Source organism: Podarcis erhardii (assembly GCF_964252035.2).
Source record: "Podarcis erhardii genome assembly, chromosome: 13".
In the NCBI taxonomy this organism is placed as follows: Eukaryota; Metazoa; Chordata; class Lepidosauria; order Squamata; family Lacertidae; genus Podarcis; species Podarcis erhardii.
This window is the reverse complement of record NC_138502.1, coordinates 31,137,265-31,281,443: the sequence shown is the minus strand read 5'-3', so window position 1 is coordinate 31,281,443 and position 144,179 is coordinate 31,137,265. Positions and strand designations below refer to the sequence as shown.

Below are 144,179 nucleotides of genomic sequence, written 5' to 3'. Positions count from 1 at the left end.
GTGTAGCATCTAGCCTGATGAAGAGAAATGAAAAACCCAAAAGCTTGCTCCCTATTTTGTGACATTTTGTTATTTTTTTGTGAATTGCATTTTATTAATTTTCAAAAGCTTACAAGGACAATGGTGATACCAAGTTTTGTTGATTTTAATAAAAGTGTTCCCTAAAAGAGTTTGGATTTTCCTTGTAGGCCACAACATGGAGGTTTTCTTTTTAATGTGAACTTGCAAGTGGGGTCTGGCTCGCAGAAGACTCTTTCGAAGCTTTTGTTTCTGCTTTCCTCTTGAAATTTGTCACTGTTTGTGCAGTTGTGAAACCCCTTGTGTCAGGGACATGGAGCTAGCCTGGTTCAAATCCATGCCTGGCTACAGGGGCCTTGCACAATTCACAACCTCTCACCTCTGCCCACTCCACCGCAAGCTCATATGCTTACAAGCTTATATTGCCATCATAAGGACTATAAATTGTCTTTAAAAGTGGGTGGGGGCCCGCAATGAGACTGGCAGGACGCCGAATTTACTTTCCATTTCTGTACTTCTGGGGTCCCCTTAACGATAAGAAAAGAAGGGGAAATTAAATTGAAATTGAAAGAAAAAAGTGGAAAGTTTGAATACCATCCAGGATATAACTCTGGTCAATGTGATCCTGAGTAAAATGCTCATGGAATGGCTCAAGGCCTTTTGGGACATGAAACACGTATAATGAAATTTTTTAAAGGCCAGAATCTTTCCTGCTGAGGATATTAGACAGCGAAATTCCAAATAAAGGCTCAACTGTGTTTACGTATGTAACTACAGCGACAAGGATTCTCTGTGCACAGAAATGGAAGGATGAAAGAACCCCCTCGAAGGATGGTTGATGAAAATCTTGGAATATGCAGAGATGGCAAAACCAACGGCACTGATTAGAGACACAAATTTAGAATCCTTCAAGGAGGACTGGAGATACTTTATAGTCTTATTTAAAAAGTTATTTTCTGTATGCAAAGACCAAAGCGGGGTTTGAAATGTAAGAAACTAGCAGAACATGAATGCAATAGAAAAACAACAGAACTTTAAAATGCAATTGTATGTAATTTGGATTATAAACATTGGTGTTGGGTGATCAGGAAGTCACTAGTTTTGTTGAATTGGAACAGAACTGTTGAATAACAAAATGTGACTTTTAATCTGGAAAAAGAATAAAATATTTTCTATATATAGGAATGTTTAGACCCTTGATCTACCTCCCATAATACTTGGAAGGTGGAAAGCACGCAATACTCTTTTGTCATTTTATAACTTGGGCCCAGTGGCGGAAATTTAAACTCTTCAATCTTTCATGCATCCAAAATCTCTCAGGGGGTAGGGTGTGTGTGTGTGTGTGTGTGTGTAACCAGTGTCCTTGTCATTTGCCGTCACCTTCAGGTGCCACTCATTTCACACTGGCATCTTGCCAAAACATTCAAAGTCTGTCACGGTTTCACCCACCTGTGTGCTGTTGAACTTCCATGCCTCTTAATCAGGTTTATTTCTCTCCTCTGTATCATTCAGCCCAGCTGCCAAGGTCTTCACATTGACGGTCACTTTGCTTCAAGAAAAGTTCCAAGCAACTTCCACATAGCTAGACTTTTCCTCTGCTGTTGGGTCTATTATGGTTTATTAAATTTCTATCCTGCCTTCCCTTCCCAAAGGAACCCAGGGTGGCAAACACCAAAATGATGAAGCAAGACAATTCGAAATAAAACAAAACATATTTGTAAAAAACAACAACCCTGCTATCTATTTTAGTTTGTCATTTAGTAATGCCATTTCATAACCTCCAACATTCTCCTCAACATTTCTCTAATGAAAGTAGGGATGTCATGAGGAAAAACAGGATCAAATCGCAAAGTGGGATGGCTTCTGTAAATCCAGGACTATCCCTGGAAAACAGGGGCAGTTGGAAGGTCTGTCCCTCTGTTTGGCTCAAAATACAAGGAACAATAAACCTAAACATGTGTAAGTCCACAACTGAAACTGTTCAAGGCAGCCATAAATGTGTCCCAACATGGCGTTTTATGATCAGAGGGAGCACAAACCACCACGCCCTAGGCCAGCCCCAACCTCTCTCACCACCAAAGGAACACAAGTGAACAGCAGGGAACCGGCACAAGAAACTCTGACACCAAACCCTACATACATTAAGCAAAATAGAAACATCGCCACCCGACCCCACCCATCTTCCCCCCCCCCTCCACCCCTTTTCTTCCTAATGTCTCAACAAATGAAACTGATTTGTAAAAATGTTACATGGAAAAAATACGGGAGACATTACACATACTTCTGGGATGATCAGAGGGAGAGGCTCTTCCCAAAGTACCACTGCTGTGGATGGCAAGGAGGGTGTGAATATGAGACAGACAATATTTCACCTTAGGAACTCCTTCTCAGATGAGACCAGGCATTCCCCTATCCTGGCTACGGTCAGGCAGAATTTGAAAGCGGTGTTATTTGTCCAGGCCTCTGAATGGGGTTCAAAGGTTCATTTAGGCCAAGAAACGCCAACATGACTTTGTGTCTAGGCCACCCACTCACCCATTACCTGCTTTTTGTGAGGGTGGTTCCCTTTTTTCTCTTTCCTGCTTCCTCTTTCAGCTCTTATGTTCTTTCCAACAATGGGATTTGTTGTACAGTGGTACCTCTGGTTACAGACGCTTCAGGTTACAGCCTCCGCTAACCCAGAAATAGTACCTTGGATTAAGAACTTTGCTTCAGGATGAGAACAGAAATTGCGCGGCAGCGGGAGGCCCCATTAGCTAAAGTGGTACCTTAGGTTAAGCACAGTTTCAGGTTAAGAACGGACCTCCAGAACGAATTCAGTTCTTAACCTGAGGTACCACTGTAGTGGATCTGATTCTTGGCCAGCTCCCCTGGAAAAGTGACGAGTGTGTGTGAGTGCATGGTTCTCTCTTGGTGGGTGGGTGACACATACAGCATTCTCAAAACCCAAATGTGCCTTTGAAACCACCACCAAGACAATTTACAAATAAAATTATAAAAAACAGCAAAAAACACACATGTAAAATAATACTAAAACTCTTTAACAAATGGACACTCACGGAAAACACCCAGCTGTCCAGATGCCAACTACTGGGGGGGGGGTGTCTTGTAAGGGATGTGGGTGGTGCTGTGGTCTAAACCACTGAGCCTCTTGGGCTTGTTGATCAGAAGGTTGGCGGTTCGAATCTCCGCAACAGGGTGAGCTCCTGTTTCTCTGTCCCAGCTCCTGCCAACCTAGCAGTTTGAAAGCACACCAGTGCAAGTAGATAAATAGGTACAGCTGCGGCAGGAAGGTAAACGGCGTTTCCATGTGCTCTGGTTTCCGTCACGGTGTCCCATTGTGCCAGAAGTGGTTCAGTCATGCTGGCCACATGACCCAGAAAGCTGTCTGTGGACAAATGCTGGCTCCCTCGGCCTGAAAGCGAGATGAGAGCCGCAACCCCATAGTTGCCTTTGACTGGACTTAACTGTCCAGGGTTCCTTTACCTTTACCTTGTGTGTGTTGTAACTTGTTTATCTTACTTCAGTACTGCTGATGGGATAACACCTGAGGCAGACGACCAGATTAGGGAGGCCAGGACAGGGAGACCCAAAAGAGGGGAATGTCTGGGACAAGAGTGCTCAAGGGAAATAGTCAGAGAGCCTCATATCACCCCCTACCCCAAGCATCTGCTGTCTGAAGCATACGCCATAGTCTGCCTCATAGAAGGGCTTGGCTGGCTAGCCTTGCCATGTCTTAGCACCAGATAACGTGTCAGGCTTTAGCTCTGAAAGATAACACCACAAGAGGAAGCCTGCCGGATCAGACCAATGGCCCATCTAGTCCGCCATCTTGTTCCCACAATGGCCAACTAGATGCCTGTGGGACATCCAGAAGCAGGACCAGAGCGCTCTCTCCTCTTGCGGTTTGCAACCACTGGTATTCAGAAGCATTGCTACCTCTGACAATGTGGAGGCAGAGCGTAGCCATTTTAGCTGGTCGAGTTGAAAGAGTTCCAATACCTGCAATGCAGGAAACTTTTGTCCAATGTGGGACTTGAACCCACAACCCTGAGAGTAAGAGTCTTATGCTCTACCGCCCATTTAAGGGTTCGGTATGGAAAGCTAGATAATTTTTAGACCCTGGACTTAATGGCCTTTGGACAGCCATGTGTATTAATTCGGTTGCAAAGCACAAAAATGAATATTCCTCTTCTCCCTGCTCCACCCCACAAATTCATCATTTATACCATGGCTTTTACAACCCATACGTTAAGAGAAAAGCCCCGCAATTCGCTGTCCTGATTAATAAATAAATAAAAGAGTAATACTCTTGAGCATGTAGAGTTTTGGAATTTAAATTCATTCAAAACCCGGCAGCATCAGTGCTATGACAATGAAATGGAATTTGCTACTGCTGGCCTGCTGAGAAATACACTTCGCTTGGGAATAAGCATCATTGTGTTGCAGAGAAGGGAAATATACGTTCTGAGTAAAATAAATAAAATGAGCATCTGAGTGCATGTCCAGCTAGTCACTCCCAGAATGAATGGATATATATATATATATATATATATATATATATATATATATATATGCCCATGCCAGCCTAGTTGCTAATTCAGGTATTGCCACCACAGTTAGCCAATCTCTTGGTAGTCATGGGGGGGGGGGATATTGTGAGGCACAAGACTCTGAACCTTCAAGTCCAGCCCCAGCCATACCACTGACTGAAAAGGCTATTTATTCAAGCTCTTAACCCAAAAAGCAACTTCAGTGGAGCACCAGCCACCAACCTTATGCAATCCAGAATGCAATGTGAGCATTGCTAGTGCAAAAATAAAAAAAGGTCTGGCACAGCAGATCATCTGAGATGGTTCATGCAAGTATGTCAAGCCTTGTGCTATAGAGACTAGCAGAAACAGGAGCAGCAACCAACCTGAAACATCCTCATGAAACTCTCAAATCCAGGGATGGGGAAACCTGTAGCACTACCAGATGCTGATGGGCTCTGACTCCCATCAGCCCCACCCAGCATGGCCAATCGCCAGGGATGATGGGAGTTGTAGTGCAGCAACAGGTAAAGGGCGACAGGTTCACCATGCCTGCCCAGAATGGCAAACGATTGGAACGAGAGGACAAGCAGAATAGTCGGCAACCTGAAATTCCATACGACTTAGGTTCCTGCCTCTGACGTGTAGCCTCACATCCCACGTTCCAAAATGATGCATCAAATAAAAGAAAGAATATGAGGAGGAGGGGGTGTAAAAGGAGACAGATATTTTAAGGATAGCTGGAGCAGACAACTTTTTGAATTAACAAAAATAGTATACCCAGGATTAAGTTTGGATTTGCAGAATTCAGTTTTCCAGATAGTTAAGCGTTTCATTTCGTCGCGTTTTGGTAGGGAAAGTCAGGCACCTTGTATTGACCTCTGCATCTGTTGTATTTCCAAGGAAATTAGCAATTTTAACGCAAACAAGCAGGAGGAGGGAGTGGGAAAATCCCTTTGGCGGCCAGGGTTTAATTTTTTATTTTTTTATTTTTTTGCTGACAAATAGGTCTATAGAAGTGAGAATGGGAAGGAAGAAGAAGAGGCAGGCATTATTTTTCAGGATTTCTTTTCTAGGTTTTACCAATTTGCTGTGGAATACTTTGAAGTACAAATGAGGGCTCTTGATCCTCTCTGATGTTAAAGCTGATGGAAAGGAAGCAAAAAAAAAAAAAGAAAAAAGAAAAAAGAAATGAAATGAAACGAACAAAGAACCCCCCCCCCCCACACACACAGAGCACATTTCTCCAGCCTGCCTGGCTTTATTGTGCGAGGCTAGACAAGTGACTCAGAAGGGAAAAAACACAACATCTGGAGCTATAAGGAGAACATCCTAGTTCTCACTGCGGTGGCAAAGCTGTATCTGGGTTGTACTACTTCAGACTGCAGGTAGGAGAATCACGTGTTTCAATGTCCCTGCATATAGAAAACGAAAAACTAGTGCATTAGGGAGGCAGGCTATAACCTGCCCTTCTCCCTGACGTGGTAACCTTCTACATCCAATGAATATTTTGCATGGAGGTACATTCCAGCATGCAAGCCCTACCCTCTGCACTCTGAAGTGGTACAGGCTCAGAAACAAGTTTACTGTTTCAGTGAGAGAGGTAAGCCTTGGCCAATCAGAACTACTGGGGTCCCCAAAATAAGGAACTTAGCTCTGCAGGTGTTTTAGTAGTAGTAATAATAATAATAATTTTATTATTTATACTATTTATTTATACCAGCCACTCTGGGCGGCTCCCAACAGAGGACTAAAAACAGAATATAACTTCAAATATTAAAAACTTCCCTAAACAGGGCTGCCTTCAGATGTCTTCTAAAAGTCAGATAGTTGTTTATTTGCTTGACATCTGATGGGAGGGTGTACTACAGGGCGGGTGCCACTACCAAGAAGGCCCTCTGCCTGGTTCCCTGTAACTTGGCTTCTCGCAGCGAGGGAACAAGCAGAAGGCCCTCGGAGCTGGACCTCAGTGTCTAGGCTGAATGATGGGGGTGGAGATGCTACTTAGATTTACTGTTATCCTCCAGCAGCAGGTGAGAAGCTTAACAGATAAGCTTATGAACTTCTGATTTTAGGAATACTGGCCCCCAATAAAGGGTGGGGGCTAAGGCAGAGACAGATGGACCAGGATCAAAACTAGGGTACAACCAAGCGTGTTGGCACACAATCTTCCTAAGTGCAAGCCAGAAATCTCACTTCCTCAGCCTTGGTCAGTTGTATGGCACAGTTTGTCCTCCAGACTTTGCTGAATTGCAATTCCCATCAGTCCTGGCTATTAGCCATGCTTGCTAGGACTGATGGGATTTGCAGTTCAACAACTTTAGGAAGGTCAAAGGCTCTTCCCTCTGTGCCTAGAAGAATCCTTGTGGCTTAAAAGGCACTGTATATGTTAGTTTTAATTATCTGTTCTTCTTGTTGTTTAAATTTGTATACTGCCTCTCACCTGAAATGCTCTGGGTGGTTCAAGGCATATAAATACAAAATGAAAAAACAAAATACATACTAAAAACGAGAACAAAGCAAACCAATAAACCCGCCTCCCATAAACACATGTAAAAAGACACAGCATGTTAATCAGTCCAAGGCCTGGTCGAAGAGGAACATTTTCGCTTGGCGCCTACAGGTGTATAATGGAAAACGAATAGTCCTAGACAGAAAATCAGTTCGGGGGAAAATGCTTCAGGGTTATGTTGCTTTTAATTGATGAGGTGAAGAACTTTGGGAGCCAAAAGGGAGGGTAGAAACGTCTTTCAGAAATAAAAAAACATTTGATGCTCATGGAGCCAGCCTGACAAGGTAAAAATTCTTTCCCCACCTCATGTCAAAATAATATTGTATTTTAAAATGTTCTCTTCTTCCTATCATTTTATTATCTTGCGTTCTTAACGTGGTATAGTGGAAAAGACTTTACCACTTTCCGGGGGGAGGGGGGGCTTATTTCCATAAAATAAGCAAGTATGAAACAGGTAGTTTATTACCACTTTCCCTGATGCCCTGGACTTTTTGTTTACAGGGATTATTATTTTTTTAATGCAAGCATTCAAAATGGGTATCCTCTCCTGCCAGCTTAGATAACACAGTGGTACCTCAGGTTACAGACTCAGCTAACCCAGTAGTACCTCAGGTTAAGAAGTTTACCTCAGGATGAGAACAGAAATCGCACGCTGGTGGCACGGCGGCAGTGGGAGGCCCCATTAGCTAAAGTGGTACCTCAGGTTAAGAACAGTTTCAGGTTAAGAACAGACCTCCAGAACGAATTAAGTTCTTAGCCTGAGGTACCACCGTACACAACTCTGGCTACTGTCTCTTTCTGCTGCCTGAGTAGACTAGACCTCAGGAGCTCATAACTGGGTTAACCATAGTGGCTATTTTCAGCACCAGCTCTCCACAGAGAGAGATACTGGGTGAATCGTATGCTATCTGAGCCTTGTTTTGTTTTGAACTTGGAAGTCCTAATGAAGCCCTTTCTGGAGGACCCCTGGTTAACAAGCTAGGGAGTCGTGGTGGTAACGGTATCAATCCTATTGCTGAACCCTCAACTCCGGCCTCATCTGTTTGCACTATACATTTAATGAAGCAGTATTATGCCACTGGGGCCTAGGACAGAGCCTAGGACTTGCCAATCAGAAGGTCGGCGGTTCGAATCCCTGCAACGGGGTGAGCTCCCGTTGCTCAGTCCCTGCTCCTGCCAACCTAGCAGTTTGAAAGCACGTCAAAGTGCAAGTAGATAAATAGGTACCGCTCCGGCGGGAAGGTAAACGGCATTTCCGTGCGCTGCTCTGGTTCGCCAGAAGCGGCTTAGTCATGCTGGCCACATGACCTGGAAGCTGTACGCCGGCTCCCTCAGCCAATAAAGCGAGATGAGCGCCGCAACCCCAGAGTTGGTCACGACTGGACCTAAGGGTCAGGGGTCCCTTTACCTTTACCTATTATGCCACTGGCTTCCCCCAAAGCATCCTGGGAACTGCAGTCAGCTAAGGGTGCCGAGAGTTGCTAGGAGACCCCATATTCACATTCAATCCCTCTTCCCAGGGAATGAGAATTGTACCTCTGAGGTAAATAGGAGCCTCCTAGCAGTTCCCAGAACTCTTAAAAAACGACAATATCCAGGGTTGTAGATCATTCTGCCACTGGTCACTGCTGGGGATGCATGGGCCTGTCTCCAGGTACTGCGGTCATCTGCAATTGATTCCCTCACAGTGGCGTTGATACTGCCAGCCTTTTGGTCATGCTTGCAGATTTGTTGTGCTAAGTTGGTCTGCCAACAGGCTTGGTGCCTGAAGCTAAGCTACTGGCCCACCTGGTTCTTTTGCAGTCTACTCTTACTGGCAGTAAGCCTCCATGGTTTCAGGATCTTTCACAATTCTACCCAAGACTGACCCCTGGGATCTTTTACAGTCCAGCCAGTCACCCACCACCTTGCCCTATCCTAATGCAATGTCGGAAGGAAAAAATCTTCTTTTGGAGGGGACGATATAAAATGTCAAATAGAACAAGCTCAGTGGGTGAACGTGGGCCACTCTTTTCTGTAGCGTAACTCAGGTGTGGTTCATACAATAATCACAGGGTTGCTTCTACTGAAATTAGGTTTGAATGTTGTAGCTGATACAACAGGTCCTGGCGCACACGTTACGCAGAGAGAGTGGTGCCAACGCTTTTGGTTTGCAATTGTGAAAGCAGCTCAAATCCAATTCCTAAAACCTAGTATATAAGCAACATGAAAGCACCCAAGCATATGCAGAGTGTCTTTCCCTCACTACAGTCGTACCTTGGAAGTCAAACAGAATCCATTCCGGAAGTCAGTTGGACTTTCAAAATGTTCGGAAACCGAAGCGCGGCTTCTGATTGGCTGCAGGAAGGTCCCGCAGCCAATTGGAAGCCTTGTTGGACATTTGGGTTCCAAAGCATGTTTGCAAAACAGAACATTCACTTCTGGGTCTGCGGCACTCGGGAGCCAAAACGTCCGGGTACCAAGGCACGACTGTACTGAGTAACCACACACACTCCCACCATCTGAACATCAGTGCACACAAGACATTTAGCACAGGCATCTTGTTAGAAACAGGAGCATGGGGTAGCTTGGGTGCAACAAATCAAAGCAGCACATGCCCTGCTCTAGCGCACAAATTCATGCTTAGAAACAGACATCCAATATGCTAGAGGCGGGAGGAAGTTCTGCAACTGCCTACTCCATTTAGACAAGGGAACGAGTTCCAACAGTAGGAGCTGTGTGAACATTTTTTTACCAATGGCCATTCCATGGCCTTCTGGCCAGCAAAAAAAGTGTTCTTGGCAGGAGTGCTTCAGACACTGAGGCATCTCTCTACTTGCCAACTGGCGATACGTATCTGATGAAGTTGGCTCTTATCTAGGAAAGCTTAGGCCAGAAGAAACTTTTAAATGTGCCGAAAAATTGCTGCAACAGACTAAATGGCAGTCCCTCTAGAAAATGAGATGTTAAAAGATTGGTCCAATGCCCTCAGGTTTTCTCAGAATGAACACACATTCATGGAAATATGAAAGTGTGGTGTGATAAGCTTCCTGAATGTGCTTGTTGATCACTAGGGGATCCTGCACTACCGCAGAGACCTTAAGCAAAGGGGGCTGCATTCTGTGAGACTTTGAAGAGTTGCTCAAACTTACACTGAAGGTTTTTCCAATATAATTTGCGCAGGCCCTGCCCACACTAGAAATCCACAGATATTTGCCAATAATTGGAAAGCACACTTGCAACAAACTCTTTATTTTTATGTAGGAAGATCCCTAAACCTCGTCCACAAAAAGAGACTGCAAACCTGCAGCTAAATTCTGCTAAGTGAGCAAGTCCGAAGCACTCATCCCAGGAACACTTGTTAGTTATTTCATGCTAATTTTAACGAGGAATTCAACAAGTTATTGCTCACCGCTCTGGCAACTAGGACACAAATCCTTGGAATAAAAGAAGAGGCTGGATTTCATTTCCAGTTGCTACACTAAACATTAATGCAGCAGACATACTGTACTCGAAGTCTTCTGCAGACACTCAAAAACAAGACTTGCCTTTAAGGCCCTTTAAAAAGTGTGTCATGTGTTGCAAACAACATACTCATGTATATCCCAGAAGCTCAAGACTGACTTGTACTACCTATGAATCAGACGCAGTCCACTAGCTCACCTCAACCTCAGAGCACCTGCCAGGCCACGATCCATGGTTGATGGACTGTGTTCAGCTCGGAAAGTCATGAGGCAGGAAGGCCTGTTCCAATATGAACCAGAACCACACACACATTTCCCCTAAAATAGCTGCATCTATAGGAAGCGGTTGCCTCCAGGCTGGCTGCGCAGTCAGGAAACAACACTTTGATGAACATGCCAGTTTGTATCGCTGACTGCATTTCCAGCTACGCAGCATTTCCTCTTCTCCACACCCAAAGTCACACAGTAATTTCTATTTTACTTAAGGCAGAGCTGGTGAGCAGCTGAAATCCGCAGCCTCTCAGATGCATTCCATCAATTATAAGGCACACATAAGCCTCCAAATATTTTATAGTCTCTCCCCCAAAGCGAGGAGGAATCAAAGGGGCATGCATGCTTTAAGTAGCTTGCACAGAATATGTAGAAGAGTATAGAATGGAAATAGAAATTATCGGTCTCTAGCTTGTATGGGATTCTTCCTCCCCACCCCCACCCCCAAGCCTAGCTCAGAAGAAAGGTTTTCTTTAAAACAGAGTCTGGTTGTAGCTCCAGCCTCTGCTGTTTTAAACACTGAAGGGCAGGAAGACAGAGGAAAAAAAGTAAGACACGCTTTTTTTGATTTCCACTACTAACTCAGTGTACTTTATTTACCTGCAGCCTACAGCTGAATAGCCAACACTGGACAGAGTTCAGTAGCACTGAGGAATGATCAGATCTCCCCTTCACACACCCATCTCCCCAAATTCAGGAATGGCTTTCGTTTCGTGGGTGTCCCCCAAAGGAAAAAAAGGCATTAAGATAAGGTGGACCCAGGTTTGTCAAAAGCCCATCTTTCAGACTCATGCTGGAGTTTCCTGCTTAGTCATCACCTGGTCTCTTTTTGTACACTGGTTCGAGAAGTCAGCAGTGGGGGCTGCAATTCTGAACCTGGCACTGGAAGGCACGCGTCAGATACCCTGTACAAGAAACTGGCATGCTTGCTTTCCATTTGAGGGTGGGCAACTGAAGAGGATCCCAGGACAAGCCTGGGGAAGTGTGGAGCCGGAGAAGGGATGGGAGTGGATGAGGAAGGGTATTTTTTGTTTTTTAAAAAAGAAATGCTTCTTGCAAGGCATTAGATTTCCTGACAAGGCAAGCTTAAAAAGCACCCATCTTTTAAAAGCCCCTAAGCATCAATAGCTGCATAGTTAGAAGCAGGTGTGTCTTATCCCCCCTTCAACCTGTCTAGGAATCCTAAACAGCTATAGAACAGCTGCCTCTCCCCCTTCCTTTTAAGAAATTGTTTTAAATGTTATAGAACTATAAAATTTAAACTGGTACACCTAGAACATAGCTGCCCATATCTGAACTGCTCTCTTTTGTAAAAAATAATAATAATGAAGTAACATGGATCTCCTGTTTACTGGAAAGACCAATAGAAAAAAAAAGTAGTACTGGGGGAATGTTTGACACCATTTTATTAATCTTTAACTGCAGTGGAAAAATATAACCTTTTACAAGTGCCATCCTGTGTAAGCTCAAGTCAGTATATATATATTTATATAAATTTTTCCTTTTTGAAGTGCAGCAAGACTAATACCATATTCAGAATCAAATAAAGAGAACCAATAGGCCAAGAGGTTTCCAAATCGTACTTTTATCTTTTTGCTTTGTTTGAACATTTGAATTTCATCCTCATTTTTTGCAATCCAAAATATTTCCTGAAGGTTTCTTTTTTTCATTTGGACTTTTGTTTCCTTTTTTTTTTAACTCTTTGGCACAGTTGTGTGTGGTTCGGGCTGCTTTGTTCACGCCAAGAGAGGGGCTGTGTCCCTTTGGGTTTTTGTCGTTGCCAATTTTTTTTAGCATAGTTGTTTTGTTTTAAAGCCTTGCATCCCATTTGGAGAATTGGATCCTAATCTCTCTACTAATACGTGAGAGTTGGTTGTTTTTTTCCTGGACACCCTCCCCGCCTCCCCCCACCCTGCCCCCTTGGTTTCTACATTCACAGTTGAACAAAATTAAGGAAGGAAAGGCGCTTTTTAATGAAACAAGATCGTGAAAAAGTGTCACGACGGGAGCTTTGAACATCCCACCAGTGTTTCTCTAAAGAAGCCCTATTACGGAGCAACTTCTCTTCCCCCCTCCCCCCCTTAAACTCTTACTCTTCTGCCGCTTCAAGTAGACTGAACTTTGTTAGTTTTATGAAATGCAACTGCTAACCTCTTCAGTATTTCTCTTATTTTTTTTGGGAAAGATTAACTGCAATGACTTAAAAGTTGAGAATGTAGATATCGCCTCATTCACACACACTCACTCTTGAAAGAAAATCCTTCACCCGTCCCGTTTCTCTCGTGCTCTCTCGTGCACTGACAAGTGGCCAAAAACTCCCCTCCCAAAAGGTGAGCTGGGGTTCCCACCGCCTCCTCTTTCCAGCAACGAAAGCCAGACCTTATTATATGAGCACTCGGAATTGACCCTGAAGCTAGCTTTCCTCTCTCTCTCTCTCTTTCTCTCCAGACTAATTCATCTCCCTCTTCACTGGCGACAAGACACAGAAGTTAGTCCTTTGTCTCTTGTCAGAAGAGACCGCATTGAAGTATGGAAACCAATCATTTTCCACTTCCTGGAGGCAAGCGATGACAAGGTTTCGTTGCTACGCAAGTCAGTGATTAGCTCCATTAACAGCGCTGCTGCCGTTTGCCGTGGCTGGATTTTCACCGTGGTGTGTTTTAAGCCTCTCACTCACTCATCCTCTCATTCCCAAACACTCAGCATCCGTGCACACTCCTCACTTCCGGGTTGGGTTTGTTTTCTCAATAGATTGGAGATTATCCAGTGGGGGTCTCAGGTGTCATCCCAATGGTAACAGATCTGTAAGAGAAGGGATATTGTCAGCGGTAAAAGGCCACTCAAATTCTGGAATGTTTTGTAAGCTTCACACTCAGCTTATACTGGTCTTCACCACTGCTTCATGTAAACTGGGAGTGGATGGGGAGGGAATCAGTAGGAGAATCCTTTGGGAAGAAGGGCAGGACATAAATTTAATAAAAAAATTATCTATCTTTTAACTTTATCTATCTTTCAACTATCCAGTTTCACTGATCTTCTCATTGAGAAACCCCTGATAGGTTTCTAATGACTTCTAGGGTTTTCAAAACACAGTTTGAAAGCTCCAAAGTTCACACATATTGAGGTTTAAACTAAGGACGTGAGGCATATGACATGCTGCACTATAGCACACAACTTCCACTTCCACTAAGCTATTCAATCTACAGCACTGTATGCCTAGGACTGAGAGACTCCATAAAAAGATATAGGTAAAGGACCCCTGACAGTTAAGTCCAATCCTGAACGACTCTGGGGTTGCAGCGCTCATCTCGCTTTACTGGGAGCACTTTGACATGCTTTCGAACTGCTAGGTTGGCAGGAGCTGGGACCGTGCAACGGGAGCTCACCCCGTCACAGGGATTCAAACCTCCAACCTTCTGATTGGCAAGTCCTAGGCTCAGTGGTTTAGACCACAGTGCCACCCGTGTCCCATCTGAATTACTAAAGTTTGATTATTTTCCACAATTCATTCTGATGGGCTTCCAGGCTGACGGAATTTTTTAGCAAGTGGTGGAAAAACACCAGATGAAAGAAACTGATCTTTACTGAAGGCTTAAAGTCCTCAGCATCTCTAACAAAAACTATGTAGGTGAAGCTGCTTTGAGGAACAGAAATAGCTTCTTTACCAAGCTTGATTCTTCAGTTTTCTCAGCTCTTTAGTGGCCCAGGTAGCAAGCGTTTTTGTTTTGTTCGTCTTTGATCTCCTTCCTTCAGTTAGCAGTTCGTGTATCATGGGCCTAGCTTCTACCAACTTGAGGACATCTTTCCCAAATGCTGTGCACAAATCCCTACGGGAAACAAACAAGGGTACAAACAGAAATCTCTTTATTAATGTGTAAGCTGAATGAGGCTCCTCCTAGCCTTTATCTCAAGTTAGCTGCCATTTTTTAGTTTATAACTTTCTGTTCCACAGAGAAAAGGGGGGAGAGCACACATACGGACTGCTATGGACAGGCCCTTGCTACAGTTACCCAGAATTATGAAATAACCTTCCTGTAGAAGTATGACAGTTTAAGCATGGCTAAGCTCAACAGAAAATACTTTTGGAGACTTGGGATGTTGCTGCAGATATTGCTGCTTTTCTGCTGGGGTTTCAGTGTTGTTGTTTTTTAAAGAAATATTTGCTTATTTATGTTCTTTTACTATTGTTAAGCCAACTCAAGTATAGTTATGAGTCAGAATATCATTGAAGGACAACATCAGAACATCACTGAAGGTACCACAACCACCAGTTTGGCTCAGATGGCTAATGTCTAAAGACTGTCTTCGCAAAATGAGTTCACATTCAGTGAACTGGTCATCCTACTCCACATCAATTGCAAATTTAAAGGTGTGCTTACAAACTACCCATACTTACTGTAAAGTCCCTTAACGCTGCACCATGTAAAACTTAAGCCAACGCGTGTGAAAGTTTATTTTGGTGGTAGAGGCTCCATGCTTAAAATACCTCATTTTGTCTTTATGGCAAATGTGATTCACAGGGGAGCCTGAGGTTCAGTGTGGTACTTCCAAGTTCCCCACTTCCCAAAGCACAAATAGGTTGTTGGCATTTACCCTATGAGCCCAGTCGCGCAGGCTACAACCCCATCAGTGTGATCTTCGTCTGTGGCAATATGGTCAATGAACGACAAGATGAATTCTACTCTGGGCTGCACCAGCATCACATCCGCTGAAAAGAAAGCACCATTTAGTTTTATTTGCTGGCTGCACAGCTGTTTCCTGCTTGCTGGTATTTAAACTTTTCTTTTAGCACCCAGATCCACCACAGACAACCTATGGTCCAAATGAAATCCACGATACTCTCCCCTCCCCAACAAACACACCATCTCACTCAAGACTGCTGACTCCAAGAACAATATTTCATTTAAGTGACTACACACACACACCATGTTAAGTAGCTAGCACACACATGGTGAGCATCCAAGTTTGCTGCTATTTCGGTCAGCATGGAGTAGCCTTTCGTCTTGAAAACCGACACAGGTGTAATTGTATTGCAGCCACAGAACATAGCAGTCAATGGTCCCAGAGCACAGCAAGTAGGAGACACAGGTGAGTGACCCGCGGCAACAGATCTCAGGGTGGGATTGCCTCTTCTGCAGCCCTTCATTGTGTAATTTTTAAGACTAACGGCTTCGTAAGAATAATGGGACGTAACCCTTTTAAGATACAAGGCGATGAGAAACTAGCCCAAAGTTCATCTGCTGACTGTCCAACTTTCAGATCTCCTGGTCAGCTTTTCCATTCACAAAAACATATTCAACAGCCTACCCACAGGTGTGGCAATTAAGACAATATACTACAACTCCTCTGAGAGCCCTTGAGATAAGAACAAGGCAATTTAGAGATTTGGACAGAGTGTCTTCTCACCCACATTACACTTCACAAGAGCCACGTGCAAGTTGGTTAAATTAAAGATGTTGAAATTGTTCGCCCAACTTTAAATACTCACGATGCACATTCTCTTGATCTCCTTTCAGGCCTTGGATGATTCCTGTGTAGGCTTCAAGACAGCCCTCTCGCAGTTCATTCAGGTAATCCACCATGTCATAGTCAGACTAAGGCAAAAAAAGCACACCAGCAATCAGTCTGGGGTGGTTATGACAGTGCAACACATCTGCACAGCAGCCCAGGTTTCCAGGCAGGCCTTACCTTATCAACTTGGGCTTGAGAAGCCTGTTGTAGGGTATTCAGTACAACTTCTAAGTATTTCTTAAATTCCCCTCCAATTGCAAGAACAATGTCACCAAACACCGAGAGAATCTGGGGCTTCACAGATCGATGCACATTTTCATTCTGTAAGGACAAGGAGCTATTTTATTCATGGTATGAGTGAAAACCTTGAGCAGTTATATTAAGTGTGAAAACATTTTGCATCTCTATTATACTGTATCCTGAAAGTACTGAAAGCTTATTCCAGTTTTAACCAAGCAACCTAGGTAAGATTGTTTGTATGTTTACTCAGAAATAAGTTGAGGTTCAATGGGACTAAGCCCCCCAGAAAGATTGTGATCCTGAGCTGCAGGAGAGGCAGATTTATTTATTTTTAATTTACCAAGCTGCATTAACTTTTGTGAAAAGATAAAAAGACCCAGGTGTTACACAAGCTTTATTCATGCATCTTGCCCTTTGCCTTTCCAGTTTTGGCAAAGTAGGTACAATATTCCCAGTCACTGTAGAAATATCCATCGCTGGATTAGAGTCTTCTTTTGCAATGGTGACTTTTGACCCTCACAGTATGTAAGCATCAGGAAGGGAGAGGAAGAATAAAACTCCATGAGCACACTGAGATCAATCAAGAAAACCCGTGCAAGACAAAAGCTTCTTGCCTAGAAGTGTCTCTTTTGCCCAAAAACCTAGCCAGCATAGCTACTTAATGTTTACACCTGTTAGTCTTCCAGCATATTAGGGATTTCTATTTAGAAGCCTTTTCCCCCTCATTTCTAGATCATTTCTGCCAGCCTCCTTGTTCAAACAGCTAACTAGGAGGAGGCACTCACCCCCAAGTTTTCTAAAAGCAGCTGCATAACTTCGTCACAAAAAGGCAGGATGTTGGACTGCAGAGCCCGGCACAAGTCACCCACAAGGCCCACTGCAGCCAAACAGACCTGTGGAGAGAAGAGAAAGGCATTACACCCACCCAATCCGTGAGTCACTTTCGCCCCCCTCTAGTGCTGATCATTATACCCGTGCCCTATTAAAAAGGCTAAATAAAGCCAGCAAGGCAGGCAACGGCTCAAGTGTGACGCGTCTGGAAGAGTCATAGCTTTTGCTAACTGTTTTATGCAGAGTTACAAGGAGCGGGAAGGAGGCAAGCTGGTTTGCTGGCTGGGAAAGAAGCAATACTTGGGAATCAGTTTGTAGTGCCAAATACTTGCTAGGAGCAATGCCCTTCCCTGAACTCTCAACACCAAACTGAATTACTAGTGAGCTACATTCATCTATCAAATAAACCCTCTAATCAAATCAGTTTCCAATTCACCATATCCCACCCCTTTTCCCTAGCCTAGCAAATATTTCCAGGACTTTGGAACTCGATGCCCTTACACAGTGCTCTACGAATCCAGCAACGTCTAAGCAGGTATCTCCGTTTGCAGTACCCTATGCTGAATTTTAAACCATATTTGTATCAATTTATGCTTAAGCTTTCAATCTGGACATGCAGCACTATGGGGGCTCTCAGGAATGCACCTCCTATCCAGTAGCTGTGGATGGTGTAGGGGGCTCTGCAATACCAGGTTCCCTTCCTGTGCTCATTCTCTAAACATGGTCCCTGAAAACTATCCAAAGTTTTCCTGGCATATTCCAATTTAGTTTTAATTTAGAGTATTATCATGGAAATGTAGGATTCAGACAAGCTGATGATTATGATGATCTGTGTGTGGCTTTATATTATTGTTACAGATCTAAATAGTCTTTTCGTCTTCCCTAGTAACACAGAGATTGTTGGACTACAGCTCCCATCAGCCCTCACCAGTACCCATTCTGGCTGGGGAATACAGGGCCTTGTCACCTAGCCCTGTCTGGAGGGCCACAGGATATCCACCTGCTGTGGTACTATAATCAAGTGTCTTTGCCTGCCCACCACACTACCAATAATTCTGCACCTTTGCTAATCCAGGGTTTGATTTCAAAGTAAGTGTGCTCCTATGGCATGCAATTTTTGACTCGGACTAATAAGCTAATATCATGTAGCAGGACTGTGCTCCTGATGAGAAGCTGTTGCTTTCTATGGAGGTTGATTCCTCTTCTGAGCTTTAGCACTATTTAAAACACACAGAAGCCCATAGAATCTTTTCACCAAATTATACCCTGGGGCCCTCTAGAGCATTGGTGAGGAGCTGCACATAATTGACAGTAGGATTTCAAGGCAACTGGAATCAGCAAGGAAGAGCAATTGGGAAAGAGACAAAGTACCTTTCAGGTTTCTATAGCCTCAGGATTATATTGTTAAAACAAGCAACCTGTTCAGGTAACATCTGTTTCTTGTTCTGATCAGTAACTGTTTGTTCACCTCTTCCATGCAACTGAAATTACTGCCTGAACTTCTTGCTGGTCTAGACAATGCTACCTAGATGCTATTGATTAAAACATCTCAGCTCCACACACTTCATTCCCTCTTGCTTTCTAAAAGTAACTCCCCACCACACTCTTATTGGAGCAAGCAGGTTTTCTGAAGTCTAATTGTGGCACGGGGTACAGCGGGAGACTGAGCGGCAAATGTGTTTCCAAATGAGGCAACATCTGACCTTTGGGCTGGTGGCTCCCCACCCCCTTTCCTAGGGCAGCCTATGTGTTCCAAATCTCACACCACGCAGGCCAACTAAACCCAAGAAAACCAAAACATTCTGTGAGTGAACAGAGCCTTACCTGGTATTCAGCGTAGTTCTTCAACCCAATGCTCAGGAAAGGTTTGAAGGCATCCATGTACTTGAGAAATTCTCCTCCCAAAACTATGGAGAAGGTGGGGGAGACAAGAAACAGTTAGGGCATCTAAAATTAAGGCCCTGAAGACCACAATCTCAACACTTGCCCTCTACATGTTGCTAGACTACAGCTCCCATCATCCCTGACCATTGGCCATGTTTGCTGGGAATGATGAGAACCAAATCCAACAGCATCTGTGAGCCCCAGGCTCCCAACCTCTGATATACTGAATCCACATGTCAATAACACATTGTTGTTAATGTTACAGAGAATTGAGGCTACTTTGATATTGCATCTATACTCACCTGGATGGCATATCTACTTTTACAGCAGCTAGAATTTGCTGGTCTAAAAAGCACCCCATAAGACCTCCCCTCCACCCAGTCCTCCTCCTCTCTTCTGACAAGAGAACCAAGGATGAGAACTGATTTCAAGGTCACACCGAGGCTTGCTGCAGATGGCAAGCACACTGCCCAGTCCCAAGATGGTGAGGAAACTGGGAGTCAGCGCGTCACAGGCTTGTGTGCTTCTCTGCCTGGGCACATGGTCATTCCACCATCCCTTTGCATCTCAGAAACAACTGTGCTGAGCATTACATCCAAAACACAGTTGGAAACTGCTCTGGTGCCAGCTGTGTGAACACAAGTGTCAATGGAGACTTCAAGACATAACTAGTTTCCAAACAAAAAAGGAGGGCATGGAAAAAGAGGCCCCTGCTAGTCCAAAGGTTGTGTTAGTGCCCCAAGCCAAGTGAGATTTGAACCCAGGTGTTTTATACCCAGAACCCACATCTAATCCACCTAGGTTTCTTATTTATGCGTACACTATTTCTTGTTCTTTTTCAGCCATCTCCAAAAGACAAATGAACAGCCATAGCAACAATGCTCTTTCTTTTAAAAAAATGTGGTATGAAAGGCACACAAAAAGACGATCAACTGTTTGCAGTCTAAACTTTAGGATGAATCATTTCTCATCTACTATGTTGTTATTAGAAGCGTCAGAAGGAAGAGGAGGGATGGTGGTGAGGGCTCACTGTGATCCACTCAATACTTTTATTTTTCCATGGAAATTTTTCTACCTAGTTAATGCAGGTGCTGGAGAATGGCAGGTTGTGGGGCTGGATGCCAAGGTGCCATGGGCCACATCCTGTCTACAGGTCAGAGGTTTCTCACTTTTGATATATAGGCATCGGGGGGGGGGGGGAGTCCAGAAAACTAACGTAACTGGATCTACTCTTCAGTATGCAACAAATCAAGCAACAGAAAGCTACTCAATGATAGAATAAAAGTTGGGCATTACAGATACCAACCTCTTCTGAAACAAATTCCTTATTCATCTCAAACTAGTTTAAAGCCATTACTTCTATTTGACAGTGTGCATCAAAATGCTATCCTGCTCTTCAGGTTATCAGGGTGGTATAACCACTGGAAAAAGCTTTCTGAACAGGTAACTGTCTAATAAAACTCTCCACACCTCAAACAGTGACAGGGCAATTGCATGCATGTCTGCTCAGAAGCCAGTCTCACAGTATTTAATTGAACTTACTCCCAGGCAGCTGAGCACAGCATTGCAGCTTTAGCTACATTTTCCATAGGAGCATCCCTTATAAGAATTGTTAGTATGGGGCAAGGAGCTTTAAGAAATACACATTATGTATTAAATTAAATGGTGAGTCTTGTTTTTTCTTTAGTCATAACTGCTGTGTGCAATTTTGTTGTTAGCCATGTGAACAGAAAAACAAAACAGAAGTCAAGATAGAGGTCTGCCTCTCTCCGTAAGGAATATGTGAAGCCATGAAAGGTAGCTCCCAACAGAGGATAAAAAAAGCTGATGAAAACTTAACAGCATGTGGAAGGTGATAAACTTGTGTTTGACCTTGTTTCTAGAATTCCAAGGCACCTCCAAAGCTCAGAATGGTTGCAAATGAGCTACACAGGCTTCCTCAGGTACAGAAGACAGGTGGAAGGCTCATGCCTGCGATGGAAGTGGAGTTGAGGTCCTCCAAAGTAGCAAAAACTCACTTTGCTTCCAAGCAGCTCTGAAGTCTAGCATGGTCAGAGATGAGACCCTGCAGCCCCCACCTCTGCAGAAGGGAAGCACTGGCAGCAGCCACAAACTCTGGCTGGCTGCCAAGTAGTGAGGCCCTAAAACTAAATCCTATTATGCAATTACTATATACTAAAGCAGCAGGCAAACTTGACTACGCCACCCCAGGAGTCACTAAAAGGTGAATGGTTTGCTTAATCGCTTCCTGAAAAGAGCCATTTTACCCCCTCCCTACAAGTTCTATTCTGCCTTAACAGAGATCCCACGCTCCACATCCATCCTTTCATATTGTCCTCATTCTCATCAGAAGTTTAATTTTTCCAAGCAAACACTTCCTTCTCTTGATAAAAGATGGTATAGGCAGGAAAGAAGTTCCACAACACCAGGCTATTGACTACTACAGCTTGATGGTCCAGGCAGCAATCCAACCAATTAAAGTACCACTGATTCCTGGTACAACCTCCAGCAGTTCACTCTATGGCCATGGGTCACCCATCCTCCACTTTCCCACCCCAAATATAGCGAGAAATGCCAGACGTGAGATTGGTTTTTGGAGCATTACATCAGCATTTTGAGAGCTTCATGGCCACTGAACATGCACCTGCAGACCTTGGTTTATATACTGAAGAATCATTCCCTCCAAAGACAACCCTGAACAGAATAAAGCACTGACCTTCTACCAAGGTGCTGACAGCCATGAGGGCATCTTCTTGGACACCTCCTGACCCTGCTGTGCTTTGGAACATCCTCAAGAGAGATGCCATCACCACATCTGAGATCTGCAAAGCGTCTTGGTGCTGCACTTTACGAAGGACATTCTGGGATTTTGGTGAGAAAAGGAGAACTTAGACAGAGGCTCTCAGATCAGACTTTCTCCCCAGATTTCAGCCCCCCCCCAATTCTATATATACCCCCACACCCAGAGGTGAACAGCCATGAACTCTGCAGATTGAGTTTATCTATGTGTAAAAATATATATTACAAAATTTCAATTCAATTTCTATACCACTCTATCTGAAGATTTCAAGGCAAGTGTTCAGCATTAAAAACATATTTTACATAGCATAATAATAAAATACAATAAAACAATTTCAGAAAAATTCATAACAACAGTCCCCCCATCCCATTTAAAAGGCCATATTGTTTAATGGATGAAGGCCTGGGTTCAGTGGGATGTTTTTGCTTGGCACCTAAAGACATGCAATGATGGAACCAGGTGAGCCACTCTGGGGAGAGCATTCCACAAATGGGGAGCCACCACAGAAAATGCATGTAATGAAGAGGATCCAGTATCCGGAGTTTTCAAACTGGTACTTTACTGTTTCTTCACTGCAGACACTTTCTCTGGGCAATTCATTTTAGACCAGGAGTAGGTCCTGGCTGGCTTATATCTGACCTTAAAATACAACTCTGTAGCAGGAAGAATGATGGGAAATGTGCTAGCTTTAATAGGTCGCCCCTATTGTGATGCCCTCTAGATGTTGCTGGACTCCAATTCCCATCAACCCCAGCAATCTGGCCAATGGTGAGGATGGTGGAAGTTGTAGTCCCTAAACATCTGTAGGGCACCATGTCAGCTACCTCAGTGCCCTCCGGTATTAATCTTCTACTGCCTCACAATCTTTCCTTAAGACACCCTTTCAATTAAGTGATGAGCTGATATTTGGACAAGGGGTAAAAGAAACATACTGTGTTCCATACCCCCTCTTAAGATACGTCTAGGCAGCCTTCTTATTCACAACTTCAAAAGAAAAGAAAAAATCTCACGTCTGAGTTACAGAAGTATTCCTGGAGACACTTGTGAAAAATCCCAACTCGTATCTGTTTCCCCTTGATCTCTCCTCACTAGCCCTCACACTAAGTACTTTTGTATGTCTTCACGCTGCATATAAATTTAAGAACAAGTTTTTACCTGTAAAGTGGCACACAGCAAAGACTGCAGATCATTGAACTGGATTCTATCAGACGTGCTCTGGATATGGGACTGAAAAGAAGACACATATCCAGATGTCATAATTAGGAATAGCACAGTGCATCAATAATTCTATAACCAGAACAAACTCTGGTCTCTTATGATTATGTTAGGTGAAAGCCTATGTTTACATGCCAATACTGTGGTTAGAGGGAGATAAACACATTTAAATCAGGGGAAAATAACCTGAATCAACCAATCATTTTATTTGCATGCTGCCTTTCCAAAGTTAAAAGCATTCTCAAGGCAGCTTACAAAATGCGCACACTTGGAAATCCCACTATAGGTAGCAAGTGGTTCTTATATTCCAGTCTTTGTACATATTAAGCCCCCTCCCCCAAAATTGATAGGTGAACTTTGCAGGAAATGATAGAAAGCATGTAAGAAGACACAAAGAACTACCTCCACTATCACTGCAAAGTTATATTACTACTCCATTTGGCACTACTCATCTGTTGGGGCACACATCAACACTTTTTTGCCATCCAGCTAACCTCCATTTGGAGCACTTGCTGTAGCCGTTCCATAATGACTAAAGTTGTCTTCTGAACAGCAGGGTAACAGTCCTTGGCACTGTTTTTCACTATTTCCATCAGAGCTTCATAAGCAGCACTCCTTAGGTTATTCTGGTGTCCATCAGGCCTGAAGTAGAAAGAAAAAGATTGCTTTTAACACCCTAGAGAACACAATGCAAGTTAAATGCTAACCATCATGGCACGATTTAACTTTTGTCCACCTCTCTACTGGCATAACTGAAATGCGGATAGCAACACCATTAAAGGCAGATCAAACTGAAAGCAATGGGAAGAGCCAAGCAGGCAACAGATGTGGTTAATTGGGCAGTCTGGCCATGGTCAATCTTTCCTTTGCCATAAGGGTCTTTTAGGAAAAAGGGGCTCTTAGCCTCACTTTTACAATCCCATGACAACAGAGCTCTTTCAGAAAGTCTGCTCCACTTACCTGTGGGGAGGAGTTGTGGTGGACTGCGTGGCCACCCCCCTCCTCCGGGGGACGAAGTCCCGTGTTGCCCAGGGGTATCCCGGCCACATCATCGCCAGCCAGCCAATCCAGTGGCGGGGGGGGGGGGGGCGCCACGGCCGAGAACATTTAAGCAGTCAACTCAGCCAATTATTTTTTGAAGTATAAAGCATGATTATAGCAAAATCCAGAAATAGACTGAAAGCCCATAAAGTACTTTCAGGTTGCAGGGTGTGATGAGAGTGGCAGTCCAAAAACATATGGAGGGCACAAAGTTGGCAAAAGCTGCTGTACATTGCATAAATGGGCAAGACAAGATATTTTATAAGACCATATTAGGGGGTAGATATGCACAAGATCTCAAGTTGGCATACAATGAAAGGTTGCCAAGTCTGAGACAGCGCACAGCCAGCTAACCAAACGCTTTGACTTGCTTTAGTTTATATGATTATATATGATTTTGCAATCCAATTTTGTTCTAGTACTTAAGAGAAGTTAGCTACCTTTCCTCTCTGCCTGAAGTAATTTTGCAATCCAATTTTGCTCTAGTACTTAAGAGAAGTTAGCTACCTTTCCTCTCTGCCTGAAGTAAAGTTCCTTTTTGGAACTGTGACATTATAAAACTCAAGCTTCAAGGCGCCTATGCCTAGGGCTGCCCACACCCTGTGCTAAGAAAACCACAGCATTCTGTACCAGGATATCCCATTTTCTATGATGAGAGAAAGGGAATTTTGCAACCTGCACAATCAATGCATGCTAAGCAAACTTGCATGATTTCATATGATTCTGCATATTTTATTATTTTACAGAAAAAACTGCTGCTTCTGCTAGTCATATGTAAGGGCAAAGAGCCTGAGAGGGCTTTGTGCATAACTTTGCAACAATGTGCATTTTATGTATATGCACATGTGTGTGTATGAATGCCAACTTCTTTTTAGGAAGCTGCATTCTGTGCTTTTCCTACACTCATGTGGATGCATACGGTTCAACCTCTATTGAAGTTTACTGATACTTTGCCTTAACCAGGTTTTACTAGGCCTACCTTCTCAATCTAACTACAGAAGGGCAACGGCTCACAGCCTACAGGCTTCATTACCTGTCAGTGGTCTCTAATAGTTTCTGAACTATTAGTTCAAATGATGAGGATAAGCAGTACGTTGCAGGCTCCTCCTGATCATCAGCCACGTCAGCAGCTTCATAAGCAGCTTCTGCCAAACTAGAGAAAGCCTGAAAGACAGCAGATGTCAACAGCTTAGAAGGAGCACACTGTTTCAGGAAAGCATGTTCCGCTAGCAGACAATCGTTTTCATTTGAATCTGACTCAATGCACCTCTCCTTTGCTTCCCTTATCCCCATTATATAAAATCTAATTAAAACAGTACTGTCACCACAACTCAGAATCAGCACAAGTTCTAAGTGGTTTCCTGCCCCACCGGCTGAACCAGGTGTGTATTGTACAAAACCTAAACACAACGTCACTTCCCAATATTGCACCAATAAAAGCAACACAACCCCACCACTTTGACTCCGCACAGCTGCTGCTCCCCAAATACTAGTCGTTTTCTTCTGATGAAGCCTCACCACAGAAAAAGGATTCTGTCTTACCCAGCATACATTGGAGGCCACTCTAGGCTCTGCACCCAAGCCTTCAATTAGACACTGCAACAGTGGAGCGAGGTAAATATCGTTTATGGCTGCTTCCGGAAGCAGCTCGCAGATCCGACCCACAGTCCATGCAGTTGTATCTCTTACTACTACACTGGGGTCCTTCATTAATTCTATTAGGGTAGGCATAGCCTGGAAGAGAAATGGATAATTAAGAAGACAATACTCTTTATTTTATATTTATATAACGCTTTTTAGATAGTTGGCGAAGGGACATTCTTTCTGATCTTGCAGGGGCAGGGGAACAAGCTGTTCTTCTCTGGCCAATAGCTCATCTTGCCATGGTATTCTTTTTGGGGAGGGATATAAAATTTCCCTGTGGCTCTTGTCCCTCTGGCCGGTGACACACCAGTGTACTATTCCCTCATTTCTACAGCCTCGGGGCAACAAACTTTACCACCTTTTCTACCAAAAATAAAGGAAGTCCATACAGTATTTCCTACTGTCAGACAAGACTCATGATCTACACAGAAATGCACACAATGTTTAGCTTATTCATCTTCCTCAGGGCCTTTGACTTTTGTAGAAAGAAGGCACATCTGGTAGTTAAAAGGAATCTGAAGCAAATTGTCTTGCTGTTTGTTGACGTCTCATATAGAAGAGCCAAGGTCTATTGAATTGTTATGCTGATTTTTTTATTATGCCACCTGCGACGAATGTGTTTGGTTTATATTGCTATGATTTGGTCTTTTATGGGTTATTTCAGAATGCATTTGTATGATTATTGTTTCATTGTAATATTTTCCTTTTTTTTAAAAAAAGCACATTTTTATAGGTGACCAAGGACCACATATGGCCCCTATGTATATCCTACTTCACAGAGTGCAGTGAGATGTTTTCTAGTAAAATCTAAACAACTGGACAAATGGACAAGCCAATACCAATACTATGTATACTCTCGTGGCTCCAAAGTTCAAGTACCCCCCCCCACTACTGCAACATCTTACCTGAATAACAAGGGGTTTGAGCTGGTTGGGCTCTGGTCCTTCCAAAATGCATCCAAATGCCATGACTGCAGCATCTCTATATCGCCAGTCTGGGTTTTTAATGTGTTCTTTGATGAAGGGCAGAACATGAGGAACAATGTCATCTTCGCAACAAGTGGCCAGGAGCATGAGGCAGACCCCAGCAGCTTTGCAGGGGTTCCAGTCATCATCATCGTCATTCTCATCCTAAGGTGAAAGGGATAACACCCAAATCAATCTCTGTTGGACTACGTAAGCAAGGCATGACATTTTTGAAACTAGTAGGTAGAACTGAGAATCCAGGCCAAAGCAAACTACAATTGTACCTTGGCTCCCAAACACCTTGGTATTCAGACATTTTGGCTCCTGAACATTGCAAACCCTAAAGTGAGTGTTCTGGTTTGCAAACGTTCTTTGAAACCCAAATGTCCAATGGGGCTTCTGCGGCTCCTGATTGGCTGCAGGAGCTTCCTGCAGCCAATCAGAAGCAGTGCTTGGGTTTCCGAATGTTTGGAAGTCGAACGGACTTCTAGAACGGATTCTGTTTGACTTCCAAGGTACGGCTGTATACTGAGTCAATTTCACAAAGCAAAAAAAAGTTGGTTACCACACACATGAAGCAATGTTGACTACTTTTCCAGTAGAAACTGGAAAGCTACTTTATACAGAGCACTCTTGTGGTAAATGCTCTATACAGTACTCTATATTTTTAATACTATGAAGAAGCTTAATTTGAACCGAAAAGACCCATTGCCTATATACAATCCTCCTGAATCTCCCATTTTGTAGTTTTTAATTAAAAAGATGTAACAGCTTACTATAAAAGAGTAGCATATACTAAGGGACAGCTTCAGGTCAACAAAACTGAAGTATTGTTTATGTGTTTGCTAGAAATAAAAGTTTCTGAGAAGCGGGAGACACCTCCTGGTCCAGCCCTGAGCAGTGATTATTCAAAGAGCCTGCCTCCTATTGGATGGAGTGGCGAGCACTCAAGAGTTCTGAGCCTCTATATGGCAACAAGTAGAGGGGGTGGGACATTGCTAATGAGTAGAGTGAATGCAATCTCATCACAGACCAAAGACTGCCATGGGTATTTCAGAGACCTTGTACAACTGCAAGTGATAGGAAAAGACAGTCCACTGTAGAATGGGGCACATTACTTTGTTAAGACCACACTATTCTTTTCAGGGGAGCAGGATATATTCCAATGCTGTTCCTTCAAACTTACAAGAACTGTTGCCAAAGGCCCTTAACCACACTAACAGTGCACAGTGATGCAGGCATACCCATCACTTACCTGTTTGGTCAGTGTCTGCGTGAGAATTGGGACAAGGTACTGAAGTGCACCCTTGGCATAGAATTTGCTGGTGTGCTCTGGTGGTTTTCCTTGCTCTGCTGCCTAAAAACAAAATCCACACACATTTCCATTAGTTTCAATCATCCATTTGAAATTGGCTTGCTTAATTGAAACTTTAAATACCACCTGGGCTCTCTGAAGATCACCTAAGCCCAGTTCACATATCATATTAAACCATTGTTTAAAACTAAGAAAACCTGCTACACATCCCCCTCACAGACAAAACAAGCCAGAGTCTGGGTTGCCATGTTGTCTGGACATGGGCTTATCGTTTTCGCTGAACATGTGGTAAGTCAAAACCAAATCTTGGTTGCTGCTTGTAGTTTGGAAGGAAATGTATGATCTGCTAATGCCCTATAAGTGAACCTATTCTGGCCAGAAGTCATTGTCCGTGTTAACGTGATCCTAGGAAAATCACTAAAAATCTCAAGATGCTCACACTACATTCAATTATATTCCAGTGCTACAGTCCTTGATGGTGGGGCAATGTAATAGGACTCTGTGTATCCTCTTGGTGGCTAAAAGTGTGATCTACACTGGAAGGAATTGGTGCCCCCATCTCCAAAATGCTCAGGGGTCAGAGGACTTATTTACTCTTGCGAAAAAGCAGTCTTCAGCAGGTGACACAAAGATAACAAGCACCCAGACATCTGGATCTGCACCTTGAAATATTTGCATGCAGTATATTCCTAGTAGGCACTACCAAAGCCTACCCCCTCCCTCTTCCCCCAAACCTCCTTCCCCCTGCAAGTATTGTTCTGTTTGTATTTGCAGGCGGCAACCAATCTGTGCAGGGGTAACATTCTTGACCCCCTGGGCACTTTGGTGGGGCAAACATAAGCCCACCTTGCCCCCCTTTCTGGCCACTTCCGGGTTGCTGCAATGAGCCACCACATGTCAATTGGATACTTGTAGATCACTTATTGCTTGTACTTTAAGGTATAACACTGCACTACAAATGGTTATCTTTATTTTTGGGTCCAGCAATATCCTCTTAAGTAGGACATACGGTAAGCCCTGTCTCCTTCAAAGCTAATAGCACCTCCTGCTCTTAGGAAAGTTCGGTCTCAGCGTTATAGGTCGTCGCATCACTTTAGTCAGAGTGGTGCATGGTGTCTCATCATGGACCGAAGGCTGCTACAGAAAGTTAGAACTGTCACCCCCTGATCACTCACCTCTGATGCCTCAATAGCAAGGTCCATTTCTTCATCACAGACATTTGACCAGAACTCAATTCCTTGTAGAGCTACCTCATCAATGTCACTTTTCATAGCTTCAATTGTGATCTTTGGAGAGGGAGAGAGAGAAGGCATTTGAGATCATTGTTGCTGCTTTACTAAAGCAACGCACCTACACTAAGTACCTACACTTCCGTTCTCGATTCCCAGGCTTGAATACTCACAGCAAAAAGTGCAGGACCCATATACGTCTCCATGTACTGATAATAGAGGGACATAATCTTCACCAAGTTCTGTAAGGCAGCTACTCGCACCTAAAGGCAAATAAAAAGACAGGACCCATTACCTCCATGGATGCTCTGTGGAAGCAAAAAAAGCTTATTGTTGTACCAGTTAAAGCAGTGGAACATGGATCCCAAAAAATTCTGCAGTTAATACTGCATTGGTTGACCAAGCAGCAATTCATGGTCTGCTTCCCAATTCTAAATGGGGGAAAAAACTACTAGGAGACTGGAACAAAAGGAGGAATGTAAAGCATTTTGCACATTGTACCAGAGAAATAGCCTTCCTATGGTATTTTTAATAAGTGTCATAGTAATGAAAGATGTGAGCCTTCCTAGCTATGAAAAATAATCACTGAAGTCAACCATAGTATCACTGCAGTGCATTAAAAGCAGCAATGCCACAAGCTTTGCCATTTTGCCAGGGTTCTTTTCACAGCATTCTGAAAAGGCTTGGAAGAAAGGCAACCTGCCTTACTCTAAAGCACCCATTCTTATGGAATGCCTACACAGCCAAGCTCTTTAAATGCTCGTTTTCTACCATTTTTCAAGACACGATTACTTTGTCACAACCCAGGACGATTTCCCACAAGACTGCTTTGTCACAACACTGGGGAAGAACATTGCCGCAGGGCATCGCTTCAAAATGCCCGTGTGAATCATACTCGGTTATGGACAAATAAGTACAATCATTTGCCAAGCAACAATTTAACGCGTTGAGGATTTGATGCATTGACTCTCTTGGTAAGCTAGTGATCCTGCCAAGGGGCAAGGAGAAATTGATGACTCCCAATTTCCTCCTCCAGACTTCCAACCAGCTGCAGAATTCACCGTTTGGCAGGAAGGATGCTACCATGTAACAACCACTTGATAACCTATGTGTGCAACTTGTTGGAAGCTGCCTCAAAGATGACTTGATCAAGTAAACAATTAACACTAGCAGGATTGACTTAATAAGACTTGTAATGATGAAAATTATACCTTTTTACATATTCTTTAAAAAATTGTAATCGGAAATGATGAATCGTACAAAAGGAAGAAGTACAAAATAAAATAAAATGTCAAAATAAAAATTAAAGTAACCATGAGACGGGAGGGGCAGAAGTCGACTAGCTCATATGAGCAAAAATAATGTGAAAATGAAGATGTTTAAATATTGTAAAATGAAAGCTTATTATAGATATATATAAATAAAGATGACTTGATCAAGTATAGCTTATTTTGTTCCCATGGTGAATTATATCAGATGTATTCACCTTATATTACATAATAATGCTGCAGACAAAGCACCAAAAAGCTTTCACCAAAGGCAAGGAGTCTTGTGCTAGTGCTCACTGCAGCACATCCCCTCCAGTGGCCTCTTGGAACCAGCAGGGTTGCAGCCTGCATAATTATGGGGCCACATGACCTCAGTATCCGCAGTCTGTTAGGACAATCACCATAACTGAAGTTACGAGAACAGACAAAGGTTCACAATCAGACCCATTCCCAGTAGACAGCCAATTGTGGTAATGAGGCAGCCACATATACTCAGGAGAGATCCAACTGCAAAACCCAACACCGCAATTCACAAGAGGTATGAACCAAGGACTTATTAGCTGCCAGAGCTGAAAATGGAAGCATGATCCGGATTACCTGCCACTGCCAAAATAGCAGCACTGCTATTCCACCTACTTACCAGCTTCTGAGCAGCATCTGGCTGTCACAGCTGGAAACAGAATGATGGGCTAGACAGACCTTTGATAGCAACTGGCAAGCATCACCTCTGCAGGTGTAGATCATGTTTGCTTGCAACTGAAACGAAGCTTTGCATCCCTAGCATTATACTTAACTCATTTGTGTTCCTCTCCCCAATTGTTCAATTATGTTGCTAAATCATATTGCTTCTTGCTGATGAATGGCAAAAATGTGACCTCTTGAAGTCCTCTCGGCTAAAACTGTGGTCCATGCTCTGGCCATCTCCTGCCTTTACATTCCTTTTCTCTGACCTGCCTGCATCAACCCTCCCACCTCTACCCAAAACGCCACTGCTGATATCATTCGTTTCTCCCATTGCTCAGACCACATCAAGCCCCTCCTCAAATCTCTCCAAGCCTTTTAACCCGCATCTCCAACTGCAACCTATCTTAAGGGTGCACAATGGGATTTGCTCACATTAATACTTTGCCTACCCAAATGTCCTTTCCCCATTCTTCGGTTGTCTGCGCCACTGTCAATTTAGATTGCAAGTTCCTTGGGGACAGATACATGTCTTTTGTTTTGTGTACACAACTCTAAAGCACCACATATATAGATTATCTTGATTAAAGGACAATTAAAAACAGGATTATTTAAAGACATTTCTCATGCTCGTTTTGGAGAAAAAAGTATGCTCTGACTAGTTCCATAATACCAGGACCAGGGCTAGAAACTGAGATATGAAAGCTAGGAGCTAAATGGCACCTTAAACCTAGGTTATAGGCGCAACAACGGAGTGTCTAGGCACGCTTTTTTATAACAAGAATACAAAGTTGAAAATGAATGAACGGCAGCCAAATTATGATGTTCATTTTTCACATGATCTAGTCCTACCCCTGCCCGCCCCCCTAATATTCTTAAGAGGGTCTCTTCTCCAGTCTTCAGAGTAGCTGGAAGTGGGGAGGCAGAAAAAGGTCCTCCTTTCCTTCCACTCTGCAGTGTTAATCTGAAATCTTAGGCGTAGTACTGCGCCCATAGCTCAGAAACTGCTCACGCTAATGAAATTCCCTGTCGCAAAATGCAGCTAGAGCAGCGGGAGTTTTGAACACTGACCAGAACTACTATCAGTTACTACTGACAACAGTTTAGGACTTAACTTACCCTTGTATCCGGACACTGTGTTGCTTCACAGACTACTTGCATAATAAAGTGCCTTTCAGACTGGAAATAGGGAGAGAGAAGAGAGAAACACAGATGATTAGGACTGGAAGTTTCAAAGCTTCCTGGCAATAAAGTATTTTGTTTCCAAAATAAAACACTGCACTACAACACTGACAATTTCAGTTTTTCTTGCCAGCTGTGGTTCTCAATATACGGGCAACCCACCAGTGAAGCATGGACAATGGTCAGAAAAGGCTCAAACTCTTGCATGCTTAGGGCATAAATTATTGCCTCTTCCTACCGACAGCTTTGACAAACAGGTCAGCCACTATTGTCACCTATACGCAATATGCTTATACAAAAAGAAAGCTGAGGGTATCATGATCAAATATATTTTGACTTGTGTTCATTTAAGTCAAGGACCAGATTAAAAAATTGCAGGATATAAAGCAAATCAGGGTTTCATCACTCTGCTTTCCACGTGAAAAGGTAGGCTCCGACATTTGGTCACTCTGGTTTCTTTTCCCAGTAATTATTTGAGTTTTTTAATATAATAAGCTAGAAATAAGTTTTTTTAAACTAAGACTTGTTAAAAACAGGACTTCTCATTTTCACAAAATAGAAAAGGGTTAGACTTCTAAGTACCAACTGACTCCGCAAGATTTAAAAAACCCCAATTGTCTTCCCAGAACACTGCAGTTATTTCTATTTTTTAAGCGGCTAATTAAGTAGTTTAATTCTTAATCTTTATGTTTTCTGGTAAAGTTAGATACCAAAAGGTAAGGAAGATTACTTCAGCAATTATTCCTCGGGTGTAGAAAACTGAAATAAATGATTTGCACCCATTCGGAGAGGTTCTCTCGTTCTTTCCGAAAGCCTCTACATTGAAGAGGCAAGGATTACAGATCTGCATTTACGCTACCTGAGAGCTTCCTTCCATGCCTCAACCAGTTAAAAGAAGGGGGGGAAACCCTAAAACCTGGCCCCTGCAATCACCATTCCAGACACAGCTTTAATGGTTTCCAAAGGCTCAGGGCAGGGATGACATTGCCTGTACTGACTGATAAGACGGTCTGCACTACTTTTCCAAAAATGCTAAAACATAGCTCTTGCCTGTAATACACTGGCAATGCCTGAGAAATAGTTATGCAGCAAATTCAGACAAAGGAATTCACCCACAGGCAGTATCATACCCCAAGATGGAGAAGAACACACAAACTAGGCTTCAGAGCACAGACTGCTTAGGAAGCAAATTGCAGGCCCTGCATACCCAAGAGACTGCTTTACTCCCTATGTACTGAAGTGATCTCCATCAAGGGCATGGAAGGAGGTGCTAGCTTACAAGCTGCAAAACTCTTTTACAGAGTTCCTAGAGTGCCTCCGGTAGCATATCAGTTAAAATTCACAGGATTATTTGAGAGTTACAATTTTAGTTGATTTAGTATTCACTCTTCACCACTGCAATAGGATTATGCTTCTCATAACAGGCTGCTAACACATAAATCCAAGTCTCAGCAGAAATGGGAATGCATCAAAACTCAGAGTGGTGCATGGTTTCTCATCACGGACCATGGATTTATTTCTCATGTCCCATTAGTTTCCCTCTTCAGCCACACTCACTCTCCACCGCACTAATATCTGACCACTTACCTCTTTGTCAAAATTTGCTTTGGTGAATTCCAAAGAGTTAAGGAGTGCATTGGTAGCCGCTAGCTTCACATTATTACTTGGCTCTTCTTTCCTCATGCCCTGGATAATGGCTGTCAATATCTCATTAGACTTGTCCTGAAGCTGTTCTGGATCCTAAAAACAGGAATCAAAATAAGCAAAAAATGTCAAGAGGAGATTCTTTGCCAGATCACAACCAGCATGGAGGTATCTCGCAGAACAGCTAAGCACCCAATTCACTTACGACTTCTAACCTACAGGGACAGATGTTCCATGAAAGTACAGAATAAATGCATGCCTCTTTCTCCATAACAAATGTATCTAGTTACTCTGGGTCAGCAGCATGCCTGATCTTGTAGGGAACACAAGCGAAAGTCCTCAAACATTTAGGCTCCCAGAACAGAGCATTTTTTCCTTGAAGAACAGTGGCGCAGCAGAGGAAAAGGAACAAGAAGAAATTTGTGGCAAGAGGACCAGTGCAACAGAAGAGAAGAGTTTGGATTTGATATCCTGCCTTTCACTCCCCTTCAGGAGTCTCAAAGCGGCTAACATTCTCCTTTCCCTTCCTCCCCCCACAACAAACACTCTGTGAGGTGAGTGGGGCTGAGAGACTTCAAAGAAGTGTGACTGGCCCAAGGTCACCCAGCAGCTGCATGTGGAAGAGCGGAGACGCAAACCTGGTTCCCCAGATTACAAGACTACCGCTCTTAAGCACTACACCACACTGGCTCTAGTAGTAGGCATGGTGGAGATGGAAGTGAAGCAGAAAAAAAGAAATGAGAACCCCACCCCCCACAGCAGTCTTCCCTCTGTTGGCACACATTCACATCTACACACACTTTCTGTAAGAGCTTTCCTTCATGAAATTGTAGAACACAGATACCACGTTCTACAGATTAGTTTTTACCTTGGTGTGACGAAGTGGCAGACACACAACATAACTGATTTGGGGGATGAGCCCACCGAGTGGCAGTTCAGATTCAAATTAAGCCACTAAAGAGCAGAGGAGCAGAGCAGGAGCAGGTGCAGGGGGAAAAAGCAGCAGATTTTAGCACAGCAAACTCAGTAGGCACTTACAATATCTTGACAAATGTAGCCGATGGCCTCCAATGTCGACTCTTTCATATGTTCTGTGCTGTGCTGATTTGTAACATTGGCTACCAGCTGTGGAATAAGTTCAGGCCACTGATTCATGGGGATCTCTGCACAGGCGATGCCAGCAACGCACTGTGATGCTGAGCTGGGCCTGTAGGTTTCTGTACCCAAGGTCTGCAAAACCTGTAAGGAGATGGGAAAGGAACAAGAGATGAGGCCGCCACACTTGGAATACTGTTGGCACAAGGACAGAGGGGACTTTCAGCTATATTACTAGATCACACAGATCTTCTGGGCATGGGACTTTCAATTTTATTATAGGATCCCAGAGGTCACCGTAAGAAATCTCTTTAAGCTGAGAAAACAATCTCACACGCCAGAGACCGAACAGACTCTTTGACTTTGAAATAAACAAGAGAAAAGTAGAAGCAAGGTCTCAAAACACAGATGTAGATGCATGATCTGCATTCACTATAGAATAACAGGGTGGCTGAACAAACACAACTGGGAAGAAAAGCAAAAATGCTGTATTTTTTACGTACATAATTCTTGACTTCTCGACGAGCATTGGCATCGATTGCAAGCCATCTCTGCTGGTGCTGGGCCTTAACATCAGGGTCTTTAGATGTCAGAGAGTTCTTGATCTGCAAACCAGCTGCAACTCTGGCAACCTGGCTGTTCCCTGGGTTTGCCAGCACTCTGGACAGTTCCACAAGGAAAGTGGGCTGGCCAAAAAAAGAGAGGTAAATACAATTCAGTAACTGAAGCTAGCTTGCATCTTTCCTTGAGTGAAGAAGTAGTTACGCCTAAACTCTAACCTTTGCATGAATGTGACAGCATTTACAGTTGAATTTAAGGGTCAAAAACCAGAATGGAAGAATCTTACCTTTTCCAAGCTGAAAGTACATACACACCTCAATATGTAATATCATACATGTTTAGTCCTTCTTAGTAGTGATTTATATAACTGTGAAACAAATAGTGCAAGCAACCTCTGGTTACTCCTACTCCTAGATTAAGAACTGACACACAGCAACCTGCTGAAAGTCAGCCAATGATTCCATGCTCAAGCTCATACAGTATTTGAATACATCTCTCAAGTGTCATACTCTATTGCATGGAAATTTATTTTCTGATTTCACCATTGCTGAGATAGTATGTATGACCATTGCAGCTCAAGATATTCTGCTTGAGCCAAAATGGAACAATCCTCATTTCACTCCACCCTAGTAGGGCCAACATTTTAAGGTGGCTTGTTGCAGCATTCAGACACTGCTGTCTATCCCACTTCTGGATACTACCTGAAACAAGTTGCTACATTCTGCTACATGGCAGAACCATCCCAATTCCAGTTCTCTCCTTGAGTTGCTAAGCAGATTCTTTTAGGACTAGACTACTAAAACTCAACCCAAATATGCAGAATTTCCTACAAGGCTGTACAACAGGATTGTAACAGGGTTGCAGGAAAAGGTGGGCATAAGCCGTTTACATCAGGGATGGGGAACTGGAGCTATCCATCACCTGAAGTCACAATGCAGTCAGGTGACCTCTTTTTGCCCGTGCAATGTGAATTTAAACCATGCAGGCAAAAGCACTGTGCTTTCCAAGTTCCGATGAGCCTGCAAAGCTGTGTGCACAGGTATTGCAAGTGTCACCAATCAGCAGATGGTCAGTGCCTGCACTCCACCTTCCAGTCCAGCTACATCTTTACCTGCCCCACACCAATTCAGAGCAAATGGGTGTGGCTTGGCCATAACAGCCTTGCAGACCAAATGGGGAGGCCTGACAGACCTAGGCAGGAAGTTCCCCACTCCTGGGTCTGCATAGTAGATAGCAACTAAGCAAATCCACAATTTCTTCTTAATACTCATGATACAGAGTCAAAATTTATACCCTCAAGTCAGTATAATTAAGGCATTAATAATAATACTAACAGAAGAAGAAGGTGAAGTACATCATATCCATCAACTGTTGTTTTGCACATGATCTTTACGGTAGGCAAATGAATGTGTGGTATCCAACTAAGTCCTATTCAAGATAGACCTACTGAAACTAATATTAGTCATGCTAACTATCTGCAGTGCAGCTACACTGAGTATCAGTAGCATTTCCACCCTATGCAAGTACACAAAGTTACTATCAATTGTGTCCTTTTTGACTCATGGGCTTTTCCAGACACCTCAGTGCTGACTGCCCTGCTGTAAAAGAAATGTGACTTCAAACTAAATCCTAGAAGTAGCTAGCAGTGGTTTTTAAAGCAGTCAATTTGGCGAAGGACACAGGAGTTGTTCTGCATGTTCGAACATGATCTCCTAATAAGGAAACTGTCACCCAAAGGTCTTCATGTGTTAATATGATGAACGAACTGGGAAATATTTAGCCAATATTCAACTAGGATGGCTCTATAAAATTCTAGCAACAAACCAGGATGGGTGTTAAACTGCAATTTGCTCAAAAGCACTTGACAGATTTTAATCCCCCTTTATTTTCAGTGACACTGGAGTGCACTGACAGACTAGTAATGGATGGCTGAAGAGAAATCATGAAAAGAAAAACAGCAAATGGTAAAGGGTAGGTTGTAGAGTTTGGATATTCATCAAGTTTTATTTACCCAGTTTGGATGTGCAGACGGTGGGACAGCATAGGGTGGGTGGTTGAACATCCAATGGCACAAACTGCAATGCTTACTTAAGGCACATCGTCAGGCCACTTTGATGGAGGAGCATAGCCAGGTCACAAAGATCCAGGAATATTAGTATAGTGACACCTGAAAGCTTGGTACTGGTGTCTAGGAATCACAGACTTGTCAGTATTTCAGAGTGCTTGAGGGACTGGGGCTGCCTATTACAATTTTTTTACTTTCTTTGTATGGAAATTACATACAAACCCATGACATATTACTAACTGCTTTTGGAAGTTTCCTCACTTTCAAAAAGTGACTTGTTATGCAGCTTGGAGGGTATCTGTTTAAAGGAAAAACAAATCCAAATCCCCATGGGTATTATTCATATCTCAGCCTCTCCACCCCCATACTCTATCCACGACTGGTCCCTAAACAGCAACATTGGAATTTTTCTCAGCTTTCCTGTAGAATCCCAATCCGTTCTCCATCTTTCAACCAATTTCCCTCATCCTACACCAGCTCAAGTTGCTCTTACACGATCTCACGTATCAAGGGTCACTAATGTGGTTCCTGCAGTTGCACATGTGCACACACATGGACTGGCACCCAAAGGGTAAACACCCCCCCCCCCCGTGAAATTAGGCACAAAAGCAGCATTCTGTTGTAGCCAATAGATGATGTTGTGTGTTTACGGCTGTGGCATGTGTTTGTTGCCTATGATAATTTCTCCTGTTTCCAAATATGCCCACAGGCCACAAAATATTGCCAAACTCTGCCTTATACCCTGCCCTTCAATCCACCCGGTATGAACTTCCTTAGCCTGAACACGGGTGGTACAGGAAGCAAGACTAGACATGCGGTCCACACGTCACACATGCACCTCCCATTTGGACTATGCAGGGTTATGGAATGCTTATGGCGATTCACCTCTCTCATACACAATATGAGAGAAAACTCTGAGCAGTTGACAAGTGAGTAGATAGAAAGCAACTTGGGTAAGTGTTTATATGGCTGAAAAGGATAACTTTAGAGAGCTTAGGTGAAGAGGGATGGTTGCAATTTTGCAATGAAGCTGATCTATAGAGGGGTAAATTAAGGTTAGGATGCATTTAACCGTGTATTGTAGAACCTGACTCAGTCCTGCTCTCTGCTGTGCAGCAATCTCCTGATCCTCCTCCACCCAGTTATCATTCTGTCCTAAAAAAATAAAATCACACTACATTTTATGCAGAGTGTGGAACTCTGAATTCAAGGGGCAGCGAATGTTATACTGGTAAATGGCAGTCCAGGAAGAAAACTTAAAACAATCCTAAAGTACTGCAACACAGGACTTCACCTCAGGGAGTGCAAGTAAGGCCAGAGCTACAAACTGCCTTGACAAAACAAGTTCTGAAAGCACTATTTGATTGGAAATCCTGTGTTTTATCTCATAAGATGTCCTTCCCATCTCTAACACACAAGGTTTTAAGTCTATGCTCAATTCACAGACACTAGGGGAATGTCACTGATGTCTAAAAGTTGTGATAGCACTCAATTATTAACTTATTTCTATTTGTGGCAAAGCTGGCTCCTAATCACCTAGACCTGGGTCACTTAAAATCTGTGCACTTTGCACATATGACCTGCAAATATTTTTCAGCTCTTTGCAGGACTCACAGTATGAACAAGTATGGTGCAGCAAATAGTACACTAGACACTGAATTGAGAAACCCAGTTTCAAATCCACACAGAGTCATAAAGCTCACCAGTTGGTCTTGGGCCAACCATTGTCCCTCAACCCCAGGTATCTCAAATATACTGTGAGAATAGAATGGGATACCTTGTATACACTTTTGAATGAGGGTGGAATGCAACTCTGATAAATTTTTAAAATATGATGCTTTGACTGGAAGGGGGCTGCACCTTAACCAAAACATTGTGGCAAGGCAGGGAGATAGCTAGGCAATGGGTCTTACATAGTTAATGTTACCTTTAACATTAATGTAAAACATGCAAGATCTTCAGGGCCAAGGGCATTTGTTACACAGCAGAAGAAGTAAATCAGCATAGCACTAAAGGAACATTTTGGTGCAGATTACCTTACACATGGACATTCTTGCTTCTTTATAACTCATGAGCTTTAACCCCAAGAACATTGTCTGTCTATCCACAGGTGGTGTATGAAACCATACAAGAACATCTCAAAGTCCCTCTGTTGCTTAACTTTCAAGAGAAGCAACAGTCAGGCTATTCACAGAAACGCTACTGGGTGGTGGGAAGACACTGCTCAGGTAACACACATACGAATGTGCCCTTTGTCTTTACTCCTTTTATTTCGATTTCACTGTTACAGTGTAGAAAAGGTACAGCATGACCTCTAAAAATAGCAAGTATGTGTTAACATCAAATATTTCAGTGCAAAGCAACCTACAGAACACGACCCTGCAAATTAAATAGAAACAGGGTGGATGGGGTGGAGGATTCAGGTAAGCACCTATATGGAAATTAGAATACAGCTTGTCACCTGAAGCCTAGTAAGTTATTCACTCACCCAACAATGCCAATGCAACACATAATATGCAATTCAGAAACAATACTTCTCTGAAAGCCTCCAAGATTGCTGGAGTCAACCCAAAGCCTCAAGAGTATTCCCACAGATTTTAAAGGCAGGGGCCCAAGACGTGTTAGTTATGAAGAGCCATTTAAAGGTTCTCTCAGATAATGAATGTAACGTGCAACACTACCTCAGTAATACCTGTCTAATAACGAATTGGGACATGCTACTACTGATTTCAATGTATGTTGAACAATCTTTTCCTAAATATGCATGCATGTCTAAGTAGTCCATCATCTGAAACACAGGCTCATTTGCCTTTATTAAAACAAATAATCTAGGCAATGTCAATCACCTTTCCATTCAGCGTGGAGATCAAGCGCTAAACTCAATACACTCATCTTAAACTGATCCAATAAAAGGCTTCAGTTACCCATTTCTCCTCTCCTACTTTCTAGAATATACAGTGAACTGAATTTTTCTTCACTGCTTTATGTGCTGTCAGTTCAAGTACATAACCTAAGCTGCATTCTACATTAGTTTAGTGGGTGACATACTCAGGACACCCACTTGGCTGTGCCCCCTTTTACAATGTATCCCTACTTGCCTTCTTAAGCATACAGAAATGAATTACTATTTCACAAAGTTTTAGAAACTGAAAAAATGTGCTGAGGGCATGCAAATTCAAGGGAGACGTTTTAAGAATAGGGCTATGGGGTGGAGTTGTAAACGAATGGAAAAGGAAAGGAAAATGCAGGGAGGTTCGGAGGCCCAGCATGGCAAGCCCTAAAATTAGGGAGGGGAGCCAGTAGGGAAAAACGAAACCTAAGGTAGGCCCGCCTACGAGCACTTAGGCGGACTGGCCCGTTTCATGCAGCGGCGGCCTCCTCCTCCTCCTCCGGCGGCATCTAGCTAGCTACTCATGCCGGCTTCCCCACATGGCCGGCCCCCGCAGGCCTCATCTATCCATCCTCCTCCCCCCGCCTTTCCCTCCATGCATGCAGCGCGGCAGAGCCAAATCGCCCTCCCCTTCCTTTTCCCTCCCGCGGGCCCGGCGCGCCCTCACGATTGGGTGGCGCGACTCCCGGGAGTCTTGCCATTGGCTGCCTCCTGCATTTCCCCCTCCCTCCCCCAAAAAGAGAGAGCGAGAGAGAAAAAGGAAAAAAAAGAGAGAAAAAAAACCCTTCAGTTAGGCTGCGCCCCTCTATGGCGGTTCGGCCTGCTATAGCTTTTTTTAAAAAAATAATAATAATCATAATAATAAAACACACACAGGAAAGGGATATCGCTTTTCCAAACCCCACCCAAGGGCAGCCCAAGCCCGGTTTTTCTCTTACCAGGTTCTCGATGGCCGCCTGTTCCAGGAACTTCTGAGCTGCCTCAAGCTCGGTGCAATCTGCAGGGGATTAGGAGGACGGGAGGGAGACATACACGAGGGGGTGTCAGTGGCGGCCCCCAATTCCGGCTCAGCAGTAACTCCCCCATCTGCTCGCCCCTCTTTCTACTGCTTGAATCAAGGCGCTGACACCCCACACCAATCTAGAAGCGCCCACATGCTCACATTCCTACCAGGCGTCCAGCAACAGACCCCTCCCGATATTGAGGGCCTCGGGAGCTCTTTCTCCTCCTAGTCAAACTTCGTTTCTATCAGCAAGAAGCACCTCAAGATGACTGGGAAATTCACTTTCTCGGTTCCATTCACGGCGGGCCGGGGGGGGGCGGAGAGAGAGAGAGAAAGAAATGATACATTCTCTCCCCAAAGGCGGGATAGCGGGGAGATCGCCTCCCCGACACAGCGAGTGGGTCCGGTGTGCATCACCCGAGAGTCCCACTTCTGGAGACCCGAGATCGCATCCCTCCAAATCGAAGCGTATTTTGGGAGTGGGGGAGAGGAGAGATGCATTCAACTTCCCCCGACATGTGCTGGGCCGCACTACTTCCCCAGTCTGCCAGCTCTGAGCACGGGGGCGCTTCTTGCTGCCACCCCACCTCTCCGCTTTGGGCCTGCACCCCAGGCTAGAGACAAGACCACCCTCGGCCAATGCCGGCCTGCACATGGACCGCTTTCTTATGTAAGTGTGCAAGTTCCCCCGGCGCTACATCTCAGTCCGAGTGTCAAAGGCTGCGAGAGATCCTGATCTTACACCCAGACCTCTACTGACCCCGCCTGGGACCCGCTCTCACGACCCACCCCGCAATTCACACAAGACTTATTCCCTCTCTCCCCCTCTAAGCGAGCATATCCGGGGGGGGGGGGAGAGAGAGAGACCCGTCGCCCTTCGCACACGAGGAGCAGAAAAGGCGGCTTGCCCCACAGCCATATGCCGAGGCGCCTTTCGCAGAGGCAGCTTCCACCCCACCCTTCCCTTCTCCCTCCCTCCCTCGTGCCACGAGAGGCGCCTCCATGCTCGCCTCGCACAGGACCCCCCGCCCCACATCGCTGCCCCCTTGACGCAGAGGCCGTTCGCTCGTGTGTCCCCGCCCTCCCCTCACCCACTCAGGCCACCCAACGGGACCCCCCTAACCAACATAGGGGCGGAGATGAAGCTTTCTGCCTGGGCACCCACCGACTCTCGGCCCACCGCTTCAGTGGGGCTGGCGGAAATACCCATCCAACTAACTGACCTCCCCCCACCCACCCCATTCTCTTTCCTCGTCCTTCCCCCAACATTGACCCCCCCAAAAAAACCGTACCTCTTCGCTGCCCACACTAGAAGGCAGGAGCCCCTTTTCCAACCGCCCGGCATCCTCGGCTCCCCCCGTGGCCTTCCCTTTCCCTTCCGAGACCATTCATTCCTTTGACACCCCTTTCTCCCCCTCGACCACCCACCTTTAAATAGCACCCACCCCCCACATATTATTCTATATGGGGGGGGGGAGGCAGTTGGTTTTTCCTCCCCTGGCCTCCCGCCCCTCCCCATGGAGAGAGGGGCCTGTCGGGATGCCGCCTCCCCAGCCTCCGCCCAGCCCTCCTTCTCCCCGTTTTTACCTGGCGAGACCGTCTTCTCCAAGATCGTAATGAGCTCCATGTTGGCAGCGGCGTGAGGCGAGAGAGCCTGGTGGGGAGGAGAGGCGGAGGGGGGGAGGGAGAGGGAAAGGGAGCACCGGAGTCGGTGATCGCCGCCGCCTGCTGTTGCTGCCGCTGTCCCCGCTCACTCGGCCGGCCGCTCTCTCCCTTCGCGCTCTTTACTTCTCTCCCTCAGCTGCGGCGGGGTGGCCCCACCCCCGGCGGAAACGACTCTCCTCTCCTCTACTACTTCCCCTCCCCCCCTCCCCACACACAACTCCTTGTGGCGGCGGAAGAGGACGAGGGGGAGGAGGCGGGGGACGGACAGGAAGAGGGGAGTTTCAAAAAAAAAAAAAAAAAAAAACCCCGAAAAAAAGCGCGCGCGCGGCGAGGTGAAGCGAAGTAATTCACCCGGAGGAGGAAAACAAAAGAGCTCGAGGGCGTGCGTGGGTGGGGGCGTGCGTAAAAAAAAAAAAAAAAAAAGCCCTCACGCTCCTCTCACACGCAGCCTCCCTGAGGGGAAGCTGTTTCGCTCCCTTATTCACTGACTTGACTCGACTGACTGACTGACTTGGACTGGTCAGGCCTCTCCCAGGCCCCAGCCCGCCTTCAGGCACGTAACGTTCGTGCGTAACCAACGTGCTCACGCAACAGCCAAGACGCAGGAAGAAGAGCAAGCTCTCCCCTCCCCTCGTTTTCAACCGGCCGACGCCCGCCTTGCTCTTCCTCAAGCGCCGATTGGCCAGTTATGGCTCGTACGTCATGACGGTGTTAGGTCTAATGGAGCGCAGTAGTTTGCTTAAAAAAAGGGAAAATTCCCTTAATAAAGATTTGTGGGAAAGATGTAGGCTGTGATCCTGTGCACACTTACATGGGGGTGGGGGGTAAGACCGATTAAGAGAGGTGAAATTTCCTTCTGAGTAAACATAAATAAGTGCAGGCTGCTGATGTTCCACATGCTTTATGTTTGCCTGAGTATGCTAATATATTTAATAAATGTATTGCTATGTTTTCTAACCTCTTCCCTTGCTTATGTTACTCTGCCCCATGCTATGTGCCATGATTGTCAGATACATCATCTAACTATAAGTTTCTAACATGAAAGGTTTGACATTTCTCATGGAATGTACGTACAAGATCTGGAAAAACAACTTTTGATACTGCATTCATTTTAGCTCTGGGTCTTTAGCATGTTATAATCCATAGCGAAACTTATAGGTAAAAACTGACTGATCAAAACATAATGTGTGCACATCCTAACAGATGGTTTCATGTGAAAGTTCATTTGCCGCTAGCCCAGTTGAAATGAGCTGCATGAAAGTAGTAGTGCATATATAGGAACATGAACTGCCTTACACTGAATCACAGCATTCTGGGGCAGCTGAAGGTTCTGAACATTTTTCAAAGGCAGCCCCATGTAGAGTGTATTACAGTAGTCCAGCAATGTCCAACCGGTCGACCACAAACGGCAGGTAGATCGACAGGGTTCTCCCAGTCGATCGCAGGAGTTAAAGAAGAGATTGCCTAGTTGCTCCTGAGCGATCATGACGCCCCCTCCCCCGGCGCTAGGTCCCATTGTTGCGCTTCCCCCAGTGGGGGGAAAGAAGGGAAAGTTGTAGACTGTTGCTTGAGCGATTTGATGCAACCCTCCCCCCAAAAAGTTCAACAACTCTGGTCTCTCTTGACAATATGGGCAATGACAATGGGTAGATCATTGCCAGTTTTATTATACTGTACTGGGAGTAGATCGCAGTCTCTATAGAGTTGGACGTGCCTGTAAGTCCAACTGGTATATAACCAAGGCATGCATCACCATGGCCAGATCTCATGTCACAAGTAGTGCTTTATGATTATTACACACTTTATAACACACTCTATACTTATTAGTTGCTGCTGCTGTGTCACTTTAGTAAAATTTACTCCCTTATAACATCTATTTGCATGGCTCTGGGACTTCCCTGTGGATTCCGTGGGAAGGAGCAAGGGTGCTTCTGTTACAGTAGTCATAGGCAAGGGGAGTTAGTGATGAAAGCTAAACTAGCAGGTGCGTTTGGAAATTCCAGAACAAGGCCCACTTCTCATCCTCATCTTCATCCTTCCAACAGCATTAGCAACCCAACTTGCCCTGGACTCATTTGGTGTTTAACTCAGTGCCAGATCAGTGGATAAGGAAACTCTTACAATTTATTAATAACCATGGATAAATGTGTCAACATGGCTCATGTTACTTAGACCTGAGTAGATGAATGGGGCGGGGAGTTGATTTCTTCCTGTTATTTCACCTGGGATCTTGGGGCAGTACCAAAATAAGCTTTAGGATCTAGAATGGGTAGGGATGTTATTGGATAACAGCTCCCATCATCCTTGTCCACTGGCCACATGGAGTCCAATACAGTGGTGCCTCGCAAGACGAAAATAATTTGTTCCGCGAGTCGCTTCGTCTTGCGATTTTTTCATCTTGCGGAGCGCGGATTCCCCGAGTATTAACAGTTTTACGAAAAAGGAAGCAAACACGCAAGACGTTTTCGTCTTGCGAAGCAAGCCCATAGGGAAATTCGTCTTGCGAAGCACCTCGAAAAATGGAAAACCCTTTTGTCTAGCGAGTTTTTCGTCTTGCGAGGCATTCGTCTTGCGGGGCACCACTGTATTTCTTTCTCCCTCATCAGGATCCAGATCCAGTTAAGCCTGAATTTCACATACTTCTTGGTATTGGGCAACCAAGGGCACCTTCTTGGTGTTGGGCAACCAAATCAACCCACTACCTAACCGTCTCCTTACCCAAGCTGGCAAAATTAGTCTCTGAATGTGGAGTGGCTTTCAGTAATGTTAGTGGGTCAGACTACTACCACAGAGATGGAGGGTTGGCTTGCAGCAGCTAATTTGCTTTGTAGGGACAGTAGTCCAATTGGGATGGTCTTCTCTGAAGTCCTGTGGAAGCCAAATGGTTTATGTCTGGTCTTGGAAAGTTTATTGTTGATGTTTGGCCCTCCTGTTGAAGATCTGGTCACTCTCTGGGAAACAGAGATAACCCGAGTGGTAGACATTTCCTAAGCTCAATCGGCTCCTTAGTTTGACAGTGAGCTAGAGGCAGTTTAGCAGGATGGGAGGGATTATCAGAAGTCAAGGGACATAAAGTTGAAGCAAATTTGGCAAGACGCAAGGAACAACTACTTATCAAGCCTGCTTTATGGTTATCAAGCAGCTATACTCCATCAAATTGTTTTTAGGGGAGCATTTCTGAGTGGTTTGGTGTTTACTATATCTTGGAGCACAGGACGATATCAGAGAAGCCCAGAGTGACAGCAAAAAGTGGCCCATAACTATCTTGATTTTGACACTTTTGCTTTTCAGTTGTGGGTGTGTCTAGAATACTGTTTTTCTTTCCTTGGTAATTAATAGTTTATTGAAGCTTTCACTCTTTTACATTAACACAGACCACCTGTCTCTATTTGCCTGCCTGCCATGCTGCCCCAACCACTTAACTTACTTCGCAGCAGCATTTTCATTTTTTGCCTGTCATTCATCAAGTCATGCAGTGGTTAGGTGTATATCCGGTAAGGAGTGGAGAAGAAAAGTTCCAGCAGTTGTGTGCTGTGCCTCCCATTTCTCCAGGAAATGAAGGGTATTCCCAGAAGAGGTGTGTCAATTCTGCTGGTGGTCACACAAACACCTTCTGCATCCATCTGTGGACAAAATGCTCAGTCACATAAAACATGCTGGTGTCCGATAGGCTTGGTGGAATATTTCTTTGTTGAATTAACTTCAGCCAAAGTCTTTTGTGTGCTACTTGCAACATCTCCTTGGATACAGTCTACCCATGATTATCCACATTCTGGCTGCTTCTAAGATAAGACCCGTTGTTTATAGGGCTGCCATTTAAGGCTTGACAACTTCGGTTAATTAGGAAGATAGGAAGCTGCCTTTTGCCGAATCAAACCATTGCAAGTCAGTATACGCTGCACATACTGGCACACCTATCTACAGATGTCCGGGATCCAACTTGGGATCTTCTGCATGTAAGCAGGTGCTCTACCACTAAGCTACAGCCCTTCCAGTTCAGAATATATGTGGAAGGCTCCTAACTAGGACTGGTCACCAGGAGCTTAACCGTATTTCAGTCAAAATTCAAATTCAAAATTCAAAGTCCAATTCCAATCAAAATTCAAAGTGCTAGTGACTTCCTTTGAAGTCCAATGCTGCTTGGGACTAGATACAAGAGGGACCATCTTTGCAGCAGCCTGGGTGTTAAGATCACCATCTGAAGCCTAGATACCCTGGCCAGGTAAGCGGTGATTGGAAACCACTGTGCAAGCTATGTTACCCCACTTGTGTATTTTACCCCCGAAGGGAGAAAAGGCTGTACAGTCGTACCTTGGTTCTCAACTCCCAGAACCATTCAAAAACCAAGGTGCAGCTTCCGATTGGCTGCAGGAGAGCCCTGCAGCCAATCAGAAGCTGTGGAAGCTGTGCCGGACATTTGGCTTCCGAAAATTGTTTGAAAACCAGAACACTCACTTCCGGGTTTTGGTTGTTCGGGAGCCAAGGCATTTTGAGATCCAAGGTACAACTGTAATTTAGTCGCCAGGTTATTTCTCTCTCCCTTCCCCACTGCCACACTTTATTTAAGCAGGGTATTTCCCAGTCTATCTAGAGAGGCCAGGGATTGAGCCTGGAACATTTTATGCACAAACTACATGTGCTTCAACTGCACCACCATGCTTCCTTACATTATTACCCAAATGGATCCTTGGACGAGAACTTTGCCCAAATGTAAACACATGCAAGATGGGTTCTGAGAAGCAAGTGGTGTCTCATTGTTCCATGAGCTCAGGGAAGCCATCTTGACAATTTTAGAGAAAGCGAGTACAAATTTTGGAAACAGGTGGGGTGGCTGTGTAATGCAAGGTACATTTCAGAGTGCATCAATATAAGATTTCAGCATCCTTTAAATTTGAGGTACCATAACTAAAGACCCAAGCATTAGAAATAACTGAAATCCACAGCCAGGGCTAAAGAAAAACCAATGAACTTAATTTCATCTAAGATAATTTAGCCAGCCTGATGGTCCATAAACAATTATCTTGATTAGAGGTGCAGCTCCTGAGCATGCTGGTATTTCATAGAATCATAGACTTGTAGAGTCAGAAGGGATTGCGAGGGTCATTGTGCAACTCCCTGCAATGCAGGGATCTCAACTAGATCATACATGACAGATGTTCCATAAAACTTAAAAACCAAATGCTAACCTAGTCTGTAAAAAAGAAGCTGTCTTTCATCTTCCCTTTGTTTGCTCTAGGCACATGCTTGAGCTGAAGGCAATAGCTGAACACTAGTGAAGAAAGGGAGTCAGTGGGAGCACCATCACTAAGCCATAGGTGGCCACAGAATGTGAAGTTATGGAGAACACAGACTGGATAGAAGGAGGAATGCTTGTTTGAACTAGTAGGCTGGAAGGTGCCACAGCCAGCTTGGTTATGAAGAAGGTTGAGGTGTCCTCCCACCATTAAGGACCTGCTAATTTTGTTCCAAGTATGTTCCTGGGCCCTAAATTCCAGCTCAGGCATCTGAAGGGCAGTGAAGGTTACATGCAAGGTTAAGAGTGTTTGATCCAGCACAATGCCATGTTTTTCAAAAGAGCACTTCAGAGCGTGTGTTCAAAGAAAGCTGGCACAGGATGTATATGGCTCAACACCATTTAGGAGGTGGCAGCTGAACCAGGTGACAGATTAGGAGGTAATCAACTGGCTCACAGTGTCCAACCTCAAGACTTGACAACGCAGTATCAAGTTGCAGCATTAAGTGTGAGAGTGTTAACTAGGGCAGCCCACCCACAAACCTCTTCAAAAGGCCCGTAAAAAGCAACACAGGCACAAATGCTTAGTGGTTAGGGGGTGGGTCAATAGTCAATGCCAATGGTTAATTCCTTGCTGCTTTGTTCTGCAAGGCAACAAGAGCCAGGTAGGTAGACATCAACTTTTGTAACATAACACTGTGTTAATAAAGGTTCCTTGACAGTGTGTTGCACAATAGGTATGTGGTTCTCATCCCTCTCTCCACATTAAAGTGCAGATACCCATTTAAAGACATCTCCCCCTTAGAGTGGAATGTGCATGCTCAACTCCTAACCGTCTATGGCTTTTGAAATATGTCTAACCTCTAATTCAGGGGTGGGTGATGTTTCTTGGTTCAAGGACTGCATTTCTCTTTAGCCAACCCTCTGAGGCCACATGCCAGTCACATATTCTTTCTCTCTCTCTTACACACCCACACACCACACCCCTCCAAAGGAGATTCATGCAGATCAGTTGAGAGGGCTGAATGCCCCCTACCCACTCATCAAATAAATGAGTTGATGATGGGAGGAGGCAATTTATTATTAGATTTATATACCGCCTTCCTTCAAAAGATCTCAGGGCGGTAAACAGGATAGAAACACATCCACGTCAGGATGCTAGGCTGGGCAGATTTTCACCAAAATCAGGAAGGTGGGGAGTGGGTGTCAAAAGCATTTGCTTGAGGGGCCAGATCAGGCCTCTGAACCAAAGGTTAGTGATCCCTGCATTTCTGTGAGACAGCTTTCATACAAACAACCACAGCGGCAGCCAGAACAGAATCGTCACATGGAATATAGGTAACCCGCTTCTTATGCTTATTTTACTTATGCAATCACAGCTTTATGCAGTGTGTTAATAAATAAATAAATGGAGATAGGAGGAAACCCTCTCTCAATTTAATTATTCCCCCCACCACACACACACATCTGCGCAAAGCTACAATAATGGGTTTACCTCCCTTTTGGAAGGCGGTATGAGGGCTCTGGAAGCATCCCAGAGCCCTAGTAGTAAGCGAGGTGTAGGGCTTTGGGAAGGAGAAGGGACTCTGGCAGGGTCCTAGAGCCCGCCCTCCTTCCCAAAGGAGCAGAAGCACTTAGTAGGCTTTGTGGAGGCGGCGGAGGACTCTAGGACCCAGCCAGCACCCTCCCAATTCCTTCCCCAAGCCTGCCTTTTTGTAGCCACACGGATGATCCAATAGCTGGATCTAGACTTGCTGGCTGAATTTAGATTTTACTGACATCCATGAGGTAAGTCATTATTTAAGTTTCATGTATTGTAACAGAAAAAAGTGCAAATAGCACATTCCACTAAGCAGTTCTCCTGTGCAAGCTCCATTAAAATGAAATGCAAAAAAATCACACGCTTGCTAATTAACATGAAACACAAACCATTGGAAATTTCCCCCGCAGCAGCCCTACTGACATCAATATGAGCTGTCAAAGAGCTGAATTATTTCAATGGGGCTTGTGCAAGCAAAAATCCCAGTGTTTTGTGCCCCATAGGTTAAATGTACTTTATTCCACCTATGCTACCATTAATGACACCCAAAATCTCTCACATGAAGCAGCCACCTGACTTTGTGGCATTGCAGAGTGACTTCTGGCTCTGAAGCCTTCCAAGTAATAGCAGAATTAAAGATAAATAGGGAAGACCCTCATCCTTGCATATTACAGCCCATCAAAAGGGATTCAGTGTCATGGCAAGACAGCCCAAGGTACGTACAAAAAAAAAAGTTAGTTTCCAGCTTTTCCACCAACACACACATACCAAAACCAAGACTCTTCAGTTTCACATTGACTTTCCTTTTTATTAACGCCAACTTGTCTGATTTTTTTTCCTTTTGTTTTTCTTTTAAAACAATAGCACAAAAAATGTGTTTCCAGGGAAGCAGTTTGACAGCTAGTATCTGATGACCTTCTGAAATAACAGTTAAAGCCACACCAAATATGAATTCCTTTTTAAAAAGGTGCTTTTTAAAAAAGGGAACTGTAAACGTCTGTGGGAGGAGTGGTGTCGGGTTTGAAATCTGGTTAGCAGGAACATGCTACTCTGGTAAGCAACTGATGGCACACAACTTAGAATTTCATCATCATGCCAGCTAGTACAAGTTTTAAGGCTTCTGAATCAAATTACCAAACGTCACCAAAGAAAGGGGGGAGGGGGTTGGAAAGCTGCAGTCACAAGGTATTTAGGGGCGGTGTTTTGGTTTTCAAACAAGGTGAGTCTTTCAGACAAACTACAGTGTTATGCATAAAGGGGGCCAGCCATAACAGCGGCCCAGAAGGATCCAGTCACAGTACTAAATCTTTATTTGCATGCAGTGGGAGGATATAATTTAAAGAATGAGAAAAAGGTGGCATGAATTGTTTATTTATTTTTTTTTCATGTGGCTGAAAAAGATGTTTTCATACAGGGTTGTGTATTTTTTTTTTTTTTTAATCTCTAAGAAGGACATCAGCAAATGAAATCAAAAGAAGAGAGGGGCAGGCAGAGACAGAACATTTGATTTCTCCTTCCCTCAAAAGATAGTGAGACAAGAGATTGGGAAGGGCAGGACTCTTACAAGCCTTCAAATATAATCTGAGATTACAGGACATCTCCAGAAACACCCAACTCGGCACTACCCACTGGGTTGTGTGCCAAGCTGCCTTTCATTATTGAACCAATCCACAAAACACGTACATGTTTTTGCTGTCTTGTAGTGTGCTCTCTGGCGTGCTCAGAGGCATTAACCTATTCCTGCCCTCGACGTGCCACAGAATTCAACTTGCCTAGAAACCACTGGTTTCCCTGCTTCTGCTTCTTTTTTTTTTAGAAAATGGGAGAGGGATGGTTAAAAAATCATCAGTAAGTGTAAAGAAAGGAGGGGTGTTAAATATTTTGACCACTGACAAGGCTTAAGGAAGTTTCACAGTTTTGTTATCCTCTATTTTATTACCATTATATTTACAGGGTGTTTCTGTTTTTGCTGAATTGTTGATAATTTTTTTAATAGAATTTAGTTTTGGAGTGTGAGCAGGAACCAGTTAACTACATTCATTGTCCAATCCCCTTGGTTTGAGAAAAGACTCCAATTTCCTTGGCGTATGATTCAGCTGTCGGGTAGCAGCTCCTCCTCCTCGCACCGAGGCAGTTGGGCCACAGCAGTTGGGATGTCAGAGGTGGGTGAGGGTGGGCTCACACAGCAGTCGGTGAGGACTTGCGCTGCAGGAGGTACTGGTGCAGATTTTCGGCATCGCGCTTCAGCCATGCAGCGTTCAACAGAATGTTTTCACAGCACTGCTGGATGGTGCGCTCAGCTGACGGAGCTGGGTGACTCTCAAAGAAAGCCTATATAAAACGAAACAACATCCACTGGGAGTTCCATATATGTCATTTTAATAAGTTTGAATCTTAGGATAGAGGTCTCAGTTCCACAGGAAATAAAAGTTTAGTGTGTGTGTGTGTTTAAATACAAGGTGGGCAAAAAAAGCAGAACCTAACTACAAGAACAGGGACTGCTCAGTTGGGCATGTGTATCTGGATACAACCCAGAGCATGTTTACCATTAAGGCAGCTAAATGCTTTTGCAAGTTTCTCCTTTAAATTGTCTTGATTTTTCTATGTTGCCACAGTGAGAAGATATCCTATACTCCCAGGGAGAAAGGCAGGTGTTAAGTTTACAGCCATAGACAGTTGTTGTTTTTTGTAACAATAAATTGTCCTTATGCTTATTCAAGCAGGTAAAAAAGTAAAGGACCCCTGGACGGTTAAGTCCAGTCAAAGGTGACTATGGGGTTGCAGCACTCATCTCGCTTTCAGGCCAAGGGAGCTGGCATTTTTCCACAGACAGCATTCCAGGTAATGTGACCAGCATGACTAAACCGCTCCTGGGCAACGGGACACTGACGGAAACCAGAGCGCACGGAAAAGCCATCTACTTTCCCACCGCAGCGGTGCCTATTTATCTACTTACACTGGTGTGCTTTCGAACTGCTAGGTTGGCAGGAGCTGGGACAGAGCAAGGGGAGCTCACCCTGCTGCACGGATTCGAACGGCCGACCTTCTGATCGGCAAGCGCAAGAGGCTCGGTGGTTTAGACCACAGCGCCACCTTCAAGTACCCAAGGTGATGTATAGAGGACAGCAAAACGATAAATATATTCTGGCATATATTCATCCATCTCAGGACAATCAAACTACATAGAAATGTGGGTATGGGTCTAGTTTTCACACAGAACTAATTAGCAAAATCAATCTTTGCTAAGGTTAGAACAGTGTTCATCAGGGCCTTGCAGACTGCTGAAGAATATGTAGAGCACATTCAATATGCACTTCCACAGACCAAGTGAGGTTTACCAGGTCTTGATCACTATAATAACCCCAAATGCCATTGCCTCCAAATCTCTCTCTGATTTGGACTCAGACTAAGGCAGAGGGACTTCTTGGTAGTGGCACCCGCCCTGTGGAACGCCCTCCCATCAGATGTCAAGGAAATAAACAACTATCTGAGTTTTAGAAGACATCTGACAGCAACCCTGTTTAGGGAAGTTTTTAATGTCTGATGTTTTATCATGTTTTTAATATTCTATTGGGAGCCACCCAAAGTGGCAGGGGAAACCCAGCCAGATGGGCTGGGTATAAATATGTTGTTGTTGTTGTTGTTGTTGTTGTTGTTGTTGTTGTTGTTATAGTAGTATTTATGTGTGTTATCTGAGACAGCTATAGTTAAATCCTACCTTTACCCTGGTATAATTCTGTGACCGCCACCATGGGCAGTAGAACAGTGCAACAGGCAACTTAAATGTCCCAACACTTTGAGTGACAGTGGTTTATGACCCCAACTATTCTGTGCTCCCTTCATTGTGATATGCTAGCCAATTAATCCCTCTGCAGCACAACCCTGGGGAAAAGAACTCTCCCTATAGTGTAACGTGCTTAAACCTGATGGTTTTTAAAGAAGAAGTCAAAAGTCTGTAACCATGGCAATTTCCTTGGTTAGGGGTTTGGTCATTCAACCCTTACATAAGACAAAATCAATTCACATTGACTGGCTTCTTTGCACACTTGATTTTATTTATCGGGAGAATGCCGAGTCAGGAAAGAGAGTTCTAGAATACCTTGCTCTGACATATATTTGTCCTTGCCCCTACTCCCTCCCACAACGAGGATGCCCCAACAGTGTGCACGGAGGAATTAGGTAAGGCATATCACCCCTTTATTGGCCTCTAAATGCACAGGCCCTGGCAATGCCATCAGCCAAGATGCAGATCAGACTGTCTTACCTTAACCTCTGCAGCCATTTTGTCAATTGCAAATCCATCCACCGATAGCTGGAAAACAAGGAATGCACAAACAATCAGGAGGGGAGGGAACTTTTTAAAGGCTCGTATTTTCAATGACTGCTTTAGTCAAAACTTTTTGTGCGCGCACCTTTATTAGCCGGGATATTAAGAACCCTCCTTGGTAGCGATTATAGAGTTCCTCCCAGTTGTCTCTGACAAACTTCCAGGCAGCTTTCCTGCCCTGCTTGCTGCCTCCGGCCACTCCACCAATGACAGATACTGTGTCCTGAGGACGTACCTCTTCCTGCAAATGGAGTAAGAAATTGCAGGTAATTCTAGCAGCCTTGAATCCACATTTAAGTTCCCCACACACCATCCAAGAGATGCCATCACGTGCAGCTGCAGCACCAGCTTGCCTACTTAACTAGTCTGGGGAAGCAGCATTCAGATATTCTTGCTTCATTTAACTCACTTGCCTGCTTCTCTGTGTTGCAAAGGATCCTGGGAAGTCTTCCAGGACACACCCTCCATTGATGGCAGTACTAGCCAGGCCTCTTGGGCCTCACTGTTGCACTGTATTCACTGCTATAACTAGATGTTAGAAGCAGAAGGAAGGGGAATGGTATGGGATGGCTGGTTTTGGTGGCAGCCCCATGTGTATTAATCAACCATACTGTGGAGCAGGGGGGCATTCTAACAGCAACGGACTATTCCCACAGCCAGTTTCAGCAGTAAATATTTCAATTCTGTAATGGCCACATGGCCATTCCAGAGGAGATGCAATTATTACTATTTCTCAGTCATTTAAGCCTGTGAAGCTGCAAGTATCCCACACTTCTCTACATTCAGACTGAAGATTCTACTCCTAGGCAATCCAGTCTCTTTCAAGCACCCAGAGGAAAACAGCAGCAACCACTGATTAATCTTCAGTGGCTACACGTGAACCGGCCTACAATGGAACACTCAGCAGTAAACCACAGTAAACTACTAGTAGTGCAAGCCTACCACTACCACACACATTTTCTTTAGTTCAAACAAGTTGCTAGTTCTCAGACATACAGAGGAAGATATTAACATACGCCTGATGAGTGATCCAATTCCGAAAAAATACAGGGGCAAGGAGGCCAATCACTCTGAACCTGCTTTGCACTCTTTACACCTCTTGCAGCTTTGTGCCATTGCTCCTCCCTCTGTCTCTTTCTTTTCAGCTTATTTTGCATTAATTTTATGGCTGTGGGAGATATGCAGGGCAAGTGATGTACCAATTGCTGCTCAATTTCCCTTTGGTTTCTTTGTCATCAAGCTGTGCATATATGTTCCAAGCCAACGTTAACTAACCTTTCTTTAAAAACGAGGTATTGTGCTGTGGCGTGAGGATTTTGAGTCTTGTGAGAATACCAGTAATCATTTAGGAATATACAATATGTATTTGTAGTACAGTGGTACCATGGTTCTCAAACGCCTTGGTACTCAAACAACTTGGAATCCAAACACTGTAAACCCAGAAGTAGGTATTCCAGCTTGCAAACTTTTTCGGAAGCCAAGTGTCCCCCTTTTTGAGTGCCACACTTCCGTTTTGAGTGTTACGCTGAGGTCTGTCTGTTTTTACTATTTATTTTGCGTTTTTGTAGCTTTTTTGTGACTGTGTGGAACCCAGTTCAGCTACTGATTGATTGATTGATTGATTGTGTGACTGCAGTACATTGTTTATTGCTTTCATTTTATGGATCAATGGTCTCGTTAGATAATAAAATTCATGTTAAATTGCTGTTTTAGAGGTTTGTTTTTAAAAGTCTGGAACGGATTAATCCATTTTGCTTTACTTTCTATGGGAAAGTGTGCCTTGGTTTTGGAATGCTTTGGTTTTGGAATTGACTTCCGAAATGGATTAAGTTTGAGAACCAAGGTACTACTGTACATTGATTTTGATGTGTATGATAGAAGCAATAAAAGTAAAAAAATGTAAACCAAGATTCTCAAGATCTCGAAAACAGGCACCCGGTAATTCCATGTTTATGCAATTCCGATGCATGGGACACACACAACTGAGCATTTTGTTGGTTACTCACTGAAAGTGCAAAAGTGAGAACTTTCTGTATTAACTCCGGCTGAGATATTGCGCCAAGTACACGTTCTATTCGGTTCTTCTCTTCCTGCATATCAGCTTGCTTGTGGAGCTGAAAGAAATCAAACAGAGCAAGTGACAAGGCTCTTTCTCTGCCACAAGCAATCACCCTCTCTGCTTCAAGCTCAAGTCAGTGAAGCTAAATTAGAAACTTGACATGTGGTACGCTGGCAAACCTGCTCAGCCTCTGGGAGCATGGCCAACGGGTAATCCACACAGGAATATTTGCCACTTAGTTTAGTGGGGGTCAAACAGAGGCCGCACTTCCGAATAACTGCACATTTGATATGGCAACAGAGCCACTAGGAGGCACACTAGCTCCATGCTGTGGTGAAATGAGAGCCATTTCCAAATAACCTGCAGTGCTACCTATATTTAACTGAACTACTTGTCTTTTTTCAAAGTGTGTTCATGGCCAGGCCCTTCATATAGGGTAACATGTTACTTAGATCGGAGCTCTTCTGCAGGAGCAAATACAGCTGGCTGCAAGTTATAAGAAAAGCCACTCAGTATGATCTGAGGGATGAATAATCTTCCTGTGAAAAAATGCTGACGCAACTGGAGTTTAAGCTTGAAAAGATGGGGGGAAACACAGAACATGGCAAACGTCAACAGCTGTGCCATACAGTGCAAGAGTATCAGGAAAAACCCATTCTTAAAAAAAACTTTTGCATCCTCCTCTGAACACTGCAAAGCAATTTGCTCTCCCAGCACATGAACCACCTGTGGAAACAGTTGCTATGCAGTGTTTTGATGGCCACTGGAATTAATAGGTGATCAGAGGCCATTATAGCCCAAAGCACAATTTCCATGGAATGGGATGGGCCAGAATCCAGGGTAGTCTAAGCTACATTGCTCTATGGTTTTTAAGAAAATCAAAGCCGCCAACAGAAAAATAACCATTTGGTTATGACGTGCAAGCTCTTTTTGTCAACTTCGTAGACATGATTACAGCACTCCCAGGGACTTTGTGAATCTTCTAGGCTTTATATTTATTTGAATTTATGGTACTGATATCTTACCCATTTTGAAGGATTAATATTCATAGGACTAAATAAAAAAAAAAAAATTCAATTTGTGTGCACACACCTGTGTAACAAATGGGGCTTTTTAATCCCATTCATTTCAATGGGAGAGGTTCAAGAGCCTTTAAAAATCTCTCCTGCTGAACTGAAGTGAGCATTATTAAGGGCAACTACTGTTCACATGGGACAGAACAAAAAAGAACACACTATCAAAATGCCAAATATTCAAACCACCTGTGCCCTTGATCATTAATGCATTACCAACCCGGGCTCATCACATTCATTTATAGATGGATTCTTCCCTGTATTTTTTCATGCACAGAAATGCAAAGAACACACTCACCTTTAGCATAGTGTCTAAGGTTGTACTGTCACCGTGCTTCAAAACAGTTACATATACCTGGAAAGAATGATTTAAAAACGATAAAAAATCAATTTCTCAAGGAGCACATTTACTACCATTCAGTTTTAAAGCATCCTCACTTTTAGATTTCACCCTGCTGCCCCTCCAAACTCTGCCTAGGAATTTCAGAAACCACTGGAAGCATGTGAACTCGCCCCCATGCAATCAGTATATGTTCTGCTTGTACAATTAAAAACTTCTAAATAGATATATTTAGCAGCTGCTCAAGGAAACTTACTGGCCAACCATGTAGGAAACTTACATGGTTACTCAACACAGGATTTGTATACAGGCAAGGGATGCAAAGGATGGGGGTGGGGGAGAGAATACAGATCCTTTAAGGAGAAAAGGATGTCTTAATGCAACCTACAGGACTTCTCAGATCAGCGGAGAGGATGTGTTTCCCTTCCACGTGGTCCTTAAACCGGCGCCGAGCTTCTTCCACGGTTGCCTTATGGCCGGCTTTTCCTAGCTTGCCCAGAACTAAACCCCTCAGAAGTGCATCTAGATGGCCTGATGAAAAACAAGAAAATATGTTTATTTTTAAAGGATTAGCAGCATTTCTTACTGGAATTTTTTTTTTGGGGGGGGGTCCACAAAATCTGAACTGAAAAGGACATGATCTTATCAGTTCATCAGAAATCAGGGCTTGGAGTCAGGGCTTTGTTTGTGACCTGGCTTCTACAAAATGCTTGCTAGTCTTCCTCTTCCTAAACTCCAGCAATGGAGCTTTCATATACAACCTCAGGTGTGGTACAGGTGGGTGTGACTTTGGGAAAACATCCTTGTGAGCCAAATCAGGACCCCCTGCTGCACACAAATAAGCCGAAAGGCTGAAATGTTCCCCCACCACTGATGTAAGTCTCTGGGAGTCTATTCGGACACAGTGAAATTGGCAGGGCAAAGATTCATAGTGCTGAAATCTCACAGCAGAGAAACTTCCATACCCTCGCCAGGTCTGGGGTCCCAGCCCAGCTTCTCTCCTATGGGTGAAAATATATCACGGACGAACGCCTGGATCTCCTCATAGAAGTCTGTGTGGGACAAGAGAGTCGAGAGAATCCCCAGGTTACAGCTCAGGTCGCTCCATACGGTATAGTTGGGCTCATTCACAAATGCTTCCATGACTTTTAGAACCTCTACAGTGCTAATAATTCCAGCTCGGGCCTGAGAGAGGAAAAGAAACAAGTTACACTCATCTCCCAAACCAAAATGAATTAAGGCTTACCGCAAAGAAAGCTCTTTTGTGTTTCTTCCTCATATCTGGAGACTGGATGTTGACTGCACCTTTTGCAGGAGGCAGGGACAGAGAAAGGACAGCGCTACTTCACATGGGACTGGAATCAGTGTGTTTTAATAGGGATACAAGAGTTGGTTTCCAGCCATGTGACCAGCCTGGAAGACTAACCATGCCTTCTTTCTTTTGCAGGATATTTCATTCTCTAATTTTAAACAATTGGTTCCCAGCTCAATATAATTTCACAGGGATCAAATCAAGCCCCTAAAAGGGGATATGAAAGAGGTTTAATAAATTATGAAACAAATGTGAAAAGGGAAACAGAATTTTCTTCTGTCTCATAATTCTGCACTTTGGTGTCTCCTAATGAAATGGATCTGAAGTAGGTTCAGGACAGATGCAAGAATGTAGCACTCAGAATTAGTTTATGGAATTTAGAACTCACAATTAGTTTATGGAATTTACCTCCAGCGGATGGTATTCTGGTCACTAGCTTAGATAGCATAAAAAAGAGATTAGACAGATTCATGAGAGATCTGGGAGACCAGGATTCATGAAGTTTGCTGGGTTACCTTGGGGCCAGTCAGTCTCTCAGTCTAACCTACCTCACAGGATTCCTAAGATACCACAGGGGGGCCTGCCAAGAAGCAGCATCTAGCTGGGCACTACTGAATATAAGATGCTGGACTAGGCAGAGCTATCTTCCTCAACCCTGGCTCCTGGCTTTCCTTGCCCATTTTGTCTTCCTACCGGATGGTCTTTTGGACGGAAATCCCAGCTGCTCCCTGCCCACAATGTGATCTTGGTGACAGATAACCTGCTGCTGGGCAATCTGTTCTGTAACACACACTCACTCATTTGTCAGGAATTGGCTTGGCCCGTGTCAGAGGCACTGCTTAACTCTGTGAGGCAAGAGTGCCTAGGGTTCTAAAGCTTCTTAAGTATTTCTCGTGAAATCAGTAACCATCCTTAAACTACAACTTGCCCACCATTCCCAATGTTCCTCTGCAACAATAGGAAAAGGTAGAGAGGTAAGCTTGGTGCACTGTGCCACTACGCCCCTAACACTAAAGTCTAGTGATAAAGTTGCACTTCTGCTGATTTCATGATGCTTTCAAGTCTCTAGCGGCTGAAAAAGATGCATTTCTTATAATGTACAAATATTGGCTTCCTAACTAAACCGCCTCTGTTTGTGCTGTCCAAACCCACTTTCTCAAGTCCTCTGACATGTAAAATGCTTCTAAAAGAAGTAGGTATTTCTATCTTGCCATTTCTACTATCTCCAAACTTCAGTGTGAGTGAGCTTAGCTGGAGACCCTTCTTGCCAGAGGTCCTCACCCATGGCGATTTGTGAATGTTTGCAGCTAGTGAACTCAGTCCATAGAAGTGTCTCACACTCACAAATCATTTAGGATTACTGCAAAGTTCAAAAGGCCCGAGCAGTGCTCTGTGTTAAGTGAGCACCCCAGAATCCTCTGTAAAACTATTTGTCAGCAGATAAATTTATGTGCAGGAAAAGGCTTAATGACTATGCAAGTTTAAAAAATGCTGGTTTAACTGGGAGACATTACACCCACCCAAGTAAATCACTCTTGCATTCTCTTTACCATTCTCAAATTTAAAAGGCATGGTACTTAAGAACCTACATTCTCTATGCAGGACCCAATGGAACTTTTTGTTAAAATTAACCAGAATCAATCTATTCTGGTTTCTCAAGGGAAAACACAGCAAGGAAAGTCACCCACAGATTTGTTATGCAAATCCTTCCATTTAACATGCTCTCACATAACCCTCCCCCCCTGAAACCAGGAGGTCAGGGTGTGTGGAGAACCTATGGCACTGACATGGCTGTGCTTATTTCACATATCTGCAACTGCTTGTATAAGGGCACAGTTTAGTACCAGGCACAAAATTCAGCACCAGCTCTTTCTACAAAGTAGCACTTGTAGCTGTAGCTAGCAGCTTCTAAATGCCAGGCACTGCTCAAGTGAGATCCCGAGAGACCCAAAGATCACAGAGTGGAGCTTCTGTGCTCTGTATAGCACCTCCCCACAAGCAGAAGCGGAAGAAAAAATAATGCAAAATTAGCTAAAACAAACATAGTGGCCAAGATTCAAAGAAACATGAAACCAGTCTCAGCACTTGGCTAACTGCTTTTGAAACTGAAGGGGATATCAAAAGCAGCTCAAGATACTACAAAGGAGTCACCTATTCAAAAAAGTAGAAAATAAAGTAAAATAAAATAAAGACTTGGCTTGCAGAATACCACTAAGCATAAATCAGGACCTTCCACTTGATAACTCATTTGCATAATTTATTCATGTTTCAGAATACTGGTTATCTAAGTTTAAACACATTGCTCGGGCTATTAGCTTAAAGTAAAATATTCTCTTGCAGGAAAACAGCATTATGACCAGCTGGGGCTACAGGGCCTTTGCTTGATCACGCTGAGGTGAAACTTTCACACCTCACTAACAAGATGCCAAATTCGTTAACTGCAACTGTATGCTGTAGATGCTGTACCTCCAGAAATAGCACCTAACTTTGGGGAGACATTTCTACAACAACGGAAGCAATCTGCTGCCACAGGAAAAGTGGGGGGGGGGCAGGTTAATGAAGAGAGAAGACAGGCAGTCACTTACCAAAGAAAAAAGATCATTCTGCAGCCCCAACCTGTCCACAGGGGGTAAGGAGAGGTCACGGATAGCTGGGAGCAAACTCTCCAGCATGTCAGAACTGTATTGTGTACGGTAAAACCCTACCGTTCCCAGGTTCAGCTGAAAATACAGAATGAAGAAATTCAGTCAGCAGCTTACAGAAGACAACCGAGAAACAAATCCACAGTCCCCAAATTACCCTTGACTGTATTTGAGTCAAACAGGGAGAACAGAACCAGGCAATTATTTTATATCACTGGTAGTACTTCGTGCAGGAAGATAAATGAGAATTACCATCAACAGAAGGTCAGCTTTAACAGAGAAGAGTTTCAAAAAGAGAAGAGATTAAAGTTCTTGTACTATCAAACTGACAATCAGAAAGATGGCTAGTTTTCCTTACTGGAAAGGACCATGTTTAGTTTGATTAGATTTGTGCATCACTTCTCTCATCAAAGAGAGTCCTGAAGTTTTATAGCCAGAGTGAAGAACCTCCAACTTAAAGGATAATCCTGGCCCACCAGGCTTCCCATTTGGGCTGTGAGGCCAAATTGGGCAAGCCACGTCCACCCACCCTAAACCTCCCGTCCTGCAGGTAAGAGCAGGGGCTTGGCCAAAGCCTGCTGGAGCCACTTTCAAACTGCCCGACAACCAGCTGGTTGTCAACAGCCTTTCAAACACTGTGCAAAACAGGACTGCCCCAAAAAGGTTTGCGACCTGGCTTGGTCCAGGGAAAGATTGTCCCAAGATACTGACATCCCAAACACTGCAAGGCTTTATAGGTCAAAACCAGCACTCTGAATTAGGCTTGGAAAGAAATGGCAGAGGATGCTCTTCCCACAACGCTCAGGGGATTCCTTTTACAAAGTGCTTGTAGTTGGAAGGCTCTCTTAGATCAAGATGCAATGCGCCACCTTCATGCAGACCACATTTTTGTCTTGTTTAAAGTGATTTTATTATTACAAGCACTTAATAGCCACATTAATATCCGAGTCACCTTTTGCAGACCCTTTAGCATGTCTACTACCAGCAGGTAGCTGTTATTGCTGTGCAAAACATAAAAGGTAAAGGTACCCCTGCCCGTACGGGCCAGTCTTGACAGACTCTAGGGTTGTGCGCTCATCTCACTCTAGAGGCCAGGAGCCAGCGCTGTCCGCAGACACTTCCGGGTCACGTGGCCAGCGTGACAAAGCTGCTCTGGCGAACCGGCACCAGAGCAGCACACGGAACGCCGTTTACCTTCCCGCTATTTATCTACTTGCACTTAATTGTGCTTTAAAACTGCTAGGTGGGCAGGAGCTGGGACCGAACGCCAGGAGCTCACCCCGCCGCGGGAATTCGAACCGCCGACCATGCGATCGGCAAGTCCCTTTTCATTCCATCCCTCCTCTGATGATCTCTCACGCCTCTGCCTCCCAAAGGCTTACACAGCTGTTTGTTGCAGCAGCCCTGGCTATAAGATCCATAGGCGAATAGTGCCTCTGGGGCGGGCCAGGGGGTGCTTCCCAGCCCGGCCCCCTGTATGAGGAGGAACCTCTCTATGGGGTGGGGGTGGGGCAGCTCAGAGACCAGGGACAGTAGCAGTGGCTGCCTGGAGGACTCCCAAGGAGAGAGGGCTGATGGAACACTCCACAAGAGAAGGTGTTTGAAAAAGGGTGAGAGGCTGCCAGCTCTGCAAGCAAGGGGTGACATAACTGGGCTCCTGAGCCCCACAGAGGTGCCGAAGAAAGGATGTAGTTGGTCAAGGGAGCCATGGATTCAAAAAGTTTGAAAACCTCTGGTGTGAGAGATCATTATTTCTGTATTGCTACAAGGTAAGAGGGGATTAGAAAGTCTGTGTCTTGTGCCCATGCTGAATAGTATGTGCACATAATCATACTTGGTGCTGTTGGAGGATGCTGAAACATGCTTAGTTTGCTGCCCTCCAGGATGTGGGAGAATCACCTGGAAACAAAGGGACTGGAATGGCAAGCTTCAAAGCCAGAAATAATCAGCCTTGATAGCAGGTGACATTCATTCAGCAATTCCATTACCTCTGCCCTTGTCCTATCTGCATATGTATATTAACTGTGCCAACATTCACCAAGTCTCAACAATCCTTTCCCAGCCTCTGACATCTTAGAGAAGGAACAGCTTAACAATCCAAAATTATAAACCAAAGCAACTTGCACGTTCATGGATATATCCTAAGTTCGCAACATCTAACTTAAGTGAAGATTATGGACTCCTACTTCTGGAACTCCATCCAAGTAATGTGCCTGCCACCAAAAAGATTTTGAAGACATACTTGTTTCAACTTTTTTTGGTAATCTCTTTGCAAAAGAAAAAAAAATGACTGCAAAAAAACCTCTCTCAATCAACATACTACATTTTATGTAAAACTGGATTTTAAAATTATTTTGGTATGATTCCTGCTAGTTTTTTGGAATATTGGTTTCACAGCTGATTATTAGATTATTATTTTTTAATGATTTTGCTTATGCTGGGCTAAATGATGTTTTAACTGTTACTGCTAGCTGGCATTTTTTATATTATAATATATTAACTTTGCCCTCTTATATTTTAATGGAATTGTGATATGTGTTATATGTTTGTAAGCAACCTAGATAGAATGGCCTTAAAATCATTCAAATAATTAAATAAGCAAGCACCTCTTCTCTTCTGAAATCCACAATTAAAAATTAGTTCATATAGTATCTCTGATTTATAGCTACTTTTTCAGACAACAGCAGCTACTATAACTTTATCAGCCAGAAGGACTCAGGACACTTCCATAGTCCTGGTGTTTGGGTTGTGAGGCAGCACAACTTTAAGGTAACAAGACCGTAACATGCTGCAAGAAGATGCATCTTAGAGCACTGTGCTGGCCAATCAAGGTGCTGACCATGTTTTGACAATCTGCCAGGTTAATTCAGAAGACTGTCTCCCCTTCCTGCTCACCTTCACCCACTGCTCTGGCTTCACGTCTTTCAAAACCAACGTCAACTCGGGCTTGTCCATCAACACTTGCATTTTGGCATGGGTTGGGTCTTCACTTGTACAGATGCTGATGGGTATCATCCACAGAGGGTTACCATCCCCTATATGAAAAAAGAGAAGAATGCCTGACAGAACAAGGCATGGTATGGCAAACTGCCCGGCCCCACGGAAACACCCCTTTTATAGCATTAAACTCACAGCTGCTCCAAGTCAGCACATTTGTATAGTATCAATGCAATGATTCTGCAAAGGGAAAATATCTAAGTTCCTTTTTAAAAAATAAATAATCATAATCTGAAGAGCACTTTGGAGATCTACGACTTATATTTCAGAACAGTAGTTCTCAAGTTCAGCACTCCAGTTCAAATGAAATGATCGATTGACTTCCTGCAGACTGTAACCGAGGGAGAGATATGAGGGACCATTCCATGGGCTCTGCTGACATGCTGGCTCCCTTCCTCATCTGTCACTTGGTAGCAGCCATTTCATCAGGCTGCAGCAGAGAGAGATGGGAAATGGCCACTCTGTTAGCTCTGCTGGGACAGCAACTCCATTTGGCTCCTCCACTCCCTGAGCTGTTCCCATTCCAGTGGGTCATTACAAGTACTATTATGAAACTAGGAACTGGTGTCAAAGTTTACTCATTTCCCTCTTTCCTCCTCATCCTTTTCCTTTATAGTGTTATGTCTTTTGAGTTATAAGACTGCTGGCAAGGACTGTCTTTTTCCAGTCACTTTGAAGGTGGAGGTGTCATTAAAAGCTAGCCACGAACTATTTATATGAAGAATTACTCCTTTAAACACACACATTTAGCCATATTGGGCTTGGGTTAGGCAGTGCAACACCTGCTAAAAGTCAGAACCGTGTGGTACCAGTTTAAGTGAGGCCTGCACCCTTTTAAGCAAGCCAGCTTGGAAAGCAAGGGTGCTCTGGTGCCAATGCATCAATGCTACAACTGAATGGTTATCCTTTCACACATCCCAGATGGTTCTAATGTTTAGCTATTAAAAGTAACTCCACAGAAGGGAGACAAATGTGAGGAGGAAACACAGTATGGTTATATGTTTGTGTGAGAATGTGTGAAAACTTCTCAGGGCTGCTCTTGCCTCTGTCAACCTGAGCAAACAGCTGCTTAAGCAGAAGCACAGAAAGTTCAGTGCTATCCCACTGAGTTCATTTAGCAAGCTACTCCTGGGATTGGGAAAAGTATGAAACATTCCAATTCTTCATTACTTTCCTTTGAAAAATATTCATAAAGCTATTCAACCACCATGGTTTTCAAGCAATGAAAACTGCACAAAGAGCTTAGAAAATATATGCTCCTGCATAAACTCTACAAAACTATTCAATTCTGCTCATGAATGCTTAGATGAACTCTTACGTTCAGTCTGGTAATGAATATGAAAGAAATACTGTATTTTCAAGAGCAGCAAATAGAATGGTCATAGGAAGGAAATACATTGCTAGGAACAAATATGAGAGCTTAATCTGCTCAGCTTAGAAAAAGAAAGGTTGAACAGGGACATAATTACACTCCACAATAAAAAGGTAAGTAGAAATAGAAGCAGTTATAGATAGCTGCAGATATAAGGCTAAAAGCTGACTGTTAGCAAATATAATCTTGAAAGTTAATGAATGTTTTGAACTAGTGAGAGGTATGACGTTCTGGAACAGTGAAGATAGCTTAGTTTAAGAGTATATAGTCATGCCTCCTTCACCGGATTGTCTGTAAGATAAGGTTCTCTTACTTCTCTTCTTGAAAGGGAGTACCACAATTAGCAACAGAATATCCTCTAAGTTCCTTCAGGTCTCTTTCAAACCCAGCGCATGACTGTTATATTTGCCACCAGGAAAGTAATATCTGCATCCTCACGTAGGAGGAGCCAGTGGCTTGTTTGCCTTTTTGTTATGTGCTTTCTCCTGGAACACATGGTTTTACTGCTTGCATCAGTAATCTGGTGCTATTTGAAGAAGGGGTGGCTAACCCATGGCCCGCCACATACTGGACTCCAGTTCCAATCAGTCCTAGCAGCATGGCCAATGGTCAGGGATAATGAGTTTTAGTACAGCAAAATATGGAACTCCACTGGTTAGCTACTCCTGCACTAAAGGCTCCTTCCTGAAGTGGAGCTGTATCTTGATTACGTGCACTGATGACTCTGCCGTCCGGCACAGATAATGCTAAAAGCTTTTTTTTTTTTTTTTTTTTGTCCTTTCTAACTGTGATAAATAAGCACTCAGATATCTACCAACTACATGCCTAACAAAGGCTAAATATGTGATTTGTCAAATATGTGTGGCAACGGAGCAGCTGAGTGCAGTATCTGCAATATTGAATCTATTCTCCACTAGAGTTCCATGTGCAGGAGGAGGGGGAAACACTGTGTAAATCCATTTCTACTGCCTTCCAGAAATGTTCTGGATACACATAGGCACTGAGTACACATTGTAAAGAATATTTAAAGGCAGATTACAATCTTCCTAGTTAAAACATGCAGACTGTAAGAAGGAAAATAATGAAAAACTAGAACTTCAGGCTTAGTAGTTCATTTTTATATATATAAAAAAGATCAAGTTATTTCAAACATCTAAATCCTAAAAAGGACACCTGCCTGCAGAAACTGACAGTGCAAGTGCTGTTTCCCAGAATGGTTGGTGTCACGTACAATATGGTGCGCTGCTTGGCTCCTGCTATTAGCCATCGCCTTACCACTATATGGTCCGCTGGCACAGAATTTCTTCTGGACTAGCTTCAACACTTTTTCATCTTCTCGCTGGAGTAGAGAACAAGAGGCAAGAATAGTATTCAAAGGTTTCAAATAAGATCATATGCCCAGAACCCATCCAGCTATGAAGGCCTCATTCCTTGAATTCACAGGCCACATTAGGCTGGTCAAATGTCCAACATGCTGAGCTGCTACTTCTTTCCCAATTCTCACCCCCCCTGTTGTTGCCCTCGCATTCCCACATACCTTTTTTCTGTTGGTCCCAATGATCTCTGGTGCCCCAGCCACAGCTGCCATGTTTTCTTATGACACTGTATTGTATCACATATAATATAGCATAACCAGGACTGGGTTATCAGTGGCTACAGGTTAAGTAGGACAAATGAGATTCTAGCAAGACAGATTAGGTAGTCTGGTTGCCTGGCAAAATGTGGCCCTGGCTCAAGCTGATCCATGGTTCAGTTTAACAAACTTAAATTCTACATCAGGCCTCAGGCCTTGAACATAAGAAGACATAATCAAATGCGTTTGGATGAGGGTCTCCAGTTAAACAACTATTCAAAGCCTCTCATGCAATGCTGCTAATAAGACTTCAGGGATATAGAGGACCAAAATATAGACTTTTATGGTTGAATGGTTTTCACCACAAAAACTGAAGTTTCTATGCTTAACCACAACCATCCCGATGATTATTTGAGGAGTGAGTGTTGTGGCTTATAAATGAAGGCAACGACCTGAAAGATGGATATGGAAGAAAACACATCTGAGCACCCTGCTGAGTAACCAAAACCACTTCTCATCTGGGATTAGGGGGCGGTGCTCCCAAACCAATAACTTAAGTGCCTTATAGCACCCTTCTTTTCAAATGAAGCAAATTTGCCACAATTGATAATTTATCATAATGTTGTATTATATGACTCTATGACTTTATGTTAAATTACAATTGTTTTAGAGGAAAGTCATACCAAAACTTGGAATAGTGCTTAGGTCTCAGTCCTTAAGAGCATGAGTCATGACACAGGAAGTTCCTGCTGCAAATCTCAGCCCAGCAATGAAATCACTGGAGAGCCTTATGAGGCACTTTTTCTGCCCCCAAAATAGCATTTGCAGCATGGGACTTAAACTGGCTCCCTTTTAGAGAGTTACGTCTAATGAATACATAAGTACTTGTACTTTGGAAAATGTTGTATAATGTCACATTAATTAAAAACGAATATGGATATTCTTCTAGTAAAGGTAAAGGGACCCCTGACCATTAGGTCCAGTCGTGGTTGACTGGGGTTGCGCGCTCATCTCACTTTATTGGCCGAGGGAGCCGACGTACAGCTTCCGGGTCATGTGGCCAGTGTGACTAAGCCGCTTCAGGCGAACCAGAGCAGTGCACGGAAACGCCGTTTACCTTCCCGCCGGAGCGGTACCTATTTATCTACTTGCACTTTTGATGTGCTTTTGAACTGCTAGGTTGGCAGGAGCAGGGACAGAGCAACAGGAGCTCACCCCGTTGTGGGGATTCGAACCGCCGACCTTTTGATCGGCAAGTCCTAGGCTCTGTGGTTTAACCTACCGCGCCACCCGCGTTCTTCTAGTGTTTAGAAAATTGAGGCTTGCTACACCATTTACATTTCCCATCTTCTTCCCACACCTGAGTCCTGTTTTCTCAACCCTCTCCCATAAATCCTGCTCTCTACTCTACTGCTTCATCCATTCTGTTTTTAGTTGCAGCTCCAAGTAACAATTTAGGATAGTTTCCTTCCTGCATTTACAAGCTTGTTATTTTTGGTGGGGAAGACCCCAAACACAGACAAAAAAATCCTTATCTAAGATTTTGAAAGTTATCACAGCAATGCACTGTTAAAAACAGTCTGCTGCACAAAGCACTGGAGGAGCAAGGGCATTCTAGGAAAGCAACTCATCCATCTCACACCTTTAGCACCTGCTATTCTTCCTCAGAGGAATCAGATGCAGGGGTGGGGTGGGGCACAGGAGAAACAGAATTAGGGACATTCTTCCAAATGGACTTCAGAATTTGGAGAATTGTCCACAAATGGAGAAACAGAATTTGTGTACAGCTTATGAATGGACTTCAATGGCAAGTCCAAATTAAGCAACAAACCATTTCAAAGCTGTACTGCCTAGGCTCCCTTATTATAACTGCTTTCTAGAGAGCAGCAAAAATATTTCTCATCTGGCTCCCCCTCAACCTCATTCTAGATTTTGTGTTATTTAAATTGTTTTCATGTTTTATTTATAGACATCCTAGGACTGACAAGCAGGATAGAAATGTTTCAATGACTAAAATAATCTGTAGGAGCATTACTGGTTGTTTAATAAATTGGTGAGGCTCATTTGATATCGGGACAAAACTGACCTTTGGTAACATTGGCCCAGCCCTGTGGAATGTTCTCAATCAGCAGATGTATTCTTTATTTGCTGAAAAGTTTGCTGAAAACTTTTCTTTGCCACCAGGCTTATGTGGACAATTAAAAAAAAAGAATTCTTTAATAATTAGCTGGTGATCTATTTTAATCTTTCTAAAAATTTGTATTTTATTGATTTTAAGTTACAAATAAATTAGATCTAAGAAAGAAGAAAATGGCTTAATTTTTATGTGTTTTTTATTGCAAATTGTTGCAAATCGCTTTGCTATTTTTAAATGAAATTACGGCATGCAAGCATTTTAATAAAAAATAAAGAACATCTCAGAAGGAATTTGCCAACTTTGTAATCAGCAAGGGACTCTAGAGCTGAGGTTTTTGGTAATCCATGAATCCATGTAAACAGATGCACCAAATTGTATCAGTAGTTTTGATGCAGCATTCAGTGTTAGGAATTTAAGACTTTCTGGCTATGAAGGTAACTACTGAAAGTTCATGTGAGCAATGCTTAAGCAAGAGGAGTAGCTGAATCCAGGTGTGAGGCTTCAGTACCCTGCATCTTCATTCCTCATTTGTTCCAGAAATAGAACACAAAAATATACAGTATTAGTGTGATTTGCACAATTTACCCATCATTGGATTTTTAAGTGCAGAGTATATAACCATCAGTATTATCACCAATGTCTACACTAACTAATCAATTCAGTTGCTCCCACAAGTGATGCTAGGAAAATCTGCTTGCAAATCTGCTTTATTTGCATAATGTATCCACTTTAGTCAACCATTCCAATTAGGAATACATTTTCTGCCTTTGCCATCTCTAAAATATCACAAATTTTATGAAGCCTTCAATATCACAGTAAGAACATGTAAATTCAATGTTTTTGAAATTTTGACTCATTTATTCAACTTAGATGCTGGTGACGTGTGAATGCACGTGTTGTGTTTGACAGAAAATGCGTAATTCAGGCATCAAGCTCAACCATGGTTCAGGAAGCGTAAGTACGGAATGGCATGATGTCTGCAATAACACACTACGGTTTGTGATCAAGTTAGAAAACTAGAGTTTCTAGTGTGTACACAAAATACTATTCAAGCTAACTAAGGTTTGGTATAATATTTGAACTGACAAGCCAGAAGTTACAGCTGTTGTTCCAGAGGGCCCTTTTCAATACAGAAATGGGAGTGACGAGCAGATGGAAAACAAACTGGGATTTGTGTCTATGTTTGAAAGTGCAATCATTTTGCATGTTGTCTCAACTGAGCCACTATAAAAGTAAGAAAGTAATATACCTACCTGTTCTGCCTCCACATAAACAAGTGGAAACCCCATTTGCTTGGTCCATGTATTCATCACAGCAGCAATAGGTTTACCACTCGATTGTTCCAGGCTTTCCCAAAGATCCTCTGTGGAAGGAGAAAAAAACTCACATGAAAATGCTCCCCCAGCTAGTAAGCAGCTGCAGTTTCATTAATACCAACACACAATTCTCTACAATTCTACTGCTGTTAATAATTTTAAAATAATTTTAATGCAAAGAGTAATTTCCAAACAATTTGTTCACAGCTCCAACAAATTCTTTTGACAAGGCAAGCAGCCATTACTCCCATGAAACCAATGGGGGGAAAGGGAGTGAAACCCTACAGGGGGATTTGCTTCCCTTGTCCAATCTTCCTAACCACCAATCTACACACAGCTGCAGCATCAGGACCCTCTCAACTCAATGCTGCTGCCACTTTCAAACCTCCTACTTGGAGCCAGTGAGAATACCCCTGAAATAAAAGTTGTCATTACGGCAATGCAAATGTCTTTGGTATCACAGTTTTAAGCTATGACAGCACCCCAAATTACTAGGCCCATGTTTTCTAGGGATGTGCACTTAGAAAAAATGTTTTGCTTTCCACTCATTATTGTCTCAACACTTTGACTTCACCCCAATAGGCTCGCTCCTCCATTGTCTTCTGAGACAGACGGATGCTAACAATGATTGTCTCATTTCCTTTGTTTCATTCATTTCTCCTTTGTTACAATTCTACACTGACTGCAGTGCTGATCCAGCCTGTTTTCTGGTGCCTCCATTTCTTAAATGAAACCCAAATATCATGAAAACTGCAGGTGCTTTAGACAGATTGCAAAAAGGATTCCCAAAAGCTATTATGGGGTGCCATTCTTTAAACTTCCCAGTGCTTTATGCTTCAGACTGGACAGTTTTCATGTCTTGCCACTTTTAAAAGACTCCAGGATTACCTCATCCCTGGCCTCCTACAGAATATTCCCTTGATATATCCTTTGCTAAGCAATGTAATGCCATGTGCATGCTGATCTCAGGGTCTTCTCCACATGGTTTCTGGCTGCTCCAGAGCCAGGAAAAATAGGCTGGCTCAAATCCAGTGGCTCCCTCTTGTAGTCCTGATGAAGTCAGCACTTTGCACGTGGTGAAAACAAAGGTTCTGGATTGGACCTATAAAAAGGCGCACAGTCTGTGCAGTGTGCTGAGCAACTATTAGGAGAATTGCCTGCAGGCTGGAGATTCACTGGCTTCTGAATTCTCCCAGTTAGAAGCTGCCCAAGGGGAATGGATTGCACTGCCCTGTTTCCCTTCCTTTAAAGGGGGGTGGGCAAGAGGGAGGTGAAATCCAAGAAGGGGTTGAAAAGAGGGAAGTAATCAACGTACCCTGAAACAGTCCAAGGAAGAAGTAATTGGGGGGACGGGGACGGACCAGTTAAATTGCAGGAAAAAAACCAAGAAAATTCACTCACTGAATTTGTTCAGTGCTGAAAGCAGGGATGGTCTGGAAACTATGGGATGACTCCTCCCCGCAAGACAGCATTGACACATGACCCTGCCTGATCAATCAGAGGAAGAGCATCCCAGCATAAAGGCTGTCCTCCAGGAGCCTCTGGGGAATTAAAGGATTTTGCTTCTCCCATTCAGTTTTGTACTTTTCATTCATTTCTCTCAAGAGATTAATTAGGAACTAATGGGAACTTATTTTAAATTTCTTTTAGAAATGAATACACACCTGTACTAGGATGGATCTGGCTATTGCTTTGGTTTTTTATTTAAAATGTATCTATATTACTATGCACTGAAGTTACATATAGAGGTTCACAACAATTAAAACAATATAAAATCTAAATTAAAAAGCAAATGTAACACTGAAAATAAAACAGCAAAGCAGCAGTTAATTCCCATAGGCCAACTGAAACTGAAATACATTTGCATATTTCTGCATCTGCAGACAGCAGAGTTATGACCAGTTAAGCCTGCACTGATCAATGAATTATGTTAACATGGATCTTAAAAACTGCCAGGAGTCCCACAAAATCCAGAACATCTCGTATGGGTTCTGAAGTGCATCAGAAATCTCTTCTCAGTCCTGTCTTTCTGACTGCCAGTGACATTCTGGAATTATTTGGCTGTTCAGTGTTCATTGATGCTGGTCTGTCAGCAAGAAAATAGGCTGCTGCCAGGCTGCTTCACAGCTTGTGCCAGGAATTCTTTGATTATGCTTCTTCCTGATCTCACTTGGGCTTCTCATTTGTTTCTCTTTGTCCCTTCTGTGAGCTTACATTCTGAGGCGGTTTGTGTGCCCAGACTTCATTTCTGTTTCCCTGCCTACTCCCATCATTCCACGCTGGCTTCCCTAATCCCAATTCTGTCCAAGCAGCTAGGCTGCTTGTGTTCTAGCAAGTTCCTGAGAAATCCGAAACTGTCTGCAATGTACGGGTATGACTTGTCAATGCACAAAAGGAACAACTCAGATCTGTTAGGGAAAGCGCAAGTTCAAGTTGACAACATTTAAACACTTAGTTAAGTACTTAAATTCCACTTATTTCAAGAGAACTTAGGTATGTGCCTCAGTTCTCTGTGCTGTAGCCAATATATTTCCCAAGGAAGTGGGAAATTACTGAAATGTTGCAAAAAGGGGGCGGGGGGAGCTAACATCTGAACTGGCTTTGAGTTGCCATACAACTGCCAGTTACATTCTGATGGAAAATAACTGCTGACAGAACTTCCTCCTCTCCCACCCACAAATCCTTTTGCTTGAAGAGAAGCTGGAATGCAAAGAGCCACACAACTTGTTTGCAACACCCAATTGAGTTTTGGGTTTGCCTTGTTAGAAGGAGAAGACTCCATCCCCCAGGGGAATCTACTTTTGAAATGGGAGGCGACAATGAAACGACAATTTGTGATATGGCTTGAGGTTCTGCTGTTCAGGCAAAGCTCCCTTTAAATAATGTCAAGTCCTTGAGCAAGTCAAAAGCAGCTCTTCAGATTGATGGTCAGAAACACTACTGAATACTTGGAACAGTAACCCAAAAAAGCATCGACAGGGTGCAATCCCTCCCTTGGCAGAGAGGTATAGTTTCAGCTCTCTGTTCTGTACAGAACTAACCACATGACTGTATTACATATATTAAGAGCAGTAAAAGCAAAATGAGCTTCTTCCCATTCCATCGTCTATTATTGGTTTTCAGACATTTAATTCATGTATGATCATTGGGGTGGGGTGGGGGGTTAGCAGAGGATCAGAATAGAAGATCAGGGTCAGGAAATAAACAAGCCACATTTCCAATTCAGAATCTGACCTGGGTTTTCCCCAAAGTAAATTTAGCCTATTACTACTGCAAATTTCCAGATGGTCAGAGAAAAGTATTGTGAGAAGGATCACACACTCATACAGATAAAGTTTGAAAGGAAACACTTTGCTGGTGAACTTCCCTGCATTTCAGGCAGAAAAAAATTATCACTGGGGGGGTGCAACTTCTCTGTGTAATGTAATGTTCTGGGGACAACAAAAGAGAGAGTACAAACACAACAGCCAATTACCTGTAGCTGCATTCTTATGCTGAAACTTGGTAAGGTAGAGGTGCATTCCTTTCCGAAAGTCCTGTAAATGTAATATTTTTATTTTTATTTAATATAAACAACTTCTTCAAAATTAGCTTATCACTGGATGGGACTGGAATGTAATGTGTTCTTTTCCACCAAACTATTGATTCTTTTCATGAGCTAGCAGGTTTTTTTTTGGCAAACGCAGATTAAATTTGTGCACCATCTTTGCACTCTTCTAGTAGTAGGCAGTCCCTTAAAACTGGCAATATTGCTGAGGAACAGAGCCACAAGCTTCTGCAACAGGAATTCACTGCTTAATTTAAGAGTGCTGGAACATGTGAAACTAAATAATGTGACTTTTAGATAGGCTTTGAGCCTCTACACTATTAAGCCCCAATACCAATTTTTTGATCCTTCCAATCCTGTGGCAACTCCTAACCACTTTAACTTAACCTCTCTGCTGCTCACAGATATTTTGTGCTGTTTGCAACCATTTTGATACATTAAGCATTCAAAAAACATTTCAAAACGTTTTAAACATTAGTTGAAAAATAAGGAACCTTGAAATTGCAAAGTCCACTTGGGCACTTAAATGGATAGTTTGATTAAAATCAGTATTGAAAAACTTTATCTGCTTTCCATTTCATTCTATAACAATTATTCTTTCACTGCAAAATGCATTTACAAATATGTCTTTTAAAGCGGTTAATTTTAGAACAGCCATATGTGAGCAGCTTTTTGGAATACTGAATTAAGGAAGATTAAAAGTGTTAACAAAGCAGTTTCAATATCATTTTAATGATTAAAAATGACAAAATTGAAAAACATGAAGTCTGGTATTGACTTAGAATTCAAATCATACATACTACGCCATAAAAAACAAGAGGCGTGGACAGCAGGTGAATGCAGGGTGCCTATTTACATAACATGTAAAATTGTGACTTGCTCTTGTGCCCCACGTGTTGATTCTACACACCAGAGAATTTTGGGAACCAACCCAAATCCAATTCTGGGAACCAACCAGATCTTCCCAAAAGTGATTGAGAGTAAGAATTTCAGCTTAAGGCAAATAAAGATCCTGGGTTGCATCCAGATGTATGGAGCATATTTAATATTAATAAGGGTCACAATTAGCCACATAGAGTAATGGAACCAACATCAAATCATAGAATTGTAGAGCTGGAAGGGACCCCAAGGGTCATCTAGTCCAACCCCCTGCAATGGAGGAATCTCAGCTACAGCATCCATGACAGATAGCCATCCAACCTCTGCTTAAAAAGCTCCAAGGAAGGAGAGAGATATACAGAGATAGGATCTGAATGTCAGATGCTAAAGACAAAGCTAAGGAGAAGGCCACCACTTTCATGTTTTGCTGCTCAACTCCCAGAGGTATCTGGTTGTGCAGCTGCTGGAAACAGAAAGCTGGACTAAATGGACCTTTGCTTGATCCACCAAGCTCCTTACCACACAACCCTTTCTACATAAAAGAACACAGAACATCCACAGTTACCCCAGATGTCAGTGGCAGTAAAGTTATAGATTTACCTCATCCCCAACGTAGTCATGTAGCATTCGAATTACTGACGCACCCTTGCTGTAAGAGATTGCATCAAATATTTCATCTACTTCAGATGGATGGCCCACATTGACCTGGGGTGAGAAAGGCAACAAGGCATCAGAAGAGACCACATTTGATTTGCATCTCCAGTTACAGATATAAGAAGCAGTGTTAAGGTAACTAAGTCATTTAGTCTCTAAGATAAAGCATTCTTGGTTGCTTTCCTCTGGCGCCCCAGCCCGTTATCAGAGGAAGAATTTCTAACAATGAGAGAGATGCGGCAAAGCATATGCAAACTCCACTGATTGCAGCAGTTGGCACTCACTTCAATAGGGTGACTGTTGTCTAAGGCATCCAGCTCCTGAGCTCGTGTGTAATCGGCAGAAACAAATTGTGTCCAGATATCGTATTCTGGAAAACAATGGTCCACACAGAGGTACTCAATCCAGGATGCAAAGCCCTCATTGAGCCATAGATGGGTCCACCATTCCTATGAAGAATTGAGAAAATTGCTGATACTAAAAGCAGAGCACCAGAGCATCAAGATAAAAGGACAAGGAGTTGCCATTGGTCTCTGAGATCTCAGGTCTCCATCACTGAAACCTCTGATTCTCTTAGAGATGTGGAACTCCTTACTAACAAATATTGTGCAATTCTGTGTACGAGCAGAAAAAACACAGAACTCGGCATTCTATAAAATAATGTCTTTACAAAGCAAGTTTCTAGTCCCCACACCTTAAAAACTAGGAAGACAACGCTTGATGAAATCTCAGTAGCAGCCCGGGGGGGGGGGGGGAGAGATGGCTGCAGTATTGTGGGGAATAAATCAAATGGGAACATTCTCTATCAGCCACTGAAGGAATGCCTTTGTTTAGTAGGCTAAGATTTTAAACAGAAATGGGAAACACAATACAAGTGAAAGCTGCAACACAGTAACTGTTCTCTGTGCAGAATGAAATGTATCAAGTAAGAATGAACCCCACCAGTGGATAAGAAATAACTAACTGAATTCTAGATAAACTCAATCTGAATTTGATGTTGGGGTGGGTGGGTGGGGGGGAACAGAAATTCCCAACTCTATCGCAGCTTCAAGTAGATCAGGTTTCAAGGTAAAGTTCTAGGGCTTCAATGCTCAGAAGCATTACCAGGATTAATGCAAGTGAGGACAATGATGAAATCCACTCTAACCACACTTTTCAATTCCCCCCCTCCCACCACCTAGAAAATATTCTCCTTTTACACATTTTTGTGGTCTTTGAAAGTTTCATCTAGGCAGTCAGTCAGCCGAATGCAGGCCTGCAAGGCAAACTGAGCCACGTAGCAATAATTGCTGGTCACGTGATTTGCAGCTGAAGGGAAGAGGGTTAAAAAATCCTGCCTTACCACCCCCTTAGCACCCTCCAACTTCAATGTTCAATGTGTTGTCTTTCAAACCTATGTTCACAGATACCAGAAATGGGCTTTTTATTTTATTTTTTTAAAAAACCAGCTGAAATTCTCAGAATAGGCAGCCTCCCATGCAGACCAGGGCAAGACCTACTTATCTTTAAAAAAACCTGTCCCATCTTATGGTCTTAAACCAGTCTCTAGATGAACTTTATGCATGTATAATTCAGAATGCTGGTTTATAGAACCCAGACAAATTTCTGTGCTTTGCACAGTGGAAGTACTGTAGCCCGTGAGGTTAATCTGATGCGTGATTGTTGCTAATTGGGGATACAGAGTCAGTTAGGGGGTGGAGAAAAATAGATTTACGGTACTTATTTTTTAAGAGGCATAACTGAAAGAATGGAAAAGAAGACAATGCAAGACATTTGTCCACAAAATCGAAAATAGACATTACAATAATACCTGCTTGATTAATGTGGTATGAACAGTGAATCTCACAAGCTAAGAAGTGGTGCATAGGTAAAGGTAAAGGTACCCCTGCCCATCCGGCAGGGTGCATACACTATTCCAAATAGAGACAGGATAAAGTGTGAACAGCATGAGCCATGTGCACTATTGTTAGGCGCACAGTGCATGAAAATCTACCAGTGCAGTCACATTCTCAAGTACAATTGAGAATCTTTGCAACCGTAATGGGGAAGAAGAATGCAGAAGTTTTATTTAGGGATTGAGAACCAATAGAATTATTGGCCAACATCTCATGCCTTTTCAGTGAAAATAATCTCATTAGCTCAGGACTGTGGTGCCTGCTGAAGTCTAACACTAGCACACCAAGTGTGATAGAACCATTTCTTTCTGTGGAAAGTGTCTGTGCTTATCACCAGCTAGCCACGCCAGACATGCAAGCAAAAATAGTGTATTGAACTCATGCAAAGAGAAAGAAAAGTTGGCACACAAGTTGCTGGGAGTTTTGTTTTTTTTTTTTAAAGGGGGGGGAGCTACTTTGATTTGATAAATGGATTTGAAAAGCCCATAGAGTCAGGTGAATACTGCTGCATGCTTTGGTACGGCTGGGTTTATTGAAAAGGTCAGCTCTCTCCTGAGTCCCTCCTTCATTTCATAGAAGAGCTGGTTAGTCACACAAAGCTGCCTCTGCCATGTTTCCAACTGCCCTGGTGGTATGTCAACTACTAAAAATATGCCACTGGTTTTGTGAATAATGTTTTTCCATTTCAACAAGTTCTACTGTAGCAACAGAGAGGTCATGTGACAAAGGAGGAAAGGTGGCCTTGCCAGTAATGAAGGGGTGGGGGGAATGACATACAAAAAATTAAACTGAAAAGAAAAGAGGTTAAACTTTCCTCTCATTTGCAAGTAAAGTTATCTTGTGGGCACTGGTTATGGAGACATTAGGAGGAAAAGAAAGCTATTCCCCTAGATCTTAAGGCAAGGACTGAGAACCTTTATCCCTCCAAATATTGAACTACAAATCTCATCAACCTGGCCATGGTGAATGACGCTGATGGAGTTGGGAGTCCAAACAATATAAATAAATATTTGTAAACCACTTAGAGATTTAGTATTAAGTGGTATATAAACATATGAAATAAATAATAATCAAACTGGAAGGTCACAGGTTCACCATTCCTGCTGTATCATATGGAAATTCAACAAGCACCCTGAAACGTCACAGAGAGAAATCCTTTTCCACATGTGGATAGTACTTATTGGATTTGAATGTTAAGTTTATAAATAGGTCTGTATTTAGTGATTTTACACCAATACCACTGAGGTATACCTAATTGTCATCTAACTCAGCACCCTAAGAATTTCAGCTCCCTACACGTTTAAAAGACTTTATAGCTGCAAAGATAAACTTGTAAATGTGTGGATCACCCCATATGCCAGAAGAAGCATCAGTTCCCTTCATAGATCCTCTCCCCATGGATACTAATTTTAGAATTATGAAAAATATCTGCAAGTCTGGTGAATTTGCAGATTTGCACCAATCAGAAGTTTCTGACCTGCCTAGACTTGCAATGGGTGAGGGGGATCGTAATGGTATTTGGGTTAAGCAGATAATGCAAGTGTGAGGTTTTAACCTTATTATTATTATTATTTATTTAATTCAATGCTTTATTGTCTATTATGGCACATTCTTTCGCATTGCTGGGCATTGTGAATCCTAGAGGGGAGCAGACAAAATGTTCAATGGTAGTGCACAACACTTCTCCCTACAGCGTCTCATGAGGCAACCTGTGGGCCACATCTAACCCACTGAAAATCTCCAGGTGCTGCTGATGCCCCAATACTGCTGTTTTTCCTAATAATACTCTGCATAGGCAGACATGCACACTTGCAGTACCATACGAAAACATGAGGCATCTGCTGTGACCATGAGCAGATACACTCAGGACAAGTAATAGGTGGGAAACTGAGTACAGTGGTGCCTCGCAAGACGAAATTAATTCGTTCCGCAAGTTTCTTCGTCTTGCGAATTTTTCGTCTTGCGAAGCACGGATTCCCATGGGATTAACGGTTTTAAGAAAAAGGAAACAAACTTGCAAGACGTTTTCGTCTTGCGAAGCAAGCCCATAGGGAAATTCGTCTTGCGAAGCAACTCAAAAAACGAAAAACTCTTTCGTCTTGCGAGTTTTTTGTCTTACGAGGCATTCGTCTTGCGAGGTACCACTGTAACCTTGATCTAAGCCCAGAGCAAGGTAAAGTCAAATACAATTTTTGTACCATAGTCACAAGGTTCCCAAACCACTGGTGAGCAAGCTCATGGCCCACGACGAGAGCCACCCATTGGCGGGAGGAGGAACAGGAGTTTTTGGGATCTATCAGCAGTGCAGTTTCCCTGTGTATGAGAAAGAACAGAGACTGAAGCAAGGTGACTTAGAGAGAAAAGCACAATTTTTGAAATCAACCAAGCTATCAAACTCATCTAAACAAGAGTGCTTCGTGCTTATAGGTGAAAACAGCAAGGTTAACATTTCATATCTGCTAGGATGCAACAAAGAGTACTTTTCCTCAGAGGGAAATGAGGGAAGACAGCACCATCACACCTACCCCTCAAAAATACATCTCATTTAAAAATAACTGGTCTGAAAAAAGGCAGCTCAGCAAATAACTTTCCTCAGTTACACGTCAGTTTGTTGTGTTAATTTCACAAATTATCACAAAGCTAGCAACTATTTATTCAACCCTGCAAGAGTTCACCAACAAAAACTCTCTACAAAAGGAACTATTATATAATGAATTTTTGGATTTGGGGTGTTTTACTAATTGGCATAACCAAAGCATGGAAAGAGGCTTCCAGGTCATTACAACTCCTAAAACTCTGCAACTCTCCAGACCTATTTATTAGGACCCCATTATCCACTCTTAGCTAAAGCGTTAACATGGCTGCTTCACCTCCTGATGCTTTGAAATTCGCCCCACATTAATGAGATTGCAGTTGCCATGTTGAACGCCAGAGATATAGGTGCCAGTATTCCGATACTCTGTGTAACAGGAACTGAGCTAAAAGGGTGGGCTCTATTATTATTATTGTTACTACTACTACTACTACTACTACTACTACTGTTATTATTATTTTAATGCTGTTGCTGTGTCCTTTAGCTCAGTGCACGCAGGGATGAAAAAGGAGGAAGCCACAGATCTACAAGGCATGACTTCTTTAAAATGAGGCACACAGAGTGAATAGAAAGGCTTACTCTAGAACTGATACACAGAAAAAGGATACAAGGTGAGTTGTGGTCAGGGGCACTACCACTCCACACCAATATGTTTCAAAGTCTCCTAGTCACACTTCAATCTAGCTACCGGGGAATAATTTTTAAAAGGGCTTTTTCAAGAAGAGACAGGCAGAGAAAGGAAATAAAACCCAATGATCACATGATTGTGTACAAAAAAGTAAAAGGTCTCTTATGCTCCTTGCAAAATTTTGCAAAGTTGTTTCTGGTCTACACCTCTTTTTTTCCAGTGGGAGCAGTGACAGGCTGGGCAAATGGCCAAACTATGTTCCATCTGCTCCATTTGAACATTCATTTGGTTAGCACAGAGCCATCATAACTAGGGCTGCTACAATTAAATAATCAGTTAACACTGACTGATTAAACGGGGGTAGATTTTTAGTCACTCAGCAGATTTTTTAATAAATTTATTGTTTTTTACAAATACTTCGAAAAACGGCAGATGGGAAATGCTTTTTATGAATGGAAGTTTGGGAAATGGTGGGAAAGGAACAAATGATTCTTTTTTTCTTTTGTCCTGAAAGCCTTTTAGAGGGATGGCTGGTCAAGAAAAAATACAGTATCTACATAGGGGGGAAACTGCTGTGATTCAATGGTCAAAGATATAGGAACAATGGCAACTAGAGAGGAAGTCAGAGACTTTGTGTTATTATAGCCTACCAAATGCCTTCTGATGACCTGGGCTAGAGTTATTTTAAATCAAAATATTTTAAAGGGCACACTTGCCATAGCTGTACCAGATCAGAAAGGTGGCAGTACAGTGAGCTCAGTTACCACTAACCATTTTGCCCAAACTGGTTTTGCTCAAACTTTCCAGCAATGGTGGAAAGATGTTGGAGACCATCAAAGGTCATAATGATTTGCGTGGGAGAGGGAAGGATTTCAAAATTTCAAAAATAATTGGCAATCTGGAAGAATGGGGTTCAGTCCATAGAAAGATATGGCACTAGAGTGTTCTGATATAAAGGAACCTCCCTCTGTTCTCACTGTAAGATAAGGCCCACCCACAAACCTGAGGAGTTTGCCTGGCAGCTTGAAACAATTTGCAAACAGCAGGATGGGTTGAGAAAAAGAATGCATCTGCACAGGCCCAAAGACTGCCATAAATCTGTGGCGAAGGCGTTAGGAATGCAACAAAGATAGATCAGATGGAGTGTGTGTGTGTGTGTGAGAGAGAGAGAGAGAGAGAGAGAGCGCACGCGCGCTAGGCAGCAAGGAAAACTTGGTATACTACTTTAGAACTACAAATTGAACTAAAAGTTGCACAAAGATCTTTTCTAAGTGTATAATGCAGAGACTCACCCCCACATACAGTTTTTCTTCAACTGCAACCCTCATTCCCCTGCTCAATGCACCTACAAGCTAAGGATGACAGGGAGCGTTTGCTTAGAGAATTCCTAACAAAGGAAATGCCCCCATGCCATGCGTTATCTTTCAAATGAATTTGTGTCAGCTGCCCTAGCACCAAATCCCCAACTGCTCTTTATATTTGTAGTAAGTTAGAAGCAGTTTTATATGAAAGGAAGGAAGCTATTCAAGGAATCTGCTCATGAGACTGGTCTTCAATGCACTATATGTAATGCTAGAATATGCATGGGCTAATGTGGTTCTGGAGATTTATTGCTGGAAAATTTGTTAAAGGCATATGCAGCCCTTAAATTACTTGAGAATTACCATATTTTCCCACCTATAAGACGACCCATGTATAGGACAACCCCTATTTTTAGGGACTCAGATTTAAGAAAATGGGGGGAGATGTATGTTTATTTTTGACCCTAATTTTTGAGGGGGAAAACCTAGTCTTATACACAGAAAAATAGGGTATATCTTACAAAATGCACACTGTACACCTGCTGTTTGACATTTTTGCATAAGGAGCTTATAACTTTTAAAAAATGGGAATCTCCAAAAGGACAAAAACCATACAGAATTTTTTCCACTTTGCAGCTACAAAAGTTTACCTGCTCAACTTGAAAATAAAGTGAACTTCCCATTCTCTAAATGGGTGCAGGGCGAAATACTGGTGTGCTCTTGACCACAATTAAGTTAAATATGGAAGTTCTGATACTGACCATGATTATGGTTAAGCAGCATTTGAAACCAACTTAGAACTCTGAATTCAACTCCTGATCAGCTAACCCTGCTTAGCCTCAAATATAGTGAGCATCAATGTCAATGGAAGTTAACTGTGGTTGAGGAGAAGGGTAAGTTCATTTCCGAGAAGAGGTATAGGAGAAAACATGCAACTCGCAACTTGTTTATGATATCTTAACCATGGTTATGAGAGTGGTAGTGCTCACACACAACACAAAGCCACAGTTTGAGTATGCGGTCTTGTGTGCTCCCCGTCTACCCTCTTCAATCACGAAAGATTGGAAGACTTTGCTTCTGCTTTCAGATACATGCATTTTCTTGTTGTGTCTAAACTGACAACTGTGGATGGTGCTAGCTATGGTTTACTGTGGCATACACATATCACTAACAACAGCCTGAAGTTGGCTTGTTTCAATAAACTTTAGTTTGTTTGTGTTCAGACAGAAATAGAAACTGGCTACTTGAAAATGGAAGCAAAAGCCTACAATGTCATTGTGGCCATGATAGTGCAGAAGAGGAGAGCATATGAGCCGTAACTATGGAATACTAAACTTTGTGTTGGCATTATGTGTGATTGTAGCTTGTGTCTGCATTGGGCCACAGAAGGGTGGGAGAAGATACAAACAAAGGATCTAAATGAAAGGTGCTGCATTTTAAAAATAATGTAATATTCTTGAATACTGTGGCTTTATAAAGCTCTACTTTTCTGAGGGATATGCTCAAATACCTATTTTTGTGGAAACTTCAACTTGCGCAAAATGGAAAATAATTTTGAGGAAATTACCAAACAAGCCCAAATCATTACAGCTTTCTACACTATATCTGATAAAACGTGGAAAAATTAGTCAACAAAGGACACGGAAGGGAGGAAAGACAGTATTTAACAGCATACCTATAAGTAACAAGGCCCCAGTTCTCCATGGCACCTTTATAAAATAAATACAAAGGTTTATTGATATTGATACACACAACCATCTCCTAAAATGTTTTACAATTCAAATAAAACTCAGAGGTAACACAAAATACTTTACCAGCTGCAAAGTCTGCAATAGCTATGAGATCAATTTTAGGGAGAGGGTAAGGAACATTGAAGTAATCCTTATAAAAAGGCAGCGTTTTAGCAGCAACCTATGGGGGGAAAGCAGAAAAATGATAGAGAGCATGGTGTGTTAAGTCAAAATAAAGAAGACCTGTTAACTGACTTTAAGACATTGTGCTTTAACTTTTACTCCTAAGCCAACTGCAGTTGTTGTTAAAACTATGTCAACTCTGGCCTTTGCCAAATCTACACACACAACATGTTTACATAAAGGAACACGCGTGTTCTGATGAATATCTGCAAAAAAGAGAGGCCTGAACAAATTCCAAAACTATCTAAACCCTGCACCAAAGAGGACTTAATGGTTGCCCAGGGGACAGGCGTAAGGGTTTTAAAGCCATTTTATCTGCCCCCAGGGACATACCTAATCAAATTTGAAGAAGTATGTGTATCCACAGTTTTACCCATAAGGAAAAAAATGTTTAACATAAAGTTCACAATTTATCACTTCATCTCTTCCCCAGCTCCACCCAGTCACACAAGCTGTAAATCTCTGAAGCCTGAATAATTAGGTGACGCTAAAATATTATGGAGCTAACCATTTATAAGTTGTTCAGCTTAGGTGACAATGTACACCCTACTTCCAACCAGTGCCTGGAAAACAAAGTTCCCCCTGCCACAGCATGAACATCAGAAGCTGCCCAAGTCAGGCCTTATGCAAAATTCATCTAGGCCAGGCTTCCTCAAACTCAGCCCTCCAGATGTTTTTGGGACTACCATTCCCATCATCCCTGACCACTGGTCCTGTTAGCTAGGGGTCATGGGAGCTGTAGTCCCAAAACATTTGGAGGGCTGAGTTTGCCTATGCCTGATCTAGGCTAATACAGTGGAACCTCGGTTTTCGAACGTAATCCATTCTGGAAGTCCGTTTGACTTCCAAAACGTTCGGAAACTGAGGATCAAAGGGCTGTCAGCAAGTTCAATGAGGAAAATTGAGAAACACGCCTCGGAAGCCGTTCAACTTCTAAGGCACGTTCAAAAACGGAAGCATTCACTTCCATGTTTTTGGCATTCAGCTTCCGAAACATTCGGCAGCTGAGACGTTTGAAAACCAAGGTTTGACTATGTATTGTCTACACTGACCAGCAGCAGCTCTCCAGTGTTTCAGACATGGGTCCTCTTCAGGCTTACCTGAAGATGCCAGGGATTAAACCTGGGACCTTTTACACTCAAACAACCATGTGTATTGTCAAGAAGCTCCCTGCATTAAGCAAATGCATCTAAGTTTCTTTCTTTTTTTAGATTTTCTTCAATTTAACACAGGAATGGCAGCTAAGCAACTGAAGCAAGAAAGTGCAAATAATATTAAAATATTTCAAGTCAAAAGCAGGGGCACTGTCAAAGTTACTGAAAGATATGGAAGCATGCTTTACCTCTAATGCAAACTTTCCTTGTTCTGCTTTGCCAACTGGAGTGTAAACACGGACTAACACGCCATCAGTGGACCTGGTCTCAACGAAGTCATATTCTCCAACCACAAAAGCAACAAGATATGTTGACATCACAGGAGTTCGGGCAAATTTCACTTCCACCAGGTTTTCATCATCAGGGTAGGGCCTCCGATCAGTGACATTCTTTCCAAGGAAAGATGTTTGGAAGAGACTTGTTAGATTGGCTTTGAAGCATCACCAGATTTCACGAGATTGCAGGAGAGATCAGGGCTGGTATTTCCTGTGCTATTTTGCAGTATCGAACAGATGTGTGAAACGAGTCTCATTAACTTGCTCTTTTCCTTTCTGTGCAGTTTCCCTAATCTCGTTCTATCATATCCATCTCCTTGCTTTCTGCCAAGTTGCGAAAACTGCCATTTCTTTCTGCCATTATGAAAAAGCGGGGGGGCGGGGCGGCAACAGGGTCCACATCTCCAGTTCTTGTTTTACCCATTACCAATGCAACTGGGATGTAAGAAAGGTCATGAAGACAATTTCCAGCCTCCGTAAACACCAACATCTTAATTTCTTGATCCTCGTACTATTTAGATTGCCAACTACTATCCTGCATGCTCTTGCCTCCCCACCCATTTCCCCCTAGGTTGCTGTTAACCATAGTTCAGTATTATTTCTACATCAACCTTGGTTAGAGTTGCTGTAAACCAAGAATTCTAGGTTTGCTCAGAACCACACTAAACAGGCTTGCAAACCGTGATTTATGGCATGTGAACTGGGCTAATTGTTTGAAATAGACAGCATTTCCTGCTCCTCTGCCTGCAAGAGAACAAATGGACATACAAGCTCTTCAGGCTTAGATTGGAAAAAGGAAAGAACCTCTAGGTGCACAAGAAAAAAAGTTTATTTAGCCCAAACAAGTTCTTCCTCAGGAGCATGCTTGAAGATTTATTTCAAGACGCATTCAAGTTTTTAACTAGGGTTAAGTCAACAAACCATGATATAATACCAGAGGTAACCATCATGCCTATTTATATACAATGACCAACCATGGTTTCGCTTTACATGAACAAGCCACAAAAGGCCTCAGTCTCTCATGGAGTCTTTCTAGCCACTAGTCTTTCATGCACAGTCATTCCTATCTACTTCCTCATTCTCTGAAAATTATAGCTTAACAGTTCACTCATATAAGCTAACTAGTAAGAAAATAAACCATTTCGGGGTGTTAAAGTCTGAACATTCACATTATATCATACTGAGTCTAACACACATATAGTTAAATAGCATAGAAGACATACATTTAGAAGTATTGGCTTTATTTTGTTTGTTTTTAAATCATATACATACTGCTTTATTGTACATAGAATCCCTAACTGGTTGTAAAAAGAATTTATCATACTCATATTAGACCCACTGAAACTAATGTATCTAAGTTAACCATGTCCATTAATTTCAAACAGTCTACTCCGAATGGTGTTTGATACAACCCATTGTCTCAGATCTTCTTGATGGCATCGCCACAACTACAGTATCATAGTGAAGCTTGTGTCACATGCAGTTCTAGCAACAGTGCTGATTTGTTTATCTATCAATTAATAGTGACCACATACTTAGAAATTTATCCTCCTTACAATGCCCATTTATTACCCTGCTGGGTCAAACATTCAGATAATGCTATTTCCCATACACAGGTAAATCAAGATTATAAGTAACACTTACCATATTTGACAAAGCTACCCTTTCTTTAGGAACCACCAATGAGATATCAAAAGTTGCCTTGATGGCCGGCTCATCCCAGCAAGGAAAGGCCCTACGAGCATCTGTAGCCTGAAAGAAATAAGAACATTAACTAGCCAAAGCAAGTGAGGGTGAATTCCTGACAGTACCATGCAAGAACAGACCTTAAATCCAAAAAGCTACATTTTCTAAGTAGAATACAGTCTTTAGATAACCTGGACAGAGGAACACAGAAATGCACTGCAGACCAACAACGGGGAACAGGAAGGCAAATGAAAAGAAAGATCCAAGGAAATGAGGGGGGGGGGGGATACAGGTATTCAAGGAGCATGCACAAAACTACACTGACAGCCATTAAATTTGAAGAAGACCGGAAGCATAAAATTTGGAGAGGCATAATAATTCTACTTGGCGGCTATTGTATTTTGCTTCTATCCCTGACGGTTCTTATTAATAAGCTCTTTTCTATTATATATTTGGTGCAGTAGCAGTCAGTGAAGTGGTACAAGCAAGGCATGCGCTAGTCACCAGCTTGTTGCAGTGTTGTTACTGCTTTTTGAGAGGAGCGTGGGTGAGGTGAGCAAGTGCACTGCAGGTGCAGAAGCAGGAGGGTCAGATTAGTGCTGGGGCCACACCCCTCCCCTCTGAGGAACTGGCAGCTATGCTCAGTATTTGGAAGCCAGCTGAACAACAACACCCCATGGACTGCTACTCCCTTGGTGTACAAAATTCGTTTCAATCCTTGTCCTTTCAATGTGAGGAAGGTTATTAGGAAGCCATTTTACAGACACAAACAAACAGACACAGCTTGTAACTTATTCAGGGCCAATCAGGCCTTGGTTCATCAGCCAATCAATGACTGAAATAATTCTTCCAAGGTTTAAATCAAAAGCATTATCCACTTATTCCACATAGATAGTGGATGCGGATCAATTACAAAAAAAACCCTGAACAGTTTCTGGTAAAGGGTCAGAAACCAAGCAAGGTTTCAGGTGGGGCTTTTCCAGTAGGCTTCCTGTCTCACCCCTACACATAACCAAATATTAACTCTTGGACAACTCTTTCCATCTCCCAGGCTTCTGTTAAAAAAATTAAATATTGGGGAGTGGGGGGAGAGACACACAGTTTACAACAAGGACTATCAGTAAATTTTAGCCCTTTCCAAAATACTGTTTATTACCTAAAGCTCTTCCCGCTACTAGATCACAGATTAAGTAATATTTATACTGAGTGCCTTCTGCTTCATTGACAAGAAATGGAAACAGGTGGATTTCTAAAGAGGCAACAGCAAATTAGCTACAGCTAAGAAAGTACACAATTGTCTTGTTAGAGATTCTAAGGTACATGCACAAGACATGCTACTTCCAATGAAAGCATTAATGGAAATGGTAGACCACAAATCATAGGAGTCCATACCTCAAACTGAGTAACAGCAGCGTAGCGAGTATCTCCAGAAGGGGTGGTGTATTTACTTCGATAGAAGCCTTTCATTTTATCATTCAGCTCTCCAACAAAATCTATTTTTAACGTCCCCATTCCTATGATTAAAAAGAGGAAGAAAGTTTATGAAGACTTGCTGTGTGGATGTGCTCCATCCAGAATATTCAAATGGGCAAAGGTGTTTGGACTCTTTGTTGTCCCTTTGGAATAAGCTGTTCCCTCTCCAAATGCCTTGAGATGGAATACGTTTCAAGCATATTCCAATTAGGATGCCATTTATCTAGTGTAAATGGCACATCCTCTCTTGTTGCAGATCAGGATTACGTGGATTAATGCAAGGGTGCTGTGGTAAGGATGCTAGGGCTGGGAGGTTAGGGCTTCACAACCTTAACACCATCATTACATATTAATACAGCAAAATCAAATTGTATGTGAAGTCCAAGCCCTGAAGACTTCTAACCTAGATTAGTTAAGCAAAGTAGGAATTTGGACTTGGAGATAGGAGGCAGGGATGGAACTAGAGCCAAGCAGCAGTAAAAAGAGCTTGTCATAGAAGTCCTGGGCAACTCAAAAAAATGTTTTGCTGCAGAAGCACACCTAGGGGAAGAACACAACATGGTGAATAAAGAGAACTCTGTTGTTCCATGTTAAGCTATTCCACGGCATAAGATGGCAGGGAAGAAGCTGAAGTCACACAGATGAGCTGAACTCAGAGGAAAGAGTATGATGTATCACTTAAAAGCAGAGATGGAAAACAGAGCACAGAACTCTGAGATGCCCATTTATCCTGGCATCTAAAATGTTTGATAACAGCACAATAATTTAGGGTTGTTTTTCCAGGCCTGAGTGAAGCTTTAAGTTTTAGAAGCTATTCCAGACCAGCAAATTAGATACCTGCTGATTAAATATCATTAGTAAAATTTGACCAGCATTCTGGATTTGGGGGGGGGGGGGTAGGAATAAAACTGACAATGCCATCTTTGTATGTTGCCGAATACAGCAAAATAATGTCTGGAACAAGCTAAAATTATTTGTTTACACAGCAGAGCATTTAGGAGCTTTGTTTTTTTAAACTAATTTTCAAAGCAGTGTGTAAAGTTTCAGTGCTGATTGTAGCCTAACTTGACCAGCAGTTGTGCATTAAATGCCTGAAGCAGCACTAACCAAAGTTCAGCTGAACACTTTATGGGTACCAACAAACAGATCTGTCTAGCATAAATAGCTCATCTGCCTCCAGCTCCAAACAGAGAAGCACATGGCAAATGTTCCCACACCACGTTTTGCTGATGATGAACACCAAATAATTCTGTCGGTCATATTCATTCTGCCACTCATCACAACTCATACCATCACCTACTTTTGAAAAGTGAAGCTCATCAACTACCCATTAAAAGTACCCATCAAAGTGAAATTTAATTATTCTAGAATAATATCATGAATAAAACTGAATAGTTCAAGAAGCATCAACCTCTACCTCATCATGCCCAACCCCAAGGCAGAACACAGAACAGTGTGCTGAAGCAGCTCACCAGAGTCCAATGGCTGCATTCGGTCTTTCTGCTAAACCAGCTTTCCCAGAGCTTCCATGCTCTCCCCCCCCCATTCCCTCAGTGCAACCATAAGGAAGATATTGTAAGCCTCTGCTTCCACTTTACATAAACTGCAGTTTGGCATATCATCCAAGCACTAAACTATGGTTAACAATAATTATGCTTTAGTGAAAGCAAGCCAGCTTCATAAACCAAGGTGATAATGACAGCTTTTTGGAGGCCAACTATATGTTAAGACTGGGGAGGGGGGGGGAGGAAAAAGACTGCAATAAGGCTTCTGTTCAAGACAGTATTCTCATGTTGATTTATCCCCTCCAGAATGTGTACTATTGCTTAACCTGTGTCATATTCACCACAATGGACATTAACTTGCCCCACAGAACAGACTGTCTTGGTGAGGCAAAGAAAACATTAGTTTTTTTCCATGATCATCTCACATAAGCAGAAGGCAAAGGTATGAAGTAGGAGAGGGGGAAGGGAATATATGAAATGATGACAAAACAGGGTAGGTAACAGTACATATTGAAGGGGAGTTTCCAGGGGGGAATTATTGATCACCTGTAACCTGTTGCTACACAATACTGCAAGATCTCTAACTAGGCTTGCAGTTATTATAGTTTTGGGGGTTAGCAACATATACTATGCATAGCATTTCATTGGTTTTCATAAGCAAAGTTTCTTTATGCGTAACTGAAAACGATGTTTATTCTTTGTTTTAGGTGAGAGTTTTTATTTGCTCTCAGTTTCTCAACACTCCACTTCTGCCACCATGAGCAAATGTTTGCAAAAGTTGTGACAAAATCCCTCTTCATTCGGCTCAGTATTGAATTTCGGTGCTCGTTGACATATTCTGTGCTTGTTGACATACGTTATTTTAATTTCAGTTCCTTTCTTATTCTGTGTAGTAGCTTCTGTGTAGTAGCATCTATGATGCCTGGACTAGTATTAGCATTCCCAGAAGGACTGGAGTGTTAGCAAACAGCAGGAAACACGCCGGAATCTGGTAGCACACACAGATTAAAATATATTGTGACACAGCATCTGTGGACCAGAGCCCACTTTGCCAGTTGTACAAAGTGTTATCCTTCAGCTGACATACAGATGTATATATGTGGCTACAATCAGAAGTGTGGGTGGCGTAAAGCCAACATTATTACAAAGACAGGCATGAAGACTAGCATATCACATTACTATACAAAGCCCAAACCTGGTCAGAAGAGTCACTCAACATGAATTTAATCTACTTCTACTTTGTAATGAATTGGCACAGCATGACGAATAGTGCACATAAACTCCTACAGAGGGACAGTTACTAAATTGGATCCAGACTAGATTAACTGTACTTCAATCCCATTCAAATTCATATGAAAATGTTTTAAATATTTTTGGAAAGTTTCTTGAGCTTTAAGAAACTGGATTCTATTTGGTTCAGTTACCAACATCTTGAGAAATACAGGGAAGGATGAGTTTTCAAAAGGATATTCCAACAGAAGAAAATCATACCCTGGGGATGAGGTGCAAAATGTTTTGGACCTCTACTGAGCCATCTAGCTTCTAAACCAACATTTGTAGAGAAACCTTTACCTTTTTGAAGTGTGCTGGGAAAAGAGAGAGTCACTTTCTCATCTTCGTTTTGGTAGTTGAATCCTGTTGCATGGATTTCTGAAAAAAGGAAAGGAAAGTGCTCTTAAAACTTCGGAATAGCAATGACCATTCATGTGATGTGAGGACACTTGGATTTTTGAAGAAAGAGCTAAATTCCTGTCCTCATAGCTCACTGTCATCATCTATTGTTAATTTGTATATTGCACTTTACAGTACACATAACCGTTTAATTTGCAGCTGCATGGCTGAGTCCAGAATCAACATGTTTCTCTCTCCTTTCAGTTTTTGTGTTGGTTCTGAATTGCATTCATTTCTTTCCCTCAGCATGAAGCTCCTCATAAATGGTAACACTCCTTGGAAGCCTATTTCTGAATTTGGGAGGAACTATGCTTTGGACGCGGGTGGCGCTGTGGGTAAAACCTCAGTGCCTAGGACTTGCCGATTGTATGGTCGGCGGTTCGAATCCCCCCGGCGGGGTGAGCTCCCGTCTTTCGGTCCCAGCTCCTGCCCACCTAGCAGTTCGAAAGCACCCCTAAGTGCAAGTAGATAAATAGGTACCACTTTATAGCGGGAAGGTAAACGGCGTTTCCGTGTGCTGCGCTGGTGCTGGCTCACCAGAGCAGCTTCATTACGCTGGCCACGTGACCCGGAAGTGTCTTCGGACAGCGCTGGCTCCTGGCTTCTTAAGCAAGATGAGCGCGCAACCCTAGAGTCGGGCACGACTGGCCCGTACGGGCAGGGGTACCTTTACCTTTACCTTTTATGCTTTGGAAAGAAACATTCTATCACTTTCTGCTATTTCCTCCCCAGCCCTCATTTCTTCTCACTGTCCCATCAGAGAAAAAGCCGTTCTTAATAAGTTATCAAACTGTGTGTCCCACTTGCTTTCCTTCAGGCTAACTCCACATTCAGGTGGCGGAGGGATTGTATGTGTGTGCTATTCTCTGCTGACAACTTTCTGATATAGAATGCAGTCCCCTTTGTGTGGCCCACATGCTTCACTAGGTTTGGGGCAGGGGAGGAGCCTTGTTTGGAACCTCCCAAGATTTTGTAATTAACTATTTTATGGCAGCCATTTTATGACTCTCCATGGCAGTCATTTTGTGACAATGCCCACAAGTACCCTCTTAAAATTCTACAGGTTACAGACCCCTGCTCTAGCCCTTATAATCCGATAAAAACCTGCAACATGGAGTGTTTGCACTGACAGCTCAACAAGTCACACCGTATCTTGTAGCTGGTCCACACGGGAGGACATTCACTCTGAAACTCCTCTCTTTCCCCTTTTTAATCACCTGCCACTATTGCTCCCAAGCCCCACCAGCACATTCTAACTGCTCGGCAATTACACTGCAAAGATGCTTGGTTTAGTACATGGCTGCAGCAACATGAACTATGAGACCAACTAAGTTAGTTCTAGGTATGCACACTGTGTATCTGAAGAAGTGTGCATGCACACAAAAGCTCATACCTAGAACTAACTTAGTTGGTCTTTAAGGTGCTACTGGAAGGAAATTTTTGTTTTGACTATGGCAGACCAACACGGCTACCTATCTGTAACATGAACTATGAGACTTCTCTTGCATCCATAATTCTAAGAACCCTCCCCCCTTTTGTAATGCTACTAAAACTCATGGTTGTGAAAAACAGGTTTTTTTTTAAATTATGGCAATAGCTGCTTAAAGCTTTGCAATGGAGTGCAGTAAAGTTCCAGTAGCCATGCAAGGCAGTTTCTTCAAACAATTCTTACTCCACAGACCCTGCGCCTGTTCTGAGTCCCAACCCCCTCAGCAATCTGTGAAATGACCATCAACCTATTTAGCCATTTTCAAAACATACTTAATCCAATGTGAGTGGTATTGCCTCAGATAATTACTACAGTCATACCTCGAGTTACAGACACTTCGGGTTGCGCGTTTTCGGGTTGCGCACCACGCCAAACCCGGAAGTACGGGAACGGGTTACTTCCAGGTTTCGACACTCGTGCATGTGCAGAAACACTAAATTGTTTAGTAAACACTCCCGCACGGATCACGTTCGCAACCCGAGGGTCCACTGCACTACCGAATAGGGTACACATCCAAAAACCCAGGTGAATTTCAGGGAATCAAACATTTACATGGTTTAATTAGGTATTTCATGGAATTCTGGCTTTGCAGTCACAGTAAACTAGTATCCTTACTTTTGCTTCTTGTATAATTATGTAAATATGTATGTAATGTGCAGTAGGGCGCTTATGTGCGCACAAAAACTATTCAATACAGGCAGAATAACCATATTTTAATATGTACCAATTGTATTTTGTTAAACACAATGAGAGGACACATGATGCATGTAGGGATCTCTCTCTCTCTCTCTCTCTCTCTCTCTCGCAGCAGCAGCAGCAGCAGCAGCAGCACAAAGCTACTGGCTACCCACAGTCCATAACAACTACTGTAACATGACATTCCTCAGCTGACAATTTATAGAAAGGCTTAAGATCCAAGCCTCAAGTGCTGGTTTTAGGATAGTGTCACACACACACACACACACACACACACACACACACACACACACAGCCCCCACCCCCACCCCTGCTGAAGATCAAAGTTCCATCTAAGTTCAGCATCCTGTTCCCACAGTAGCAAACCAGATGCCTATAGGAAGTCTAACATAGTCTAAAAGCAGAAGCGTTACAGCACTCTCCCAACTTGCAGTTTTCAGAAACTGGCAATCAGAAGCATATTGTCTTCAGTAAACAAAATACTGCACCAGTGGTTACCCAACTTTTCCCCACTCAAAAACCACTTGAAAACTGTTGAGAGTCTTGGCAGACCACTAACTTTTTCTGCCTGTTGTAGCAAATGTAACACACTGTGCTAGATGGGATATGAATTTTTATTGTACCCTAATAGAAATTTATTTCATAGACAACCTGAATGAAGTTCACATACCAGTTTGGGACCTCTGTACTACACAATAAGCGTGAGTTAAAGAATGCTATTTCTGAATGGCAAACATAAAATGTGAAAATTTTGTAAAGAGGCTTAGAAGTGGCTCAGGTACTCGTTAACAATTCACAGTACCATGGTATACATGTCTACTCAGTAGCCTCTTTCTGTCTAATAAAAATTATTCCCAGGACAGCAGCCTGAATTTTAGTTCAGGGTTGGCATTAGGGGAAATGGGGTTCTTGTGCCTTCAACAGCTGCACAATCAGGACCAACTGCAGGCTTTTTTCTTTTCTGCAAAATGCATTCAGCTATTTATTAGCATGAGCAAGTAACAGGGGTTCCACAAAGCTTAACTGAAGGATCAGGCTGAGTTCTGGAAAAAGTAAAGGAATATTGAAGAGGGTCTTTGAGGATGCGTGGATAGAGCCTTTTCCTCTTCATTGAACATCCCTACATGCATATAGGATTTATTTGTTTTACTATGAAGAATTCTACTCTGCCCCTTCAGCACTGAAGATCCATACAGAAATATTCCTTAAGTTAGAGGGCATGATTTCTAGGTAGGTATGAGAGGAATCATTTCTTGTTCCTTTCTTAACAGACCTAGAAATAATTTGGTCCCATATATATTACAGGCAATTTTGGAAACACTTAGCATCAAAATGTACTCATTCCACCTTCCCTTTTTCTATCTAATATCCAAATGGGAAAATGTGTAGAGCATTTTTTAAAGAGTATGTGGGAATTACTTTATTAACAGAGTTGTAAAAGAGTTAAAACAAAAACAGATTAGCAGTAGAAACTTGCTTCTGAACATGTATCTCCTGTACTGGATGTGAAAAACCTGTTGCTTGCATCCGGCTATTTAGTAACACATGGGCAAACCACAATGAGACACTATTCATCAGCAGCATTGTATAGTCGTATCTTGCACCTATCCGTAACATATAGCCCTGTAGCAATGGCAAAACAGATTTAATTAACCACTTGGACCACAGAAATGCATATGAAGGAATTAAAGTCTTTTACATACATATCCCCATTGTTGTACAGAACCCAGGAAGATGCCATCTTGCTAAATAGCTGCCTTTGTGCTATCTTGGTATGGATCTCTCCTCTCTGGTAACCTAGAAATGTAATCTGTGTGTCTCAAATGTTTTTGAGATCAACTGAGTCATCAGAAATGGCTAACACTGGATTAGGAAAGGAAAGCTGCCCATGTCTGACATCGCTTACACCCCTCCTTGCAAAGCACCTACACAGATTTTTAGGGAGCGGGTGGTGCTGTGGTCTAAACCACTGAGCCTTTTGGACTTGTGGATCGGAAGGTTGGGGGTTCAAATCCACACAGTGGGGTGAGCTCCCGTTGCTCTGTCCCAGCTTCTGCCAACTTAGCAGTTCGAAAGCATACCAGTGCAAGTAGATAAATAGGTAACATTGCATTAGGAAGCTAAACAGCACTTCACGGTGTCCCGTTGCACCAGAAGTGGTTTAGTCATGCTGGCCACATGACCCAGAAAGCTATCTGTGGACAAATACCAGCTCGCTTGGTCTGAAGCGAGATGAGTGCTGCACCCCATAGTTGCCTTTTAAAAAAACATTTAAACAGATTTTTCACATGCATTATCTATGGTACAAGTGGATAGTCAAATCAATTTGGACTTTGCTATAGGGGTGTATGCTAGTGATTGCATTGGATTTGATTGGATATAGACAGTTGCAATCAAGGAAACTGTGTTCCCATGGTGAAAAGTTAAAATATCTTGACTTGCAAGGTAATACATGGAACATGAATAACCCTAAATCATTAAAAAAAAACCTTTTACAACCGTCTGCAAACCCTGCTGATCAGTGTATTCTGTGCTAAAAAAGAAACCTATTAGATATAATACTCTTCTTTGCCAAAAGTGTCTAGAAAAAGGTGTAATAGCACATTGGCTGAGCATCCAGGTGGTACCTGGTCAAAACCATAGCATCTTCAGTTAAAAGAATCAGGTGACATGAAAGTCCTCTGCCTGCGATCTGTGCCAATCACAAGCAAACAATATTGAGCTAAAAAGTCAAAATACTCTAAAACCTGGACTTTGTAGCTTCCTATGCTTACCCAGAGCAAAGTCTGCTTTGTGGTTTGTGTGTGTGTGTGTGTTCTTAAAAAAACAGAAGTAGCTCCCTTTCCATTCTGCCCAAAGAACTCTTGTAACATGCATGAATACTCAGTACACAAAGCTCATTTAAGAAAAGAGCTCATCCTCTCTCTTTTCCAGGTAAACCACCATTAGACAAGGGCCTACACATAGTGTTGAAGCTATACAGGTGCATTCACTCTGCCTGTAAGACTTCACAAGTAAATATAATCTCTAAAAACAGACAAAGGAACAAGCTGCATAAAAGCATTTATCACAACTGTTGGCTTCTACAATGTACTACAATTCAATAAACAGAGATCACCATGGCAAGGTGAAAACAAAAGCTATCCTTGTCATTAAAAAGTCAAGTCTTAAAATGAGTGTGAAATTAATGTGCACACAGAAAGCTAATATGGAAATAAAGCCTTAATAGAACTATGCATTTTGAGTTTTCATTTTGAAACATGGGTGTTTTCTTCAACTTTCACAACTACTAAAATGAAGTAAAAATAAATGCAACATAAAGCTCTACCTTCAGAGTACACTTCTTACTTAAAGACTCATCTGATGAGCCATTTCTGCACATGGCAATATTTTGGTGTGTGTTCTAGACTGACAGTTCATGCGGCACCACCTAACATCTTTCTTCAATGTACAGTGGTACCTCAGGTTACAGACGCTTCAGGTTACAGACTCCGCTAACCCAGAAATAGTACCTCGGGTTAAGAACTTTGCTTCAGGATAAGAACAGAAATCGTGCGGTGGCGGCACGGTGGCAGTGGGAGGCCCCATTAGCTAAAGTGGTACCTCAGGTTAAGCACAGTTTCAGGTTAAGAACGGACCTCCAGAACAAATTAAGTTCTTAACCCGAGGTACCACTGTATTTAATTTCCTTGAGTGCATGTCATTCTCAATGGCTCCAACCCACCAATCTCAGATGTCATGCTTGTTTGTGATACAGCAGAGAACATTTTCTAAAGGAAAGCAGAATAGCTGGGAACAGATGCCAAAAAGGAAAGTAGTGTTGACTGTGGATTGATTGGAACATCAGGCTTGGCTGTAGGAAACCTAGGTTCAAATGAAGTAGATCTGTGAGGATAATCAGAAAGGCTTGATGGGCCTTATGCCTGTATCTCTCCTCACTGAGAAGCATGTGCTTAACCCATGGCTGACAAGAGTTGCCTCAGAATAGGGTGAAAGCAAAGTAAACAAATGTCAATCCTTCCATTGAAAAGAACATGCAAGTCCAACCTCTCTCTTCCTTTGCCTGAAACTAATTGTGAGCACGAGGCAGCAAACTTCACCCCCAAAAAACAGACAGGGATTTAGCCCCTTTACACTCAATAGGATAAACTTTAAAAGCATAACGTTAAGCTATGGTTTGGCATTATGTCAGAAATGAGCCTGTTCAACTTTCAGGCTTATGCACATATGAGCGCACACACATGCACTGGGGAGAAAATAAAATAAAAACTTCCATTTTAGCTTTATAACTAAGCAATTCTAAACACACATAAATGAACCTAGGGAACTATAGTTTGCTTTAACCTATGGTTACAGAACAAACCAGTATATCAGACCATGGTGTTTTGAGAGGTGGCGTCATTGTATAGGAAGTGGAAGCAGCAGCAATTAAGTAAGAGCAATTAAGCAGCATTGGAGTGTGGCAGCAGTTAAGAATTTGGCATTCTGAAGGACGAAACTACAAACTGGAAATGTGAAGTTTAAACAGTTTGAATCATCACTGGGCAAAAACTCAGTGAAATTTGATCCCTGCTATCTTTAGATTCCATATGGAAAGAAAGCCTGCTGCAACAGGATGGTGCAACAGTGTTCTCAGCAAACTAAAGGGAGGGGCTGAACATCTGCCTTGAATCTTTCAGGGTCTGGAAAGTGCATTTATCCCAACCAGAAGTGCCATTAAATCCTCCTGACAGGCAGCCTTTGATCAGGATGGAGAAGCATGCAACCCAAAGGAATACTCACTGAAAGCTCATGTCGCTTCTGTAGTGGTTGTTTCACAATGCTGAACACTCTACATAGTGCTGACTTGGTATCGTACTATCCCTTAATTGTTTAGCAATTCAGTCATATAATCAGAAAACAGAGGTATTCAACTAACAAAAAATATTTCAGTTTATCATACTGTGATAAGGGTTTTCCATGTTCACTGAAGCTGCAAAATACTGGGAAACTGTAACTGCTAAGGGCCACACCCATAACAGACATGTTTAGGGGATATAGTACTCACACGAGCTGGAGGAACAGCAGGGCTTGGTTGCCCAGGTGCTCCCCATTTATGAGTACCACTTCCAGGTACCCAGCACCATGCATGTGTACAGTTGCACACAAATAGAACACACATAAATTGGGAGTTGCCTGTAATATGTTCACTTTCTTGAACTAGAACTTTTATTCTGAGACATGTGGCACTTACATGTTATCCTCAACCTTTTCAGACCATGGAACCACTTTTAACCCAAACAGGCATTTGGAGACCCATTTCTTAATTTTTTATTATCTTAATCTTTTGCGTGGTGGCTGTGCTCCTGTTGTGACCCAACTTGGATCAGGCTATGACTGACTAAGCAACATCCTTCCTTCAACGGAAAGCAGTCTTTTTTTCCTTTTTTTGCCTCTACTTTGATACTCTGAGCTGGGGAAATTTCAGGCAGCAGTTTGTATAAAAATTGATGCTGTCACTTAGAGTTTTCAAATATTTCCCCACTCTCTTGGTATTCTCATCTTACTGAGATTGCAGTATCAAATTTTCAAGAAGTGAAATAAAATGAGGAGGAGAAAAGGAGGGAGGATTAGGGTAACAAAAGAAAGAAAAGAAGCCACTGTGACTGAGGGAAGAAATAATACAACAAAAACAACTCAATCTAAACTCATCTTTATAAAGAGGAATTGCAAGCTATTACAGGCAATGAAGAAGGAGACTGCATTTTATGAAACATTAACTAAACAGCACCTGGAAGTCATAAGAAAAATAACTTGACTGTGAAGCACGGTAAGAACCTTTGCATTAGAACCAAAAAAGGAAAAATAATTTATATTCCAAGATGTAATTTGCTAGGCAAATACAAATTGTACTTACCTGGAAGTAAATCCTTTCAACTTCACCAAAAAATATGCTTAAGATTGAAGACTAAATCAAGAAAGTATGAAGACTGGAACAATTCACTATTGACACTAGTTTACATTTCCTACTAACTTCATTCAGATTACATATGGCTGTATCACTTTGAAATTACTTCTTTCAAGTGAACTGAAGGCAACTGACTTACTATTTCGAAGCCACAAAAGCCTGACAACAAGCCTGAGCATCCAAGGCAGCAGTAAAGATTACATGGGAAAGTATTCCTATCACATAGTTAAACTTATCACTTCAATAAATGACTTCTAGAAATGTGCCAAATTCTTTGCAGCCAGCATCAAGAGTTATCCCTGATTAGGACTGAAAACTATTCTGAATCCATAGATACCAGCACAAAAATTTTAGGAATTCAGGCAAATAGACACATGGGGTCCCCCCCCCCATCCTTGCAGGGGAGCAGGGCACAAAAACTGAAGTAGAAATCAACTGCAGTTTTTCGTACTGAGAGTTATTTAATATAAAAACACAAATCAAATGTGGTTTTCTGATGAAACATGGCAATTACTTGCATATTTAGTCTTAGTTGATTCTGAATACAGTGTCATTACATGAAATATACTGCACATGTCATTTTTGGGCACTTTTCTGTTTTAAAATACTGCTCTGAGATTTCACTTATTATGATCTATGGCTATATAACCAAATAAAAGTACTATGACGAACCATGAAAGACTATAAGCCTTCAACCAACAGAGCACTATGCATATTCACAATTTGTTTGCAAAGAGCTTGTAGTACAGATTAAAATAACTGCATCTACAAAGCAATTTCTGAAATTACAGAGTGGCCAGATGGATATGTCAATTAATTAATGATTCCAAATTATAGTCCTGCAATATAAAAAAAGCTTGGACCCTGGCCAAAGGTTGTACACAATTATGTTCCAAAGGAAGGACAAAGGCAAGTGTTCAAGCCAGAATTGCACATACTGGGAAGGAAATAGATTGTACTGGGATGCCTCCTTCCCTTTTATAGGACTGAAACATTCACTGTATTTGAGTTTTGGCTACAATTGTGCATTCCTCCCTTCATTGTGTGCCTGCTTCTCTGAAAAAATCCTGGCCTGCATTAATCAGGAGTTCTCCATTACATCCCAACTGGAAAACTCTAGCAATGTTGGTTAACAAACCAATAAGTCAAGATCTGATCAGGTAGGCCTGAGGGCCTGCAGCATACAAGCGGACCCTTAGAGTCATCTGATCCAACCTCCTTCAATGCAGGATTCTCAACTAAAACATCCATGACAGACGGCCATGCAACCTCTGCTTAAAAACCTCCACTGAAAGAGAACCCACCAACTTCCGAGACAGACAGTTCCACTGTCGATCAGCTCTTACTGTCAGAAAGTTCTTCCTGATATGTAGTCAGAATCTCTTTTCTAGTAACTTGAATCCACTGGTTCAGGGCCTACCCTTCAGAGAAGGAGAAAATAAGCTAACTCCATCTTAAAGCAAACCATGTGTCTGACTTGGTTTTGGGTTACTGTTTTGAAAAGTTGCCTCACAAACACATCACCTTTTCCTATCCATAGAATACAATTACTCACTCCTGGCAACAAGAACACACATGCATCCAGATAAGGAACCCCATATGCACAACTAATTAAAATCCAATGAACAACCACTGACCCATTAAAAGCAGCAATAGAAGGAAACAGACAAATGCAGGCCACAAATCTTCTTCCACTTGGCCCACTGCTCACTTGATGCCCCCAGCTGGCTCAATGAGCCTTTTAGCCTTGGACAACTTTTTAATGGTAGTCTTAAAAAATGGAGAAAATGGCTATAAATGCAAAAAATTGTCCTCAGCCCCATATTTCCTCGTCTCCCTTCCTCCCCAATCTTCAGCAAAGACATCAACAATGATCGGAATCATTAAACCCTGGCCACCTACTAAGAATGTGAGTAATAGCAACGAAGTGCAATAGCAATGTAGTGAATAAGTGCACTGGCTTGGCTCTTTGCAACAAAGCTTTGACCCAAACTGACTGACCACTATCCTATCAGTAGCACTACAACTCTGCTTCAAACTCTCAAGGCACTAGCATCAAGATTTTATTTGCCAGTGATTTTTCCTGCCCTGGGGAGGGGAATGGTAATTTACACACAAGTTAATAATAGACCACAGTTCTGGGGAGAGAATAATAATAAGGGAAAGGGAGGATGAGTTGATCTTTTGCAGGACACCATTTGCTTTTACAATGTGTTCTAAGATATTACCCTGGGATTTGGCAAGTCCACAACTACTAAAAGCTTCTGCTAAGTGCTATAATTAATTCTCTCTGGGCAAGCGTGAATATTACACTTTTTATATGGGCTCCATTTAAGAATCATTGGAATGTCACCACAAATTTTCAAAAACTCTTAACCCTCCCCTTCCCCCAAGCTGGGAAAAACAGCTCAATCATCTAAATGCCTTCTGTAACATCAGAAATCGTGCTGGTGGTTGAAAGAAGTTTGTGAGGCTTCTTTACCCAGCAACAGGGAAAGAAATCTTGAAATCCCCACCAGTTCAGACAGGAACTGTGCTTTTAAAAAAATTTAATGTCTGAGAGTAATAACATTATCCCTAACTACCCCTCAACAAAAATTCCAGGCTCTGAGGAAAAAACCAAAACTTCTCTCAAGTCATTAATCAACTAATTTTGCTAGAGGCAAACTTTGCAAAAGTGATGATGCTCCAATTCTCAATCCTTTAGATTCCCCTTACAGTGTCCCCCTTTCACAGACACTTTTAGCTTCACACCCCTCTTTTGATCTCTGGTTTGGCAACTATGGGGCAAGATCACAGAACAAACACTCAGGAAGCTGGATGTTATGTTGAATAAATAAAGCAAAAACATGCAAATCCAGACACTTTAAACATATTTATTTCTACATAGTTATTCCTGGAAAAGAGAGGGTCTGATGTAAGCTTAGTGGTAAGAACAGTGTTAGAAACTCAGATATATAAGCTAGGTGCCAAATGGCTCCTTAACCAAGGTTACAGTTGGAATGTCTAGTTGCCATTTTGGAGCACGACAGCTCTAGAATGCATGCTTAGATGTATGAAGTCCCAGTATCTTAAAAGAGAATGTAGCAAAGGGTCCCAAGACTTCAGAAAACGAAGTTAAAGATGCCAAGTCAGCCACTAATAAGCAAACTGAACTACAGTCATTCATACCTCGGGATAAATATGCTTCAGGAGAAGTATTTTTGGGTTACGCTCCACAGCGACCTGGAAGTAATGGAGTGCACTACTTCCGGTTTTCGCTGCTCGCGCATGTGCAGACAGTCAAAATGAGGTCACACGCATGTGAAGCGGCAAAACGCAACCCGCGCAGTCGCGTCTTACGTTCTATTCAGGATGCAAACAGGGCTCCGGAACGGATCCCATTCGCATCCCAAGGTACCACTGTATATAGATTGTTCCATTTTATTATTTTTAATTTATACCAACCTTGTCCTAAAGGGCTGAAATGGCCTCCACATCCTTAGATCTATTTTTGTAACTAATTCTTATCCTCAATATGTGAATGTTCTAGCCTTTTTCAAAACTTTGCCCTGAAAAAGCAGTTTTCTTCATGTTTAATATTCTAGCAACTTAGTGCTGGATGGAATACCCCCTTCCACCCACCACCAGGCAGCATTACCTTACCACAAGCTGAGAACTACTGCATATTGTGCAGAAGCAGCTTGTCTCAAGCCAGGAAAACATAGAAGCACTGTTTGAACACCCAACACCCACTGCAAACAAAATACTGTTCTCTAATTACTAACAGTGTGTGTTGTCTGATCTCTGAAAAGAGCGACCTGCTCATTATTTGATTCACTTTCTTTGCATTCAGCATTTACACAGCACTTTTTATTTACAAGGTGGTTCATCACCTTGAAAGGCAGAACCCTACTATCCTTATATTAAAATGTTAGCTTAGTGTACACGAGTATGAATGACTTGCATGACGGACTTAAAAACACATCTTTCAAAACCAAACCTACCAAAACAAAGTGTATCTCAAAAGTTATACTAACTTTTGCTTTTAAAGTCATCCTTTGGCCCAATATTTGCATCAGGGGCAAAAATACAGGACAATATTTCATTTTGCAGAGCAGCCAGGCATTCAAAAGCTAGTCATAGTAAAGTTAAATAAAGGCATTGGCTTCTGACTCATTCCAACAGGTGCCACAGAGCATTTATCCAGCAAGTCCTCTGCCAGATTCATTCTCTTCCACTTTCAAAGCCATTATGCTCTGGCAGTATCCCAAATGGAATAAAATTTCTTAATCCTATCAAAAAAATAGTCAAGGTATGTGAATAAACATATTACAAATACATTTCCAGTGCAATCAAGCCATGCAGTTATTATTTTTATTATTCAACTTATTACCTGTCCTTCATACTAAGGTCCACAGGCAGGTTACAGCAATTTAAAGTACAATATTAAAAATACTTTTAAAAACGTAGTTACAAAAAACTGCAATCACGAAATATAGGGTGGGCTGAAAATATGCATCTCAGGTGTCAAATGCCAGAGTAAAGAAGTCCATCTTCAGCATTCACCCAAAACTGTGTAATAAAGTTCCCAGACATACCTCTATGGGGAGGGAGTTCCACAACTTAGGGGTTGCCACAAAGAATACTTTCTCCCTGGGCACCAAGCTGCTGAATGCAGCAGAGCTACCAAGAGGGCACCCTCTGCTGATCTTAACACCAAAGAGGGTCCTGGGGTGGCTTTATTGATTATACAAATAATGTGGCATATGGTAGAATAGTACCCACACTGTCCAGTACAATCTGGTATATATGGAGTACATATTTTATTTTTTCCCCTTCCCCTCACTCCCCCTTCCTATAAACGCCTATAAATTCTAATTGTAATTGATATAAAATACCGTTTACTTATGGTCACCAATCTAAGCAATACACATTACTATACATATTTTCATATCTGTAATAACTGCAATAATTTGGGTATATACATTTTGACACAACTTTTTTAATCTATTTAGAAACATTTATCTGAGTGTTTGTTGTTGTTTTATTCTTATTTTTAATTGTTGCAAGTCAAATACTCTAAGGTAAACAAAGATATATCTCAATGCAACCATGTAAAGCAATTTAAATGAAGATGAAAATGAATAAAATTTTGTTACCCCCTCCCTAAAAAAAATCAGAGAGGGACTGTGAGAAAGGAGCCCATCTTGAGACCTGAGTCACTTAGGGTTTTAAACCAGTAATGTGAGCACCATGAATTGGGCCCAGAAACGAAATGGCAACCAATGCAGACATTTTAAGGCAGGGGTTATATGTGATCTAAATGGAACCACAGCCAATAATCTGGCCACTGCATTTGGGACCAATTAAAGTTTCTGAGTCATATTTAAGGGCAGCTTCACATAGAACCTACTGAAGTAATCCAATCTGAAAGTTATCAGAGCATGGAGTACAGTGGCCAAGTCATTTCTGTCCAAAAGGGGCAATAAACTGGTGAACTAGCCTGTGATCTGCTCTTCACAGGGGAGAGCAACCCTGCCCAGGACAGAATGTCTCCTGTCCTCCCAGACATGAGAACTTGGAACATATTACAAGTTTGTCTTTACAGGACTGAGTATATTGGCTGGCCCATATTCAGCCCATACTGGATACATAGAATTTTGTAGAACAGGTTTTTTTAAAAAATGGAATTTACTGGGCATGCCAGAAAGTTATACAAGGCACATTCAGGCTTAGGCTAAGGATTTATATAAAGGATATTTAATATACCACAGAATCTTGGTTTTTGTTTTATAACAAAAATATATTAATTAGCTCTTTATATTAAATTCCATAATTACCAGCTCCAAATCAGCATTAAGAACTACATACCTATGCATTGTGTCAAACCAACGGTCTACCTCATCACCTTATTTCTGACAGCTGACAGCCAGATACCCCCAGAATGTGCAGAAGAAGGATACAATATCAATGCTTCCACATCCCTGGAACCCCAAATTACGTATATAAGAAAGTTGCAGTTCATGAAAACATCAACACTGCCTCCCAAACAGAAGGGACCAAAAACTGCATGCATGCTACCTCAAAACTGGTGGGAACTCTCAACCAGCTGGGCCTCCTGGCTTAAGCAGAGGTTTAGGTTGGTGCAGCAGATACTCCAGGCTCAGCAAAACAAAGAGCACTTCAGAGGGGCTGACCACAATGCACCTTTGAGCAAGGTGCCTCCTTTCCCTTTAACTGTGCTAGACTTGACTCACCTCTAGTAAGACATGTTGCTCCAAGTAAGGAAGCACTTCTCAAACTATTGTCCAGGGACCACTAAATGTCTGATGACACCTTATGGTTTGATGGGTGCTAGCAGCTCACAACATACAAAAATACACAGGCACATGTGGGAGCAGGAGTTGGCTAGAATGGAAGCTGACACATGCAAAATTGGAGAAAAGGAAAAGGAAGGGAAGATGTGGCTGGCTGAATGTAAGGATAGGAAGAAAAACAAATAGAAAGGAGGAACTGAGTGAGAGGAAAAGGAGAAGCAGCACTGTACCTTCTTGTCCCTTTAAACACAGCTTCCTTAGAATAAAGGTACATACTTGCTGGTGTGCTTCATAATGCTGCCCATGCAAGACTGAAAGGCTTCCATTCACCAGATAAAAATCAACCTAGCTGTTTTTTTTTAAGGCAATGTATCATGTTCCTTTAGGTCTTCCACGGATCTACCCAAACACAAAAACACATTTTTTTATGGTAGTGCTGGTAAATCCCTCTTATGATTCCCACTAGATACAACCTAGATTAAATTGAAGTAATAAAGACTGAAGCTACAGATTTAATGATTCCTGTGTGTTAAAACTCAATTGCTTTATCCTTAGAGCCATTCTGAAGGGAGTTATTCTCACCGTTCTATAGACTGAAAACTAGTCCGATAGAGAACAAGGAGCATGAAATGTTTCCGCAGGTTAGGAGCAACATTTTAGACATCTGATATTTTTCAAGTCCTGCCCAAGCTCACCCAGTAAGTCCATTACAGAGCAGGGGTTTGAAACCTCATCTCTCAGGTCCAGTATTCTATTCACTGGCACATACCATCACAGACCTGGAAAGATAATCTAATTCAAGATCCCCAAAGAAGAATAATCCATTTCACCCTGCGTGCCCTTACCAATCAACTGTATTCTCCTCAAGCCACAACAGAGAAGCAAATGCATTTTTAAGAAATGATACTCTCAGAGCTCCAAGTGAGCTCTCATCACAAAGACAAAAAAAAGAGTATTAATAGAAAAACAAAACATTTTGCGGCATAGGCAATCCAAAATCAAACTGTGTGAATCTTCTCTTCTGGTGCGTCATAGGGGAAACCTACTTTTGTGGATCAAATTCCATTTTGTGGATCAAAATGAAAACTTTATGGCAGATAGATCTAAACAATTAATCAAATTGATAAGGAAATGTAAGAAATGTCTGTTCTCATTGCCAATGCCTGATAGATCACCTACTGCCTACCCTGTTTCAATACCAAATGTTTTCCACTAAGCTGTGATGTGCGACGTTAATTCTGGGAGTAAAGCAAAGGGCCACACAGGAGGGAACTCCACTACCTGAAAGGATTTAACTTATGAAGGATACCATGATCACCACACCCTGAGAAGCCACAGACGTCAATTCTACTGACTGGATGCAACTAGCCACTGAGACAGGCTTCCTTATGACAGATCTGGGTCTCACAAAAGTCCAAGTCAGAGGCTGAACAATTCTGATGATAGTGCAAGTATGCATACAACCTGCTCTTCATAGGGTTGCACTCCCTTCTGAAGCTGCAGGTTTGCATGCTGGGAATATTCCTAGGCCCAAATGCACCCTTGCATTTCCATGTGGAGGCAGGAAAGAGGAGCTTCGACCATTTCCTTGAGAAACCAAACCTCTCCTCAGTTATTCATACTCTGGTCACCTCCTTGTTAACTACTATAGCATGCTTTACATGGAAATAGCCTTGAAGATAGACTAGTTTAGAATGAGACTTACAGGGTACTGACCAAATACAGTATGGAATATCAGATCATATTAAACTAGTTCTTAGCTAGCTGCACTATTTACAAATTTGTTTTGATGCTCAGCTCAAGTTCTGAACATCTTGGGTCCAAAATATTTTAAGAACTGGCTCTCCAAGAACTTCCGCCGATCTTCTCAGAGATCTTCTCCACCTTCACTTGTGCAGAAGAAGCGTGTGAGAGAGGCGGCCTTTTTTGGTTGTGGCACCAGGTTTGAAGTAACTCCCTGAGTTATACTTGACCTAATCACTGCTCACTTTTAGGCAAGTAGCAAAGACTTCTACTACATATTACCAGTTTTTAGAATATCTTTCTTAGCAATCTTTATTTATAAATTGCCTTAATCCTTCAGAAATATATAAATATTAGAAATGAAACATTTCAGTCACCCTCTATTTTACAGCACAACCACAAGAAAGATAAATTATGCTTTGAATTTCGCAAAAGCTTTTAATACAGATATGGCTTGGCATGCCATTAAAAACTTTGAAAGGCAAGGCCTTCAGAACCGGAGCATGACAACACTGAGAAAGCCAGAACAGGAAGTTCTATAATGGCATAGTTTCTGGTCAGCTAACTGTGGAAAGATAAGGCATATAGTTCCAGTACAGATGTAACAATCCCAATATTTTAACCACCATTATGACATTATGAGAGGATTGAAGGATAGCTTACTAGATCTTTCTGGCCCCTTGCCTCCCACAAGAATTCCCCTACACTGCCAGTCTTAATTGTGGTTCTATGTTACATCAGCACCAATAGTAATCACAGATGATGCTAATGAGGTTCTCTCAACCATGGGAAAAACCTCAAATCCTGGTCTCTAATTTAAGGCTGGGAAGAGAAATCGTACTTGAGGAGGGAAAGAGCATGCAATCCCATGACTCCACTATTTTAAAGTGTCATTACTGTTTTTAAAACTATGCTACTTTTGTGTAAGTCTTGCAAAAAAGTGGTGTATACATTCACAAGTAATAGTACTAATAAATAATATATTTTTAAAAAATTATCTGTCTGATGCATTCCATCCAACAGTCAACCCCGTCCCTCATAGTTAATATACCTGCTTCTGTGTACAGGTGATGGAGAACTGAATTCAGCTGGTGGGCCAGATTATTCTCTCATCCCCAAGGGATGAAAGGTGGTCAAAATCCCCACTCCCCATCGGCTGCATAAAGAACATACTTTTGGCGCACATGCGAAATCCCTGCTGAACTGAGCTTTCTGGTGCCCATCCATGTGCTCTCACCAGATATCATGTGCTTTGAGCTTTGCAGAGAATCCAAAAACCCAGATGTGTTCCCGTCAGCTCAGTTGTACTAGCATAGATTTAAACAGGCAGGAATCTGATTTAGATTTAAATAGATTTAATAGATAGATATAAACAGGCAGGAATTGAACCCACCCCTGTTCAATTTCGATAAAATTTTCAGTGGGGAGAGAAAATGAGGTTTCAGCAGATGGAAAGGTCACCAGGGATCCTCTTCTACCCCCCATATCACCTTTTGTATGTTGAAGTTATATATAAATGGCATAGGACTGGCTGACTGAGAGAGACTAATTGATTGTCTACTCCAATCCCTTACTATGAGGCAGACCACAATTATGGAATCCACTGCAGTAAGATGTAGCAACCAACCTGGATGACTTAAAAGAGGACATAACCACGCATGATAAGCTCATCACTTTGTCATGATGGCTATGTAGTACTTTCAGTGTTAAGAGGCAATGCTTCTCTGACCACCACTTTCTGGGCATTACAAGTAGGAGAGCTACTGTGTGTATGAGCTACCCATAGGCTCTGGTTAGCCACTGTGAAAACAGTGCTGGACTAGATGGGCCTTCGGCCTGACCCAGCAGGGCTCTTATGTTCTTATGCTGTCACTACCACACACAACCACTGCAATTCAATCCAGTGTGTCACAAAGAGCAGTTGTACCACAAAAAGCTATCCACAAAACAAACCAGTTTCAGATTACTCATTCAAGTAATCCAAGTCACACATTCCAGAGGAGGGTGGATCATTGCCCAAGTTAAATCCTGATCAAAAAGTCATCTCTAGGGCATGTTAAATAGGCATTTTATCGAAGGCTGGCCTACAAACTTACAACCATCCAAAACAGATGTAGCCTACCAACCATCTGTGCTTGACAGTCAGATACTCAACAATTCCCCTGCAGCAACCCAAACCAGTTTTGCATCACTAGTGTAACACCATACATGGCTGGTAAACTATACCCAGTTTTCAAGATCACATGTTTGTAGACTTGGTACAAAGTATGCAGCAGCTGAAAATACTGAGGTGATGGAGCTGGCAGCCACAACAATGCCTCCTTAATCAAGTGTCTTCACTTTCTTGAAGAACTGGGACAAGCCATAATCTTATTAAACCCAAGATTTTTATCACAATGCCCTAGTTCTCACGTAGCACTAAGCCAAACCATGGCTAAGCATGAATTAACAAGCTGCATAATATGACAGAGGAAGATGTTTTAAAGCAAAAAAAGTTATAATGGCCTGGTTACACATAAGACCAAGCCAAATGATGGCTCCATATGCATGAGTACACAAAGTGAAAACTAAAGGCATTTTACTCTTCCCCAGGCCCAGCTGCTGCATATCTCTCCCAAAGAAACCATGAGCAGTAAGGCAAGAACAAACATCGGCTACTACACAGCTTGCGGTTTGTTTAGAGTGAGATAAACTATGAGCCCATGTTCACATATAACACTAAGTCAAACCATGGGTTTACTTTGGGTAATGTGACAGCAGCAAAACCAGGGGAGGAGCAAAGCAGCTGTGAAATTTTCATTCTGTGTACCCAACACACTTGGATATTCATACTTAGCCATTTTTTAGTTCAGTATTACGCACAAACCAAGTCATTATCTCTTTTTTACTTGAATACATTTTCCTTTCTAATATGCTGCGGATTTTAGACATCATCCAAAATGTAGAAGGGAGAGATTACTTTAAAGTCACTATGTCAAAACAATCTAGAAACACTTGCTGCACAACTAAATTCATTATTTGATCAATATTGCATCTGGAGACTGAACATACAGAAGCTACATGCAAATTCCCTCTTACCTTCATCTCCCTCCGGTGCATAGGAAGCTGTAATGATGTCGATGTCAGCACAATTCATCACAATCTGATTAGTCGCCTGCTTCACCTGTAAAATACACATTCAACTTTATAACTTACTGTTTCATTTAACATTGAGTACGGTAACAATTTTTTTCTAAAAAAAAAAGTTTGGCAAGCTGTTGAAGTGAACTTTTAAAGCTGCTTCAATGCAAATAAAACCCAAGACCACTATTCTTCCATTCACACATACAGCATTTTCACAGGAGTGATTGTTTACAACACAGTGAACAATCATTATATTTATAACTTTATAGCGAGTATTACAATCTCACAGTGAGCAACTTGCTCAATGCAGAATATTCCCTCTGGATAAGTAGTTTACCATACCTAAAGGAAAGCAAGGATTGCACAGAGTGGCTAGAAAGTCAACTAGAATGTGCAACCTAAGCTGCCCCACAACACTGTATCAGCTGGGAAAAGTCCAAAATTGTGGTCACACAAGTTTTAAACAGATACTCAGAAATCCAAAATAATTTTTCAGCTCTCTACATGCTGGTGCCTCTACAGAAAAATCTGATTTTCAGGAAACTGGTTGTTTACTTTAACCCACATTACTCTTGCTATTTGAAATTAGTTCCTTTAAAAAAATCTGATTTCAGTGCTTAGCTGGCTAAAATACTATTCAAGTTTTGCAGGCACCACAGTTATTGTTATTATTTATTAACTTTCTATACCACCCTTCATCCAAGAATTATAGGGTGGTTTACAATATAAAAATACAAAAATGCATACCAAAGTAACAAACAAAAACAATACCACCACAGTATTATTATTAAAAAGCCACGAATCCCCAAATGTTACAAATTTGTTCAAATCTCAATAGTGAATTCAGAAGACTAGCATTCCCATCAACACCCATGCCCCCTCCATACAGTTGCATAGTTACTATGCACTGAGAACCAATTGGAATCAACTGACAGATCCAACACATGAAGGCCCCAACAACCAATGCTTGTCAGGCAAGTTAAATTTTCAGTCTATCCAACAAGACTCCTTTAGCAAACCAGGTCCACTCAAATATCAAGCCAAGGAATGTCAATAAAGAGAAACAGCTAATCCATATTTGACCCAAAGGGAATGGTGCCACATTTAACCTTAAAGATATACCTTTAACACCCTACACCAGGAGTGGCTTCCCATCAGATCCAGCCAGCATGGGCAATGGTCAGAGCGATGGAGTTAGGAATCCAACATCTCGAGTGCCAAATGTTAGCCACCCCTGCCCTACACACTCCAAAACATATAATACATGAACAACCAATATGTGTCCCTGAACAACATGAGAGGCTGTTTTTGAATGTACCTTCATTGTCATTTAAATGTGATAATATGTTAATATTCCTGCAAACACACAACAGTGCCTTTCAAGAGTGTGTGAAGCACCAGAAAACATTTACAGGAACCAAGTTAATGGTTACATATAATTAAATGTTCAGCCCCATGAAGATCCAGAAACAAGGCATCAACAAATTATGCACACAGGCAGCAGTTTATACAAAATGCGAGCTTGTGAAAATGGACTCATGCTAGCAGGAGTCAAATTGATTTCAATAAGGCTTCACTTACATGATACGCTCAGGATTAAATCTTGTTTGAGAGCAACAAAAGCAAGTATCCAAATGCAGTTCAACATATGACATTTTATATTGCAGGCAAATAGAAAATGCAGACATTAAATGCTTTGCAGGGAAGCAGATACATTAAGGAAAGAGCTATGCAATGGTGATTAATATTTGAAAGCCTCTTACAGAACTGGAAAATTTGTTTTCTGGAAAGCAGCTAGTACAAACATGAATATTGACATGTGAACTATTTTTTTTTTAAAAAAATCAAGTAATTAGAACAGAAACTATGGATTGTATCCAACTAAGTTTTACTCAGACCAGACCCACTGAAATTTATGGATCTGGGTTAGCCATGCCCATTAATTTCAGTTATACTCAGAATATAACTAATGTTGGGTACAACCCTGTATGTTCATCAAAAACATTCACTTCCAGTTTTCCTGCAACAACACCTCAAACAGTGAATAATTACTGGAAATACTAATGGCATTCTTGATTACATCTATTAACAGGGGCAGCCTGTCCAATTTCACCAGCTGAGGTGTAATAGGAAGGTGCTGCCCTGCCTATGCACTGCCTGCCTCCCCCCTTGCCACCTCTACCAAAGCCTTGCTGACCAGGGTTCTGCAGCTGCAGCTTCCAAGATTCTGGCGAGATTGCCCAATGTATCCAGAGGCATCTGTGAAATATTGCGGGCTCTCATGAGAACCCACTGCAACCACTTCTTGCTTCTCCAGCGGGAAAGGTGCATCCATGGATGTGCCCCTTGGATTCTGCTGCCTGAGGTGCCTGCTTCATAGACAGGCCAGCCATGACTATTAAGGAAACATGTGATAGCTTTAACAAATGTAGGGAATATTAGTTTTCTACATTTTATGAAAACATTTTTCATAAAATGGGAAGTCTGTGTTCCTTATTATAGAACCTCATGTTGATATTTTCAGCAGCAGTAGCCAGCTGTGGTCAAGTGGATTGAATGTGGAGTCTGTATGTTATTTAATAGAAAGTAGTCAATGTGGTGCCCTCCAGAGGTTCTTTACAACTCCTGTCTTCCTTGCAAGTGGCCATCCTGACTGGGGTTGATGAACATCTGGAGGGCACGACACATAGCACAACTGCCACAGGGCTAAAAAACACTCTCCCAATGTCACTCTCTGAATTTAGCCATGTAGATAGGACTAGAGCAACTATAACAGAGCACCCCAAATTCCTATCCCGTGGCACTAGTCCAAGAGGATACCATGGTTGATGGTATCAAAGTTCACAGAGATTGTGAAGCAGAAGCAAGGTTGCACTTCCCATGTACTGCTCCCATAATCTGAATAACTTTAACAGAGCAATGGGGAACCTGTGGCCCTCCAGATGTTGTTGGGGCCCCACCCAGCTTGGCCAATGGTCAAAGATGACGGCAGCTATAATCCAGCTATTTTTGGAGGGCCACAAGTTCTGCATCTGCACAAGTTCTTTTAATAGTTAGCCTTTCATTATATTTTATATTACACCATCTTCTATTATAATATGTTCTATTAACATTTTAGGTATATTTTAGAGATAGACTTTTATATACCAGCAATCTATGTGTGGATAATTGGTGTGTTGAACTTTAAAACACAATAACTTTAGCCTAGGATATATCCTTCTTTATATTCTCTCTTATGCACTATGCTCTTCAAAAGAGGATCTGTTCCCTTATTCATTAAAGTATGGATGAGGACAAAGTTCTAAGAGAAGAGGTAGCATGTAGAGGCCAGGAGAGTGAGCAGTGAGATGAGCAGCTAATCCCTCAATCAGAATTCACCACGGCTTACAACTTTATAGTCCATGCCAGACAGCTAGCCCTCCCAATATATTGGACTGTGACCAAGTTATTTATTCTCCAAAATACATGAAATCAAACCAATTTCCACCCAACAACAGAAAGAGCTTTGTAAGATCACATCTGTGAACAAATGAAAGCAGCTACAGTAATTATAAGGCCTTATCTAGGCAACCACATTTTCCCACTGATTTGCATCCAATGTGGATTATAGTATCCAAGCAGTAAATCTGCTAATAGAAAACAAAGCAACAGCTTCCTCTGCTCAAGACTCCTGTTCTATGCAGGAAAAGAATGCAATTCAGCATTCAGATGACAGTTTGACAATCTTTGTCAAAGTCAATTCCTATGCAAAAGTTGTTCTTAAACTTGTATAACCACTTGGCTGAGTTTAACTAATTACAACGTTGCTGACATCAGGAATTTCAGAGGTTGGAGGGCCAAATCTGCCTAGATCTAGAAATAATGGATCAACAGGCTAGACACGAATGCCAGGAATTCCAAGATATCCTGCCTGAAATATTGCTACCTACAAAAGGCAATTGGCGAGTATTCAAAGATCTACTTTAGGTATGCCCAAGTACCTTTGCATACCTAGTAATATTTTTTCTCTTTGAATAGCAAAGCACCCCATATTATAACACAAACAACTTCTAAAAATCCCCAGATTATCAAAAATCCTTTGTTATGTGGCATAAGAAGCTACAGCTCAAGGAAACCGTCAAACATCCTTTTTAAGTGTGTGGAACCAGTTGTGTGGATCTTTGGATCCCAGCCACTGCCCTAGTTACTGTAATTTTCAGAACCTCTGGTGGAAACGTATTACTATGTTAAAATTTTTGACCTTCAACTATTGCCCAACCAGTGTACAAATATATTGTGCGCACACAGTCGAAGATATTCAGCATCTTAAACAGACTGAACTGAAACACAAAATTAACACCTAATCAGCATGATCTACAAACCTGGCAGATACTGAACAAGCAAGCTATAAAAAGCAGCAGGCAGGTTAAAGTTTACTAAGTACATCAGCACGTCCTTCAGCTAAATCAGAAGACCAATGAGACACTACAAATGAAGAGATTTAAAAGGTCCCTTCCTTTGTCTGACCTTTAAGGTAGAAGATGCCATTCACAATCTGACATTTTCCTGACAGCTTATATGCATAGCAGAAACCTACCCTATTATAGTTTGGAGAGCATTGTTTTACAGTTGCTCACAAAGTTAAAGTCAACTTCCAACGTAACGGAAGGCACCCTTAATACCTGGTACCCTTATTCTCATAGAATATGTCACACCATAAAAATGCTTTGGCTCCAATACAGGCTTGCAATACAGTTTCAAGGTCAAAGGTGAAATTAGTTTTCTGGCCCAGTATTGTTGGGAACAGCTCTCCAAAGACTCAGTAAGGCTGGGAAAGACCTCTGCCTATGTTTTGAACTGGACATTCAGAACTAGCCATGAAGTTGCATATCTCCTTCTTCCCTCCCTGAATCACCTCCACATTTATTTAAAACTACTAAATGTTTATCCATACGAAAAGATTTTACACTGTTTCAAAAATCTGTTCATGGCAAGGACCTCCACAAACTCCCTGTGGGAGGAATTCTGCAAATTAATTAAAAAGTATCCATGATCCTTTGATGTCTAAACCTCATACAGAGCAGGTAGCACAGCAAGGTGTTCTCAACTGAGCACTGAGAAGGATATGAGGTTATAAACACTTTGGGGTTTTAAGTTTATGGCTTAGTTACTATCTGAATCATTGCTTAACAGTGGTAAACCAGTGCTTACCATTGATGCATCAGTCCCTCAAGTCCCTCCAAAAGGACATTTTTTCTTCCCATCTGATGTTGCAGGAAAAACCAGCAGCATCTCCTTTCTGCTGCATCTCCCAAATGCCCAGTGGGAAAGAAATCATTTCTCCTTTCTGCCACCAAGGTTTTTTTGTGCATGAAAGTAGAGGTGGTCATTGGCAGAAACAGCGCTTTCACAGAAAGTACAGGAGTGCTCACCGATGGAGAAAGCCAGTGTAAGAGTTTATGGAACCCTGCCTCTGTACTGTGCCTCAAGAGTTGTTGTTTTTTAATTTCAAAGATAAGAGTATTTTAGCTTCCAGGATAAAAAGAAGAGACACCTTATGAAAGAATGGAGCCAGAGACTTTTTAAACTTAGCATAAATACTGCTGTTTGCATTACAATCCTATGTTTTTGCTGTTGTGATTCCGTTTATGTTGCTTATATTTTAGATATTTTTACAGTGTTTAAATGTTGTTAAGCTGCAATGAGAAAATACTGTATTTTTATGGACAAATTTATTAAATATACATATCTATCCAGAGCTTCCATTTATCTCACTGAACTTATTTCCAGGAAAGTTTTGTTTTTTTTAAGGTAAAGGATCCCTGGACGGTTAAGTCCAGTCAAAGGTGACTATGGGGTTGCAGTGCTCAACTCGCTTTCAGGCTGAGGGAGCCAGCGTTTGTCCACTGACAGCTTTCCAGGTCATGTGGCCAGCATGACTAAACTGCTTCTGGTGCAATAGAACACCATGATGGAAGCCAGAGCGCACAGAAATGCTGTTTATCTTCCTATCACAGCAGTACCTATTGATCCTACTTGCACTGGCATGCTTTCGAACTGCTAGGTTGGCAGGAGCTGGGACAGAGCTGCAGGTGCTCACTCCATCACGGGGATTCAAACCACCGACCTTCCAATTGGCAATCCCAAGAGGCTCAGTGGTTTAGACCACAGCGCCACCCGCGTCCCTCCAGGTAAGTATATCCAGTACCATAGCCATAATAAATTGCCTTATCAACAAAGAATTGTGTTTTCATGGTTCTTCAACACAAAATAAAAATGTTGCACAACAACTGTAATAGGTCACTAGACAGGGAAGTATTTTTGTGGCTACCAATAAACTTAGTGATTGTGTTAACGTACTATTGATGTATGTGCCAATTTATTACACTTAAACACATCATAGCATTGGGTTTTTCTTCCCAACATGCCAAGTTTTTTACCAAGTAGAAAAACAAAGCAGTGCCAAAATGAAAGGCTGAAAATAAAGTGTAAGTCATTTACCAGCCTTTGAAATAATGTGATTTGCTACAGCATCAATAATGATCAAATATCTTATCAGATGATCAAAGTTTCCTGTTCTCTAGAGCTGGTTTGAACAAGAGAGCTGCCAAAGCAAAGGGTTCAATTAAAAAGCTTATATGCTTGGCCACTTAGTGTCCTAAAATGAGGTTACAAGCACCGTTTAGCATATCTCATTGGAAACTGAAGTGCATAAGTTGTCACCAATGGAAACTCTCTGCAACAGCTGAACTCCTATTACAAGTCTCTTTCACTGATAAGTGTGTTGACCTTCTGCTAATCTGGTGCTTAAATTGGTGGGTTAACATTATGGTTTTCAGTTGTTCTATGATTGTTCACTGACCTTGTGAAATAGTAGAGGAAATTACACTTTCAAGACACAGCTGAAAATGTTTCCTTCAACGTTTGGCTAACTCCAAGTTACTCAGGTGGCAACATTTTATTACTTTTTTATTATTAACCTTTGTATCTCATGCTCTATGCAAGGAGTTTAGGGCAACATGCACAGGGATTTATCCTAACAGCCTTGTGAGATAGTGACTGGCCTAAGGTCATGCAATGTGCTTCATGGCTCAGTGGGGATTTGAAGCCAGGTCTCTCTAGTCAAAGTCCACTACCCCCACTGTTCACTATACCACACTGGCTTCCTTTAACCTTCAAGTGAGAAAGTATTTTGTCCCAGGACTTAGCATGAACCTGTGCAGTCACAAAGCAATACTGACTTTCTCCCAAATTACTGCTGGTTTCAGGTCCTGTAGATTAGGATGTGTCACAATCATCATTCACAAGACACTCAACATTATTAAGTTAGGTTTGTTTTTCATTTCTACACACACTGAAAAATATAAAATCAAGAGATATTTTAAGTTATTTTCAGATCATTCTGACCTCCCTTCTAATAGGAGGTTGATTCAAATTAGACACACTGACCACAACAGAAATATATTACTCCCATTTTCCTCCTGGGGATTTGTTCAAAATCACCAAGCAAGTGCAGGGTCAATCTGTAACTTGAATCCAGGCCCCAAGACATACTGTAGGCACTGGGCCACCTTATAAGCTGAAAGCATATACCTAAGCACATATTCTGGCCCTTCTTATACAACTGAAGGCTTTCAAGATAAATTTTAACTTAAGACAACTGTCAGGAATGCTTCAAAAAGTAACTTAAGTAAGCTAAGCACACACATTCAGATTCCTGGAACATTATCTCAAGATACTTTAAAACAGCAATTTCAGAAATTCCCCCGAATTTCCCCAAACTATGAAATGGAACTTGCTAAGTTAAAGCTAAATCATGTACATTAGTTCTCCACAAACTGCCCATTTCAGAAATATTAGCTTTTATAACTACTGGAAACATGCTCAATTCTATGCTAGGGCTCAAACAGGGAAAATGTTATTGTCTCTTATTTTAAGTGTGTTATCATCAGCCACAAACTACAGCACATTTTGAAATGATTTTTACAAGTGTCAAAAGCCAGTCACAGGGTGCTAGCATAATTGGCCAAGGAACCTTTGCAGCAAGGTGGAGGGGAAATAATTAATACGCCTTTTTCAATCTTGGCTACTTTCCATCCTAATTTAACACCCAACATTTGCAAGTGTCACCACACTTATTGAACACATTTGCTTGAGAAATCATGTTTTTATTTAACTGAACTGGTAGTTCGTTTATAGCCTCATTCTCTTCCCTTCCTCCCACCCAACCCCCATCAAGAGACATACCACAGTCCACAGTTAACTTGGAAACATGCACACCATTCTCTGCTGGAGTTGTTTTCAAAATCAGAATCATTTTAGCAACTTGCATTCCATTTCCCTGCACGTTGTCTCCATGGTATTTACACAACTGGTCACCTTTCAGTGTTTCCTGCTCTGCTTATGTAGCCAAATACGCTCGCTCAACACTTCAAAGTGACATTTGCTCCTGCTGAGACACAAAGCCAGTTATGGACAAAACAAATTTTCTCCATCCCAGTCAGTTGGGGCTCTTTCTGGACACTGCTGCCTTCTGAATAATGGAGTTTAACTTGTCTTTTAATATCTATAGTGTCTTGAAAATACTTCCCTTCATAAATAATTCAGTTGGTTTGCATGTACCCTTAAAGGCTGAAACAACTAGTTTGTATTGCAAACTAGTTCACTTGAATGCTCTTGCAGATATGCTCTTGCTGAATGAAAGGAAACTATCAAACCTTTTTTAAAACACCAAGAACACCACCACTTATGATTTCTAGACATGGCTTCAATGTCATGGCTGAACTATCTGGTCGGGACTTAGAATTGAAGCACTCTGAACAAAACTAAACATTTTGGGGTGTTTCAGTACTAGCCTGAACCAGGAAAAGTCCCAGGCTCCTGGTGATCCATCTGCCTGAATTAATGCTGAAATCTAAGGAATTGCTGAGTCATATGAAATATACATTTTTCCAGTATGATTATAGGATGTTTGAAACTTTCCAATTTTAAATGTCAGTCTAAAGACCAGCTAGTAGAAACTAAGTGCAAATAAACATTACAGGACATAGGTTTGTATTTTAGCAAAGTTTTGGAGACTGCCATATTAGCTAAAGGAAATAGAAGCAATTAAAAAAAATAATATATATTTCCTTCCTATCTGTAGTGCAATCTTAATCATGTCTCCTCAGAAGTCAGGCCTATTCAATTCAATTGAGCCTGGTCCCAGATAGGATAGGATTGCAGTCTTAATAACTTTTATTCACCAACAGTATTCTTCAAGGTTCTCACCAGTCCCAGAAATTCTCTCCAGTTTATATCATGCCACCCTCCCCAAATCTAAAATACTCCAGAAATAGAACTAGTTTAGCATACAGTACTCCTCTTGACCGAATTATGCCCCAGGAGACTTAACCAGCCTTACTCATGAAGGATTCATTATTAATGACAGGGTTTTAGAACTCTATGACAAAGAGCTGTGTTACAAAGAACTGAGGCTCTTCCTGGTATCTTAAACTGTACCTTATTCATTTGAATGATCCCAGATTAGGAAAGAGCCCAGAGAAATCTAGCAAACTGCATTCCTCACACACCTGTTTTCAAGGAAAACTGTCCTCTATGTTAAAAGAAACCTGATGTCATGACTGTGTATTGCACAGACATTTTCTCAGGTAGCTGAAATAAGAAGCAGGCCTATCAACCTCCATCCCATCTGCATTTTAACATTGTGCAGAAACTTTACCCAAGAATCATCCCACTGTTCTGCTAACTGAAATCAACAATCCCAAATCTAAGAAAAAACAGCAGTGTTACTACAATACTGAGGAAAAAGTAAAAAATACTGACTACAAAAACAATATCAACAACACAAAACACACCTTTCTTTAGGCTTTGTTAGGTTCTTGCCCTACGGGAATGTAAGGCAATGGATAAAGATCACTAACAGGATTCCTTAGTTCTAGTTACAGGTAAGTAGCCCTTTTGGTCTGCCGTAGTCGAAACATTTTTTTAAAAAAAAAATCCTTCCAGTAGCACCTTAAAGACCAACTGTTTCAGTGTATCTGAAGAAGTGTGCATGAACACGAAAGCTCATACCAAGAACAAACTTAGTTGGTCTCTAAGGTGCTACTGGAAGGAATTTTTTTGTTTTGTTAGGATTCCTTAGGAGAGACACATGGAAAGAAAGAGCATCACAAGAATGTGTACCAAGACATAAGGAAACAATTCCACTTGCATCTCTTTCCTAAGTAAGCTCTACTCACTTCCATACCTAATAGGTGGACTATCACATAACTTGAAACTGACTGCAGATACAAACAGCCTACTGAAAGATACATACTCCATTCCACTACCTTTCACATCACACAAAAGCCCTGCTGCTGTGCAAGGCACTCTTTCAACTGCTCATATTATTCCCTATTAAGGAAGCCCTAAAAAGCATGAACCAACAGTCCCCCATCTCTTACCCTGAGTCCAAGAGGAATGTCCTGCACATATAATTCTCAACATGACACTCATTGGCAAAAGTCTCCCAAGCTCAGCACTCTTAAAAAATAAACATTTCCAAAGAAAGTTCCTGCCCTTAACTAATTCTAAGAGAAGACATGCCAAACTCATGGTTTGTTCCTTTATAATTCTGATCCAAAATAACTGAATACAGTGCCTCAGGTTAAGTACTTAATTCGATCTGGAGGTCTGTTCTTAACCTGAAACTGTTCTTAACCTGAAGCACCACTTTAGCTAATGGGACCTCCTGCTGCTGCCACGCCGCCGGAGCACGATTTCTGTTCTCATCCTGAAGCAAAGTTCTTAACCAGAGATAATATTTCTGGGTTAGTGGAGTCTGTAACCTGAAGCATATGTAACCTGAAGTGTATGTAACCCGAGGTACCACTGTATTGCCCATCTGAGGTCATTTTGCTACAAATTTTACACCACTTACTTGAATCTCCTTGCATAGTCAAAGACATAGACATACACCATATGTCATGAATCCAAGGAGAACCTCAATCACAAATTCCTCAAGTAAATGTTCCCATCCTAACTAAGAAACCTTCTCCAAACCTACAGGACCAGAGATAAAAACTGCTAACATCAGGATTCCCCAACCTATTCAATCCTACAAGAATGTATCCACCCCTTATGAATTAGACTTCCTCATTAAAACCAGAAAATCTTCTCAACTTCTTGAAGAAGCCAAGAAGCCACCTCCCATCCTAGAGAACATGTCCTTCACTCCTGGAAACACACTTATCTTAGGCAAGTTTCACCCAATTTTGAAGTGTACTTCCCAACAGCACACTCAAAGAACAGATCTCCCTCTTTCATCAAAGGCAGGCATACCTTCCCACTCAGGTAAGTCTTAACTCCCCCCCCCAAATAGACAACAACAACAACACAACGCACACACAATACACAATCTCAGAAGAGCAGTAACCACTAACCTTCTCGGGAGGCTGCCCACCAGAAACAAGATCCAGAATCAGCCCAACAGGTACCACTGTCCCCCAAAATACTCCATCCCACCCCTACACTTCATAGAAACCCTTCTCCCCTTTTTACTCGTGCACCTTCTTCCCATCCCTGCTGCCCCACACCCGACGCTTACTCCAATTCTATCCATCCCGGAGATATTCGCCCGCCTTCCTCCTCTTGGGGCCAACTCCCCACCTTCTTCCCCGGGCGCACCTATCCTACCCCACACACCGGGGCCTTCCAAGCCACAGTCACCATCGCCCGCCCCGAACCCTACACGCACTCCTCCTTTCCCCACCCCAAGCCCACACGTTCACCCTCAGATCTTTACACACATACACGCGCGCGCGCTCCCCTCGCCTCGCCTCGCCCACTTCCAGCCCCGCGTTTACCTCCACGGCGGCCTCGAGTTTCCCCTCGAAGGTGAAGTCGATAAGGTCAGGCTTGAGGCAGAGCCCGTAATTGATGGGGCGCACCTCGCCCGGGAGCCGCTCGAAGGGCCGCTTCTCCGGCATCGCGGCGGCGGCGGCGGCAGCGAGACGGCAAGAGAAGGTGGCTGAGGAGAACGACGAGGCGGCGGCGGCGGCAGCGGAGGTTGCTGCTGCTGCTGCTGCTGCTACTGAGGCGAAGGGGGAGGCCCAGCGCGAGCGCGCACTGAGAGGGAGGCGGCGACCCCCCAGTGACAGAAGGCGGAGACCGAAGCCAGGAGGCGGAGGAGGATGGGGAGGAGCAGGCCGCACCTGGCCCAACCGAGAGAGAGAAGGGGCGAGGGCCTCCCGCGAGCGAGCCAAGTTGACCTGCTGTGGGTCGTCGTGCTGCTGCTGTCGCTGCTGCCTCCGCCGCCACCCTCCTCCTCCCTCCTTAGACGGCCGTGGATAGGACTGCCTCCACTGCGCGTGCGCGCTCCAACTTTCTCTCCTCCCCTTGGCCTCGCGCGCCTGTGCCCCCTCCCGGCCGAGGAGGGGAGCGGGGAGGCGGAGGGCGCTCGCGACGTGACGCACGCGCCGGAGCGCCTGCGCGCTGGTGGTAGTGGAGGGCGGCGGCAACGGCGAGGCGCCTGAGAGGAAGAGAGCTAGGAGACGTCCACCGCGGGCCATTGGGATCCGCCCGCGCCTTTTCCTCCCTGTTGTTGCCCGAGCTTGGCTTTTTCCTTTCTTTCTTTCTACGGCGGATGAGGGGGAGGGGACTCGCGTGACGGACAAGTCTCGTGGCAGAGACGTCAACTAGTAAACCGAAGCAAAGGTGGGGGGGGGGGCGGAAGGGGAGAGATAGGGGGCGGGGAGGGTATGGCTGCTGCTCGCGCACGCGCATTGCGATAGAGAAGACGCGCCTTCTCGGAGGGAGGGAGGGAGGGAGCGGCGGTTTGTCGCGAGCGCATCCTCGCCTTCCGCCGCCGAAGCTAGAGGAAGAAATGCGGCACGCGCGGGTCACGTGGTGCCTCCGCTCTTCTTCTCCCAGCTGTCTCCCAAGAGCTTAGCGCGGCGGCCGCCGCCCCTCCAGCCGTCAATTCTCTGCAGAAATGAAGAACGGCAACGAAAAAAGACCAGAAAAAGGCACCCCGGAAAACGTTTTGTAAAAAAAAAAAAAAAGCCTACACGCGCCTATACAAATAAGCACCAGGAATAAGCATAATTAAGGAAAACCTTTGGCTTGTTGGGTTTATTTTTTTTTTAAAGTTATGACAGCATAATTAGGTATTAAAGCAGGCTTTGGTTTTTTATCCCAGCTCTCCCATACGTATTTTGAGTGGGCGCAGTTTTATGCATGGAAGAGCCGGATGAGAATTTTATGCTGAGTTAGGTGAACTATTGAAACCTGTCTCTGCGTTGGATTGCAGCGTCAACACCTTACTGATTTCAATGGGAGACTCTCAGCCTAGTCCTATTTTATCTGGCGTGGCTAATCCTTGGCCTGGGAGCCTAATACAGCTCCCAAGCAAAAAATTCTGCCCCCCCCCCCCAGAAAAAACCCCAAATGATTTTGTCAGCAACAAAACAAGGGAGGATTAAAGTAGACACAGTGCTGGGAATGGGATCTGGGATGTTTGAACCTCTCAACCCAGCCCACCACCCAGATGAGCAGGGAGGGACAATTTGTATCCCCATCAGTCATATGTACATCCTCTGTGTGTGCACAAGAGTGTAAGAGCATAAGAAAACACATGCTGGATCAGGCCCAAGGCCCATTGAACCAGCACCCTGTTTTCACAACGGCCAACCAGATGCCTGTGGTAAACCTTATAGCAGGACTGGAGTACAATAGCACTCTTCCCTTCTGTAGTTTCTAGCAACTGAGATTCAAATGCATTACTGCCTTCAGCTATGGAGGCTGAACATAGCCATCATGGCTAATAGGTATGGAAAATCTTATCTATGAATTTGTCAAGTCCTCTTTTACAGCCGTCCAAGTGGTGGTTATCATCGTTCTGTGTGGGAGTGAGTTCCATAGTTTTAACTATGCTGAATGAAAAAGTACTTTCTGCTATCTGTCCTGAATTTTTCCACATTCAGTTTCAGAGGATGTTCACGAGTTCTAGAGTAATGAGAAAAGGATAAAAGCTTTTCTGTAGGCAGAAAATTTTTGTCATGTCACCTCTTACCTATTCTCTAAATTAAAAGTCCCCAGTGATTCAACCTTTCCTCATAGGGGAGTTGCTCCATCCTCTTTATCGTATGTAGCCCATGCAGAACAGGAATCAGTTATTCTTGACTGAAACCAAATACATGTGACTTTCTTCCTCGGGTATCAGAACTGGGACATATGGAAGTAATCCAGAGTATGAAATGGGATTTTTCTCTCTGGCTTGCACTGAGATGGTTTGTGCATGGGCTCTGTACAGAATTATACACACAATCATGCAGCCAGAATGTTGCTACTAAGGCTGCGTACACACCATATTCCCCCAAAGAATTCTTGGAAGTGTAGTTGCTGGTTATTGTAGCTCTGTGAGGTGTAAAATACAGTTCTCATGATTCTTTAGGAAAAGCTATGGTTTTTCCCAGTAGTGATGTATGGAAGTGAGAGCTGGACCATGAAGAAGGCTGACCACTGAAGAATTGATGCTTTTGTATTATGGTGCTGGAGTCTCATGGACTGCAATAAAACCTATCCATTCTTAAGGAAATCAGCCCTGAGAGCTCACTGGAAGGACAGATCCTGAAGTTGAGGCTCCAGTACTTTGGCCACCTCATGAGAAGAGAAGATTCCCTGGAAAAGACCCTGATGTTGGGAAAGATTGAGGGCACAAGGAGAAGGGGACGACAGAGGATGAGATGGTTGGACAGTGTTTTCGAAGCTACGAACATGAGTTTGACCAAGCTACGGGAGGCAGTGGAAGACAGAAGTGCCTGGCGTGCTCTGGTCCATGGGGTCACGAAGAGTCGGACACGACTAAACAACAACAAAATGGGCTTTAAATGTATGGATTGTATGCAGCCAAAAAAGGAAGTCCTGAGCTCAATGGGGCTTACTCTACTGAGTAAATGGAGATAGCATATTGCAGCCTTAAGTATTAATTGGTTGAACATTAAACCTGGCTTAATATGAATCTAGGTTACCCAAAGAGCCTCTCCCCTGCCTTTTCTTGAAACCTGCAGAAGTCAATTCCATTTCCATTCCACTTTTAAATGTTTACCATTTCCCTCTGAATGAACAAAATAATCTGGAAATCTGTAATTGAACCAGGAACACTTGCATATCTTCCTTCTGGTTATAACCATTAATCTAATTAAAATCTCAAATGCCAGGAAAATAAAAAGTAGCGATCATGTCCTCTCTGGGATATCATACTATCTCCTTTATTGGGGTTGGGGAAAGGCAAGGGGTTTTTATCTAGGGAACAGGAAGGGAATTGGGTGGTTTAAGTTCCTGTTATCTCTGAAAACTGTGTTTTTCAGAAGGTTTAATTTCAGTTCAAAGTGCTATCTCGCTGTTTTAAATATAAGTTAGCACAGAGCATGAAAGACAGAGAAAGAATGCTAATTTAGCACAAGTCCTGAGGCAACGCAACAAGAATTTGGGGCAGGCAGGTGAGAACAAAGATTCTGAAGTGTAATTCAAAGACAGCTGATAAAAATGGGTGTAGTAATATGAACCAGCTCCTCATGAGATAAATGGGCGTTTCTCTTTTCTAGGGAAATGCAGTAGGTTATCTCCAGCTCATATATATGAGTATTCAGTATGCCTCAGCCTTTCCACAGATTCAAGCTACTGAATTCTGCTTGGCAGGCCCGCAGCTCAACTCTGATTGGCTCATAGACTAGGACTGCCATATTTCAAAAAGTAAAGACCAGGACATCCCAAGCTTTTCCCCCACAAAACATGATTTTTCAATTGACAGCTCCCATCAGCTCCAGTCAGCATTGCCAATAGCCAGGGATGACGGGAGTTGTAAGTTTAGGGTGGCCATGTGTCTTACTTTACAGAGGACCATTCTCTGTTTGAAGGGCTGCCTAGCCCAAGTCCAGCTGAAAGATAGGGAAGAGTTGCCTATCAACAGTGAACAGCACCAGGCAAGCAGACGTGTACCTACTCAGTCACTTTGTCTCAGTCTTCCCTATGATGGCGAGATGTATTGTATTTCTATTTGAATCACAGTAATTATTTCTCAATTTGCATTTATTTCTCAATTTGCATTTTATACAAAACTGTCCTCATTTTCTGGTCATTTATTTCCTCTTTGGGGCAATGCTAAGTGATGGTTCATTGTTCATTATAGTGGCCCTCTGCAGAGAGCCCCTGCCTTCTATCATCCTAAAGAGAGAAAAACAGACGTACAAGCCAGTGGATCTGGGTTGCATTTGGGATTAAAGATATGTTCTGGATCTGAGAAAGACAAAGATTTAGAAGATCCGCTATTGACTCCAGTGGACCCAGGTCCATGAGGGCAACTGGACTTCACCGTACCAAGTAAAGTGCCCAGTAATTTATTTTTAAGTTCCCCCCAAAATCTCAAAGCCACACTCTTTTCTGTTCTACACATCCTTCCATACTCAATTTCAGTGTAGAGACGGTGTCCTGGATACTTTTCTATCAATTAGCTTTCTGTACCACTCAGCCAATCTTAATCCGAAAGGCTTGCTTTTGTTGCCAGGAGCTACCACCCCTCTGCCTCCATGCAGAATATTTTTCTATAACTTACCTAACTGTGCAGTTTCCCCCCTCCCTTCTATGGTCATCAGGAGAAGGACTTAAACCAAGTGAAGAGAATCAAGTTTACCAGGGAGTCACGTGTTAGAAAACTGAACAAGATCCCCAGTTTCAGCTTGCCTCAAGAAATGAAAAATCTACGTTCCTTGCTTGAAACTACTTCATCTCCAGTTGTGTTCTGCCATAATGACTGCCAGTAAGGAAATATTTTGCTTCTTGAAAGTAGAATTATGAGACGCAAATATTGATGCTTATTGCCTTGTAGTACAACAGCTACAACTGTAGAGGGTTTGACATTGGAAATCACTTCTGTGGATGGTCGTATGATACCCAATATGTAAAACAAATTTTCTGCAGCATCCCTCAAAGAAGCAACAACTCCACTTCATCTCCAATTACCTAGCTGCATCTCAAAGCGCATTTGGAAATCTGAGCAATGAAGATAAGTCCAAAATATATTAAGAAATGTTGGTTGAAGTAAACAGGTTTGCCCTTGCGTCTCATTAATTCTGGGGCCCATTATACAGGGATGCGGATGGCACTGTGGTCTAAACCAATGAGCCTCTTGGGCTTGCTGATCAGAAGGTCAGCAGTTCGAATCCCCGTGATGGGATGAGCTCCCATTGCTCTGTCCCAGCTCCTGCCAGCCTAACAGTTTGAAAGCATGCCAGTGCAAGTAGATAAATAGGTACTGCTGCGGTGGGAAGGTAAACTGTGTTTCCATGTGCTCTGGCACTCGTCACGGTCCTCCGTTTGCCAGTAGCAGTTATCTTTCCACAAGGGCCAACTTTGATGCCGAAATCCAGCATCACCTGAGCTCTGTCAGTGCGGCTTTCTCCCGAGTGAAGTGCAGAGTGTTTGAGGACCGGGACATTCGCAGGGAAACCAACATGCTTGTTTACAAAACTATTGTACTACCAACCTTACTATATGCTTGTGAAACATGCCTCCAACTCCTCCAAAGATTCCATCAACAGTGTCTCCGAAAAATTTTACACATGACTTGGGAAGACAGGCGAACGAATATCAGTGTACTGAAAGAAGCAAAGGTCACCAGTGTTGAAGCAATGATTCTTCAACATCAACTTCGTTGGACTGGTCATGTTGTGCGGATGCCTGATGATAATCTTCCAAAGCAACTACTCTATTCCGAACTTAAAAATGGAAAGTGTAATGCTGGTGGTCAACAAAAGAGGTTTAAAGACTGTCTCAAGGCAAATCTAAAAAAATGTAGTATAAACACCGACAACTGGGAAACACTGGCCTGCGAGCGAGGAACGACTTCAGGTTGCTCAGGGGTTGGATAGCTCCATACCCTCCAACATTTCTGTAATGAGAATAGGGACATCCTAAGGAAAAGTGGGGCAATTCAGAAACCAGGATGGCTTCTCTAAATCAGGCACATCCTTGGAAAATAGGGGCACTTGGAGGATCTGTAACTGGTCTACTAATTTGGTAGATTGAGAAGCCCAGCTGTAACTTTTGAGGCCTCTCAGGCTTCTGTTAAAATGCAGCAATAGTTCCCCAAGAAAATAGTTAATTTGTTCCTTGTCTGAGTGTAACATCGGCTTCTATTTTTGTCAGTGTGAAATCGGGCCTGGAACCATTCTAGTCTCTTGACTGGATTTCCTTAACGTTACAATGATTACTATCGGTTTACGCTAGAGCCAGTTGCTTCTGGTTGGTTGTTTTTTTCCTTGCCACTTTGGTAGAATAGCCATGATTCCATTTATCATGTGGCTGACTGGTGATGAAAAGTTTCTATTTTAGGTTGACATTACAGCTGCAGAGACACCTTATTAAATACAAACAGAGCTTCCTCGTTGGCAGATGCCAACTAGCCATGGCTAAGGGTGCTGACTAGCCATGGCTTACAGCAGAAATGAAACAAAAATCTAGTAGCGTATGGTCTAGAATAGCAATGATCCAGTGACAGCAGTGACCCCTTCTAAACCAAGGTAAGACACTTCGGTACTAGGGGTTGATAAAACTGAAATGCTTGTTTCTTTGCAAAGGAAGAAGATAGGGAGAGAACCACAACAGATGGAGGCCACACAACTTCCTCTCCCAGTGGAGAAGCAACTGTGACAGCAAGAACCCCTTCTGAAATAAAGTATGGCACTTTTCAGTTTAGTAAGGTGCTGTTTGTAAAACTGCAATGCTTAAGTATCTGCAGTATCTTTGCAAAGGTGAATGGGCATAAAACAAGAACAATCTGGCCACACCCCTGTGACCTAGCAACCACATCAGGTCTAGTGGAAATTACTAGGGTTACCAGACATCCCCAGTTCCCGGGGACAGTCTCCAGATTTGCAAATCTGTTCCTGGGAAACGTGGCAGCGGCATCCTCAGCAGCCCGGAGCCAGCCTGGTAGTGAAGTTGGCTTTGGCTGGCTTCAGAAGCTGTTCGCTGCCATGACACCCGCCATTTTTCCTCGCTGGAAGTCCCCATATGATGTGTCTTGTGCGCAACACATCATATGGGGACTTTCGGAGAGGAAAAATGTCGGGCGCCACAGCAGCAGGCAGCGAGCAGCTCCTGAAGCCAGCCAGAGCCAGCTGCACTACCAAGCTGGCTCCGGGCTGCTGAGGCTGCCGCTGCCACTGCCAAAGGGGAACTGGGGACGTCCGGTGGTACAGATCTCCTGCCCCCTCTTCCTCCTTTGTTTTGACTGATCGGGAGAGGCTCGGGAGTCGTGGGTGGGCGGCCGTTGCCCAGTTTTTTAAAAAACTCTGCACATTTTATGTTTCACAGGGTGCGAAAGAAGGGCTTTGCACCTTTATACAATATGCATGTGTGCTTGAGCCCAGGGTCTTTTGCCTCACCATCCCTACTACTGACTCCCTGTTGCGACTCAGCTTCAAAAAAAAAAAAGTGTCCCCGGATTCATTGAAAAAAATCTGGTAACCATCAATTCACCACTATTGCTTGCTTGGTTCCCTGAAATGAACTTTACACTACATACAGAAGAAAGGGAAGGGTTTTGTTTTGTAATAATAATAATAATAATTTATTATTTATACCCCGCCCATTTGGCTGAGTTTCCCCAGCCACTCTGCGCGGCTCCCAATCAAGTGTTAAAAACAGTACAGCATTAAATATTAAAAACTTCCCTGAACAGGGCTGCCTTCAGATGTCTTTTAAAGATAGGATAGCAGCTTATTTCCTTCACATCTGAAGGGAGGGTGTTCCACAGGGTGGGCACCACTACCGAGAAGGCCTTCTGTCTGGTTCCCTGTAACCTCACTTCTCTGTTTTGTTTCGTCTTTGTAAAATAGATTAATTATGCCATTGTATTATTTCTATTGGAAGGACAGATCGTGAAGGTGAGGCTCCAATACTTTGGCCACCTCATGAGAAGAGAAGACTCCCTGGAAAAGACCCTGATGTTGGGAAAGATTGGGGGCACTAGGAGAAGGGGACGACAGAGGACGAGATGGTTGGACAGTGTTCTCGAAGCTACAAACATGAGTCTGATCAAACTGCGGGAGGCAGTGGAAGACAGAAGTGCCTGGCGTGCTCTGGTCCATGGGGTCACGAAGAGTCGGACATGACTAAAGGACTAAACAACAACATTATTTCTATGAGAAGGGATAAATAAAAATGTCTTTACAGACCCTTCAAGTGTCCCTATTTTCCAGGGGCAGATGCAGGTTTACAGAAGCAGTCCCAGTTTCTGATTTGATCCCGGAAGGTCCTGCTTTTCCTTAGGACGTCACTAGTTTCATCGCAGAACTGTTGAAGGGTATGGTAGGATGTCCCTATTGTCATCGGAGAAATGTTGGGGGGTATGGAGTTATGCCACCCCCGAGCCAACCTTTAGAAGACATCTGAAGGCATAGGTATAGGGAAGTTTTTTTAATGCTTAATTGTGGTTTTATATTTGTTGAAAGCTGCCCAGAGCGGCTGGGGCAACCCAGTCAAGATGGGCGGGGGGATAAATAATAAAAAACATTTTTATTATTAAGGAATAGGACGAGCCTATTTTTATCAGATAAATGTTGTAGAGTGTGTTGTTAATAAATACATACATAGTACAACATTCTGTTGAAATGTTCTGCATTCTTGGGGTGGAGCTGAAAAGGGCTAATAGTTGAAGTTCCTGAAGAGAGTTGTTAGCACCTTGGGGGAAGGGAGTCAATTGCATGTTGCTGCATAGGTCAAATTTGCTTAGAGAGGCATATTTTCACCTTCCATTAAAAAATAGCCTCTGCGCATATTCTGGCCACAGTCTGTGAGCAAGTTATAGGCCTCCTGTGTTGGAAGGCGTAAGCTTTGGTTTGGCACAGTGCAAGCACATTTGGAATAGATAGATCTATTCCTGGAATAGGTTGGCTTCTTGTTCTGCCTCAATCAAGGGATGTTTGTTTGTTTCAAATGGCTTATTCAGATCTCGAGTGTCTGTCCGTTTAAAGACCGTAGCCTGAGAAGAGCAAGGGATCCGTCGTGCTGCCTGAGCTTTGCATTGCACTACAGAAAACTGAGTTGTTGTGAACTGCAAAAACTCTAAGAATGAGGCTGTTCCTGCCATGCTCTGCCAAGTCACTTGCATCTGTCACATTGGGCATGTTAGCGGTGGAAAAATAAATTTCAGATTTATAGAGCAGTTATGGACCACAGGTATTAAATTTACGGCATGTAGTGCCCTGAAAGAGAACATAATGAAAATGATCTATAGGTGGTACATGACCCCAGCCAAGCTTGCAAAGATATATCATTTGCCCAATAACAATTGCTGGAAGTGTAATGAATGTGAAGGAACTTTTTATCACCTTTGGTGGACCTGCCCAAAGATTAAGGCCTACTGGGAAATGATCTATAATGAAATTAAGAAAATCCTTAAGTGGACATTTGTAAAGAAACCGGAGGCTTTTCTCTTGGGCATGGTCGGCCAATTGGTACCAAAGAAAGATAGGACCTTCTTTATGTACGCAACAACAGCAGCAAGAATCCTTTTGGCGAAGTATTGGAAGACTAAAGAACTACCTACTCTGGAAGAATGGCAGACCAAGGTGACTGAATTTATGGGACTGGCAGAGATGACCGGCAGAATCCGTGACCAGAAGAAAGAGACAGTGGAGGAGGACTGGAAAAAATTTAAAATCTATCTTAAAAATTGTTGTAAAATTTCGGAATGTTAAGATGTCAGGGGATTGGACACTAAGAATTACAGCTATAAATCGAAATTTATAAAGCAGAAACTCTTTTTAAAGAGAATTAAATATAAAAATGGGATGAAGAATTGCTAAAAATTTTGAAATTTGGATGCAGTGAAGGGGAGGTTTGGGGAAGTCGCATTATGTTTGTTTTGTTTTTTCTTTATGTTGTAAAATCAATAAAAATTATTATAAAAAAAAAAAAATAAATTTCAGATTTATAAATATAAAATTCAGGACCAGAATAGAACTGGGAAGGAAGGGTGGTAGTCAATTAAGTTTTATTTACAGTAAACTCATTAAACATGGCTAAGGTAGGTCCATTAATTTCAATTGGTAAGTTGAATACCACCCAAAATTTTGCACAAAATGCAAAATCTGACAGCAATTCAGAATGCATATTTTGAATCTTTAAAAGTGTCACCTTTAGACATTTGGCAGCACTCATAAAGCACACTCACATGGGAATTTGGCCCACTGAGCACAGAAGCACTTTTTTCCAAGTAAACATAGATAGGATTGCATTGCCTGGCGGCTATCCTATATTGTACATAGTTACCTGAGAGTTTGTTCCATTGAACCAAATTGGAATTGCTTGTGAGAAGACATGTGTTGAATTCACTGTGAGGCGAGTACGGTACTTCAAAATTAATCAGCTTAAAGAGATGCGGTTTGGCTTATGGTTTGACTTAGTGTGACATGTGAACTTGGTCAGTGTTTTAATACCTTGGTTACATCATCCTTTATTGCATTCTCCAAATCTCATAGTATTCATAATTGCAAATTATGGGGAGGGCAGAGGGAGCTCTGCAGCAGGGGGAGAATTCAGGGTGGAAGGAAATAAATAAATTCTAAGCACATTCAAGTATTCAAAGCGCTTCGTGTGCATTATCTAGTAGTAATTCTTCCAACAACCCTATAAGGTGTGTCTTCATTATTATTCAACCATCTTGCAGATGAGGAGGGAGAGAGTGGCAGAGGAGAGATTCAGAAAGCACAAGCACATTTAAAACAAATCACTCCTCCCCAAGAATCCTGGAAACTGTAGTTTGTTAAGGGTGCTAGGAAATGCAGCTCTGTGTGGGGTAAACTACAGTTCCCATGATTATTGAGGGGGGGGGAGCAGTGTGATTCAAATGTCTGGTGTTTACATAACCTTCCTGATTCTTAATTCAAGGTGCTGCCTCACACCAGCTTGTTTTGATCTGTCTCCTAATTAATTTCAGCTTTGCAAGCCTTTGCCTTCGTTCCCATGACCTAGACCACAATGGAAGTGTTGTTGTTTTTCTGATGGTTTGCACCTTGGAATGACATCCATATGGTGCAAAATTCATATGCCATGCACCCTGAGAAATCGAATGTAATCGGGGTCAGGCCAAAGTTGGGCAACGGCTGTGCACTGAATCATCCCAAGGAAATGTCGTTTGGTGCGTGCATGCTCAATATCCTGCCAGTAGTTGCATAAACTGAGGCCCCAGAGGAAGGTGTGGCTGAAATACGTATGGGAGCAGGAAAAGTCTTGTGAGCGCTCGAGTTGGGGAGCAGCTCATTGAGCAGTCTGGGAAACGTATATTTGCTGCAAACGGAAACAAGGTCCTAAAGTAAGAACTGCAGAACATGCCCAGGCAAAAGGTCTCCACTCCAAAACACACACGAAGAGAGACGCACAAAATTTCAGAGCTGCATGCTGCCAGTGTTTGTTGAGACTTGAAGAAACCATGTTTGTTTCTTTGATTCTGAAGCCTAAACTTTGCTCCATGCTGCCAAAGGACGTTCTTTTGGCTTTGTGCCTCTGCATCTTTCCATCTTTCGCAAGCCACTATTGAGGAAACACAGGTTGAAGAGGGCAGTCCTTAACTTCCTGATAGATGCCAAGGTTGGTTTCAAACAGCAGCAAACTCTTTCAGCTACCTTACACAGAACTCTAATCTTCAGAACCTCAGCTTTTATTTTTATTTTTAATTTTTAAAGAGCAAGTTAATAAACCTTAACACTGTGAAGATACAATGGGGAAAAGAGAGAGAAATGTATTGTTACACGCCATCCCAATCTCAATGGGTGGTGTGAGATTCCAAGGGTTGCAAGTGTGTTTACTTGGTCTGTGTTCCCTTTTCGGGACAACGAGACACAACAGAGACTACAGTGTCTTTATGAGATATGGTTTTATTTACACATATATACAACCTGCACCTAGATGGAGGGATTGCAGACCATTCACTTCCTATAAGGGTCTGACTTACGGTACCTCTTAAGGGCAGCACTGGATTCTAAGGACAGCAAAAAGCCACCTTCTGTGTCTCTTACTTCCAGGCTGCCATTCCCAGTTCTGCCCCTCCCTTTCCTTCTTGCTGCTAACAGACTCCAAGGCCCTCTCCCAGCCTGTCACTCAAACTTGAAACCCTCAACTTGGTCTTTGCCTCTGCCCACTAGCACCCAGCAAAGTAGGGGCCCCATGCCTTCTTGCCCAGCAGTCTTGCCCTCTGATGGTGTCTTTAATGGGCCGACACTGACCTTTGTTGCTGCTAATGGCCCATCCAATTGGCTCTGAAAAGCTGGATTGGCTCTTTAGCGTAACTAAATGCAAGGGGCTTTGCCGTGTTTGGCAAAATTTAATCAAAACGATTATTTTAAGCTTTTACTGAATCCAGGAATTATGGGGAGTCTGCCCCGCCAATTCATAACAGTACTGTAAAAATACATTTTTTAAATATAAGCATGTTTTAAATTTATCTGCTGCATGATAAGTTTTGTTTCAATGTGGGCTCTTTTCCAGTGTTAGTTTCTCCTTCTCCTTCTTATCTCATACAGTGGTACCTTGGGTTACAGACACTTCAGGTTACAAACTCTGCTAACCCAGAAATAGTATCTTGGATTAAGAACTTTGCTTCAGGATGAGAACAGAAATCGTGCGGCAGCGGTGGTGCGAAAGCAGTGTGAGGCCCCATTTAGTAAAGTGGTATCTCAGGTTAAGAACAGTTTCAGGTTAAGAGTGGACCTCCAGAACGAATTAAGTTCTTAACCCAAGGTACCACTGTATAGGCATTTTATTGATTTTTAATATGTTATAAAGTTTCACTTTATGTTTAATGGATTTGTTTGCATCTCTTGCATCATATTATTGTTTGTTTTGCTTGACATATTGCCGTAGTAGATAACCTGTGGCCTTCCAGATGTTGTAAGTCTCCAATCCCCATCATCCCTGGCTAGCCTGTCAATGATCAGGGTTTCCCTGCATCTTGTTCCAGGGTGAACTTACACATCTGGCGATACACACTTCACTGGTTTCAGTGCCTAGTTCTTGGCCAGTTCAAGCAACCTGTACTCACTCTTGTGCTTGAAGGCCAGAAATAGACATATTGTTGTCTGCAACAAAAATGTTTTGCTCATGGTAACTATGGTTTATTCAGTGGCAAAGCTCAAAACACATTTTTGCCGAATTGGCAGCCAGATATGGCACTCCTAGGTTCCAAGTTGTCATGCCTTACTTCCTTCGTTTTAGGTGAACGTTTGCATGAATGAGTGATGCTGAGATGCTCTGTTGCCTGTGCCCTAAATAAAACTTGGAGCTCGGCCTGCCTCTTCAAAATGCTTGCACAGAAGTGTAGTTTGTCTTTGTTCCTGCCCAGCGATACCACAAATCTGCGGGGGATAGTACTGAAGTTAGTCGCATTATATGTAGAATCCTGCTACAAGCCGCCTTCCCTCATACTTCCTCCTCCCACCCCCCACTGTTCATCAGCTGTGAAAAATGTCTCTGTCGCAAGACTTGTGAATGCCATAAATCCCCAGCTGGGATTTGAAGTCCAGCGGGCAAGTCAACCCTGCCCTCGGTAGCAGCAGAAAAGCAGTTCTGTTCCAACAGCTACAAAAACCGACTGGAAGGTCTCCAGCTCTGTCCTCGGCAATTGAGAGAGTCAAAGTGTGAAACCGCTGAGTGCTCTGCAACTTGGAGCCAAAGAAACAGGATCTCTTTTGCTGGAGTCAGCAAAAGCAGGTGCTAGGTGGCATACCCACTAAACAAGAGGTGCCCAGGATGGTATGCTTTTGTAGGACATGACGCAGATAACACTTGGGTCACACCACGCCTGTCCTTGCCTCAGTCTCAATCTTCTAGTCCCCAGTTATTTTTGGTTCTAGTTTCCAAACATTCTTAGCTGGGGAATGGGGTAGGGTAAATGCAAGAGCAGAATCAATTTAATTTAATAATTGCTATTCCTGGGCAATTACCTAATTCACCACCACAAACCCACAGTGAAATTAAATAATAGATCCACCTGTTGACTGTTCAGGGAATTGCCACAAAATGCACTTCAATACAGTGGTACCTCGGGTTAAGTACTTAATTCGTTCCAGAGGTCCATTCTTAACCTGAAACTGTTATTAACCTGAAGCACCACTTTAGCTAATGGGGCCTCCTGCTGCCGCTGCGCCGTCACTGCACAATTTCTGTTCTCATCCTGAAGCAAAGTTCTTAACTCGAGGTAATATTTCTGGGTTAGTGGAGTCTGTAACCTGAAGCGTATGTAACCTGAGGCACCACTGTATTCTTCAGTAGTGTCCAGTTAATCCCAGTACATTTTAGAGAAAGCCACACACGAGCCTGCTGGTTAATATATTAATGACACTGAAGATACGGTCTTCTAGAGAAGATGCTATTATTACTATTATTATGTTGTTGTTGTTATTATTATTATTATTATTATTGCTGCTGCTGCTGCTTTTTTCTTTTTTCTTTTCTTTTTGCAGAACAATTTCCTACTGCAAATACTCACCGTGATAATAGCCAATTTTAAAAGTCATAAAACAATAATGGAACCACAAGGTTAAATGTTTTAAATAGCCTGTAGCAAGTTAATTCAGAATTATGGTTTCACAGAGCTTCCTTCTCAGTCCTTGATAAATGCTCCAAGCCTGCCCAAACAGCCTGGTCCTTACTTGCCAGTGAAAAGAGCAAAGAGAGTTGCCAAAGAGTTCTTCTTGAATGGGGAGTGCCACAACAAAAGCATAACCACATAGTTTGAGGGTGCTACTGGCTCCAGCATTGTCATTTGAAGCCTAGGTGGCCTGGATTGCTGAAGCACCTTGTTCCAGCTACAGCAATTGTGTACCCCTTCCTGGAAAGAGAGGACTTGGCAACGGTGACCTGTGTTTTGGTAACCTCCACACTGGACTATTGCAATAGGTGTGGGAGGCTTAAACAAAAATGACAGTATTGAGGGGAGGAGTTAACTGAAGGAGCTATTATGTCAGCTCACATTCTATTTTTATATCAGCTCACATTTGTTGTCAGATGTGGCACAGCCCAGACACAGATTTACCACCTGAGTAAGAAGTGGGCCTTAGGCATCTGAAGAATCCCTGTGTAACATCCCCCATCCATCCCTGTGCTGACCTCTGCTTCCATACAACATACTTCCTTGTTGAGTCAGATGAAACTGAAGGGGAAATTGCTTCTGGTTCTCAGCAGCTGCTGGATTGCTTTGAGAATGTAAGAAGAGCCAACCAGAGAAGGATGATGGCCTGTCTAGGCCGGTATCCTGTTCTCACAGTGGCCAACCTGTGAGGGAAACCCAAAAAGCAGGATCCAACCACAAGAGCACTTTCCCCTCCTGCAATTCCCAGCATCTGGTATTTGGAAGGATACTGCCTCCAACCATGAAAGGCAGAGCATAGTCATCAGGACTAGTAGCTATGCATAGTCTTATTCTCCATGAATCTACCCAGTCCTCTTTTAAAGACATCCAAGATGGTGGCCACACTGTCCCTTGTGGGAGTGAGTTCCTTAGTTCAACTAGGGCCCTCGTATCTATGGGACCACCTCTCCTGGTATGCCCCGCAGAGGATCTTAAGGTCCATGAACAACCATAGTTTAGAGGTCCTGGGCCTTAAGGAAGTCAGACTATCCTCCACCAGGGAAAACATAATAAAACATAAAACATTAAAAAGACTTCCTACAAAGGATTGACTTCAGATGGCTCGGGGGTCAGATAACTCCACACCTTCCGACATTTCTCCAATGAAAATAGGGACGTCCGAAGGAAAAGTAGTGATGTATGGAAGTGAGAGCTGGACCATAAAGAAGGCTGATCGCCGAAGAATTTACACTTTTGAATTATGGTGCTGGAGGAGACTCTTGAGAGTCCCATGGACTGCAAGAAGATCAAACCTCTCCATTCTTAAGGAAATCAGCCCTGAGTGCTCACTGGAAGGACAGATCGTGAAGCTGAGGCTCCAATACTTTGGCCACCTCATGAGAAGAGAAGACTCCCTGGAAAAGACCCTGATGTTGGGAAAGATGGAGGGCACAAGGAGAAGGGGACGACAGAGGACGAGATGGTTGGATACTGTTCTTGAAGCTACCAGCATGGGTTTGACCAAACTGCGGGAGGCAATGGATGACAGGAGTGCCTGGCGTGCTCTGGTCCATGGGGTCACAAAGAGTCGGACATGACTAAACGACTACCAACAACAACAACACCAAGGAAAAGCAGGATATTCTGGGATCGAATCAGAAATGGACGGCTTCTCTAAATCAGGGATGTCCCTGTAAAAGGCGAAAGATTTATACGATCTGGCAGAATCCGGGACCAGGAGAAAGAGACAGTGGAAGAAGATTGGGAGAAATTTAAAGACTAGCTTAACAAACACTGTAAAATTAATGAAAGCTAGAATGACATGGGTTTAAAAAATTAAGTGGTTTTCAGCGGTGTTGATTAAGGAAAAGTAAAAGAAAGATCAAAAACTATGGGAAATAAGGGAGAGGATTTGCTGATTTGATAATGAAATTAGAATACAGAAGGGGGAGGTATGAGGAGGTCAGGGAAATAAGGTTTCAGAAAATAAGGATTGAAATTATACTTGTTTTTTTTTTCCTTCTTTTGTTTGTGTATGTTTGTAATGTTGTTTGTGTTTATGTGCATTATTGGAAACTTTAATAAATATCATTAAAAAAAACAATCAGGAATGTCCCTGGAAAATAGGGACACTCGGAGGTTCTGCACTTAATCAGAAGCCTTAAAAACTCTACATCATCATCATCATCACTATTATTAATATTAATATTACACCCCCAGTTGAAAAAGTGATGAACTACATCACCAAGCATGCCTCAGAAAATGCACCCATGGCTGACTCAGCCCCAAAGTCCCAGGGCAGGTGGAGATGTTCACTTGGAAAGCGAGCACTTTCCTCCTTATTGGTGTGGCTACTATTGCCTCTTTTTCACTCCTAGTCCTTCCTTGCTAGATGAATTAATCACGATAAGAGGGAATGAATGAATGAACTGCAATTTGTCTGGTACCTTTGGGATGCATATAAATAAAACGTCGCTGCCAAGTTTAAGGCCAGCCTTGTAACTCGCAGAGGCGCATGCAAGGATCAAACACGTAGCCAGATTGCTGGAACAGAGAGCTTGCTTTGCAAAGGCAGAAGATCTGTTCTGCACGTCCCAGGATCCCGGGTTTGCGCTGCTATCGCTCTTCGCGCGCTATACCCCCAACTCCAGAAAGCTGCCAGCAAACCTCAAACACAAAAACTTCAATTCAGGAGGACGCCAGGCTGAGCAGGGAATGCTCAATGGTTTTATTAAGAGCTGGGAGGAGAGGCATGTGAAATGTGAGGCGCTCTCTGTTCACGTGCCTTGTCATTCCTCACTTAATCAATAGAGGGGAGGGGCTGGGGCATGATGGCTGAGGATGTGATGACAGGAGAATGTGGACTTTGGAACCCGACTGTGGCAAGACCTGTGGGCGTCCAAAGCCCTTGATTAACAGCAACAACATTCAAGTGTAAAATCGAGCCTACACCTACCAATCATCCAGAGCTGGTCATATCAACATCCTCCTTCTCCTCCTAACAGGGATAGGCAAAATTTGGTTTCTCTTTGTTTCTATTCCCCCCCCCCCAGTCTTAAATTCAGTCCCACACATTTCCACATCAGTTTGTGATTTTTTTGGGGTGGGGGGCGGAAGCACCTTCATCAAATTTCACAAGCCTGTTAGTGCAACATGCAGAGTTTTGCCTAACACACACATTATTCCCCCGCCCCCAAGTAGGATGCATTTTGTATTATCACTCATTTACATGCACACCTTGCTCTGGTATGCGCATTTTACATGTGTCACTTGGCTGGAGAATTGCATTGCAAAATTTGGAGGTGGTCAAATTTTGAAGCAAGCTTGTATTTCGAAAAAGTGCAGATTCGGAAAGCTTGCCTTTAAATGCGAACGGAATCGGATTTCTCCTCCATCCCTAACCCCTAATCCTAATGACTGGGAAGTCCAATTGATTTCAGTAGGATTTATTTTCAAGCAAGCATGCTTAAGGACTTCACAAGTGTATGAAGCAAGACTGTGGTTTTCAAAGTTATGTACTTTCAGGAAATCATTTTATAGGAAGCTACCTTATTGGTCCCGCCAACTCAGTATTGTCTTCTATGCTGGTGGGCAGTAGCTTTCTGGGGTTTCAAACAGGAATCTTGCCCAGTTCTAACTAGAGGTGCTAGTTTTAAGGAATGGACTTGGGATTTTTGAAAACCAGGTGTGTGTGTTCTGCCAATGTATTATGTCTTCCTACCTTGATTTCATGGCTGGGGAACCCCGTGCATTTCAGAAGAGACTGGGGAGTATATTAGGGTGCACACACCCTTGTCTCTTGGGTCTCATTGTTACCCAACATTAGAACAGAATGTGCCCTAAGACACACCCAGCACCACTCTGTGACTGTGCATTGGGAAAATCAGCATTTCTGTGACATTTCATTGAGAAATGTCAATTTTCCCCATAGCACAGTTTAAAGATGAATCAGCTAGGTCACAGCTTTCCAAACTTTTCATGTTGGTGACACACTTTTTGGGACATGCATCATTTCGCGATATAGTAACTCAGTTTTACTAGCAAACTGGAGGCTAAACTAACCCTTTCCAACCCAGGAAAAGCGCAGGGAGTGTTAGCGCAACACACCTACACAATGCAGCTGACACACTAACGTGTCGCAACACACACTTTGGAAAGCTCTGAGCTAGGCGAATACTGTTCCCATTTTGCAGATACAGAAACCGAGAGCTTTGGTCAAGACCATTCAGAGAATCCATAGACCATATAAGATTTGGATCCACGTCCAAACCTATATCCTGGCCTATCCTAGAAGTGCTGGGCAGGTAACTACATAAATATAGTTTTAAAATATTAAAATAATGTTCAGGGGTTGGCAACTAGATTTGCCAGAGGGCAAACTCAAGAAAAGGGGCAAGCAGCCGTGTCACTTCCACTTCCCCTATTTACATAATGATGAAATCCACAGACATCCTAAAAAACATGTGATGCAAGCTATGTGTGGGTCTAGTGGTTTCCCTTTTCTAATGAAATTACCGTAACTGAAGAAAGTGAAAGGACGGCGAATACACTGGGTGAGGAAAAAGGAATCTGTATCAAGGCAATGCGGATTTTGCCAGTGTTCCAAGTAACTGCAACACTAACCTATGTACTTACGCAAATGAAATGAATTTGCATTACTTGTATTGTTTTGCAGTTTATTTCTGCTAATCCTGGGGTGGGGGACAACAATGAACTCCAGAGGACACTGAAACCTGTCCTCCCCCAGTTTCTAGTATTGAAACAGGCAGGGAGGACACACACTTTTCAAGTCAATTCAGCCTTAGAAGATAGACTTCTTTTCAAATGATAACTGAGAGGTTCATGGTGCTAAATTCTTAAATTGCATAATGTACACGTGTCTTGTTTTTACCATAGTTTCAAGGGGGTACTGACTACAAATTCAGATCAAGGGAATAGTGTGAAGTGTTGCTTTGCCTGATAATACTCCCCCTTCTGTCAATTTTATAAACTGCTCTTTGAACACCATAGGCTTCCCCATTATGAGTGCTTACACAGGAAGGCGGCCTGCTGCTGCTCACATCCCCTCATATTCTTTACTTCTAATCTTTGCATGTAAAGAAGCAGATGCTTTGAGACTTCACATCCCCACACAGTTACTTTCTTGCACCCCCTAAATGAAGCACAGAGGAAAAAGCTTCCCAAGGTGTACAGGCTGAGGCTGAGGAAGGTGATGAAGGTGTGTGTTCACATGAAGTGCCTTTGGAGAACATGCCAATGCAACAGATGTGCTTGTTTGCTTTTCCCTGTTCGGTAAAGATCCACATTTCTGGGTTGAGCCCCGACCTAGCCACACTTAGGTGGAATCTAAACACACATAAAAAACGTTTTGAAAATGCTTGAAAATAAAATAAAATTGAAAAAAACACATTGAATTTGCCGTAGCTCACCATCGCCATCTAGTGTCACATTTGTATAGCGCACTTTACAACACACCTGAAACGTTTTATTTGCAGCTGTATTTAGTCCCACTGAAATCAACGGAGCTATGCTGATTATTTAAGTCACATTGTTTTACACTGATGCAATTTAAATAATCCCGTTCAGTCCCGCTGATTGCAATGGGACTTCGCTAAATGTGACTTAACAGCCTTGTCTATGCGAGTAAACCAGACTGACTTAACCGGCTTACTCCCGGGTAAGTGGGGCTGGTA

General features: G+C 42.7%; 2 protein-coding genes across 3 annotated transcripts; both read right to left on the bottom strand.

The window, feature by feature from the left end:
* Positions 1 to 12,163: 12,163 nt before the first annotated feature.
* KPNB1 (karyopherin subunit beta 1) lies at positions 12,164 to 44,051 on the bottom strand (the record flags this gene model as incomplete). Of its 2 annotated transcripts, XM_081837729.1 has the most annotated exons (22): positions 43,427 to 44,047; positions 41,775 to 41,833; positions 35,824 to 36,006; positions 35,264 to 35,464; positions 34,169 to 34,321; positions 32,519 to 32,578; positions 29,624 to 29,713; positions 29,397 to 29,507; positions 28,162 to 28,263; positions 26,847 to 27,071; positions 25,840 to 26,031; positions 25,331 to 25,461; positions 23,751 to 23,898; positions 23,197 to 23,268; positions 21,958 to 22,102; positions 19,182 to 19,264; positions 17,312 to 17,419; positions 16,464 to 16,607; positions 16,264 to 16,369; positions 15,369 to 15,483; positions 14,441 to 14,602; positions 12,164 to 13,577 (listed from the first exon to the last, which is right to left on the bottom strand). In XM_081837729.1, coding segments are annotated over exons 1-22 (2,631 nt in total). In that variant the 5' UTR covers positions 43,467 to 44,047. The 2 variants fall into 2 exon arrangements, with proteins under 2 accessions (XP_081693855.1, XP_081693854.1); XM_081837728.1 differs by lacking the exon at positions 12,164 to 13,577 and having other exon boundaries at positions 14,437 to 14,602; positions 43,427 to 44,051.
* A 7,013-nt stretch (positions 44,052 to 51,064) lies between these two features.
* On the bottom strand, positions 51,065 to 124,547 carry NPEPPS (aminopeptidase puromycin sensitive). The gene is made up of 23 exons (XM_081837653.1): positions 123,722 to 124,547; positions 111,852 to 111,936; positions 92,501 to 92,578; positions 89,343 to 89,464; positions 87,909 to 88,016; positions 86,178 to 86,378; positions 84,737 to 84,833; positions 84,598 to 84,631; positions 80,599 to 80,713; positions 76,790 to 76,954; positions 76,452 to 76,556; positions 74,901 to 74,961; positions 71,363 to 71,472; positions 67,675 to 67,738; positions 64,926 to 65,065; positions 61,974 to 62,108; positions 59,042 to 59,261; positions 58,465 to 58,607; positions 58,035 to 58,091; positions 56,611 to 56,718; positions 54,690 to 54,845; positions 54,542 to 54,589; positions 51,065 to 52,608 (listed from the first exon to the last, which is right to left on the bottom strand). Exons 1-23 carry the CDS (start codon positions 124,424 to 124,426, stop codon positions 52,456 to 52,458), a joined length of 3,210 nt encoding a protein of 1,069 aa, XP_081693779.1. The 5' UTR covers positions 124,427 to 124,547; the 3' UTR covers positions 51,065 to 52,455.
* Positions 124,548 to 144,179: the final 19,632 nt, after the last annotated feature.

Bases quoted from the DNA above. Each gene is read 5' to 3' on its own strand.
- NPEPPS (XM_081837653.1), bottom strand. From the start codon at position 124,426: ATGGCCCGCGGTGGACGTCTCCTAGCTCTCTTCCTCTCAGGCGCCTCG. The intron at 84,632-84,736 runs GTAAAGTATTTT...TATTTTATAAAG, and splicing joins TATTGCAGACTTTGCAGCTG to GTGCCATGGAGAACTGGGGC. The intron at 54,590-54,689 runs GTGCGCGCACAA...CTTGTTTTCCAG, and splicing joins TAATATCCCGGCTAATAAAG to CTATCGGTGGATGGATTTGC.